This window comes from Sus scrofa, chromosome 14 (genome assembly GCF_054392235.1).
Source record: "Sus scrofa isolate SSC_HxYL_T2T_F1_AM1 chromosome 14, Sscrofa_HxYL_maternal_Yorkshire_Landrace_v2.0, whole genome shotgun sequence".
Lineage (NCBI taxonomy): Eukaryota > Metazoa > Chordata > Mammalia > Artiodactyla > Suidae > Sus > Sus scrofa.
Window position 1 is genome coordinate 110,915,314 of NC_139396.1, and position 121,896 is coordinate 111,037,209.

The 121,896-nt window shown below is 41.3% G+C and overlaps 1 protein-coding gene and 1 non-coding gene across 15 annotated transcripts; one reads left to right on the top strand and one right to left on the bottom strand.

The window, feature by feature from the left end:
• Positions 1 to 6,411: 6,411 nt before the first annotated feature.
• Positions 6,412 to 120,087, bottom strand: PTPN20 (protein tyrosine phosphatase non-receptor type 20). Of its 14 annotated transcripts, none has more exons than XM_084996806.1 (14): positions 120,031 to 120,087; positions 111,825 to 111,959; positions 110,324 to 110,551; positions 108,647 to 108,798; positions 100,937 to 101,058; positions 94,245 to 94,345; positions 93,238 to 93,414; positions 91,591 to 91,694; positions 80,542 to 80,690; positions 74,444 to 74,534; positions 59,556 to 59,890; positions 55,347 to 55,562; positions 47,696 to 47,758; positions 27,387 to 27,422 (listed from the first exon to the last, which is right to left on the bottom strand). In XM_084996806.1, the coding sequence occupies exons 9-14, from the start codon at positions 80,686 to 80,688 to the stop codon at positions 27,399 to 27,401; spliced, it is 876 nt and encodes a 291-aa protein (XP_084852932.1). In that variant the 5' UTR covers positions 80,689 to 80,690; positions 91,591 to 91,694; positions 93,238 to 93,414; positions 94,245 to 94,345; positions 100,937 to 101,058; positions 108,647 to 108,798; positions 110,324 to 110,551; positions 111,825 to 111,959; positions 120,031 to 120,087; the 3' UTR covers positions 27,387 to 27,398. The 14 variants fall into 14 exon arrangements, 12 of the variants coding, with proteins under 12 accessions (XP_084852927.1, XP_084852924.1, XP_084852926.1 ...); XM_084996804.1 differs by lacking the exon at positions 27,387 to 27,422 and adding an exon at positions 37,687 to 37,820; XM_084996805.1 differs by lacking the exons at positions 27,387 to 27,422; positions 100,937 to 101,058 and adding exons at positions 45,045 to 47,207; positions 107,788 to 107,875.
• LOC146396935 (U6 spliceosomal RNA) lies at positions 75,975 to 76,081 on the top strand. Its single transcript, XR_014828625.1, has one exon. It is a non-coding gene; the product is annotated as a U6 spliceosomal RNA (small nuclear RNA).
• Positions 120,088 to 121,896: the final 1,809 nt, after the last annotated feature.

The window sequence follows — 121,896 nt, forward strand, 5'->3', positions numbered from 1 at the left end:
ACCTTGTACCCGGGGGCCCAGAGGCCCATTTGAGCAGCTCCCCTCAAGCAGAAGTTTCCCACATCGCCTTCCAGCTGGGGCCTTGCACCAAGTTCCCCTGTCTCCCCAGCGACGCCAGCCTCTGCCCCGTGGGGCCTTGGCGCTGTGTCCGCCAGAGCAGGGGAGGGCGGGAGAGGGGAGGGAGGTGGGGAGTTGAGCAGGCTGGCTGGGTTCCAGGATGGTGGTGGTCCTTTCCCATGAGGATCCTTCTGGCCCTCAGACCACCTCTTTCTACCACCCGCAGATATACCTTGGCCTGCATGGGGCTGGGGGACCCATCGAGCAAAGTCCACACTACTGGGTCCCTTCCAAGCCACTGTGCAACCCCAGGCAAGGGAGAGGACCTTCCCCAGCCCAGTTGCCTCGTGTCCTCCTCATTAAAACAAGATTGGAGGGCCTGGGTGGAGGTTCAGAGAGAATACTCAATACAGGTCCGAGAGCGGCACTTGGTACCAGCGAGTCCCTTGTAAGATTCTCCCAGGAGTCTGTGTGCCCAAGTATCAGCTTCTTCAGGACTCGGAGACACCCACCCCCTCAATCTTCAGAGAAAGTGAGCTGCTGCCTCCCCTTCCCCTCAAGGGCTCTGTTCTGGTTGTGTTCTCAGCTGGACAAAGCCCATCTCCCCTTGGCCTGCAGGGCAGGGTGCTGGCCCTCTGTGTCCCCACCCTCTGAGTCTCATCTCTCTGCTTCATGTCCCCCAACCCACTGGCCACCCAGGACTTCTGGCTGTTTCTCTGACAGGCTCTGCCTTGGAGTGCCAGGGTCTCACCTCTTCACACCCAGCCCCTCCGCAGGGCCAACATGACTCACAGGGGCTGGCCTAGGGCAGGTGGGGACACTTTGGACACACAGATGCCCACCATGTGCTCTAAGGAGAAAGGACAGAGAGAGCCTCCAGCAATCTGAGCTTCTGGTCCCCAAGCACCTTTGAAGAGACCCCTGTGCCTTGCCATCTGGAGACCCCCACATATCTTTCCTACCCGTGCTGTAAGCTGGCCATCTGGTGGTCTGCATGCTCCCTTGAGCCCATGGTCACATGGAGGCCCAGCTGCCATAGTCCTTGGAGGCTCAAGACCCAGGTGCTGAGAGCTCAGAGCCACCTCCTGAAAGGGTCCCTCCTATCAGACCTGGACATGTGGGTGGCTAGTCACAAGCACACATGGAGCATGGCTGGTTCCAGGACCTCTGATCCCCCTCCTGCCCACATAGATTGTGAAAATGAGGCCCACTCACCCTTGGGACCACCCTGCCAAGTCCCTGTTTCTGTTTCCTTGACTCTGGCTTCCTTTCCCTTCTTCAAATCCATGGGATTTAAAGATCTGGCCTTGACGTCCAACTCAGCCCAGGACTATGCCTTAGACTTGGCCCTTTGGTCTTTTCTGCCCAGTACATGCTCAAGTGGACTGGCTGGAGCCACTCTGGGCCTCTCAAGACCCATTTCCTTTGACGGCCAGTGCTTTAGACAGAGGAATGTTCTGGCAGAGAAGGAGGTGAGATGTGCAGGACTCAGAATCTGGAGCAACAGATGCTGAGCCTGGCACCTGACCCTTGGGCCCCAGTTCTCATACCCTATGGAGGCAGAGAGACCCTGCAGCAGGAGGTAGAACTTCCATACCCAAGGCTATGAAGCATGTGCTGAGGAAGATCTGGCCTGTGACTGTCCTCATCTGTCATGGAATCATGTCCCCTCATCCTGGGAAGCAGAGGGTTATCCACTAGAGGGCCAGAGAGGCCCTGGGGCTGAAAGGGAGGGAGGGAAGAAGCAGCAGGAATGGCAAGCCACCCTAATCAAAACAGAAAAGCATCAGTAGGAATAAGAGAAAAAAAGAGCATGAGGAGTTCCCATTGTAGCACAGCAGTAAAGAATCCAACTAGTATCCACGAGGATGCAGGTTCAATCTCTGGCCCCGCTCAGTGGGTTGAGGATCCCGCATTGCCATGAGCTGGGGTGTAGGTCACAGGTGTGGCTCAGATCTGGTGTTGCTGTGGCTGTGGTGTAGGCCAGCGGCTACAGCTCCAATTTGACCCCTAGCCTGGGAACTTCCATAAGCCACAGGTGCAGCCCTTAAATAAAAGAAGAAAAAAAAAAAAAAAGGATGAGAGAAATAACTGGTAGGTTCTAGAAGGAGTCCCATGCCATTCTATGGCCCAGGAGGTAGAGCCAAAATCCACGGGCCAGCACAACTGAAGTGATTAAGCAGGATTTGGAAGGCAACAGAGATGGCTCCAGGAAGACCCTGTGATGGGATGCCCGCTGTCTCCACAGCTCCTGTGCTCTGTGCCTCCTAGGAAAGGCGGCAAGGCCTAACCCAAAGCACATGCCCTGTGAAGGACAAGGCTGACCTCCCTCTTAAGGGAGATGTACTGGTCAGTGAGGGTCATCATGAATGGGGTGTGCAAGCCCCGTGCCGCTTGCAGTGACGGTGACAGTAAGGGGGTCCCCATTATGCCCTCATCTTCCAGTCTCCCAGACCTCCTCATCTCAGGGTCGCTGGGCTCCTTCCAGGGACTCCCAGTGCTCCCTTGAGGCTCTTGTGGTTATGTTCCAGAAGTTCAGAGTCCCTTCTAAACAACAGTACCCAAAAGTACTACCAGTCCCCACGCCCAGCCCCCATGCAGAGGTAGAAAATTTTCTGCTTGAATGTCCCTCTATAGCCAGTCTCATGAAGGAGAGACAGAAACTAACATGGGACATCAGATCTGCCTGTGCCCTCAACTCAGCTCAGATGAGGCGGTGTGCCCTACAGCCCCGTGTCTCTGCCTGGCCCTACTCTTTGGACCCCTCCTGGGTCTTGATCAGCAGCTTCAATATGGACCCCTAAAGTGGGGCTCCAAGGTCCCGATCACCCTCTCCTCTCTGAACACAGCTGGAGGAAGCTCATCAGAGATGCATTCTCATTGGAGGGGACACTCTGCCTCAAGGGAGGCCCAGGGTTCCCCAGAGATGGGGTGTGGGGCACACATGGCCAGTTTTGCCCTGAACAGCAGGACCCCAGGGGTCCACATCCATCACTACCCAGAACCTCTGGCTGTTCTGTCTTTTCTCTGCCAGGCAGACTGTGAGCTCAGAGCTTCACACTCATGGAGCCCCACAGCCAGATCATGGTGAGATTCGCCAGTGGCCAGTGCATGGGAGGCAGCCTGCTAGAGGCTCAGGCACCAGCCCACCCCAGGCTCACCCTCCCATAAAAGCACAGGGAACTCCAGACATGGGTATGGAGCCCAGCAGACCTATTCCCAAATACTTTTCGCACCTATTCTCAGTGCTAAAAGTATTTGACATGTCAGCTCAATTTTCTTTAAACAGGTGGAGTGAGCTAAATATCTGGGCCCAACAGTGTACTCGCACACCCCCACACACCCGTCATTTGGCTGGTCCCTAATATCCAGATAGCGGGCACCAAGGAATTCAAACTTCCACAGGAAGACTTTGGGTTCTGATGTGAGAAGGACCCCAGAGGCCATCAAAGTGATGGTTGTCACTTCACACAGGAGTATGCACACCTGGATCCACTTCCCTGACACGGGATTGACCAGACAGAATCAGGAGGCCCTAGAAGAGACTAGAAAACCGAAAGCCTCCTGTGCTCCTCCAGGGTCACCTGTTACTGTAGGAAGTGCCACCTGTGAGTGCCCGGCACACAGTGGTGCTCATTAAATGCCAGCAAGTGTCCACTGGCTTGAGGTCAAGTGGAGGAAGGCAGCTGCCCTTTCAGGCCAGATCCCCATCCGCACTGCACCCACACATGCGCCTGCCTCGTCTAAGCCGAGGAGGGAATTGCATCCGGATGACTGGAAAGCTTCTCCCAGTTCCTCCGCCAGGTGGCCCAATGCCAGCACTGCGATCCAGGGCATCCCTGCCAAGTTTCCAGGCGTTTGTCATGCTTCCCTGCTACCCAGGGGGAAAACCCCTGCACTTTCTCACTTCTTTTGAGACACATCAATTTGAAGAGACTTGGCTCGCTTCTAAGACTAGGCCTATTCTCTCTCCACACATATTTTTGGAAAGAGGAACAGATTATTGTCCTTCTTTTTCATGATGGACTCTGGGGGAAATCCTTCAGGGCACCTGTCGCTAAAAAGTCCCAGGGCTGAAGTTCCTGTCGTGGCTCAGTGGTTAATGGTCCCGGCTAGTGTCCATGAGGATGCGGGTTCGATCCCTGGCCTTGCTCAGTGGGTTAAGGATCCAACATTGCCATGAGCTGTGGTGTAGGTTGCAGATACAGCTCAGATCCCAAGTTGCTGTGGCTGTGGCGTAAGTCAACAGCTCCAGCTCTGATTGGACCCCTAGCCTGGCAACCTCCATATGCCGAGGGTACAGCCCTAAAAAGACAAAATCATTGATTGATTGATTGATTGATTGATTGATTTAAAAAAAAAAAAAAAAGTCCCAGGGCTGAGCGGAGACAGTGTGAACTGCCAACTGCCTTGGGCTCTGGGATTAAAACAAGAAAAAGCTTCTTGGATTCTCTGAAGTCCAGCAGCAGCATCTTGCAGGAGATGTGGCCGAGGTAGTGGTGCCCCGAAAGTAAACGTGGCCATGATAAGGCTGATGGGCAGATCTCCACTACGCTAAGAGGGTGCCTCTCCACAGCCCCCAAGGTCCTACAGGTTTGGGCATTGCAACCGGGGCCGTGGGGGGAAAGGGTGGGTCCCCGCTGGGTGCTCACACAGCAGCTGAGCCTGAGAGCCACCTGGATTGGCTCCCTGTCCCAGGGAGAGGGCGAGGCAAAGCTGCTGTACCGTCTGGAGGTGAGACTACCTCCATGGCCTGAGGGATTTACGCCCCCTTAGGTGAACCATTTATTCACAGGCACAGCAAGCCCCCTCTGGAGGCTTCCATAGGGAAAGTGCCACCATGCAGGGCATCTTTTTGGGGAAAAAATCACACAAGAGCTGCACTGAGGGTCTCCTTAATGCACTAGAGCACAAAGTAAGGATCACTGGTCCCAGGGGCTCTGTGTCTAGAGAGAGGCAGTGCATGGCCATACGACCTCTGAGAGAGCCCTTGACCCCCCAGGGCCAGGAGAGCTCCTCAGAGGAGGCAGCTCCTCAGCTGAGCCTCACCGGGTGACTTCTGAGGACAGGGGCCATTCCTCCCAACACACACTCACACACACAGACACATCCCTCCCCCTCCCTGCTCCACTGTTTCCTCCTGGAGTGTCTCCCTGCTGACAGCATGTATTTGACTCATGCATGTCACTTACGTATTGGTCCTCTCTTCTACTAGCCACACACTGTGCTTCTGAGGGCCCAAGCTGTGTGACTTTGAGGAAGGTGTCCCAGCCTCTCTGAGCCAGGCTCCAGGACTGTCTGTTGACCAGGTTTCTGCCTGAGAAGTAACCTTCTAAACGCATGACGTACACATAGGTAAGGTCTATTCTCTAGGCCTGTGTTCTGAACCAGTTTTGGCCTGAGTCTTCCTGGAGGATCCTTACATCCCAAGTCTTCCTTAGCCACTGTCCTCCAGGGGCCAGTCTGCACTTCTTTAATTTTTTTTCTTTTTAGGGCCATACCTGCAGCATATGCAGCATATGGAGGTTCCCAGGCTAGGGGTCAAATTGGAGCTATAGCTGCCAGCCTATGCCACAGCCACAGCAATGTGGGCTCCAAGCCGTGTCCGTGACCTACACCACAGCTCATGGCAATGCCGGAACCTTAACCCACTGAGCGAGGCTGGGGATCAAACCTGCATCCTCATGGATACTAGTCAGTTTCAGTTCATTAACCCCTGAGCCACAACGGGAACTCACCTGTCTGCATTTCTGAACAGAATGCAATGCTGTCCTTTTGTACAGCACAAGACCGGCTACAGAAGTGTCTTTGTCCAGCCCATTTCTAAAATCACACTCTGCTTCTTAAGGTAAGTGATATTTGACAACTTTATTGGCAGTTACCTTACATTGAGATGTTGTGTACACAGCTCCAAATCTGGAGATGTGTTTCAACATAAAAATTCATTTCATTTTTGAAAGGGCTGTTGTGATCCCTTTTGAAAATTCACTTGCAGGTGCTCAGAGGATTTTTGGATTTGACTAGCAGGGAGGATTCTCCTCTTAATAAAGGATTTCCGCTCTAGATAGTATCTCAATGGAAAAAAAAATAAGCTTCCTCCAACATGAATATAATGAAGCTGGTGCCTTGGACATGATGTCCACTTCGTTTAAGGAAACCAAAGTGTCTCGATAAGTGGAAATAAGTGGAAATATTTTTCAGCAAACAACCTGCTGTTGCAATTTTGCTTAAGAAAAAAAAACTTCATAATCTGTTTCAAGTTCAGTGATAACTTTATGCAAAATGACCTCAAAGTCATGTGCTGTCTGGGTACCATAGACTCAACATGAATAAATATTGGCTTAGCAAGTGAGCTTTGTTTTTTTAATATATTTTTATTTTGTTTGTTAACAAGAAATGAGTTAACTTCTTGAAAGCCAAATACAATATGAAATAAAAGATGTAGTAAAGATTGGTACAATTTCTGTGTGGGGGAGTCCAGAGCCTTTACTAGGTGGGGTGGTGATTTTGTGAAAACCATCTGGAAACCTTATTTTTTTGCTCTGAAAATTGGGGGTGATGACACCTACCACAGGGTGGTTTGTTTATTCACTCAACAAACGTTCATCACAAGCTTCAGAGTTCTAGGTGAGCTCCCTACAATAAGTGTCCTTGTACCCAAGCTAGGACTGCAGCCCAGGCCTATGCAGGTGGGACCTTTGGCGCATCTCTAAGGGGCCCAAGAGAAGGCTTCCTAATCTGTCAGATGGGAGCAGCGGCACGTGCCTTGCAAAGCTGCCTTGAGAACTGAGGAAACAGTGAAATGTAAACCTCTAGCTGCAGCCGGCTTGTATTACTGGCAGGCCAGAGAGCACAGCAGGACCGTCCTCCCCTCCCACCCGGCCCCCAGGCTTCCATCTGGCTGGCAGGCATGGGTGGGGAGGCTGTGCTGGGCCAGCACGTTCTCATCTTGCCCACCTACCATGGACTGTTTAAGTTAATGTCACAGCTCTAAAATATTATCACTGGAGGCCATGAGATTTCAAAAAGAGCTTCCTTTCCAGAGCCACGTTGCTGTCTATAATTAGCGCAAGTTTCCATAAGCCTCACCAAGAGGCGGGAACAGCTGCCCCTAGAGCTAGATTTGTTAATGTAAGGCATTCCTGGGGCTTCTGTGCAGCCCAGGCTTCACTCCTCCATCACCCGCTTCCCTGGCCCCTGCCCTCAGCAGCCACCAGGCCCTCATTAAGGGATTAGCAACCTCGGCTGTGCAATGCCTTGGTCATGGATGCAAAAAATGCTGCGCTCTCTGCTCTGTCCTCCTGCCTCTTATCAGTGGTCCCTGAGCCGTGTTTGTGCTGCGGAAATCAAAGCAGGGCTTGGGCGGAAATTACGGACCACAGTGTCACACACTAATTACAGACTCTGGGGGTCAAGCATCAGGGAGGGACCAGACTTCCTCCATTCTCAGTCCCGCTGCTGCTAATGGGATGTTGAAAAGCACAGCTGGAGCTGCGGGCTGAGAAAGCCCACATTGCCAAAGCCTGTGAGAGAGATAAAAGGGTGCTGCAGTCTGCTCCGCCTCAGGGAAGATGACAGATCTTTCTTAACCAAGTATAAAATAGGGGTACTCCTATCTGGGCCCAGCGCCTGGGTCACAAAAGGCGCTGTGGCCAGAGCCTGGCCACGTTGTGTGAACACCCCAGCAGTGGTCCATCTTCAATGGTCCTCTGCTTTCTGCACAAGAGGGTGGGAGGGGCCCTGGGGTGGGGGCAAATTTTTATGTTGGTTGCAACACATTTAGGACCTGGTAGGATGCTTGGGACAATTCCCACGGTCTATAGCTCTGTCATTAAAAAAGGAAAAAAAAAAAAAAAAAAAGGAGTTCCCATAGTGGCTCAGTGGAAACGAATTCAACTAGGAACCATGAGGTTGCAGGGTTGATCCCTGGCCTCGCTCAGTGGGTTGAGGATCCGGCATTGCCGTGAGCTGGGGTGTAGGTCGCAGTCGTGGCTTGGATCTGACTTTGCTGTGGCTGTAAGGTAGGCCTGTGGCTACAGCTCAGATTCAATCCCTAGTTTGGGAACTTCCATAAGCTTCAGGGCCGGGGGTGGGGTGGGGGTGGGGGTTCCCATCTGCCACAGAGGAAACGAATCTGACTAGTATTCATGAGGATGCGAGTTTGATCCCTGACCTCACTCAGTGGGTCAGCGATCTAGCGTTGCCATGACCTGTGGTGTAAGTCACAGATGCGGCTCGGATCCCCTGTTGCTATGGCTGTGATGCCACAGCAGCTGTAGCTCTGATTCCAATTTGACCCCTAGCCTGGGAACTCTGATATGCAGTGGCTATGGCCCTAAAAAGCAAAAAAAGAAAAAAAAATTAAATTTAACAACAGTTCTGAATAATGGAAATGAAAGTAGCTAAACATACAGGGGAAAAACCAAAATGTAACCCTGAACAGCTTCCCCAAGTGTTCTCTGTTTCCCAGGCTCTCAGCTCACTGGTCTGTGAGTAACTCCATCAATATGATCATTCTCTGCCCTTGTCCCCAACAAGGCAGGTGCAAGGTGAAATCCTGGTGCCCTTTGAGTCAGTGGCTGAGCTCACATCCTTGCATGTGGGTGAGATAACACCCCCAGGTATCAATCACATCTCCCTCTCCTTCCATACTCACTCAAATCCTTCTTGTGACAGGGGGCCTCTGCCCTCAGCCTCACCCCAGATCCCAGCCCTGGACAGGTGACCAGGAGACTCCTACTGCTGCCTCCAAAGCACAGGTTAAAAAATATAAGACCACTAAGGTCAAGATCTGGCAATTTCAGCCTGGATAAGAGAGTTTGGCATGGGTTCCTACACAGAGAGTGTTCACATGCTCAGGAACAGGAACTGTTTCCAAAGCTTCTCATGGACCAGGAAGAGGCCCACATGGGCATAACCCCACTTGAGTAAGTGTGGCCTCTATGAGGGCCAGATAGTACTGCAAGAGTTCAGCTCAGAGCCTCTGTCCCACCCACTGTCCCCTGACCAGGACTCCCAGTGGTGGCATCTGCCATTCAGTTTGGAGTAATGGTCAGTCATGGCACAAGATGATCCCCACTCAATGCAGCCATGTGGTCAGCCCCCATCTAGTGGCCCAGGACACTCCAGCCTCTTTCTAGACCCCTGCTGGAGATAGGGCTTTCAAGGCAGGGCCTGCCTGTGACTGGTGTGGTCTGTTGGAGGAAATACTTTACACAACCCAATAATTGGTGCAGTCCAATAATTTTCTGCAGAGAGCTTCCGAGCTCCCCTCTCTCCCTCCAGCCTGTTGTCAAGCCCCACTTTTGCTGAACACGTTGTTCAACTTCTATATCACCCAACCCAGCTTCCTCTGACAGAAGGGACCTCACTTTTATTCAGCACCTACTATTTTTTTTATGTATGTAATTATTTATGTATGTGTGTATGTGTGTATGTATGTATGTATGTATGTATTTATGTATTTATGTATGTATGTATTTATGTATTTATACCCATGGCATATGGAAGTTCCCAGGCTATAGGTCAAATCGGAGCCACAACTGCTAGCCTATGCCACAGTCACGGCAACATGGGATCTTTAACCCACTGAGCAAGGCCAGGGATTGAACCTGAGTCTTATGGATACTAGTCGGGTTCTTTACTCCTGAACCACAATGGGAACTCCAAGCACCTACATTCTCTAGGACAGATTCCACCAACTATGCCCTGCAAGCTAAATTCATCCCACTGTCTGTTTGTCAATAAAGTTTTATTGGGACACAACTAGGTCCTTTCATTTATGTTTTGTCTATGGCTGCTTTCAGGCTACAACAGCAGAGTTGAGAAGTTGCAACAAAGACCATATGGCCTACAGAGCCTAAACTATTCACTATCTGGCTCTTTATAGAGAAAATTTGCCAACCTTTGTTCCAAGATGAATGCAAGAATGGTTTTATTGTATTTTCATACTGTCCCTGGGCTCTAGACCCTGATCTCCACTTGGACAGAAGCGCGGAAGCAAAGTCAAGTAGAGCCCACAGTGGGTAAGGAAGGGAGGTGGACTTCAAACCATAGTACCCTAGGCTCTTGGCATTTTTTTTGCACCTTTGGTAGAACAAGCTGAGTGTGAACTGTTGCCTTGATCCTATTGTTTGGGTGGCTAGAACCTTGGCTCCCAAGCCAGCAAAATGTCCAGTAACAGATTCCAGCTTTGCTTTGTGGAAATTCTGATTAAAAGCAAAGGACAAATGACTTTCTCCCTTTTATCTCCCAAGATCCCCAAATTAATTGCCCAGGTAACTAAATTCCTCCTCTTCCTTTAGGTTTGTGACATAAAAGTCAATGAATCAGCCTCTTCCTCTACCTTCTGACCTAGGTATTAAGCATTCAGACCTCAAACCAGGTGGGTAAGGCTAGGCACCTGCCCCTCAGGGTCTTCTCGGGGAAAATCAGAGGACTTCCCATGGGCTGTGAGACTTAGTGCAAGGAAGTTAGTGGAAGGGCCTTTGGGCATCTGGAACTCAACAGACCTTATCTTTAATCCCTAGGGTCACCTGGAAAGCACATGAATTGACACTCATCTGCTTCTCATTGTCTCTGTCAGCTTCCAAGCCTCTGACCATCCTTTTACTCTAATAGAGCTGGTCTTGGCCTTGGCTGGCTTTGGGACATGCAGGGCACAGCCACCACTTCAGAAAATGAGTGGGGCTGGCACGGCTCTTTCATCTTTCTTTATTCTGTGCCCACTTGGCCATGTCTTCACTCCTCCATCTAGCAGTGAGCTCCACCAAGGTTCAAGGGCTGAGGTGGCAGCCCAGAGCAGTGGTGTCAGCATTGCAGTAGCAGTGGCCTAGACCCCACCCTCCCCACTGACCTTGGCCTTGGCAACATGCCTGCCTTGATTCATGCCTATTCTTCAAGCCTGTGCACCAGGCTTCCTTGAAGATCACTGGCCTGATCTATTCCAATAAATTCAATTTCTACTGAAGTTGACTCAGGTCTGTGAAGAGATGGAGCTTTGGAGAGATTAGATGGCTTGTCCACACTAATAATAACAAGTAGATCTGGGATTCAATTCCAGCTCCTCTGGACGAAACAGAAAAGTGCCTTTCCTCTAGTGTGCACTTTCCTCTAGGAGCAACACCACTTGTTCTAGAACCTCAGAAATCAGCCACCCCCCAGATGTGGCCGGAACTGTCCTGCACCCACCCTCACTTAGTTACCAGCCACCACCTCCCTAATGACTTTTCAGGCCCAGGGAAGCCTCTTGACCCAACTCCTGCCCTCTCGGGAAACACAGTCAAATCCCTGGACTATCAAGTGGGTTCCAGAAATGGAAATGGAGTTTTCAATTATGTGTAGAATGGTGAGGATGGCAGGGATGGGCTTGGAAGGTAATAGTCAGCTTGATGATGGGCAGCCTTATCTACTGGCACCAGCTGGAAGGAGGTGAGGGCACCGAATCCCTGGAGGCCTGAGACCAAGTCAGGGAACTGAGAAAGTGAACCAGTGGTGACTTGTCATTGTAGGAAGAGCAGGGGTTGGCCACCAGGTGGGGTCATGCAGGTGGGAACTGAGAGTGCCCTGGGCAGAGGGGCAGTGCCCCTTGCCTGCACTGCAGCTAGGCTCCCACACACCTGCCATACTGACAGGAGTCTTGGAGCCTCAGGGTTTTTGTTGTTGTTGTTGTTTTAACATCTAAGGCTTAACTCTCTGAGCTAAGGAGGTGTGGACAGGTCACACCTTACCTCCTTCCTCTTGCTCCTGTCCAGATATGGGCTGGATCATGGGCCAGACAGTGGGAGGAAAGGTCTGGCTTCTAAATTTGGGGACCCAGTCATTAATAAGTCTACAAATAACAAATGCTAGAGAGGGTATGGAGAAAAGGGAACTGATCTACACCATTGGGGAAATGTAAATTAGTGCAACCACTATGGAAAACAGCATGGAGGCTCCTCAAACTAAATATAGAACCACCATATGATCCAGCAATCCCACTCCTGAGCATATATCCAGAAAAATCTTTCATTCAAAAAGATAAATGCACCCTGAGTTCATAGCAGCACTATTCACAATAGCTAAGACATGGAAACAACCTTAATGTCCATCAGCAGATGAATGGATTAAGAAGATTTGGTACATGGAGTTCCCGTTGTGGCTCAGCAGAAACAAATCGGACTAGCATTCATGAGGACACAGGTTCAATCCCCGGCCTCACTCAGTGCATTGAGGATCTGGCATTGCTGTGAGCTGTGGTGTAGGTTGCAGACACAGCTCAGATCTGGTGTTGCTGTGGCTGTGGTGTAGGCCAGCAGCTACAGCTTTGATTGGACCCCTAGCCTGGAACCTCCCTATGCCATGGGTGCAGGCCCTATGTGGTACATATACAATGGAATACTACTCAGCCATAAAAAAGAATGAAGTAAAACCATTTCCAGCAACATGGATGCAACTAGAGATTCTCATACTAAGTGAAGGAAGTCAGAAAGAGAAAGACAAATACCATATGATATCACCTATATGTGGAATCTCAAATAAGGCAGATATAAACCTATCTACAGAACAGAAACAGACTCACAGCCATGGAGAACAAACAGACCTGTGGTTTTCAGGAGGAAGGAGGAGGTAGTGGGAAGGACTGGGAGTTTGGGGTGAGTAGATGCAAACTATTACATTTAGAATGGATGAATGATGAAATCCTGCTGTATATAGTACAGGGAACTATATCCAGCCTCACATGACAGAACATGATGGAAGATAATATGCGAAAAAGAATGCAACCGGGTCACTTTGCCATACAGCAGAAATTGGCATAACATTGTAAATCAAATATAATTATTTTTTGTCTTTTTAGGGCTGCACCCATGGCATATGGAGGGTCCCAGGCTAGGGGTTGAATCGGAACTGTAGCTGCCAGCCTACACTACAGCCACAGCAATGCCAGATCCAAGCTGCATCTGCAACCCTGTCACAACTCACAGCAATGCCGGATCCTTAACCCACTGAGCGAGGCCAGGGATCAAACCCACGTCCTCATGGACATGAGTCGGGTTCTTTAACCACTGAGCCACGACAGGAACTCTGTAAATCAACTATAATTTTTAGAAATGAAAAAATAAATATATTTTGGTACACATGGGTCCTGATTCTGTTGTTCATGGCCAGGTGTCTATGTCCCTTGGCTTTTGACTGTGTTCATTCTGGGGCACTCCCTGCAAAGGTGAGCACAACAGCCCCACACTAAGTACTTCACATATTAACATGACGAGGGCCATCATGAGTATCAGACAGATCTGTTTGTTGGACTTCTAACCATCTTGTTTTTAAATCACAAAAGTAAAAATAAATAAGCTTTTTTACAAAGAATTCCTTCTACTTACCTTTGCAGAGAGACTTAAGAAACTAAATCATACATCCTCAGGCCTCCAGGTTGCCTTCAAATTCCTGCTGAAAACTTGGACAGGGGACTTGTAACATCCTTGCCGACTGTCCTTATTAACTCAACATTTTATTTAAATTGCACTTAGCACCTGCCTCCAATTACTCGGCTCTGGCAGAGAGCAGAGTTCTGATTAAATGCTCGGCCCCACTTTTGCACACCATTACCCCAGGCGAAGGCCCCGCCAAGCAGACCATCATCTGTCTTCATCAAGCCCTGTGTTCTTGCGCTGACAGCAGCTGCTCAGGAGGTAATGAGGACAGTTAGTGCCGAGAGATGGAGATGCTAACGACAGCCTCTCCGGTGTCCGGGGAGCGATTTGTATTCATTATCATTCCCCCCCAGTCACGGTCCCCTGTGTACAGGGAGAGCAGGCACGGCCAGCCTGGCCAGGCTGCAGAACCAAGGAGGTGGGGAGGTTAATGACGGTGGTGATGCTGATGACAGGGATGCTGAGATAAGGTGGCGGCCGCCACTGCTGATGCTGATGAAACCTGTCGCTCGGGGAGCACCTGTGGTGCTGGACAGGGCCAGCCATGTGCCTAATCCTTCCCAGGTCACACCCACAGCAACTCCACGAGGTTGGTATTCTCAGGTTATCCTTCTGCCTTACAGTTGAGGAAATGGAGATGGGTTCACGATCACTTACCCACACAAACTCTGCCACGTCCTTCCGCCTGGAAGCCCATCTGCAGCCTCCTCAGAGGCTTGAGAACATGACCCTGCCTCTCACCTTTCCCTGCTAGGAGGTGCTCCCTGGGCCCATGGGGCTGGCTTCCTGTGGCCACAGGGAGACAGGTCTGTGCTGGGTGTTTCTGTGGTCATGAGCTGTCCCCTCAACCAAGTCCATCACTGATGGGTCTCTGGATTCAAACAGAGTTAACTATCCAATGTATTAAATGTAGTGTGTGTGTGTGTGTGTGTGTGTGTGTGTGTGTGTGTGTGTGTGTGTGTGTGTGTGTGAAGCTGCATTTTAGTGCTGGAACCTGAGGAGGACTATAGAATGCGAGGAAAACTTCATGATTCCTGGGGTCAGTGAGAGCCAGGTTGGAGTCGCAGCTCTACTTCCAACACTGTGACTTTGGGCAACTCACTCACTGACTAACACCTGCCCCCAAGCCTTAGCTGAGGCAGGCAAAGGACTCTAACCTTCCAAGCCAGTTGATTCACAGGAGGAGGCACTTTCCCCATTCAGCTCCAGAGTCCTGCTGGCCCTACCTCCTATCTCTCTGGCCATCTCTTCCTCTCCCATCCCATTTCCACTGACCTAGACGTAACTTCATCACACATCATCCAAATCTCTGCTACTGAAACAATCTTGCTAAAATGCACATGGTGCCACTTCCCTGCATAAAATCATTTAAGGGTTCTTGTCTCCGACCAAGTCGAGCAAAGCCCCCCAGGGCACCCTGCAAATCCCCTTGGCTCAGCCCTTGCTTTCACCCCAGCTTATCCCCATCACTGCTGGCCTCTCCTTTGGACCACTGGAAACTCCTCCAGACCACGCGAGGCCTCTGCCACCTCCACATCGCGACACATCTGCACCCCAGCCTGGAAGCATCTTCCCTCCTTTATTTATCCATCAATTATCAGACAACATCTAGGGAGCTGTCCCAAGCTCCGCTCAGACTTTCTGTGCCCACTGCAACCCATCCATCACACCAACCCTAATGCCATGCTTTCTGCCTGCTGCTTCCTACATCGGTCTCTGTCAGCATCCTCAGACTATAGGTGACAAATTTGGGAACTGTGACACCTGCATATCTGCATGTCTGCCCAGCACCTGCCCTAGCAGGCCTCCCGGCTCCTGACTTTCCCTGGGCCATCCCTCTATCGTGTGCTGACACTTGTTAGCATGTTTACCTCACGGCTGTATGAATGGCTTCGCTGTTGCCTGTGCCCACTCTCTTCAGCCTCACACTAGTCACAGGATGCTCACCTCCCAGCCTCTGATTTCCTTTTAATAAAAAGCCTCCCCTCCCAAGAACCAGAACCAGAACAAAAAGGCAGATGAATGAAAGGAAAATGGAATTGAATCTGAAGCTTCCCTTCCCCCCAGCCCCAACCACTCAGGGAAGGCTGTCTCAAGGTGTCCTCTCCGACAAGTGGCATCCGGTGACCTGTCCATGACACCATGACCAAGGCCATGACCTGTTCACCTCGCTGATGAATACCCAGTACAGTTGCCTAGAGGATGAGTCACAGAATCACCCCTATCTCAGTGTTGAGAAGATTTTCAACGTCCATCAGAACCCAGCTCCCATGGGAAGGGCACTTTCTACTTTTTCCCCCAAATGGAGCCCAGCTTCATTCACTTCACTCATGACATCCCTGGGGGAGGGACTTCTGGGAGAAGCTACAGCTCTGAAGTCAGAATGCCCCTTTTGAGTCTTGGCAGCCCCCTCCTCTGGTTCTCTCTCTCCAGGACCTGTGGAGCCACCCAGATGAAGGGCCACCAGGAAACAAATGCCCCTGCTCCCTCCCTTCACCCTGCTCTGCAGGCAGAGTTATCCCCTCAATTACCAACTGATAGTTATTATCTCTCAGGCTCTTCTAGAGGCACCACCTCTGTGAGGTCTGAGCCGCCTGAGGAGGCCCCTTGCCCTCATTCCAGCAGTTCTGCCTCCAAGGATGAAGGGAGCCTGGGGAGTGGGTCTCTGGCAGCCTTGCTGCTCTAACTCACACTCAAAGCCTCGCCTCCCCCTTGGCCCCACCCAATCAGAGTAGCAGAGCCTTGCCCGCCAGCCTCCAGCCTCTGTACGTGACATCCTGGACCCTTTCACATCACTGAGCCAGAGTCAACTCAATGACGTGAAGTGGTCTCAGGGGCTGTGCTTATATAAGGCCGGGCCTGGACCCCCACGCAGCTTATCCCTGACAACCCGCCCCCCCGGGAGCCCCCTCTCACTACATCTTCAGCCCCATCTCCTCTGGCACCAGTCCTGCCTTTCAATCTGAAGGTTCCAAGGGTAGCTCACACTCACCCCGTCCCAAACTGAACTCATTACTGATTCTTCCAAACTCACTCATGTTCCTTGCTCCAAAGAATGACATCACCACAACCCAGTCCCCACGCCAGAAACCTGGGACTCATTTGAGATGTCTTCTCCACCAATGAGTTCGCATTTGCTTAATTCCTCTCAAATCCAGCCACCCCCTGCCCTTCCCATCATGCTTTCCCTAATTCAGACTCATCATTTTCAGGCTATTACTGCCCCAGCCTCCTAACTGGTCTAATGCTAACCTGGATCCCTTCCAATCCACCCTCAACATAGTTCTCAATTATCTTTCCAAATGTCCAACATGGACATCCGTGGTTCCCCATATGTTTCAAGGAAAACAAACTTGCTCACCTGGCTCTGCCAGTCTCCCCACCGCATTGTGTTTCCCTCTTGCTCTCTCATGTCTCTTTTTATTTCCCTGTGACCCCCTTTGTCCTCCATCCCTGGGGCTGGGTGAGCTTCCAGGCAGTGGCTGTCAAACTTAACCCGCCATAAGGGCTTGTTAAAGCACAGTGCTGGGGACTCCCCTCCACCCAGGGTTTCTGATGAGTGAACCTGAGCAGAGCCTGAGAATGTGCATGTCCAACCTCAAGCCCTAATGATGGTGATGCTGTTGGTCTGGTGGCCACAATGAGAGAAGCGCTGCTACAGGGCTTCAGTGAGCACTCAGAAAGGACTCAGCAAATGTCAGCTGAATGAATGAATGAGTTGCCTATGTGCTAATCAACTGAAATTTTGCGCCAAACATGAGGATTCCATTGATCATGTCTCATGGCTATGAGTAATCTTGGGTGGAATTCTGAGTAAGTTAAAAGAGACAGTGCCACATCATGCCTCTCCAGGGTCCCGGAGACACATCTGAGTTTCTCTCCATGTTCAGGTCTCTGTGTGCCTGGAGGAGTCAGTGTCCTTTGCAGGCACAGAGGTGGAGACTGGAGGGCCTGGGCCTGGGATCTGTGACAGCATTCCTGTTACATCATTTGGAATTTTTTATAGACTGACGAGGCTACAACATCACCGAAACACATGTTTTTTGTGATTTTTCCAATAGCCCTGATTCCCACTATCATGTCCTGTTCCCAGGCTATTGCCAAGCTCAGAAGACAAAATCCAGGTAGCCTCCGAGCTCTCAAATGCTCATGTCCCCTCTCATGGAGTTTAGAGACCAGAAAAGAAATGCTAGAGAAGGTTTAGCAGTGGGCCAGCCTATAACCAGACAAGTAATAACTGAGGTGACTCCATGCATTCCAGAGCCATGATCACTATAAAGACCCAGTGCCCAGTACAGCCATGCCGGCCACCAAGGTCCCCCTACTTCAACCATCCTGGGTCAGGAGCCCCAGGCTGGTCCACTCTGATGTTTGACACAGTAGAACTGACTAGAATAGCATCCGTTATCCCATTCCTCAGTTTACCTTAACCATGGCCTCTCCATGGTAATCAGGAGCTGAGCCAGGGGAGAGCATGGTCACCCTATGGTCTCATCACCCTCCCCTCCAGGCCTGCCAGCTGAAAGGGATGCTGTTATGGGCTGAACCAGGTCACCCCCAAATTCACATGTTGAAGCCCCAAAGCCCAGTACCTCAGAGTGTGATTGTATTTGGAAATAAGTCCTCTAAAGATATGATTAAGTTAAACGAAGGTCTTTGGATTGGGCCCTAATCCAGTATGACTGGTGTCCTTATAAGGAGAGGACATTTGGGCACAGACACATTCATGCACAGAAAGAAGATGCTGTGAGGACACAGGTAGAAGACGGCCACCCACAAGCCAAGGAAAGAGGCCTTCAGAGGAATCAACCCTGCAGACCCCTTGATCTTGGCCTTTCAGCCCTCAGGACTGTGAAAAAATAAATGTCTGTTGTTTAAGCCCCCTTGTCTCTGGTACTTGGCTACAGCAGGCCTAAGAAATGAATACAGACACTCGGAAGCCCTGGCCCTTGGGTGACGAGTCCAGCTGAGGATGCACTGTGAAGGGCTCTGGGCAAGAAAGGGTATCAGCCCCTGAGGCCTGTGCCAGGGCCTACACTGTCCCTCCCTGGGGAGGATCTCTTGGCTCTGGTCCCTCTGGGCACCTCCATTAATCGCTCAGTCCAGCCCTGACTCCCCACACCCAGTGAGCTTCTTGAAATTCCTATTGTTCACTGAGAAAATTGAGACCAAGGGTAGTTTTCAGACGGGACTCCTGGATTGAGCCCCAGATCTTCGTGCTGCGAGCCCATCCCCACCTCCGGGCACTGCCAGCTGGGCTCCCCTGGGACGTGGCAGAGGATGCGTAGGGGGTGGCTGCTGCATCCACAGCTGCAGGGCCCCTGGGCTGGTACACTATGGTCACTGGGACAGCCCTTTCCCTGGCCTGAGATTCCATGCAGAGCCTTGGGCAAGAGGATGGTGGGTGTCAGGCCTCACTCTATCCTTCCCCAGATCACTTGGCCCCAAAGGGATGCGTTGCCCTCAGGGCTCCTTCTGGAGAACAGAAGATACTCCCACCTGCCCCTCCCCTCCACCAGCTCCCCTCAAACTCCCTGAGGGCTTCCTTCCTAGCTCCACTGCCTTTGCCTCCCAGTCTGCCCAGATGCACCCCATTGGGGAAGTTCCTGCCTCAGACCAGGGCTCCAGGATTGTGTGTCAGGGGCATGCTGGGACAGCTGGGACGCCCCTTAAAGAAAGAGGTCAGGGAGTTCCCATTGTGGCTCAGTGGGTTAAGAACCCAACTAGCATCCATGAGGATGTGGGTTCAATCCCTGATGTTGTTCAGTAGGTTAAGGATCCGGCATTGCCCTGAGCTGTGGTGTAGGTCACAGACGTGGCTCAGATCTGGCGTTGCTATGGCTGTGGCATAGGCTGATGGCTGCAGCTCCAATTCCACCTCTCAGCCTGGGAACTTCCATATGCTGATGGTTTGGCCCTAAAAAGACAAAAAAAAAAAGAAAAAAAGAGGTCATCAATGCTCATCTCCTAGCTCATACTGCTCTGGGCTCATAAGCCCTCCAGCCAATTCCACCCCAGCAGAGAGGGAAGGAGCAAAGAAAAGCCCAGAATTTCAGAAGCCCCACCCCATTTGGCCTCAATCTTCTCTCAGTCCATGATCCCTGGTGTACCTACATGTCCCCTGCCCTGCGCCCAGCACAGCCTCCTCTGGGCCTAGGGGGAGGCCCATGAAGAGAGCAGGCTCTGGAGGCAGTCCTGGTTTTCCTCCCCTTCAGGCTGTGTGACCCTGGGCAATTGCCGAATCTCTCTGAACCTCAGTTTCCTCCCTTGACAGGTGGTTGTGAAAATCCAAAGCAGTAATGTGTAACATGCTTTGCATGAGGCAAATGAAGGCTTCTCTTCCTTCCTGAATTAGCAAGTGCAGCACTGGGACATGGAATATTAAACCCATCCTCAAATAGGATTTGGGTCTGATGGAAGCAATTTCCAGCTGAGGCTAATCTGTTGGGCACAGACTTCTGACCCAGAATAAGGCAGGGGCACAGGTTTGGCTACTGAGAATGGGTGGGTGGGAGTCGATGGAGGAGCCCGCCTCCCTGGATGCACTTGGCTCTGGCACTGACCTGCAGCTGCACAGGCAGGCATCGCCACCTAGTGGATGCAATTGGTACCATGAACCAGGATGCACATTTATGGGGTGGATGTCCTCTCTCTCCTCTCCCATGGCTCTCACACAGACACACTCAAATACACACACATGCACACCACCATGAACACTAGCCACAGCCTCTACCCACAATTGCACACGCACACAGACATTTCCCAGCCTCCTCCAGGCTGGGTCTCGCCTTAGAGCGACCATCAAGAGCTGTAAAACAGTGCTTTCTTTCTCCTTCCAAAAACCAATTCTGTGACTGTGTGAGGACAGCCAAATTGTCTGAAAAGGAAACAGGATGAGGTCACCTTTGCTAAGGGTCTAGTTCTGCCAGGCTTCAAGCGTGAGGTAGGTGTCACCATCACACAGAAAGGGTGACTTCTCCAAGCCCACCCAGCCAGCCAGGGACTCCAAATTCCGGGCTGCACGGCTGATCCCTCCACTCCTCTGAATGCCACAAATTATTCCATTTTCTAAAACAGTTGCTGTGGATCCTGTAAGTTCCTTCTTGAACTCAAATCTGTTTTATTTGAAACAGAATCAGCTTGGCCCATAATTTTATTTTTGGTCCTATGATGATTTTCTAAGTGACACCAGAACACCAATTCTCAATAATCATTGTTGAACCCACCCTGTCCTCAGCCTCCTCCCAGAAATGGAATGTGAGTGTGTGTGTGTGTGTGTGTGTGTGTGTGTTGTGTGTCTCTGAGTATGTGTGTGTGTGTGCGCAGTATTGTGATGTGTGTATGGTCCGAGTGTGTGTGGTGGGTGGGGCTTATGGCACAGATGCTGTAGGCAGAGACAAATGGGGTCAAATCCTAGTTCTGCTCCCTGGTATTCTGGGTGTGGCCCCACCTCCCCCAGTCTTGTGCAATCCCACAAATTGAATGTGAGCTGCCCCTAGTGACTTGCTTCTAATGAATAGAATATGGCAAAGTCATGCAATGTCACTTCCAAGATTAAGTTATAAAAAAAAAAAAAAAAAAAAAGACTCCGGGTTTCATCCACATGCCCTCTCTTTCTTTCTCTCTCACATGCTTTGAAGGAAGCCAGCTGCCATGCTGTGAGCTGCCCAGTAGGGTCCATGTGACAAGGAACCTCCTCACAAGAGAGGCTTCAGCCAACAAGCAGTAAGTAACTGAATGGCACCAGAATCACTGAGCAAGCCTGAAAGCAGACCCTCTCCAGTTGAGCCTCAAGATGAGACCACAGCCCCAGTTGACACCTGGTTGGAGCCTGCGAGGGACTCAGCTGGGAGACCAGCTAAGCCACACCTGGATTCCTGTCCCAGAGAAACTGAGGTGATAGCTGTTGTTTAGCCACCAATTTTGGAGTAATTTGCTATGCAGCCGTAGATAACTAACCTGGGCCTCTCCTTTTCGTTTTTTTGTTTTTTGTTTTTGGCTACACCTGAAGCATGCAGAAATTCTGGAGCCAAGAATCAAACCCGTGCCACACCAGCAACAACACTGGATCCTTAACTACTAGGCCACCAGGGAGATCCTCCTTTGCCTTTCTGAGCCCCAATTTCCCTGCTGTTAAATAGGGAATTGGATCATAGGACATGCTTGGCACAATGTCTGGCACAAAAAGAAGACTCAACCAAAGCTTCTTTTCTCCTTTCCACACTGAAGTCCAGCTTGGTGTGCTGCTCTCCCAAACAGCATGGTGTGATGGCAAACCCTAAGTCAGGCTCTGTTTGGAGGCTGGAGAGCCCACCACTTCCCAGCCTGCCACTAGAGTGTAGTGTGCTGCCTCTGGAGAACCAGGACCCTGTAGCCTGTCCACCTGGAGAACAGATCTGATGGCATCAGCTTCCACCCATTGAATGGGAGGTGGGGCGATCACCCCTAGTCACAGAAACCCTTGACCTTTGCCCTTACTGGCAAGAACAGGACCCACTCCGGGGCTCCAGCTCTAGCACTGGGATGGCTGTTGGCTGTTCTCTAGACCAGGTATGAACAGCCCCAACAGCAATCTGCCTTGGTCACAGTGAACTCAGGGAGGCACCCAGCCACCACCCAAAGTTGTAGGGAGACACCCTTGCCCAGCTCCCGCTGCCCCAGCCCCACCAGGACCCCCAAGTCTGTTGTCTGCCTATCCTGCTGGCTAAAGAGTGGAAGGCATTCCCCCAGTCCCCTCCTATGCCACTGCCCCAGGGCAGCCCCTTGGTGTCCTGATCTGCCATCTCACCACAGAGATCTCAGGACCTGGCTCTCCAAGATGGGCTCTGGGAGCATGTTTCAGGTGGGCTATGGGGTCTCCCCTGGCTGATGCTGGCCAAGCCCCTCCTCTCCTGATGTCCCTCAGCTCAGGTGCACTGGCTCCCAACCCTGCAAAGTACAGAGAACTCACCTCTGAGACCCCTGCATAGGCCAGGCTCCCAGACTGGGATTCTACCTACTTTAGCCTCCCTCACAGTAAGGGAGGAAAGCCTCCTACTTTCTTTCTTTCTTTTTTTTTTCTTTTGATTTTTAGGGCTGCACCCATGGCATATGAAAGTTCCCAGGCTAGGGGTTGAATTGAATCGGAGCTGTAGCTTCTGCTCACGGCAGTGCCGGATTCTTAACCCAATGAGCGAGGCCAGAGATTGAACCTGTGTCCTCATGGATACTACTCAGATTCGTTTCCACTGAGTCATGACGGGAACTCCCTGTCCTACTTTCTAGATGAGGTTCAGAGTCTTTAGCAAGGTCACAGAGAATAGGTGGCAGTTCTCTGTTGGGAAACACTCTTCATTTCCCAAATTCCTTAACATTTCCTGCACCAAGAGGCAGGGTTTGTACTCTCTCTTTGAATCTGGGCCTGGGACTGCCTGGCCAAGAAAACACAGCAGAAGTGACAATGTGCCAGTTCCTAAGGGTGGGCTGTAAGGAACTGGCAGCCTCCACTTCCCATTTCTTGGGACCTTGTTCTTGGAACTCAGTCACCATTCAGTGAGGAAGCCCATGAGAGGAGCTTCGTGGAGAGGCCTTCAGCTCCAGCCAAGCCCCCGCCATCAGCCAGCTTCCACCACCAGCCATAAAGTGAGACCCTTAGAAGTGAAGATCTTAGAAGCAGACCCTCAGCCCTTAGTCGAGCTGTCCCAGCTGGTGCCTCCCTGCTGAGTCCTACCCCAGCCCTCAATGCAGTGTCCTGAGCTAAACCAACGCTGGCCTTTTAGCCAGTAGGTTGGGTGACTTGGAGTAATTGATATAACTAGAAATGGTGAGCACAGATCAGTGGTTATTAAGGTCCATGCTCTCCCGGACTCCCAGTGTGGTGAGAATACCCTGTCAAATTCCCCATCTCCCTGGGGACCAGGAAATTCTTCCTAGGCCTATCCTGACAGCGTTTCCCATGCCCTGTGGTAGGGGTAGAAGGCCAAGGTGACCCCTGAAGACTCTTGCCCTTGGACCGCCTCCTTCCCATGAGTGTGGGTAAGACTTGTTAATAGGATGAGCTGTTACTCCCTTGACAAAGTTACTTATATGGCAAAGGGACTTTGCAGATGACATTCAGGCTACTAATCAGGTGACATTAAGATGGGAAGACCTGGAGTTCTCTTGTAGCTCATTGGGTTGAGGATCTGGCACTGTTACCACAGCAGCTCAGGTCACTGTTGTGGTGCAGGTTCACTCCCAGGCCTAGGAATTTCTGCATGCCATGGGCACAGCCAAAAAGGAAAAGAAAAAAAAAAAAGACAGGAAGAGTTTTGGAGGGGCCTTATCAAACCTAACCTAATCACCAAAACCTCTAAATACAGGGGTTTTCTCTGGCTGGTAGGAGACAAGGTAATTGAAGAGGTCCGACATATGAGGGGCTTGGGTCCTGGGAGGCCTTTGCTGAGGTAGAGGGGAAGGGGGCCAGGACCTGAGGGTAGTTACTAGGAGCTAAAAGAAGTCCCTAGAGAAAGTGGGGACTGTGGGCCCTGAACCATGAGGATCTGAATCCTGCCAGCAACCTGAGGGAGCTTAGCAGCAGATGTCCCCCAGAGGCCCCAGATAAGATCCTGGCCCAGCGATTTCAATCTCTCAGGACCCTAGAAAGATGACCCAGTGGAGCCTACCTTGCTCTCTGACCTATAGAACTGTGACATGACAATTGGGTGTTAAGTCACTGTATTTGTGGCTTGCTACACAGCAATAGATAATGAACAAGACCCCGTTCCTTTTGCTTCCAGAACCTTCCTTTCCTGGGAAGTATCCTTCCTCTCTTCATTGCAAACCATCAGGCCTTGGTTGTGGTGGGGTTGACAGCCTGGGCCAGGGTCCCTGAACCAGCTCTCAGGAGTAACTTGTTCCACCTGTCGGTGGGTCTGAGCATGCACCCAGGATGGAGGGCCTTAGTGTCCCCCAGCCAAGCCTCCAGGTCTCTAGGTCCATGGGATGATAGCAGCAAGTCCACTGGCCTCCAGCTATCAGGCTCCCAGGCTCCCTGTGAGGCTGACTAAGCCCAGCCTTAATTAGCTGAACTCTGATGACCTGGACACTCCCAATTCCCTCATTTCCAGGACAATATTAGCTCCCTGTTCAGACCAGACTTTCCTCCCAAAGGAAAGGAAGAGTTTCAAACTCTTCATACAGCAGATTTAATCTGCTCCCTGTCTAACTAACCCAGCCACGACTTACCTATTCTGAATCCAGGAGCATTCTGGTCCAAATCCACAAGGACACCTCACAGCATGAGGACGCAGGTGTATGGCTGGCGATTCACACGCTCAAAGCCCCTTCACCTCCTCCCCATCCCTGTGCCAGACCATATTCCCAGGAAGTAGACCACACAGTAGTCCCCACACCCATTTTCCAGATGGGGATCCTGAGGCTCAGAGCACTAACACAGAACATGGCACTGAGCATGCCACCCAGGGGGTTTCTAGTTACTTCATGTCATTGCGATTACTTCTTAGGTTTTTAAGGACAATGGTTTTTGTCTTCTATGACCGATGAAGCTATCACCATCAGAAAGAAGCACCAGCCTGGATGTACAACAGATTTTAAGAAAATTGCCCTGATGATCCCAAGGTGTACTCATCAGATCCAGCAAGAGGATGTTATTTGGATTCTCTATTCCCTACTTATTGTTTTATATATAGAAGTAAATTATATTATATTATTATTATTGTCTTTTTAGTGCTCCACTCACAGCATATGGAGGTTCCCAGGCTAGGCGTCAAATCGAAGCTACAGCTGCCGGCCTACACCACAGTCACAGCAATGTAGGATATAAGCCGCATCTGCAACCTACACCACAGTTCATGGCAACAACAGATCCTTAACCCACTCAGTGGGGCCAGGGATTGAACCCGAATCCTCATGGATACTAGCCAGTTTGTTACCACTGAGCCACAACAAACGCTGAGCCATTATATTATATTATATTATATTATATTATATTATATTATATTATATTATATTATATTATATTATATTGAAGTAAATTAAGACCTCCCACTATGATTATAGCTTTGTAAGTTCTTTTAATGCTGTTGGGTTTTGCTTTACGCATGTTGAGACAATATTGTTTTTGCTATTCCAGGGCTACATTATTGAAGTACACACAACTCAGAATTGCAGATTTTTCCTTTAAGAATAGGTATTGTCCCACATTACCCCAAAAATTGTTCTTCCAGCACAGGCAATTTTTGCTTCTTTTCTGGTTTTGAAGTAATTATGTTTTTCTGTTCTTGTTGCTACCCTGACCTTTCTAACCTACAGCCCTGCCTTTAACTTTTCCTCTGAGCCAAGAATAATCTAACTTACCCATCATCTCTATCCCCCCTCCAAAGTGTGACAAGGACCTTGCCAGACTTAACCACCCAGCCATAGAGCCCTTATTCTTTTTTTTTTAACTTATTATTATTATTTTTAATAGTTATTTCCCCAATACAATTTTTTTCCACTGTACAGCATGGTGACCCAGTTACACATACATGTACACATTCTATTATTGCACATTATCATGCTCTATCATGTGTTCTTAATTTATTTTTGTCTGAAGTCAGTTTTGCCTGCTACCCTTAGATATAAAATATTACCTCTCATTCTTATAATCAGAAGTGCATTACAGTTTCTGACATACATTATAGACTCCATGCTATATGGCTGATCTATTGTTTAAATTATTGCCAGTTTCCTAGCCCAACAGGTATTCATTCTGACTACGTGTTCACATTTTCCCAATCAATAACTCCTGAGCTAGCCTTTTGAGATGCAGGGAAGGCATGAACCAAAGCCTTTTGCTTCAAGAGATGGGGACATTGTTGCGGGGGGAGGGAGGGCTCTTATATCTGAGAGGGTCCTAAAGGGTCCCGTTTGGTTTCAAAACCAACACATCTGAAAAATAAAGAAAAGGACAAATTTAGAAAGCAGGGGAACTGACATTTATGCATACCAAACCTGGGCAAAGTGAAGGCTGCCTGCACTTCTTTTTTTTTTTTTTTTACTTTTTATAATGATTTTTATTTTTTTCCATTATACCTGGTTCACAGTGTTTTGTCAGTTTTCTGCTGTACAGGATGGTGACCCAGTTATACATACATGCATACATTCTTTTTTCTCACATTATCATGCTCCATCATAAGTGACTTTATAGTTCCCCGTGCTAGCAACGCGTGCACTTTCATAGAATGAAGTTAGCCTGAGAGGGACCCTTGGGGAAGAGGAAACTCGTGTGAGCAAAGAATGTCAAGAATCGCTCCACCTCCAGCCCCTCTGACGTTGTCCTCATTGACCATAGTCTGCCCACGTTCTGTCTCCCCAGTCCCTGTTCACCTGCTCTTGATCCCCATAGCGTTCACCCATTTTCTCATCAGGCAAGTTCCTCCCCAAATCATTTTGAACCCTGTTCTCACATACAGCTCCAAGTCCCTGGTCCTGCTGACAACTTTCCATCCCTGCCTTGCCAGGCTCCGGCACCTGGCCTCCCCTCTCCCCTCCCCCGTGCAGCGTGAAGCGGGGGCTGCGGAACCATGTGCCTTGGCTCTCTGACAAGCCGGTCCTCGCTAACCTCCACTGGCCCCTCAAGGCCACACAACCCAGTTCTTCATCCCTTGCTGGCCTTGCAGCAGATCCCCCAGCAGCTGTTCCCAATCTTCCTCCTCCCCAAGTCCACAAACCCACCCCCACTTCCTGAACTCCAGCAGACAAATGCGCTACATAATGTACTGAGGATTTATTTCATCTGATAATGATCTTCTCACCTTCTCTCCCCTTTGCCTCAGAATGTCTCTCTCTCCCTCCAGGGGGTCTTTATTTCGAAATAGGCTTCCTCTTTTCAAGACAAACTTTTCCCCCTGGACGCTGGATCCTTCGCCTTCCTGATTCTTTCTTGACCTCTTTCCATTTCTCTGTCTTCTAACTTCTTTTTATTTGGGGGGCCTTATTGAGGTATAATTGATACACAAAAACATGCACATACTTAATTTATACATCGTATTGAGTTTGGACATTTGCATAGACCCATGAAATTTTCATGTTGACCACAACTTGAGATCAATCCTCTTAACATATTTTAAAGACTGTGGTACTTATTTACTATAGAAACTGATTGTATAACAAAATCTTTGGAATTTATTATCTTGCATTTAGATTCTATACCCATTAAAAAATAATTCCTTGTCCCCCATAGACCCCAGCCCTATTCTCTACTTCTATGAGGGTGACTATTTTTGATAGCTCATATAAGTGGGATCATGCAGTATTTGTTCTTCTGTGACTGGTTTGTTTCCTTTGGCGTAATCTCCTCTAGGTTTATCCATGCTGCCATAAAAGGCAGGATATCCCTCTTTAAAGATTCATACATATACACAGACATACATATATATATATATACATGTGTGTGTGTGTGTGTGTAAATACATATATGTATATATACCTGTATGTATTCCTGTTCATCTGCTGGCAGATTTGGTTTGTTTTCATATCATGACTATCATGAATAATGCTATATGAACTTGGGGATGCAGGCACATCTTAGAGATCCTGATTTCAAATTTTTTTGGATATATAGCCAGACATGGGCTTGCTGGATCAAATAGTATTTCTACTTTTTAATTTTTTTTCTTTTTTTTTTTTTTTTATTTTCCCACTGTACAGCAAGGGGGTCAGGTTATCCTTACATGTATACATTACAATTACAGTTTTTACTTTTTAATATTTTTGAGGAGGCTCCATACTGTTTTCCACAGTGGCCACACCATTCTACATTCTCACCATCAGTGTCTAAAGGTTCCAATTTCTCCACATTTTTGCCAACACTTATCCTTTGTCCTTGATCACTGCCATCCTAACGAGCAAGAGGTGGTTCCCACTGTGGTTTTGATCTTTTCCCCCATTTCACAGGATGCCTTTTCACTGTGCTGTTTGCCATTTCCTTTCCTTTTTAGGTGGCTATAGTCCCACTTGTCTATTTTTTGGTTTTGTTTCCTGTGCTTTTGGTATCAAATCCAAGAAATCACTGCCAAGACCCATGTCAAGAAGTCCCCCACACTGTGTTTTCTGTGAGGAGCTTTATGGCTGCAGGTCTTACATGAAAGTATTTAATCCATTTTGAGTTGATTTTTGTTTATGATGTAAAGCTGGGGCCCAGTTTCACTTTTGTGTGTGGATATCTGGTTTTCCCAACACTGTTTGTAGAAGAGACTATTCTTTCAACATGTGTTTTCTGTCTTATGATGTCTCTTCCTCCGTAAAACTCATCAAAACTCCTCCACTTAAAATAAACCATGTCCTTAGGCTTGTTGCCTCTCATGTTGCTGCCACATCTCCTTTCTTGCTTCTCTTTTTATTTTGGCCATGCCCACAACACATGAAGTTCCTGGGCCAGGGACCGTATCAGAGCCACAGCAGCAACTGAAGCCACTGCAGTGACAACGCCTGATCCTTAACCCACTACCCCACAAAGGAACTCCCCTGCTTCTCTTCATAATTATAAAGCTGAGGAGTGAACTGTGACATCACCACTTCCCACCTTGCCTTCCATCTGCCCTTGCCCCCCGCAGGCATGTGCACCCACTATCCACACCCGCTGAAGACCAGGTGCAGTGGCTCCTTTGTGGTTCTCATTCCCTTTGCCTTCTCTTGTTACTTTTGTGACTTCTCAAGCCTCAGTTTCTCTGATGTGACAAGTGTAGGCTCTCCCCCCTACTTCATATCAATCCTCAGTTTCTTTCCCATAAATATCCAGGATTCTGCCCTTGACCCTCCTCTCCTGCTACATTTCACTTGTGATTCTCAACAGGGAGTTACAGTCCTTTAAAACTTATCATCCAAGAGTTCCCATTGTGGCTCAGCAGGTTAAGAAACTGACATAGTCTCCATGAGAATGTGGGTTTGATCCCTGGCCTCACTCGGTGGGTTGGGGATTCAGCATTGCTGCAAGCTGAGGCATAGGTCACAGACACAACTTGGACCCAGTGTTGCTGTGGCTGTGGTGCAGGCCTACAGCTGCAATTTGACCCCTCACCTAGGAACTTCCATATACTGCAGGTGAGGCTGTAAAAAAGAAAAAAAAATTAAAAATTTTTGTGCTTCAAAAGATATCATCAAGAAAGGGAAAAGACAACTCTCTGAATGGGATAAACTATTTTCAAATCTTATATGTGGTAAAGGGCTTGTATCTAAAATATAAAGAGTTCCTACAACTCAATAATAGGATAACTCGATTGGGAAAAAAACAAACAACAACAACAACAACAAAAAAAAAAAAAACAGCCATGAGCTGCACTGTATGCTGCAGATGTGTCTTGGATCTGGTGTTGCTGTGGTTGTGGCTGGCAGTTGCAGCTCTGATTTGACCCCTAGCCTGGGAATTTCCAAAAAAAAAAAGAAAAGAAAAGAAAGAAAAAAACAAACAACAACAACAACAGAAATGTATCATCCAAACTGGGACACTCTGGAGAATGAAAGAAGTGTCATTAATAATTATGTATGGTAACAGGTGTCAAGCAGGACTGTTCTGGTCAGCCTACCCATAGGGGCTGTTGTAAGGGTAATTAGGATTTGTTTTAATCAGGTATAAGATAATCAGACATGAAGATGATTGTCATGAAAGAAGAAGTTGTTATATGCACAGATTCCCAGAATCAGGAGGCACAGCCTGCCATGTAGGGCCACAAGGGGAAGCACCAGGGTTAGTCAGGAGGCAGAGGAAGAGGGGAAAACCTGGGCAAAGCCTTTATTGTGGTTTCCATGGGAATGACTGGGCAATGAGCTGCTTAGGATTGGCTAGTTTGAATAATTTCAATTAGTTCTTGGGCACATGGGCCCAGGTGGTTGGGGCAGTTGGATAGTGGCCCAAAGTGTGAGAGCCAATAAAGGAGGTGGTTGGGGTGTAGGCTCTGGATTGGTTGGTTTGCAGTTGAAAAGCACACCCTCAGGTGAGTTATTTATTATCTTCAGGAACTGGCTTGTCCTGGGATGAGGAGCAAAGCCCCAAATTGTCATCAGAATACAGAAAATAAAAGCCATGGCTAATACAGGAGTCTATGAGAGTCACTGAAGGGACATTTCCAAGACTGAAGAGGAGAGTGCTCCACTCCTGCCCTCCTCTTACCTCCCCAGGTAAAAGTGACTACGTCAGTGAGCCCGAGCCCCAGAGGCACATGCCATATCCTTCAGGTGTATGAAAACAGGAAACGTGAGCACCACTGCTTTGCACATTGCCATCCACCCCACACTGCTTAGGCTGACCTGACACACCTAATGCCCTGATTTCAAATCTGTATTTTTCACCTCAGGCTCCCCTGTACTTCTGAACTCTGCTGAATCCTGTGTTTACTCCCATCCTTCCCTTCACCTGGAGCCCTTTCTCCCCCAGTTCCACCCATCGAAAACCAGCTTTCATTTAATGTCCCGTTTACAGTGCTGTTTCTGAAAACATCTTAGTTGCCCTCTTTCAGGCTGGGCTCTGCGGAGTTTACAGTCCCCAACCCCAAGCTCTTCCTCTGCTGCCTTCATCTGTATCCATCCCTCCCGTCTTCCTATCTGGTTCAGCTGCAGGAACAGAGGGTGGAGGCATCCTCTCTGCTGAACATGGATGCTCTGAGACTGCATTCTGATGCGTTCCTCCAGAATAATGTATGTGTGTCCAAGTACCAATGTGTCACATCTTGGCAACATATTTAAATGAGAACAGAAGCCTCTGGGAAACATGATATTTTAGCTGATGTTCCTGATAACATATTACAGGGGACACAAGCTTCCCAGGGTGCTAATAGGCATTATACAGAACAAACGAGTTTGACTCTGGGTTAAACAGTTACAGTTTTCTGAACTACGGCACTTCCCACAGCTTTAGATACCAAGGAAACTTTAATAAAGACAGTCCTCCCAAGGAGAGGAAAAGGGAGTGTGGAGGTGGTTTTTGATTTTTGGTTTTTGTTTTCACAATTCATGTGGCCTTTTTTTTTTTTTTTCTCAGACTCATGGGACTGATGGTTTTGAAAAGCACTTTAGTCTAAGAGCCATGCTCCCGGGAGGCTGTGGGGCTGCGTGTAAACAGGTGGGACCACCTGCATCCTGCGAGTCACATTAGCTCACATGAGCTGGACCAGCACCTATGCAATCATCCCCAGCCTCCAATTAAGGTGACCTTTGTTCAGAGAAGCTAATATGTCCCATCTGCTCCTCTCTTTAGTCACCCCGGGGGACATCAGCAAAGCCAGCCCTGCCCCTCACCCTTGGCTCCAGTCAAGCTGATCAGCTTGCAGTTTCCTGGACACCAGGCAACGTTTTTCACCTCTGCACCTTCTCTCACGCTATATCCTTCAACTGAAGAAATACATATATCTGAAGATTATAATCTTAATATATCTAAAACCTAATGTACATAACTATATATATCTACATAGAACCATATATATATGAAGTTTGAGATGCACATATACATGGAGGTATACATGAAAGAAAGAGAAGCAAAGTGCTCTCCATGAATGGACCCATTTTTCAATATTTTCGATGTCCTGCATTTCACACCTACCATATCTTTCTTGTCAACTTGCTCTCCTGCCCTCCAAGGTGACTATTTCTAACCTCTCCTCCTAACTCTTCCTTTGCCCACATGCTCCAAGCAGATGACCCTACCCTATTTTCCAGGAGGAACTCTTGTATGGCCTACAATCCCCAGCTGAGCCCCTGAGCCCAGCCCCTGCCCGCCCTCAAGTCTTGCCCTCCACACTCGCTGGGCCAGCCCAGCCATGCTGGTCTTCTTTCAGTTCCCCAGACACAGCTTGCTCCCTAACACCAGGGCCCTGTGCAGGCAGCTCTGTCTCTGCTGTTTGGTACACTTGGTCTTGCCCTTAGCAAAGTAACTCTCACTCACCCTGCAGATCTCAGCTCAAACACCACTGCTCCCATGGCACTGGCCCTGAGCCCTGAGAACAGGTCCACCTGCTCTGTCATACATTCTCCTGGCACCCTCTTTGTTCAGACCCCTCATGGCCTCAAATAGTCATCATGCCATTCTTAAAGCCTAGACACTGTAAGGGTTGGAAAGTCCTGTGGGAGCAGGCACCCATCTACTTCTGCTTCTTAGGTTGCCCCTGACACTTAGAAATGCTCAATAATATTTACCGCACAAAAGAAAAAAAAGGAAAAAGTGAGTAAATGAATGAATACATGAAAGTGAAGTCTATAATGTCCATATTGGAAAATCTTAATCTAATAAGAAATGGAAGCTGTGGCTTGGCAAAGACTCCTCCCTTGACCAACCATTAACCAGGCCCCTCTCAGCCCACCTCTGGACTCAGCCTTGACTTTGGCTGGCTGAGTGCAGGCTCACGGGCTGACAAACTCTGAAAGCTCAGAAGACCCAGGACAAACTTGTACTTGCTTATAGCAAGCCTACCTGTCACATACCCAAGACGGCCCTGGAGAGAGAGCCATGGCCTTTTTCTGCCCAAGACCTGGCCTAGTCTGGCAGGCCTTGCCCGGGCAGCCAGCAAGCCAGTTCGAAAGTGCCTGGGGACCCATGGAAATGGCCATTCCCATGCTTGTGGGTGAGGCTGACCGGGAATGGGGACGTATCAGAGACTAAACCTCACCTTCCAAGATTTCCTAGAACGGAGCCTCTGAGGCAAAAACACCTCCTAGTTGTTCTCATTCCCTTAACGGCTGTGTTTTATGATGTGTTAAGTTTGGGGGGAAAAAAGAAAATTCCTCCAGCTGTGGAGTTATCCCAGCTGAAGGCATTGCGGGACGGTGATTTATGATCTGCTGAGTGCCAGCAGTGTGCGCGGCTCCACGAGAGGGCCAGAGAAGGGGGAGGCCAGGCCAGGGCGCCGCACCTCACACCACAGCGATGCCTCCATGGAGACCCTCCAGGTGGAGGTGGCCCCAGTGGGCTCAGGGCTCCCCGTGTGCCAGAGCTGTCTCCAAGCCTTTTAAGCTATTGGCCTTCTGTTCCAGTCACCGTGAGAGTCTGAGCATGGCCTTGGTTCATGGAGATTCTTTGACTCAAGCACCAGTCTCCTAAGCTGGGGGCCCCGTGGGCAGCTCTTTCTGGCCTGGGGCCCCTGCAGCCTTTCCCCACCTCGGCCACTGGGCTCAAGATAAGCAAGGTCTGTTTGTCCCAGAGGCTGACCCGGTGACCTCAGAGCAGACTTCGTTTGCCAGTTTCCCCCCTTCCAGACCTAGATGTGAGGGCTCCTCTCCACTGGTTTCCTTCCCTGGGAGGCAGAAGGCTGTGCCAGGGGAGAGGATTTCACAGTTGGCCGACCCGGGAGGCTTAACCTTACTGGTCACGTGGTGGGGAGCCATGCCAGGCTTTGAGCAGAGTAACTTCATTAGAGGTGACAGGCTCTCCAAAACGGGCAGGCACAATAACTGCTGGTGTGGGCGTGTGGGTGCCCTGTAGTGGGGGGATGACAAGATGGACAGGCTTTCGTGGCAGGAAACCATTTAGAGGTGGTCCTGAAGGACTGAGGCAAGACCTGACCTGACGGCCTCCCACCTTCCCTCTCTGATGGGTCGCATCCCCCCCTCTCAGAGCTCACCTGCAGATTCCCCTCACCCACCGCCGGAACTGCTTGGAACCCTGGACCAGTCTCGACAGGGAACAGAGGTAAATAGCCAGGGTTGGGGGAAGGAGTGAGAATGTGGGGCTTCCGGTCCCAGAGACGCCTCCAGACCCAAAGAGTAGGTGCTCTGGGTTCCGTGGGCTCTGGGGTAGGGGCAGGGATGCTGGCAAGTGGACAATGGGCTCACACCGGAAGTGCCAGGGTATCCATGTTTCTGTTCAACAAGAGGCTCACTGTCAGCTCCAGATCCAAGCAGAAAAACAGGGGAAGCCTGAGCCCCAGCAGGGAGCCAAGCAAGGGTGGAGGGCTAGAGCATGGCTAAAGCCAGCTCTGGCTGTGACTTAAGAGTCCTGGGCTCGGGAGTTCCCATCGTGGTGCAGTGGTTAACGAATCCGACTAGGAACCATGAGGTTGCGGGTTCGGTCCCTGCCCTTGCTCAGTGGGTTAACGATCCAGCGTTGCCGTGAGCTGTGGTGTAGGTCGCAGACTCGGCTCGGATCCTGCGTTGCTGTGGCTCTGGCGTAGGCCGGTGGCTGCAGCCCCGATTAAGCCCCTAGCCTGGGAACCTCCATATGCCGCAGGAGCGGCCCAAGAAATAGCAAAAAAAAAAAAAAAAAAAAAAAAAAAAAAAAGACAAAAAAAAAACTTAAAAAAAAAAAAAAAGAGTCCTGGGCTCCAGCAAGAACCAACTACTCTCCCGCTCACTGAGGGTAATGATGGGATTCCCCACTGTGCACAGTGATACTGCTCAGCAGGGAGGCCCAGCCCTCATGTCCCAGGCTGCTGGCGCCGCTCTCCCTGACCCATCATGCAAAGAACAGGCATTCAACTAATGTTTAGAGTTAGGATGAACTCGCCCTGCTTCCCCTTCTTACATCATGTATGTAGTCGCTCATTTAACTAATGTGTCTGCGTGCCAGAAAACACATTAAGCACTGGCAAAACAAAAGGAAAATGGTGACGTTGGAAATATGTTTCACCAAGGTTAATCCAAAGGTAAATAATGCAATTATTACCCCAACTGTAAAGTTTTAATATTGTGGTCTGTTTTTTTCTTTTTTTTTCTTTTTTTTTGTCTTTTCTCAGGTGTGATGGGTTTTTTTTGTAAGAGGAAAATCACATGGAAAATTAGAGAAAAACAGTTCTGAGAGGAAATGTTTCTTTTCTTTCTTTTTTTTTTTTTTTGGTCTTTTTTTCCTTTTTAGGGCCGCACCCCGCGTGGCATACAGAGGTTTCCAGGCTAGGGGTCTAATTGGAGCTGTAGCCGCTGGCCTACTACAGAGCCACAGCAACGTGGGATCTGAGCCACGTCTGCAACCTACACCTCAGCTCACGGCAATGCCTGATCCTTAACCCACTGAGCAAGGCCAGGGATCAAACCCGCAACCTCGTGGTCTTAGAATTGTTAACCACTGAGCCACGACAGGAACTCCTGAGAGGAGATGTTTCTGTTCTTAGCCCAGCCCAGTGCTGACCTGTCCTGTCTGAGGGGACCCTGGCTTAGAAAAAAAGTTGGTACAGGACCAAGAAAGTGACCCATGAAAGCTGATCCCAGCAACCAGGTCCCACAGGGCTCAGTACCCACCCTTCCTTCTCAACACATCCTTGAGAAGGATGACTTGTCTTCTAGATGGATCCAAATATCTCTGGCCCAGGGAAAGTCATCATGTGAAATGAGCCTCACAGTCTCACTACTATCTGTGGATAGATGAACAGCCATACTTAAGGGAATGGCCATGATTTTACTTCCCATCACAGGAGGAACACACATACAGACCACAACCACAAGAGGACACCATGTACTGGGCCACTGCAAGGCCAAGTACACACAAGCAGGGCCAGTGTGAACAGTGTGCTACACCTTGTGGCTGTCTTATGAAGGAGTCGGGTGAGCCCCTACTTTGACTCGAGCCCTGTCTCTTTCTCTTCTTGTTCTCCCTCTGTCTCTCTGGCTTCTGTTTGATTCAGTAAGTGAGTCATGTCTAGTCAGGTTTCAGGATGAACTTGGCTCTGAATCTACCATCAACACCTGCTCCAGCTCCAGAACACACTGGGTGAGGGGTTTTAACTTAGCTGAGCAGCTGCACACGTGGAGAGCAGAGCCTGGGGTTGACCCACACTGTGACTTATTTTATTTTTAGCCAGTAACCTTTGGTTTACCTGTTATCAACAGAAGCAGCTAAGCAAAAACAATTCCCAAATTCGGAAGGATTCCCTTAACAGAGATTTCCCAAAATGCCTTATGGGTCAGGATGGTGATTTTCTACTCATTGTTACCAGCATGCCTCTTTGGAATGATGGTCTGAATATTAAATACTTTCAACTTAAGAAATCTAGTTGTCTGCACTGTATCATGAAAATGCAAAGTGTCTCCTTTCACTCCACAGAAAAAGGAAAATTCCTGAGGGCTCTCCGTGACAATACGAGGCTACTTATTCACTCTGTTTCTCCAACCTGCTTCACCAAAACACCAGGAAAATGAATCCTGAAAACAAAGTACTGTCATTCATTCATCCATGCAAAAATATGAAGTACTTGAAATTAAGGAGCAGGGACATACACAGAGGACAGTATTGGTGAAAATGTGCTTAGATTCGCAGAGCCAAGCCCAAGCTGTGGACCCTGACTCAGCACCAACACCACACTTCAGTGTTGGCTGTAGAGAGAAGGGCTTCCTGCAGAGTGGAGAGGAATAACCATGGAAATGATTCAAGACACCAGAGGGGAGGAAACATACAACCAGAGGCTGAAGAATACTGACAAGATGAAAACTATGATTCCACAAAACAAGAATTAAAGGAGAAAGAAAGAAGGAAGGAAGAAAGGGAGGGAGGGAGGAAGGAAAGTAATAGGAGAACAAAAGGAGTTTAAAAGGGAGCTGATGGTGCTTGGGGAAAACTTTCTTGCTCATTAATCCAACCCAACCCTTTTGTCTTCCTGCTGGTTTGGCCATTAATGAGGTAAATGAAACTTCATGTAAAATGTGCTTCCCATCTGCTTGTGTGAGAATTAGGTTTTCAACCCAAGTTCCTCCATAACAGTATTCAGTGTTATGAGAAACTACATAAATATCTACAAAATGTCTGTCAATGTCTACCAGGCCTGCAAAACCCTCCAAGTGAGAAAAGAATGACGGGTGAATGTTATACAGAACCAAACATCATGTATGATAAAGACATTTTCAAATACACCAGGCATCAGGGAATACAGAATTCACAAGCTGATCCTGGAAAAACCATTGGAAGATGAACTCTAATCAATGAAACGGAGTTTCTATAAATTCATGGAAGAGACAAAAACAAATTTGCTCTCACATTCTGATATTTAATTCACTAACCCTTCTTCCTACAGTCATAATTTCATACCAGAAGCTGAGAGAGGGATGGCATTTTCTACATGCAAGTCCTCCTCTAAATCCAGCAGATGCTAATATACTAATGTGCACTAGGCAACTCCAACAGAAGCACGTGGAATGCAGTCTTTCCCAAACTTCTTTGATTCAAGAACCCTTTTCTTTTGGAGTCTTATTGGACAGGTTTCTGCAGAATATACCTAAGCATTTCAGGATAGCATGTTCATGCCACAAACCAATGCCTACTGTATGAACAATACTCCAAAATACTGACCTTATATGATATGATAGATGAGTAATCAGTTTCTCTGTTCATTCATTCTCCATTCGTCTTTTACAGAGGACCTATTCTATTTAGGCATCATGCTAGGTAATAGTGGCTCAAAGCAGAGTAAAGCACAGGCAAGCCTACAGCAAGTTCATGGGAAAGTCATCAATTAATGATTACAGAATGTTGGAGTTCCCGATATGGCTCAGTGGTAACAAATCCTGCTGGTATCCATGAGGACTCAGGTTCCATCCCTGGCCTTGATCAGTGGGTTAAGGATCCGGCGTTGCTGTGAGCTGTGGTGTAGTTGCTGTGGCTGTGGTGAAGGCCAGCAGCTGCAGCTCCAATTCAGCCCTCAGCTAGGGAACTTCCATATGCCTCGAGTGCAGCCCTAAAAAAGAAGCAAACAAACAAAAAAACAATTACAGAATGTTGTTTGCTGTAGTAGTACAATCTAAGAGTCTAGGAGCAAGAATGAAAATAGTATATTATCTTCACAAGTCTACACCTATTTCAAGGAGGGGGCTAAGAGTAGAATATGACACTGTCCCCGCCTGCCCTACTCAGAAGAAATGTGTGTGGTAGGGTAAGTGTAGACATGCCAGGAGTCACACCCGCCTGACTGTCAGTGCATCTGGGTGTGGGTGACCAGGGAGCGTGAGAATGAGAGTAAAAGGGAGAGAGTGCTCAATGTGTATGTTTGTGATTCTCCAGGAGTGGAATTCTCAGTCAGGCCAGACCATAGCAAAAGCAGCCTCCTCAGCCCCCAGATCTATTGAGGTTTTCCCAGCCTGTCTCCCAGCATTACCCAGTCATTCATTCTGGAGCATCTCCTTGCCCTCTCAGGTTCCTGCCCCTCATGGACCTCCCTGGCCACAGGGGCAGAGCCGGCTCCTGGCCTCCTCATTACCATGATGAGCAGGGGCCTCTTCTCACTAAAACCACTGATGAACCCCAACCAAAGTGTATTCCTAGGTTCTTCGTTCTTATTACACTGCTGTATTTGACTTGTTTTATTACAACTTATTGTTCTATCTACCCACCTTCAACCTAAGCTCCCTGAAGGTCTACAGCCAGAGAAAATGTGAGCAACCCTGCTCAACCCCGGGCTCCCCTTACAAATCCCTTACTCACAGTCCTTGGCTCTGAATGGAACCTGGCAGTCTCTATCCCCTGATGGTTCTCCCACACAGAACCTGACCTGAGATGCTAGGGGGCGGCCACTGTGCACAAATGCCATCACTTAGCTCTGGAGGCAGCAGTCAGGACCAGCGGCCACAGACATTATCTCCCCTGAGAGGGCATTAGAACTGCTCCCATAAGTATGGCAGCTCAGGCATCCCAGGCGCCAACTTGCCCCTGTGCTCAATGGCAATCCAGCTGGAACAGTCACTGAGGGACCCACACACCATTTTAATTTGTGGGGTCAATAACCCTCAGACTGCAATGCTGCGTCTCTGATTTGGCCCTTTACTGCAAGTAGCTTTAATGTTCTGCTTTATTTTATGTTACATACCGGCAGAATTCCCTATAAAAAAGCACTTTAACACTGCAGTACTGTGCTCTTCAGATGCATTTTCCTAAAGAAGGAAATACTGCTAACGAATGCATTTCTGTTTGTCCTGTAAAGCACCTTTTCTACGTTGGGTTTGTGAGAGGACTGGTTCTGGATGGCTGACCTCTCAGTGGTGATCCTGAGCAGAAAATATACTGTTAGATATTCCAAAGGTGCTCTCTGGGTATAATTAACCAATTAATTATAATTTATTACTAATTTTGTCCTTTCTTTCCCAACATGTGTTTAAGTCTATACAGTCCCCTCTAAATATTCCTTTAACTCTCACAGAACTTTTTTTTTCATATGTTTTTAATTGTACTACTTTCATCATCAGTTCAAACTTATTTTGACTACTTTTCCTTCGTCCCAATATTTATTTAAAAATACATTTAAGTTTCAGATATATATGGCTTTTCCAGTTATCATTCTGTTACTAATTTCTAGCATAGCTACATTTGGTTTAGAAAACATACTGTTTATGATTTCAAGATTTTGGAATAAGTTGAAACTTGCTTTTGGTCCTGAGTACAGTCATTTTTGGTGGGAGAGTTATTTTGTGTCATGAAAGCTTTAAAAAAAAAAAAGCATAATTCTACAGTAGTTGGGTGCAGTGTTTTATGTATGTTCTCTGATTAGTTGGGTATAGCATGTTCTTCTATACTGATTTTTTCTTTTTTTTTATTTATACAACAGAAAATTATTTTAAAATTCTGAAGGGTAAAAGTCTGATATCAAGGTGTTGGCAGTATTGGTTTCTTCTGAGGTCTCTCTCCTTGGCTTGTAGATAGCTGCTTCTTCCTATAGTCTTCCTGATTTCTGCTTGTTCTATTATTTGCTAGAGAGGTTTAAACCTCTAATTATTATTTTGTATTTGCCTATCTATAATTTTTTATTTATATATATATATGCTTAATTTATTTTGTATATATGTTTTATATATTTTAAAGTCTTATTATTAGGTGTATGAAAATTGAGAATGGTCATATATTTCCAGGTAAACTCTCTAGTAATGCTTTTTGCCAGAATTCTATTTTGTCTAAAAGTAACATACTACATCAGCTTTCTTTTGGCCAGTGTTTGCATCCTTCTTTATACCATTTTAAGCTTTATGTTTTATTTTTAGATTTATTTCTTGATATTCATCACTTACCTTGAGCATCTGATCCACTAATCACTTATTGTAATTACTGCTATCTTTCTTCAGTCTACTCTCTTTTCATATGCCTTTTATTTGCACTATCTTCTATATTTCTTTTTCTTTCCTATCTTGGCATATGTGTTACCTCCTCTTAATTTGGAAATTACACACTTTCCTATTCTTTTAGTAGTTATAATAAAATCTACAAGACACATTTAAAGTTATCAAAAGCTAATATTAATTGTTAAATGTACTCCTCTTGAATAGTACAAGAACTTTAGAATATTTTAAATCTATTTATATCTCTCCTGACCAACACAATAATGTTATAATGTATTTTAATTCAGTATGTGTATTTTAAAACCAACAAAATATTTAACCTTTTCTCTGCACCTAACTCCATTTTTAACTTATCTGGGATTATTTTCTGGTATTTTGGGGGGTTTTTTTAGGCCTTTTTGGGGGGCGGGGGGGCAGCGCTATACCCACGGCATATGGAAGTTCCCAGGCTAGGGGTCAAATTTGAGCTACAGCTGCTGGCCTGCACCATAGCCACAGCAATACGAGCCACATCTGCAGTGACTTATACCACAGTCCACAGCAACACCAGATCCTTAATTCACTGAGAAAGGCCAGGGACCAAACCCGCATCCTCATGGATACTAGTCAGATTCATTATCACTGAGCCATGACGACGGGAACTCCCATTTTCATTTTTAGAATTTCCTTTAGGGTACTCTGCTGGAAATGAATCCAGTTTTGTTGCCTGAAAATATATTTATGTCACTTTCATTCTTGCAAGATTTATAAATCAATATCTGGGCACTTGGGATGCTTATTTTTACTAAGTTGGTCACTGCTTCTAGGCCATTTAAGTTGATACAAAGCATCTATCTATCTACCTACCTACTACCTACTTATCATCTATCATGTATTTACCAATATATCTATTACTTATCTATTAACTATCTCTCCATTTGACATCTAAATACTTCCTGAGTACATATTGTTGTTTTCAATTGAGAACTATCAAGTTTTTACTTGTTCTATATTACACCTGTATCTTTTCTTTCACATTGAGTCCTCATTCACAAGGACACAAAGGATGACAAATATCCTATAATTACTCATTTGCCAGTATTACAATAGTCTCAAAATAATAATCCAATACTACTCCATCAGTTACTACCAAAATCAAAATTCCTTTGCCCATACTATATCCATTCTCCCTCATTTTTAAATGATTATTTCTACCTTGTTAGGTCATAGAGTCATTTGCCTACTATAATTTCTCCCTTGTGACTCATATTTCAAAACATTATGTAGGTTTTCCAGCTGTTCCCCTCACTCACTTTTAAATGGACCTTCTCTTTTCTTCATCCCTATTATCCCTGTCCTGCTCAGTTTTGATTCTGGTTTCTCCTCAGTGTGGGACTCTGTTCTGTAAAAGAGTCTTGGCTGGTCAGATTTTAGAGTAACTAAGAGCTAGGCTGCTCCATCCCTGTCAGGCCTCATTATCACATGTTGCTTGCATGCACTCACTTCTGAGGTAGGCAATGGTCATACTCATCCAGTTCCAGTTGCTGTCCTCAAATTAGCCCACCACTTTCCAGTGAATACCTGATGGCTAATTTGGGGTCCATCTGTTTGTAAATACCTGCTGGCTAATTTGGGGTCCATCTGTTTGTAAATAAAAGGTCTTTCAGCACAGAGTGGGAGAAGCACTGATGAAGGAATCAGGAGGGAGAGATGAGTGTGAGGAGGCTTCATGGATGAGCCATGGCTCTGAGGCTGGGCCATGAAGGGTAGTCAAGGCAGGAATGAATTTTGACATTCCCCAGGGATCTGCCCTTGGCCTCCATCTCACTTTGGAAGAGCTCATCCATTACTATGCCTTCAAACACCACCTTCAAGACAAACTCCTCCAAGATCTACAGCTCAGGAATTTTTTTTTTTTTTTTTTTTTTTTTTTTTTTTTAGGGCCGTACCTGGGGCATATGGAAGAGGTTCCCAGGCTAGGGGTCAAATTGGAGTTGCAGCTGCCGGCCACAGCCATAACCATGGCAACTACACCACAGCCATAGCAGCTACACCACAGTTCACAGCAACACCAGATCCTTAACCCACTGAGTGAGGCCAGGAATCAAACCGGCATCCTCATGGATATTAGTTGGGTTTGTTTCCACTGAGCCACATGGGAACTCCTCAGGAGTCCTTTTAACATCAGACCTGTACAGACACTTGGAGACATAAGCATAACAAATTCAGCATAGCCCAAACCAAGTGTTTGCCTTTCCCCCTAAACTTTGTCACTGCATCTCACAAGTTAGATGTATGTTTCATTCTCATTTATTTCAATACGTTTCTAATTTATTTTTTTACCCATAAGATTTTTAGAATCATTGTTAAATTTCCAAATACTTTAGAATTTAAAAAATATTTTTACATTATTGATTTCTAGCTAATTCCATAACATACTTACATAGTTTCTTTCCTTTCAATTATATTGAAACTTACTTTGAACCCCAAATATAGTATCTGATGAATGTTCCACATGAACTTGAAAAAAAATGTGTATTCTGCTATAGTGTTCTATAAATGTCAATTAGGTCAAGCTAGTTGATAGTATTATTCAAATCTTTTATATCCTTACTGATTTTCTGTCCACTTAGTCTACCAATTACTGAGAAAGGAATGGTGAAACCAATTACAGTTGCAGATTTTTCTGTCCTTCCATTCTTCTCAGTTCTACCAGTTTTTGCTTCATATATTCTGAAGCCCTGGATTTGAAATGCTATCTTTAGCATACAATATATATTAAATATTCACAAATATATATGGGTCTATAGAGTCTATTTCTTGACTATTTTATTCCACTAATCCATTTATATATCTCTGCAGTAGTAACACATTGTTTTAATTACTGACTATAATACTTTGATTATTGCTAAGGCAAACCCTCTCCCTTCCCCACAATTAATTTTTCCTTTTAAAAATATCTTGGTTCTTTTCATGCATTTACTATTCATTTAGAATATGAGCATCAACTGGTCAAGTTCTTGGTAAGTTTAATCTTAGTATTTTATACACTTTATAAAATATATATTATATATCCCTGTCACTCAGAGATATTTTCCTATTAAAGACAGATAACAGAAGTCAGGCAACTTTTTCTTTAAAAGGCCAGATGATAAATATTTTAGACTTTATGGGCCATGTGATCTCTGGCACTTCTAACCTTGCCATTGCCATTGTAGCACAAAAGCAGCAACAGACAATATGTAAATAAATGGCCATAAAAGTCTATTTACAAAAACAGGCAATAGGTCATATCTGGCCTGCAGACCACAGTTTGCTGACCCCTGATATACAGAAAGATTAATTTTTGGCACCTAAGTATCCTTTACTCAGACTTCATAATGAATATTCTAGTTGTATATTTTACTTGAGTCTATTATTTCTATGTGGGCAAAATACATAAACAAAAGATCATTATATTCCAACTTTCTAACATTTATACCATTTATTCCTTTTTGTAGTCTTATTGCTTTGGCTAGATAACTCTAGAGCAGTACTCATCTATAGAGCTAGGAGGAGGTACTGCTAATCAGAAGGCCCTATTTTTTTTGTCTGTTTTGGGTTTTTTTAAAAGCCATGCCCACAACATATGGAGGTTCCCAGGCTAGGGGTCAAATGGAAGCTGCAGCTGCCTGCCTCAGCCAAAGGAATGTGGGATCCAAGCCCTGTCTGTGACCTACACCACAGCTCACGGCAACACTGGATCCTTAACCCAATGAGTAAGACCAGGGATCGAACCTATGTACTCAAGGATCCTAGTCTGATTTGTTTCCACTGAGCCATGACGGGAACTCTTATTTTTTTCAATTCCAAATATCTTGCTATTATTGTCTAAAAAATGTTCAAGTTTTAGATATGACAGCTGCATTAGATCTCTTTTAAGGTTTCTCTTAATTCAATTTGTTTCATTATGAGGTCTTTAGTTACTGTTTTTACATTGTGGTTGTGGACAGACTGAGTATTCCACTGAGCAATCCATTATCTGCACTGAATACCCTTGACCTGTTTTTACTTAGTGAATGTTCCAGTCTTCTGGTTCAATTACTTGAAGCTCAAGACAATACGGAGGAAAATTAATTCTTCCCAAAGATTAAGAAAAATTAACTAGGAAATGATACTTGCTTTAGAGTTATTTAAGGTATTTTTCTTTGAGATTTATCAATAAAAATAAATCATTGAAATGACCTCTGAGTAACAATTGTAAACTTAACTGAAAATTCAATAGTATCCTAGACAGATTGGGAATGAAAGGTCTAAAGCAAAATAAATTACTAAGACTTACATGAGAATAAAACCTACAGTGCTTATTTCTAAAAGTTTGGGTCCAACATATAAGTTCATCAAGCACATACAACTTTAAAAATACATATTTAAAGTTGAAAGTTAACATATGCATAGATGTTTCTATTTAAATATTCAAAAATTTTCCCTTGATAAGCATTCATATACTCCTAAAGGTGTCAGTGGAAGTTTCATATTTATATTCTAGGCAAAAACTGATGTATTTTCAGTGTGAAACTTAATATTTCAATTAGTCAAAAATTTTAAATTTGGAATTCGCTTTCCAAAAATGAAATAAAAACAAGAACAATCAGTATTCCATATTTACTTAATTTCTGTGAAAAATTAAAAAATTAGTCCAGCTATAAAAATATGAGGCATAAAGAAAAGACATGTTTATCACAAAGAATTGTGGAATTTTCTTTACAATAACATTTCGAGACCCAAATAATAAAAATACTTCAGGCAATACACGGTAAATCTTTTAATTTAAATCAGAGCATAGAATCCCTCTCAGAAATATTACTATTATATCTATTTTTTATAATAATGTAAACTAAAATTAGTGATATAAATATTAAAATCCAGTTATCAGAATTAAATGAACATTTAGCATAGACTATTATTTATACAAACAATGTAAATGGGTAAATCATCAATTCCATTTAATATAAAGTACATTTCTGGAGTATTATTATTTTAAAAATGAGAATTATCTATTTTAATGCAACCAATTCAAGTATTCATTCAGCCAAGGGGGCAAAATAAGCCTCTTAAAAATTCAAGATTGACAGATTAATATCAGAAACTTTCTCAATATAATGCATAGATATTCTGATCTCCACTGAACTACATCATACAAAGACATGTATCACTCACTTCATAGTTTATAATTAAGTACAACTAGTCATTAAAATTCCTTGACCAAAATATCATGTAAGCATATGAGGCAAAGTCCTCAAGGTGAATATAATAATGGCCACATACTTTCAAAAACAGAATATGGAAGTTTTCATTTTCACAACTATGAATTTGGTTTTCCAAAATGTGGTTCCCAAAGCCAACTTCTAAATGTTACAGCAGAGGTAGGGCAGTAATGGAAAGGAATGATTTAATGGAATTCTGAAGAAAAAAATAATTATCATAGATTTTAGTTTGAAAAATATATCTGGCATAAGAGATACTCAGAAGTAAGTAATAATGCTTACATCAAAGATTATTGGTTAGCTAAAGGGCAGAGAGCAAGAGACAAAGTGTAGTATTTGCTTTTAACAAAGCAGACTGAGTAATATGTTAAGTGTTAGGGTGGGATAGGAAAGAACTCAAGACGGGCAAAAATTTCCTCTTGGGCTTTCTATATAAACATCTAGTTTAGTTTTGGACCTTTCACCAGTGTGCTCATATGAGAGGAGGAACTCTACCCACCCATGAAAATGCTTCCCAGACCAACAGGTCCTTGTCCAGCTGCTCTAGAAAGGCAGCTTCTGAGGCTCCTGGGGCTCCACAGGAGTGTGAAAGTATAGGAAAATGGAATCCAACTTGAGTAGAAAGTTAATTCGTCCTAATTGGATTCTTCAGTAACCTAAATTATTCAAATACCACCTAAAAGTACAGCCTCTAGCTAAAAAATGTAGGTAAGTATCTATCTTGAATATGCCTGTAAGAGGTCATGATGTGATCCTGTGACCTTGTGATCCTGAAAATCCTCAGCTCCTGCTAGCTGTGTTTTCAAATAAAATCATAAATAATATAGTTTAAGCCCTTTATTGCGCTCTGAAATTCCCTTCAAACCAAACAGGCTGCAGTTGTTTTAGGTAACTTTCATTTCATTGAAAAATGTAGGAGGGTACCTGATAATACCTAAGTAAGATCAGTGGGTAAACACCCTTCACCCCAACCAAATGATGCTGCCTTCAGGGAGTTGTCAGAAAGAAAGTCAAATGATGCACCAAGAAAGTACATTTGCATGAGCAAAGCCCTTCAGCACAGCTCCAACAGGTTCTTTATGAGGAGGCTCCAAGCTACTTGGTAATTTCAAGTGTGAGGCAACAGAAATCTTTCTTTCTTTCAAGTCAGAAGCTTCTGAAGAACTTCAAGTACAATTTTATAACAAAAGATATACTGCTCCTAAATGTATACATATATATGTGAAAAACGATGGAATGTTAATTGACTACCAATATCCACTTTAAGAGAACACAGTCATAATTTTCAACCACAAACATTTAACCAAGAACTTCTTTACGTAAATATATTTTTTTAAATGTCGGGAAGATAAATGATAATAATGTAATTCTTGGTCTAGAACCAGTTAACTAAAGGTTAACTGAACAGGAGGAACCGACTCTTAAATCGCCATCTCTTGACATTATCACTGGACAAATCAAATTTAAACCGTTTTTAAAGATGTAGCCTCAGGTCTCCCAGGTAACCCTAGTTCATTATCACTCAGCATTGCCTAAAAAAGAAATCCTAAAAAAGATTGAAGGTAGCTGTTTTGTTATTTTTTTTTATTACCCATATTCTCTTGATGCCCTAATGATTAATATAACTAATCTGTGATATAAATGATATCTTTTTTATTACATGCCAATGACTTTGTCATTTTAGTTGCAAGTAAATATCCTGAAATTGCTATTCAGATATTTATGGAAAATAACTTTAGATATGTTACTTCGATAACATGGTATTATGGACAAAGCATGTGTTTGGGCCTTAGGAGACTTCAGTTTCAATCTTGGTTATTCCACTTGCTATCTGAATGACATGATGAAACAAACTTCACTGCCCGGAACTTGATGAACTTTGTCAGTAGCTTAAGAGCAAAACTAGTGTCCGCCTCAAGCAGTGACAACTCAATGAAAGCATGTAGGTAAAAGAGCTTTATAAACTGTAATGTGTTATACAATGCTCATCTTTGTATTCTTTATTGTTATTAAAATTTATGCAGTGAGACTTACCTTTGTTTGGATCATTCCACAACGTTGTTGTCTCATTTGGCCCACTATATTCATGATGTTGAACTGTAACAAGAATACAGCAATTCTGCATTATCCATATAGGAGAAAACACAAAGCCATAGATGCCAAACGAGCACTCCATACTTCTTTACAGTAAAAGATATGTTAAGATTTAATCGGAAAGTTCTCATTTTCAGTCATAAAAAATGTACTATACACAACCTAGTCTAATGGATAAGGGAGACTTGTTTAATTTGTTTTCCAGTAAAAAACAGGAAGCAATCATTTATAATAAGAAATGTTCTCCAAAAGAAAGTAACAACAAATTTGCCCCTGTGTATATTTTTCTGTTCTCCAAAGGGAGAACTTAAAGCAGCACTGTGATTCTGCAAAAGTCTGAGGCAGAGAAGACTTTTTCTGGCTACAACAGTAACACAGCTGTTTCTCACATAAAGAGCCCTCTCAACTCAAACGGAGACCCTGAGCAACAGTTGGCCCAAAACCAGATTCCGCACCTGTGCGTGGGGACCAGCACTACCCTGTGTGGTCACTAAGCTGGTGCAGGTCTGCAAAGGGCTGGACCAAATTGAGATGAGTCCAGAAACTGGTAATAAGTGTTTAGAAACTCCTAAGGCAATCTGACATGGGTACAGCAGAGGAGCTTTGTCCATCAAACAGGATATAGACCAGCTCAAGCATTGCTGAACTTGCCTGAAAAGTCACGTGTGGTGCAAACTGCGGACTGGTCGTGTGCAGTAAGACTACATGAAATTTAAGGTTTGTCAACTATAGTCCAAAAGTACATAAAAATCAGAGAAAATGTAAGCATTCTTTTATTTTTATAACTTGTCATTTCTATAATAATTTAAAATTTTAATTAAGCCTTTACTGGTAAATGATAAAAAATGTACAGAGATTCTGTATATCTTTCACCCAGTTTCCCCTAATTATACCATCTTATGTAACTAGGGTATAATATCAAAGCCAGGAAATTGACATTAATACAATCCACAGAGCTTATTCACATTTTGCACTTTACATGCAATCATCTGTAAGCATGTGTGTGCATGTATGCGTATGCAGTTCTATACTATGTTATCTCATACGAAGAGTCCTATAATTACAACCTCAATCAAGATACATAATTGGGGAATTCCCTTCATGGCTCAGCTGTTAACGAACCCGGCTAGGACCCACAAAGATGCGGGTTTGATCCCTGGCCTCACTCAGTGGGTTAAGGATCCAGCATTGCCATGAGCTGTGTTGTAGGTCACAGCTGCGGCTCGGATCCCGTGTGGCTGTGGCGCAGGCTGGCAGCTGTAGTTCCGACTCTACCTCTAGCCTGGAAACTTCCACATGCCACAGGTGCAGCCCTAACGCCCCCCCAAAAAAAAGATACATAATTGTTCCACCACAAGACATCTACTTATTATCCTTTAAAAGTACCCACTCACCCCAACCCCCAACCCTTGGCAACCAATAATCTGTTCTCCACTTCTATATAGTTTTTTTATTTCAAGAGGATTATGTAATGGAATCATGCAATATCTAACTTTTTGAGATTAACTTTTTTCTTTTTTTTCCATTTAGCCTAATTGCCTCAAGATTCATCCAAATTGCTGAGTGTATCAATAGTTCATTACTTTTTATTGCTAAGCTTATTCCACAGTATGGACATGGACCAATTTTTTAACCACCAACTTGTTGAAAGGCATCAAGGCTGTTTCCCAATTTGGGGCTATTATAAATAGATCTACTATGAACACTCATGTACATGTTTTTGTGTGAACATAAGTTTTCATTTTTCTGGAGTTAATAACCAAGAGTGCTACTGCTAGAGTTCTATGGCAAGTTTAGTCTACTTTTATTTTTTTAAAAACAAATTTTAAAACTATTTTCCAGACTGGATATACCATTTTACATTCCCACAAGCAACGTACAAATAACCTAATTTTTTGAGATCTTCACCAGCATTTGGTGTTGTCATTATTTTCATATTAGCCTTTCTGGTAGATGCCTAGTGGTATTTCACCATAGGTTTAATTTCATTTCCCTAAAGACCAATGAAGCTGAGCATCTTTTCCTTTGCTTATTTGTCATCAATACATTCACTTTGTTGAAATGCCAAGTCTTTTACCCATTTTCTAACTGAATGCCTTTTTTTTTTTTTTTTTTTTTTGCCACACCCACTGCATGTGGAAGTTCCTGGGCCAGGGACTGCATCCCAGCCACAAATGTGACCTATGCCGCAGCTGCAGCGACACTGGATCCTTCAACCCACTGTGCTGCGCCAGGGAACTGGTGTCCCGCTTCGCCCCCCCCCCAGAGACAAGAGGGATCTAATCCACTGTGTCACAGTGAGAGCTCCCTGAATTGCTTTTTTATTTTGCTTTGTTTTTTTATTATTGAGTTTTGAGGGTTCTTTATATATTCTAGATGTAAGACCTTTGATGGATATGTGGTTTGCCAACAGATTCTCCAAGTAGCATGTCTTTTCATCCACTTCATAGGGTCTTCATAGGGTCTTTCATAGACCAAATGATTTTAATTTGCTCTCCCCCTAATATCACTGATGGGAAGAATGTCTGTTCTCACCACTGGAATTTTTTTTGTTGTTGTTGTTGCTATTTCTTGGGCCGCTCCTGCGGCATATGGAGGTTCCCAGGCTAGGGGTCCAATCGGAGCTGTAGCCACCGGCCTACACCAGAGCCACAGCAACGCGGGATCCGAGCCGCGTCTGCAACCTACACCACAGCTCACGGCAACGCTGGATCGTTAACCCACTGAGCAAGGGCAGGGACCGAACCCGCAACCTCATGGTTCCTAGTCGGATTCGTTAACCACTGCGCCACGACGGGAACTCCTCACCACTGGAATTCAACACAATACTTGAAGTTCCAGGTAGTGCAATAAGACCAGAAAAATAAATGAGAGGCAAACATATTGGAAAGGAAAAGATAAGTCTGTCCCCACTTGGAAACAGAATGATTGTCTATGCAGAAAAATCCCAAGGAATTGAAAATCAAAACAGAACTAAAAACTTCCTATAACTAATACGTGAGTTCATCAAGATCAGATGATACAAGATCAACACACAAAACTCCACTGTATTTCTATATACATTTACATACAGTGAACATGATAGTAAAAACACAATACCATTCACAATTTCTACCAAGGAAATGAAATGGGATAAATCTAAAAAAAAAAAAAATCCACACATACAGAATCTGTATGCTGAAAATGACAAAATGGTGATGAGTCATCAAAGAACACCTAAATAGATGGAGAGACATACCACATTCACAGTGGAAGGTTCAACACAGTAAAAATACTGATTCAAGTTTTTCTATAAACATAGACAAGCTAATTTTAAAATTTATATGGAGGAGTTCCCTTCATGGCTCAGTGGTTAACGAACCCGACTAAGATCCATGAGGATGCAGGTTCAATCCCTCGCCTTGCTCAGTGGGTTAAGGATCCATCGGCATTGCCATGAGCTGTGGTATAGGTCACAGATGCAGCTCAGATCTGGTGTAGGACAGCAACTGTAGCTCCAATTTGACCCCTAGCCTGGGCACTTCCTGGGAACTTTGCACTTTTTAGGGTGCAGCCCTAAAAAGCAAAATAAATAAATAAATAAAATGTATATGGAAAAGCATAGACCTATAGTAGTTAAAACAATTTTGAAAGAAAGACTCACTCCACCTGATGTTAAGGCCTACAACATAGTTACAGAAATCCAAAGTGTGGTACTGACAAAAGAAAATACATATAGAACAAAAAGAAAGAGAATATGGAACTATGTGTATAGGCCCCATACAAACACCCTCAATAGTTTTTGACAAAAGTGCAAAAACAATTCAGTGTAAAAAGAACTGTCTTTTCAATAAATAATACTGAACAACTGCACTTCTGTGAACCAAAAAAAAAAAAAAAAAAAAAAGTGAACATTGACTTAAACCTCACCCCTTATAAAAAAAATTAACTCAAAATGGATTACAAACTTAAATGTAAAACATAAAACTACAAAACTTTAGAAAACAACACAGGAAAAATTCTCTGGGACCTAGGCTAGGTTGAAGAGTTCTTAGATTTGACACCAAAACCATGAATCAAAAAAGGAAATGGAAATACTCTGGCTTAGGCCAGCTGCGAAAGCTCTGAATGGACCCCTAGACTGGGAACCTCCATATGCTGTGGGTGTGGCCCTAAAAAGACAAAAAAACAGACAAAAAAAAAATTTAAAAAAAAAGGAAATAATGATAACATGAAATTTCATTGAACTGGAAAACCATTGCTTCTTGAAAGTATTTTTTAATTTATAATTTAAGATTAGAAAAATTATGGAAATAAATTAGTATTAGTCATTTAATGATGGCAAAACATGCTTCACTGGACTGCCCTGTCAAGAAATACAGCTTTCTGAATACAGCTATAGTAGTTAAACAAATGATAATAATGGAAGTGACTGCAAAGAAATGAAGGCCAAAATAGTTCATGTAAATTTTACCTGGAATTATGATTCCTCAAATATTGAGTTTTATAGTCATTACTAATTGTGAATTACTAAAACTACACCTGCATTAACTGCAAAGATGTACTGGCTGACAGAGCAAGGAAACCTTTAAAATTTACTTGTCACTTATGTAACAAAAGAAATAAGTTCCAAGACAAAAGAATTATTTCAAACAGCATTAAATTTTAAAAGATCATATTCAATATTTCACATGTAACATTAATGCTCTGCAGACTTACAAGAGAGCATTTTGAACTGCTAAGCCCAAAAACCTATATACTATTGCCAGACAACGGTCAAAGAATGTACTGAAAGTTTTCTTGAAAATCTGGGGTGAATATGTGGCAAAAAAAGATAAAGTACCATTTTCTAATGATACCACAGCTTGATGAACTCAGGGACTGCCTGGTGATACAGTGGAAACTTATGAAACAAAAGTAGTGAAGTCTTCACCATAACAACTTAATGAATGCATAGATATTGCTAACATGGTAATTCAGTGTATTTGTGACTTGAACATGATATGATAAGGAAGAATTCTTCTCTTTCTCAGTTTGATTTCTGACAAACACAACTTGTTTTAAATTATATAAAAATGCAAAGTATTACATTGTTAACAAATTAGTTTGGAGCTTAAGATTTGTATAGGATTATGTTCTGGTGGTAGAACTGCAATGACAAAAAAAAAAAAAGAGTCTTGGGGTAGTTACACAGATTAAAGAATTTACTCCAGAAGTAAATTTACTAAATCAACACATTGTTTCGTCAAGAAAGTCTTGCTACCATAAAAAAACCTGTCGGATGAACTGAATGGTATGCTTAGTGGTGTGGTAAGAATTTTTTTATTTTATAAAGATCATTGTGTTAAATTTTGGATTATTTACTCGTTATTCGATAATATGGTAACAGATAATTAACAGTTGCTATTGCAAGCTAAAGATGGTTAGAGGGGAAAGTTCAAATGTTTCAACTACAGAGCAATCTCAGATTTTCTGCAAGAGAAGAGCCAGTTTGTTCCCAATGTTCAAAGAATTTTTACATGAGCTTGATTAAAAATAAAAACAACTATAAAATAACAAAAGAAATTAATAAATGGTTACATACTCTCAGATTTTCATATCTATTAAAGTTATCATTGATAACCTAATCTTAAAACATCAGCAGCTACAAGTCCAGCCACACAAGGCTGGTATGCAGCTTGCAGCATGTTAAGGCTCCCTATGTGAGTTCCACAACACCTGAACTGGTCTACATGCTTTTCAACAAGACCAACCCACTGTCATGCTCTTGGATGTCACAGCAAAGCACCAAACTGCTTTGAAAGTTCCTAAATGCTTGCTCTCAATTTCATAAAACTTATCTTTCTGCAAATAACAAATATTCACAGATGGGTGCTAGTCTAAGACCATACTGTGAGTATCTCTGGTGAACAAAAGTTCTGAAGAAAGTTAGAGAGGGGCATCAGTAAGAACATTTACAGCTCAAGGCTCTAAGGAAAGCCAATAAGGAAACGATGGCTGTATTTCCTATTTTTGAACCACTATTTTTTTTTATCATATCTTAGCACTCTTAAATGTAAAATATATCACTATTTTATGTACCCCTGAGAAATTGTCAATTAAGCTGACAGAGGACTTATTATAAAACACATTTTGATTTAAAGAAAGTATAATGAAGGAAAAAACAGTGCTTAGAATCATAAAATATAATATTTACAGTTTTTACAGTTTATATAAGGAATATAAAATAAGGAAAAATATAAACAAATTAATTACAATTAACAATATAAAAATTAAAATTGTGCTAATGCATTTTCTGTTAAAAGAATAAAACAACATTAACTAGGGAATGGGGTAACATCGGATTCACACTACTCAAATTTTCAGCATTTTTGAGTACATTTTTTTTTTTTTTGACCACCTCATTTATATTCACTCTTTGTAATAAAACTCTCAGGTTTCTTTGGAAAACCATTCCTCTCTCATTCTTAACTTTATGGTCTGGAGTAGTCTGACTGCCCTAAATGGACCAGCAGCTCCCACAGTGATTAGTTTAGGGGAAGGACTATAACTCAAACTGGAAACAGCAAAATGCTAAGAGCTATTGGCTCAGGCTTACGAGAAAAAGAAATTTCCTCCAGGGAGAGCCATTTTTCTACCCTTCATGTAATGTGACCTTAGGATGGAGAATTGTAGAACCCAGGCAGCCACCTTGCTGTCATGGGGGAGAGCCTGTCACCGCTAGGGTACAACTACATAAAGCCTGAGAGAGCAGAGATTTAACATTTGTTCTGCTAACATGATAATTCTGTAGTATCTGCCTCCCAGGCTAAAGGCCTCATTTTTCTTATGAGTGGGTGTGGATTTTCCTATTCCTTGTGGACATGGGAAGAGCCGCTTTTCCCCCAGTGCCTGCTAAGTAAACAGATGTCTTCCACTCCTCACTTCTGCAGCACAGGAAAACAATTCAGGAAGTAGGCCTTCGGGGGCACAGATCTAAAGTCACATTCCCTAATTAGTTCAATCAATAATGAAAGTAACAATATGTCTAATTCTTATGCTTACCCCTTACCTAATTCCAAGTTTAGGAGGAAAGTAAAGAATTGTTAATGATTGTTCAAACCCAACAATATTATTATCCTTATTTTACATATGAGAAAACTGGCTTTCAGAGAAGATGAGCAATTTGCACAAAGTCAACAAAAGCTAAAAGTGTGGAGCAAAAGTGACTATCAAACCCAGGGACATCTCATGAGCTCTCAAGTCTACATTTCTACAAGTCCAGTGTGCTCACATGTATGTATTTCTGTTCATTAAAAACATACAAACAACATTGTCTAACAAGATTCTAAAACCTGTATATGTGGGGTACAGGGAGGAAAAGGAAAATGAACTCACATTTACTGTATACCTGTTACACTTCAGACACTGTCCTAAGCCATTCATTCGCATGTGTACTTTAATCCTCACAACCTGCAGTGATTAAGTGAGAAGCAGGTATCCAAAACTCACGTGCTCTCTATTACTAAATTGCTCTTGAAGGCCAAATAAGAGTCTTCAGATATTAAGAAGGCTGTTAAAAGTGCAGGGTTTACTAACAGCATAGGTTTATCAGCTTAATTCACACACTTACTGAAAAGCTCTTTTCAATGGCACAGAACACAACATCCACACATAAGAACACCCCTGTCCGGCCCACACCAGCACTGCAGTGAACAATGAGGGGTCCTGTAAGGTGGCTCTTCCTCACATAACGAACGTACTTTATAAAATCTTCTGCTGAGGCAGGAGTGCCATGATCTGGCCATTTGGTGAACTGCAAGTGTTTTACAAAGTGACTAATTCCTGTCTGTTGGGAGTTGGGGGGGTGAGGGGAGAGAGAGGGAGGAAGGGAGAGAGAAAGGGTAGGAGGGAGAGAGAGAGAGGAAGGAGGAGAAGAGAGATTTATCAACTTCTTGTATTAGAGATCTTATATTAATTTCTAACACAAAATAATAATGGCTATATATATTGCCTATAATAAAAATGGTACTATGATAATAAAAATAAGAATTCTAATAGGTAACATGAATTACTTACTTATGTACCAGATACTATGCTATGGACTTCACAAGCATTATCTCATTTAATCCTCACTTCAACCTGGGGAGGCAGGCACTATGTTACCATTTTATAGATGAAAAAGTAAGAATTGTTGTGACTGACAGATGTACACTAGATCAGAAGGTTCACATGTGTAGAGTTGGGACAATGATGGAGGCCTCCCAAATCAACCCTACCATCTTCCTTCTACACCATAAGGCTGCAGACAAACCAAGAATCCAGATACTTAGGGTGAATGATAAGCTGACATTTAGGAATAAGATAGAAAAGAAATCTATCTTGGCTGAAATGCTATGATACTAAATTTAAAAAGATCAAGTTGCTTAACTGAATTCAGTGAGGGTGAGGTGGAGAGTTGGGGAACCAACCTCTTCTGGCTGTGAGGATAGAGTGATTGACCATGTCACTAGGCCCTGGTCCCCACTCTTGGGCTAATCAGCCCCTTGAAAGTGGAGTCATGGAACTCTTCTCGGGGTTGAGAGATAAAACACTTTGAGTTTACCCATCCTTTCGAGAGGGTTGACCTTCCCTGAATGTGGAGCCCTCATTTTACTTCACTGAGCATCCTCAAGAAGAAACTCAGGAGGGGTTTCTCACTCTTCTGCTTCTCCCCAATGCACCTCTTTTTTCTAAATTCCAAATAGAAAACTCAAGTTTGAATCATTGGTACATGAAATTGGATGAGGAAAACAATACTTGAAAATCTTGTTAAGGTACCAAGTTGAGGATAGCTCTCACCTCATCACATATTTCAGGGATTAAATCTTTGCTACAACTGTTGACCACAGAGAATCTGCACAAAGATGGGCCTTACTGCTTTCCTGACCTGGTGCCATAAAGTAGATTCTCCAACATGAATCCCATGGTTCTGAGGTTTGTAGGCCATCCTAGACCTCCTTGCCAAAGCTCCAAAGGTAGACCTGAGCATTCGAATCCATGCAGAAAGATCATTCCTCTGCGTCTCCCACCTGGCCTGTGTTCTTTAAGCATGCTGTCCTTCTCCTGCCATAGCATATATTACATGTCATTTGGAACTGGTGTCTTCCTTCCCCACTAGACCATAAGTGCTCTAAAGTTGAAACTGTCTGCTTTCTACCTCTAGTGTCTGGTACAATACTTGATTAACAGGAGGGAATCAACAAGCATTAGGGGAGTGAGGGGTCAGGCAAATCCCCAGGTATTCAGAGCAAGCACAGGGCCTAGAACACAGCCAGTAAGCTCTCCAACAGTGTCAGCCATTATTATGTTTACTGGTCTCCCTGGCCCCCCACTCTGTGCTCTGATCCTCCTCATGTCCCTTAATTCTTTTTTCCCCCTCCCTCCCTACTCCTCTATCTCTTTAACATCTTCAGGTCCCTGTGCCAGAATAAACTCTTGGAAGACTTCATCACTTCCCTAAATACTTCTTCCATTTCCTTGCTGTGCCTCCCATGGGCAGGGAAGCCTGCAGCCCTCTGTAATCCAAGCCATCTAGTCCCTTCTGCTCCAGGTACCACAGAGCACAGAGATTTAGGTTGCATACTCCCTGCTGTTCAGTGCTATTTCCAATTCATTATTCCTTCTTCTTATACAAAAAACCCTCTTCCTTTGAGTTCCATATCCCAACTTCATCTTCTCACTGCTATCACCCAGTGGCTAACTCTCCTGGTTGATCTGCCTCACTCACTAGAGACTCTGCCCTTTTCCTTACCACAGATTATGACAGAGCAAATTCAGGATCTCAACAGCCCAAGGGACACACTAACCTCACTTTTTTCTTTTCTCTCTTACAGAGGATACCACTCCTTTCTTCTAGTCCTCACAATGATGATCACTCTTGGATGTATCACCACCAATAACGCTCAGTATCAAAAATCCTCCAGCTCTTAAATTCCAACATCATTTTCCAAACAAAAGCTTGTATGCTACCACCTCAATGGTACTTCACTTCAACTCCAACAATAGGACTAATTGGAGCTCTCATGTCTTTGATGTCTTCCATTTTCTCCTAGCCCCTGGTACCATTCATCTCCCTAAATTTAGGCTTCATGTTTGATTGTCTAAATCATTGTCTTTCCAAACTGTCAACTCCTTTGAATCTTTCATCCTTTCAATCTTACTGTAAGTACTGAACAACATCCCACACTGATTCTGTTCCATAATCTACGTTCAGGAATCCCATAGTTAGAAAAAAAAAAAAACAAACATAGTTGCATATTTTATTGCTATTGCAAATTTATGGGTTCCAATCTCAGCACCTCTACAGCAGCCCTTCTCCTGATCATCATCTGTGCTCTAATCAACTTCTTTGGTGATGACTCCAAATCTCATCAGTCTTTTCAAGTTTCTATTTTAACTCCCATCCTCTTCACTCCTATAGAACATATGCAGCACCTACCTCAAATCAAATCCACTTAGAGCAATGTAACTCATCAATTTCTCCTATAAATCATTCCTTTTCTATTTTCTGAGTCTGTTAGAGCAAGAAATGAATTATTCTAGACCAATACTCACCAACAGAACTTTCTACAATGATACAAATGTTCTATATCTGTGCTGCTCATATGATAGCAGCTAGTAACATGTGACTAAACACTAGAAGTATAGCCAATGCAAGTGAGGAACTGACTTTGTTATTTTATGTAAGTATAAATAATTTATATCTAAACTTAAAGGGCCAGGTGTGGCTATCATATTGGATAGCACAATTTTTCAACATACTGGAGTTCCCATTGTGGCTCAGTGGTAATGAACCCTACTGGTATCCATGAGGCTGTGGGTTTGATCCCTGGCCCTGCTCAGTGGGGTGCAGGCAGCTACAGCTCGCATTTGACCCCTAGCTTGGGAACTTCCATATGCTATGGGTGTTGCCCCCCAAAAAATACACAACATACTTAAAAAAATTTTTTTCAACACCCTTATAAGTCACAAGTCATAAATCATAACACAAGCCTGCCAATTTTATCTGAAAGACACCAAAGCCTTTGCTTGCTATCTAACTGCTAACTGCCCTAGTTGATCACAGACACTTCTTACTAAAATTCTTCAATGTTTCCCAATTATCTTCATAATAAATTTCATGCTCCTTAGCTGAAACCCAGGACATTTCCTGTTCTGGCTTTCCCTATGTACTTTCCATATAGTCTTATCTCATCTCTCATTACACTTTCCAGAAACACTTAACTACTTATACCTCTCTATACATACCCCATACTGTCTTATACCTTGATCATCTGCTTCCTCTTTATATCATTCTCATTAGGTAATTCTCAATCCAGATGTCATCTCCTCTAGCAAACCTTCCCCTAAAATCCAAGTAGAGCTAAGAACTTCCCTTCTGAGCCCCAAAGCACCCCATTCAGATTTCAATATTACCACTGAGCACAGTAACTGGAAGCATCAGTGAGCATACTGAACTCTCCACTACTCAGTAAGGAGCGATAGTGCCCGGCACAGTGATTATCAGCATATCTCAAGGACTCGATAAATATCTGTCACTCAGCAGAAGGAGCCAAAGTACAGCCCAGGATAAGGCAACTTCCAATACTCACTCTCAACTGCCCCAACTCCCCTTTAAAAGTTTTCATCTCCAGTCAGTTTGGTTAGGCAGAAGTAGAAGTGGTGTTTTAGTTTCTAGTACCAGGGAGAAGTAAAAACAAGTTACCTTAAAAAAGTATCCCCAACTACATCTCATCCTACTCCTAACTTCTCCTAACACATGTGCTTATATAATTAAATATACTGATTTTTTTAAACTTACAGACTTCCTGACAACTTGAAATATTCGAATGACGAAATATTGAAGTATCTGGTAGTTTTCCAGGAAGATACGACAGCTTTTCAATTCCAATGGCTTCTTCATAGAAACGGGCCAATAATGGTGGCATTTGCTGACTCCACCTTCTACCTCTCTGGTTATCATGACAATAACATTAGAGTTATTTTCCAAAACCATTTGCCAAAAGTCATCTGTGGTACCTGGCAGTGGTCCTTGGGTAGCAATATAATAATACTCTTGTTCAGAATTGACTATTTTAATATAACTAGCATTAATGTAGTCCTTGTTTTCTCCAAGAGGAACACGTGTTGAATCATCTATTACAAAAACAGAAACATACAATAGATAAAGGAAAAGTGGGAGATGTAATATACCCAGATTTCATGAAAGCATTTCACACAGGTAAATCCATTCATCTCTTTGACCATTAGGGAAGAATGGCACAGGAGTTTCTTTTCAAAAGAACTACTTAGGTCCATGAATTTTAACTCTTCCTTAATTCTTCAATTAGGGTAAGGTAGTTTGTTATTGTTTTAAGCAGTTTCTATTAAGCAGAGAAGAATGCCATCAATACCCAGACATTCTTTGAGAGATTTCTGTTAAATATGTCACAGGTAGGATTAGGCCAAGAGAGGTACCTCCTACTCTGTAACTGAACACGGCAAAGGAGGAGTCCCTTGCGGGAGCAAGTAAATGAGTGATATTTTCCTACAAATCTGGAGAACCTACAAGCCCAGAGCAGCAAGGGACAGGAGAGTTTGAAAAAAAAAAGACTAGAGTAGTTGCTCAGATACAAATCCTAGGATTACTGGAATTCTAATCCAATGCCCTCCACACAAGGCATCTCTCTTTTATGTCTACATTCAGCCTTCGGCTGGTGAAGTAGCATGCTAATCAAAGCAAAGGTATTATGGCAAAGGATGTTACAAAGAGGATTTGCTCCAAGTAACACAGAACTCACCTAACATGAACTATTACAACAAATATGAGAGGTTACTCTCTAAAAAACTCTACTGGCTCAGTGGTGTGGAGATATCTACATACAGATATAGATACAGATATATAGATATACATATATGTGTATATGTATATCATATATAAAAGTATATCATATATAAATATATAATTTAAAAACCCAGCAAGTATTCATCAAAATGCTAGCAGTGACTATTATCAAAATTTTTATAGTAATTTGTACTATTTTGTAATAGAAAAATTTTATTTTCAAAAGGGATATATAATAAATGAAAATTAAACAATATAAAGTAATAAAAATTTGCTTTCAAATAGAAACTACAATTACTCAAAATCCTTAAAATAAAAAGTGAACAGAAAAACAAATTAGTGGAGTTCCCGTCATGGCACAGTGGTGAACAAATCCAACTAAGAACCATGAGGTTGCGGGTTCGGTCCCTGCCCTTGCTCAGTGGGTTAACAATCCGGCGTTGCCGTGAGCTGTGGTGTAGGTCTCAAACACGGCTCGGATCCTGCATTGCTGTGGCTCTGGTGTAGACAGGTGGCTACAGCTCCGATTCGACCCCTAGCCTGGGAATCTCCATATGCCACGGGAGCGGCCCAAGAAATAGCTAAAAAGACAAAAACAAAAACAAAAACAAAAACAAATTAGTGACTTAGAAAACTGGCTTAAGGGAGTTCCTGTTGTGGCTCAATGGTAACGAACCCAACTAGTATCCATGAGGATGTGGATTTGATCCCTGGCCCCACTCTGGGGGTTAAGGACCCAGCGTTGTCATGAGCTGTGATGTAGACCACAGACACTGCTCAGATCTGGTGTTGCTGTGGCTGTGGCACAGGCCAGCAGCTGCAGCTCCAATTCAACCCCTAGTCTGGTAACTTCCATACGCCACACGTGTAACCCTAAAAAGACAAAACAAACAAACAAAAACAAAAAAAAAAAACTGGCTTAAGGAATTTTCCAAGAACTCAAAAAAAGATGAAAAAAAAACAGCAATAATTATTAAAATCTAAAGGATGCAGAGGCTATAAAGGGAATATATAAAAGGAATTTTGCAAACAAATTATGGAACATAGGCATACCTTGGAGATATTGCGGGTTCAGTTGGGGACCACTGCAGTAAAGGCCCCAGGGCAATTAGTGAATTACATGAACTTTTTTGTTCCTCAGCATATAAAGATTACACTATGCTGTAGACTATTAAATGTGCAATAACATTATGTCTATAAAATACATACATATTTTAATTAAAATACTCTATTTCTAAAAAACGCTATCGCTTGAGCCTTCGTTCAGCAAGTTGTAATCTTTTTACAATAGTAACATCAAAGATCACTGATAACAAATCACTATGCAAATATAATAATTAAAAAGTCTGAAATATTGCAAAAATTACCAAAATGTGACACAGAAACGAAGTTAGGAAATGCTTTTGGGAAAATGGTGCCGGTAGACAAACTCTAAGCGGGGTTGCCACAAACTTTTACTTTGTAAAAATACAATATTTGCAAAGGGCAATAAAGCATAGTGCTATGCAACAAGGTGTGCTTGTATTTAGTGGTCAATAGGAGAAAAGCTCTCCACACAAGGGACAGTAATAAAATTTAGTGCAAACATGCAGACCAGGTTCAAGCAGCACTCTGCCTGCATCATCTCATCTGCACTTCAAAATCATCCTTTGCAGGAGGCATATTATTATTCACGCTTTTCAGATGAGGAATCTTATTCAAAGTGTCTAATTTGGAGATGGGATTAAGATGGTGGAATAGAAGGACTGGAGCTCAACCTCTCTCCTAAAAACAACAAAATTTACATCCAAATACTGAGCAATCTTCAACCAAATGAACCAGAAACTTTCAAAAAGATATCCTACTCCAGAAGACAAAGAGGAGGCCACATCAAGAGGTAGGAGGGGTGATTACATGATATAAGCAACCCTATACCTCCTGGGTGTGAAACCTCACAGACTGGAAAGTAACTATATCCCAAAGACTCACCTACAGGAGTGAGTTCTGAGCCCCACATCAAACTCCCAAGTATGGGGATCTGGCACTGGGAGAAAGCCCCAGGAGCATCTGGCATAGGGCCTTGTGCGCAAGAGCTCCACAGGACTGGGGGAAACGGAGACCCCATTCTTAAAAGGTGCACACAGACTTTCACATGCACTGGGTCCCAGGGCAAAGCTAAGTTTCCAAAGGAATCTGAGTCAAACCTGACTACAGTTCTTGGAGGACCTCCTGGGAAAACAGGGGGTGAATGTGGCTTGTTGTGGGGGAAGGACATCAGAAGCAAAGCCCTTGTGAATATTCAGCAGTGTGCCTTTCTATGGAGGTGGCCATTTTGGGAAAATCTGGCCCCACTCATAGCAACTGAGAAGCCCCAGACCAAACAACAATCCAAGTGGAATCACAGCCCCGCCTATCAGTAAACAGGCTGCCTAAAGACCCCCCAGGCACACAGCCACCTCTAATCACACCCAGAGACAAAGCCCCACCCACCAGAGGGATAGGAATCAGCTCCACCTACCAGTGGGCAGGCATCAGTCCCCCCCACCCACCCAGGAAGCCACAACAAGCCCTGGTACCAACTTCAGCCGCAAGGAGGGAAGACACCAGAAGTAAGAGAGACTACAACTCTGTGATCTGTAAAAAGATCACCACACAAAAACCCATAAAAATGAAAAGACAGAGAACTGTAACTCAGATGAGGGAGAAAGAAAAAACCCCAGAAAATCAGCTAAGTAATCAGGAGATTCTCAGCCTCCAGGAAAAAGACTATAGATTGTTGATGCTGAAGATGATGCAAGACATTGGAAAGAAACTGGAGGCAAAGATGGGTAACTTACAGGAAATACTGAGCAGAGAGATACAAGATATAAAACTTAAACAAGAAGAGATGCAAAATACAATAACAAACCAAAAATTCATTAGAAGCAGCCAACAGCAGAATACAGGAGGCAGAAGAATGAATAAGTGAGATGGAGGACAGATTAGTAGAAATTATGGATGCAGAAGAGAAAAGAGAAAAAAGATTGAAAAGAAATGAAGAGAGTCTCAGAGAATTCTGGGACAATGCTAAACACACCAACATCCATATTATAGGGGTGCCAGGAGGACAAGAGAGAGAGAAGGGGTCAGAAAAAATATTTGAAGAAATAATAGCCGAAAACGTCCCTAACATGGGAAAGCAATCATTCACTCAAATTCAGGAAGCACAATGAGTAGCATATAAAATAAACCCAAGGAGGAACACCCCAAGACACACATTAATCAAACTGATGAACATTAAAGACAAAAGACAAAGAGAAAATATTGAAAGCAGCTAGGGAAAAGAAACAAATAACATACAAGGGAACCCTGATAAGGTTACAGGCAGATTTCTCAGTTGAAACTCTGCTTGTGAGATGGAAGTGGAATGATATACTTAACATGATGAAAGGAAAAAACCTCCCACCAAAATTACTCTAGCCAGCAAGGCTCTCATTCAGATTTGAAGGAGAAATCAAAAGCATCACAGATAAGCAAAAGCTGAGAGAATTCAGCAACACTAAACCAGCCTTACAACAAATACTAAGGGAACTTCTCTAGACAGAAAAGAAAAGGCCACAACCAGAACAAAAATACCACAAATGAAAAGGCTCACCAGTAAAGGTATATATACAGTAAAGATACGAAATCATCCATGCACAATTATGCCACCAAAATCAGAAATCATGAGGAGAGGAGGGTACAAACGCAGGACACTGGAGATGAACCTGTAATTAAGAGACCAGCAACTTAAAACAATCTCATATATACATAGACTCATATCAAAACTTTGGAATAACTGCAAATCAAAAATCTACAATTGACACACAAACAAATAAGAAAAATCAACTCAAATACAACACTAAAGATAGTCATAAAATCACAAGAGGAAAGAACAAGAGAGCAAGAAAAAAACAGCAACAAAAACAAATCCAAAGCAATTAATAAAATAGCAATAAGAACATATACATCAATAATTACCTTACATGTAAATGGAATAAACACCCCAAGCAAAAGACACAGACTGGCTGAATGGATACAAAAAAAAGACCCTTATGTATGCTGTCTTCAAGAGACTCACCTCACTTCTAGGGACACATACAAATTGAAACTGAGAGCACAGCATAGAAGAAAATATTCCATGCAAACAGGAACCAAAAGAAAGCTGGAGTAGCAATACTCATATCAGACAAAATAGACCTTAAAATGAAGAATATTTTAAGAGACAAGGAAGGACACTACATAATGATCAAAGGATCAATCCAAGAAGAAGACATAACAATTTTAAATATCTATGCACCCAACATAGGTTCACCACAATATATAAAGCAACTGCAAACAAACCTTAAAAGGACAAATCAACAATAACACAATAATAGTGGGGGACTTTAACACCCCACTTACAGCAATGGACAGATCATCCAGACAGAAAATCAATAAGGAAACACAGGCCCTGAATGAATCATTAGACCAGATGGACTTAACAGATATTTATAGGACATTCCATCCAAAAGCAACAGTATACACGTTCTTCTCAAGAGTACATGGAACATTCTCTAAGACTGATCACATCCTGAGCTACAAATCAAACCTCAGTAACTTTAAGAAAATTGAAATTGTATCAAGCATCTTCTCTGACCACAACATGATATGACTAGAAATCAACAAGAAAAAACTGCAAAAAAACAAACATGGGGAGACTCAACAACATGCTACTAAACAACCAATGGATCACTGAAGAAATCAAAGAGGAAATTTAAAAATACCTAGAACCAAATGACAACAAAGACACAACACTCCAAAACCTATGGGATGCAGCAAAAGCCGTTCTAAGAGGAAAGTTTATAGCAATACAAGCCCACCTCAGGAAACAAGAAAAAGCTCAAATAAACAAGCTAACTTTACATCTAAAGCAGTTCAAGAGAGAACAGACAAGACCTAAAGTTAGTAGAAGGAAAGAAATCATAAAGATCAGAGTAGAAATCAATGAAATAGAAACCAAGAAAACCATAGAAAAGATCAATGAAATGAAAAGCTGGCTCTTTGAAAAGATCAACAAAATTGATAAACCTTCAACCAGACTTATCAAGCAAAAAAGAGAGGACTCAAATCAATAAAATTAGAAATGAAAAAGGAGAAGTAACAACGGACATCACAGAAATACAAAGGATCATAAGAGACTACTACATGCAAGTATACGCCAATAAGACAGAAAACCTATAAGAAATGGACAAATTCTTAGAAAAGTACAATCTTCCAAGACTAAACCAAGATGAAATAGAAAAGATGAGCGGACCACTCGCAAGTACTGAAATTTGAACTGTGCTTTAAAAACTTCCAACAAACAAAAGTCCAGGACCAGATAGCTTCACAGGCGAATTCAATCAAGCATTTAGAGAAGAGCTAACACCCATCCTTATGAAACTATTCCAAAAAATGGCAGAGGGACACTCCCAAATTCATTCTATGAGGCCACCATCATCCTGATACCAAAACCAGACAAAGATACCACAAAAAAAAGAAAATTACAGGCCAATTTCATTGATGAATATCAATGCAAAAATCCTCAGCAAAATACTAGCAAACCACATCCAACAATATCTTAAAAGGATTGTACATCATGATCAAGTGGGACTTATCCCAGGGATGCAAGGGCTCTTCAAAATCCACAAATCAATCAGTGTGATACACCACATTAACAAACTGAAGAATAAAAACCATATGATCCTCTCAATAGATGCAAAAAAAGCCTTTGACAAAATCCAACACCAATTTCTGATAAAAACCCTTCCCTTCAGAAAGTGGGCATAGAGGGAAACTACCTCAACAACCGTATATGACAAACCCACAGCGAACATCATTCTCAATGGTGAAAAGCTGAAAGAATCCAGCTGAGATCAGGAACAAGGCAAGGATGTCCGCTCTTGCCAATAGTATTTAACACGGTTTTGGAAGTCCTAGCCACAGCAATCAGAGATGTAAAAGAGATAAAAGGAATCCAGACTTTAAAGGAAGAAGTAAAACTATCACTACTTTCAGATGACATGATACTATACCTAGAGAATCCTAAAGACTCCAGCAGACAACAGTTAGAGCTCAACCAATGAATTTGGCAAAGTCACAGGATACAAAATTAATACACAGAAATCTAATGCATTTCTATACACTAACAGAGAAATCAGGGAAGCAATACCGTTTACCATAGCATCCAAAAGAATAAAACACCTAGGAGTAAACCTACCTAAAGTGATAAAAGACCTGTACTCTGAAAACTATAAGATGCTGATGAAAGAAATCAAAGATGACACAAATAGATGGAAAGACATACCATGCTCTTGGACTGGAAGAGTTAATATTATCAAAATGATTATACTACCCAAGGAAATCTACAGATTCAATGCAATCCCTATCAAATTACCAAGGACATTATTCACAGAACTCGAACAAAATATTTTAGAGTTTATTTGGAATAACAAAAGACCCAGAATAGCTAAAGACATCTTGAAAAAGAAAAATGGAGCTGGAGGAATCAGGCTCCTGGACTTCAGACCATACTACAAAGCAACAGTCATCAAAACTAACAGTCATCAAAACTATATGGTACTGACACAAAGACAGAAATATAGATCAGTGGAACAGGATAGAAAGCCCAGAATTAAACCCATGCACCTATGGCCAACTAGTCTATGACAAGGGAGGCAAGAATATGCAATGGAGAAAAGAGCCTATTCAATAAGTGGTGTTGGGAAAACTGGACAGCCACATGTAAAACAATAAAACTAGAACATTCCCTTACACAATAGGCAAAAATAAACTCAAAATGGGTTAAAGACCTAGATATACTATAAAACTCTTAGAGGAAAACACAGGCCAAACACTCTCCAACATAAAAGACAGCAACATCTCAGATCCACCTCTTAGAGTAACGACGGTAAAAACAAAAATAAGCAAATGGGACCTAATTAAACTGAAAAGTTTTTGCACACCAAAGGAAACCCTAAACAAAATGAAAAGACAACCCACAGAATGGGAGAAAATCTTTGCAAGTGAATCGACTGACAAGGGGTTAATCTCCAACATTTATAAACACCTCTGCAGGTCCATACCAAAAAAAAACAACCCCATCAAAAAATGGGCAGATCTAAACAGACAATTCTCCAAAGAAGACATACAGATGGCCAAAAAGCACATGAAAAGATGTTCAACATCACTCATTATTAGAGAAATGCAAATCAAAACCACTCTGAGGTACCACCTTACACCAGCCAGAATAGCCATCATCAAAAAGTCTACAAACAATAAGTGCTGGAGAGGGTATGGAGAAAAAGGAACCCTATTACACTGTTGGTGGGATTGTAAATCGGTGCAACCACTGTGGTCTCTACTAACAAGTATGGAGAGAAAGCATTTGCCAGATGAATAAGTATATACAAGTACCAGGGGATGTGTTAATTTTTTAAAGCAATGAAATTACATCTGGTATAGCAATTATAATTGGAGTCACCACCTGCTTAAGCTTACAATAATTCACTGTCATTCTCTGAGATCCACCTGTTTTCTGCAATGGTAAAACAGGTGAGTGGAGTGGGGATGCAGTGGGAATCACCATCCCTGCATTTCTTAAGTTCTTGAAGATGGTGCTAATCTCTGCATCCTCTCCAAGAATGCAGAATTACTTTTAGTTTACTATTTTCTTAGTTAGATGCATATCTAGTGGCTTCCACTTTGCCTTTCTGTCATATTAGCCCTCACTCCACAGTTCAGGGATCCAATACAGGGATTCTGCCAGTTGCTGACTACATCTATTGTATAATGCATTCCAGAACTGATGAAAGAACCACAGTGGATCAGCACCCACTGGACCCACTATTAAATGGACCTGAGCTAAAACTCCATTAATTATCTGACCTCCATAAGCACCACTCTAATTACCATGGTGATGCTTTGGATATCCCAGAATTCGTGGCAGATTAGTGCCAGTGTCAGCATCATTGGCAAAGGAGAGTTTATGGGTTTGATTATGCATCTTCACCAGGATCTTCCCGTATGTTTCTGTTCCAAAGTTCAGAATTGCGTTCTTTCTCATTCAATGCCTTCACTTTAACAGCAAACACCCTGCAAGGTTGGGAACTCAACTTGCACTGTATTTCAGCCATTTGCAGGATAAGACTCTGGGTTAGATTTTCAGAGGTCTCAGTTCCATGGCCGTAGAGAATAAGGGTTTCTTTCAGGGTAGACATAAAAAATTTTAGGTCATTTATGTGGTGCTTGAGATGGAAATTTGAGTCCCTAAGATCATCGTTTTCTTTCCTCACTTTGTCTAGTGCAATTAGCAGCAACCACTCAATCTCATTATACTTGTTAGTTTGACAAAAATACTCTTGAAGTATTAAATTCACAGTTATCCAGAACCTTGCCTCTTACAGGTATTTGAGTAGGAATATCCAAAGGTGAGATTTTGTATATCTATTGTCATATCACACCATGAATCACCAGTGCTTTCTTTACTATGGAAATAAAGTTATTAATGCCTTTAAATTTTTTCAGATTAGGGAACCAATTAATTAACTCATCCTTAAAATTCCACCCCTCTAAAGCCACTCTTGGTACCAAATTTTGTACTAGTCAGTGTTCTCTAGAGAAATAAAATAAATATGCTATATATATATATACAGTGAAAGAAATTTACTTTAGGAAATTAGCTCACATCACTATGGGAGCTAGCCAGTATGCAATTTGCTGGGCAGGCTGCAGCCCAGAGATTCAGAGAAGAGTCGATGTTGCAGTCTTGAATCCAAAGGCAGTCTGGAGGCAGAATGGCTTCTTCCTCAGAGAACATCAATTTCTCTCTTAAAGTCTTCAACTGATTAAATGAATCTCATCCATATTATGGAGGGGAATCTGCTTTACTCAAAGTCTACTAGTTAAATGTTAATCACATCTAAAAATATCTCTACAACAACATCTAGACTAGTGTTTGAGCAAATATCTGGGTACTGTGGCCTGGTCAAGTTGACACATAAAATCAGTCATCACATAAGCTAAAAATTTTAGTAAATGATCTGAAGGTGGAAGCTCTTTCTTGAAACTTAATTCCCTCAAAGACCAAAAGAAAGAAAGAAAATAAGAATAAAAACTAGAAAGAGAAAGAAAAAGTACATAAGAAAACTACAAAGAGGCAAAGTAAAGAAACTGAGAACAGATGAAAGGCTTAGAAGATAGATTCAGGAGATTAACCCTATAAATCATAGGAGCTCCAAAAAAAGGAAAAAAGAGTAGATTGAGGAAAAGCTATTACTAAATAACAGAAGAAACTTCCCTACAGCTAAAGGAAGACTGAGTCTTTAGATTAAAAGGTAAATTGAAGTTGTAGGTAAGACTGATGAAAATGAAATATACCTAATAACATTCCTACATTTCAGGAAAAAAATGTTATAAGGTTTCAGAATAAAAAAATATATGTTTCTTACAGGAGATTAAGAATCAGATTTTCATTATATTTTTCATCTTAAAAACACTGGAAGCTGGAGAACAGTGAAGTAACATACAGAGGAAATTGAGAGAAAAGGACTGAAATCCTCCAATCCTAAAATCTACAAAGATATTCATTTATCGGGATTTTCAAAAAGGAGCTACAGGCTAGCAGAGTTTGAGAGTACATTAACTACTTAGCCCATCTCTGACCAAACAACTCATTAATCAAAACAGAGACATGAGATTAAGGGAAGACAGAAAAGGAAGGAGTAGAGAAAAAGTCTTGCAAAATACAGTTGTATATCTACATGAAGAATGACGGAGAATTAATCATTTATGTGCTAAAAAAGATTTCCTGAATCAGAAGATAATATACCAAACAGGAAAACCTATTAGTAGTCTGGAAAAATAATTAGGATAGAGAAGCACTGCTGTAGAGTGGTTAAACCGAGGTTTGAATCTCAACCTGTCTCCTATTTGCAGTGCAAGAAGGAAATTTCTTTTACCTTTTTGTAAAACAAAGATACTAAGAGTACCAACATCATAGGGGTGTGGTGGGGATCAAATGAATTAGTACCTATGAAGGACTCAGATCAGTGTGCAGCATGTATACACATATTACAGCAACAAAAACTACTACTACTACTATTACCATTACTACTCTTGGTGGTGGTGGCAGTAACAGAAACAGAGACCTCATTACTGTATGGATGGTTGCTGAATTTCTCCCTTCAGGAGTTGTATTTTTCCAGCTATTTATATTACAATGGTAAACATATAAAAATGTTTTATATATAAGTAAAAAAATATATAAAAAGTATAACATACCTTTTGTACTCACAAACCACCTTTTTTTTAAACAGTGTAATGAGGTATAATCATCATACATGTGCGCCCATGAAACCATCACTATGATAAAAGTGAACACCTCCATCATTGCTAAAATGTCCTCATGCCTTTTGTGATCTGTCTTGCTCCACTACTGCCCTCAGGGCAGCCGCTGGTCCACTTTATGTCAACACAAATTAGTCTGAATTTTCTAGAATTTTATACAAATGGAATGATACAGTACAGTTTGCTAGGGCTGACATAACAGAACACCATAGGCGAGGTGGCTTAAACAAGAGAAATTTATTTTCACAGTTCTAGAGGCTTGAAGTCCAAGACCAAGGAAGTCAGCAAGGTTAGTTTCTTCTAAGGCCTCTCTCTGGCTTGTAGCTGACCAGCTTAATGCTGTGTCCTTAAGTTCCCTCTGCACCCATGCATCCCTGGTGTCTTCTGAGTGTCCTAATCTCCTAATATCCTCTGTAATAGGTTTAAGTGTGCCCAGCACTGATCTAAATCCTTCATAAATACATGCTGAAATTCATACATGAATGCCAAGTTATACAATAGGTATATGCATAACTTTATAAGAAACTGTTAAATTCTCTTAAAGTGGCTTATGAAACACCACCTTACTACAAATGAAAAATTTGCATTTTCCTAATGATTAATGACTGAGCATCTCTTTATATATTTGTCATTTGCATACTTTCTTTGGTGAAGCGGCTGCTCAAATCTTTTTGGGTTATTTGTCCTCTTATCAAGTTATAGGAACTCTTTATATATTCCAAATATAAGTCTTTGGTCAAATAAATGTTTTAAATGCATTTTTCTCCCAGTCTGTTGTTTATCTTTTCATTTCCATAACAGTATATTTTGTCTTTTTTTTTTTTTTTTTTTTGTCTTTTTGTCTTTTGCTGTTGTTGTTGTTGTTGCTATTTCTTGGGCCGCTCCTGCGGCATATGGAGGTTCCCAGGCTAGGGGTTGAAACGGAGCTGTAGCCACCAGCCTACGCCAGAGCCACAGCAACGCGGGATCCGAGCCGCGTCTGCAACCTACACCACAGCTCACGGCAACGCCGGATCGTTAACCCACTGAGCAAGGGCAGGGACTGAACCCGCAACCTCATGGTTCCTAGTCGGATTCGTTAACCACTGCGCCACGACGGGAACTCCCATAACAGTATATTTTGAAGAGCAATATAGGTATTTTTTTAAGTTAATGAAGTCCAATTTGTTTTTTCTTTCACAGTTCAAGGTTTTCGTGTCCACGAACAACTTTTTTTCTGTCCTTTAAAGAAATACTAAGTCCAAGGACACTAAAATCTTCTCTTTTCTTCAGAAGTTGTATGGTTTTAACTCCTATACTTAGGCCTATGATCTACTTTGGGTTAATTTTGGTATAACGTGTGACATAAGGGTCACAGTTAATTTTTTGGCATATGAATATGTAATGGTTTGGAAATATCTGTTGAAAACTATCCATTCCTTATTGACTTGCATCCTTAAATTCAGATATTAACATCTGTTACTCCCTCCTCATGTAATTACAGAAAAGAATGAGATACTTGTAAATGTGCTTGAAAAGTGGAAAACAACTAGAAATCTAAGTCACTATCACTATTACTTAGTTCTGAGTATACCCTGACTCAAAGGCAAGTAACAGAAAAACACTGGGCCAGGAGTCATAGAACCTGATATGTGGTAAGACCCACATGTACAAATAGAGATATAATTACATAATTTGGAGCTTTGGTCCCTTGGAGTGACACCAAATTGTTTGCACTATCTCTTTAAATGTCTAATAATGCTTCATCATTCTGATTTTAGAAATATTCATCAATGCACTTCTGTACACTCTCCCCACAGAATAGCATAATAAACTATTCTATGTATCTTTTGGAGGTACTCTTTACTTTTATAACCATAAAGTTATTTTAGATCTGAATGAACCAACTAAACATGAAGGTTATTTATCCAATGATGGCAGTCACTGTGTTCTACTCTGATTTTTATGATAACCATCTCAAGTCTAATTGGAGACACAAGGATGCAAATAGATAATTAAAATGTAGTTTGGTAAGTGGGAAAGGGAAGTCACAAGACAGAGAGAGACTATTAGAGAAACACCAAACCTAGCTTTGAGGAAGACAAGGAAAGTCTGGCCAAAGTAGCTCTGAAATACATCAGAATTACCTCCTCAATTCCTGCAAGAGATGAGTGGTTCCTGCAAGAATCACAGATTCAAGGGCTTGAGGACAAGAGAAAGAGAATGATGAGTGCCAGAAACCAAAAGAAGTTTCATGAGAGAGCTGAGGCTAGAGAGGTGAAATTTATGCCATGCTAATGAACTCTACCATGATAGTAACAGAGAACCAAAGAAGAGCTTTAAAAGGAGAATAACATTCTGATTTACATTTTAGGAAAATCATTTCAGTAACTACTGTGAACAGAGTAGAGTGGGAGGCAGAGACTGGCTGAGAGATAAAACAGGCAGTTGGAAGCAGCAGGAATCAAGAGATGGGGAGGATTCTAAAGGTATTAAGGAGGTAGGATCAAAAGGATTTTGTGGCCACTTGGATATTGCAGGTGACTCAAAGTTTTCTTGCTTAGACAAATGAGTGGTTACACTAAATAAGATACAGGATAAAGGAGGAAGGTCATGCTGTAGGAAGAAAAATGGTAACTTAATTTGGAAAATTTTTTACTTTGAAAGGCACAGAATGAGATTTCCTGTGTAAGACTAAAAATGTGTTGGAGTTCCCGTCACAGTGCAGTGGAAACAAATCTGACTAGGAACCATGAGGTTGTAGGTTTGATCCCTGGCCTTGCTCAGTGGGTTAAGGATCTGGCATTGCCATGAGCTGTGGTATACATCATAAATGCGGCTTGGATCTGGCATTGCTATGGCTCTGATGTAGGCCGACAGCTGTAGCTCTGATTATACTCCTAGCCTGGGAACTTCCATATGCCACAGGTGTGGTCCTAAAAAGAAAAAAAAAAAAGATTAAAAATGTGTTTTGTTTCTGCTGTTTGGATGGTCTGAGAAATAAACTGTAACGGGGTGGGGAGGGTAGCAACACCCAGCACAGGAATGCAATGTGTAACCCTTTGGCAACAACTAAAGGGTAGCCTCCTATTGGAGGGTAGAGTGACAACTGTATTTTCCAAGACAAAGGATATAATTAGCATCACTGTATTTGGGTGTCTAAACAAAATGACCAGGAAGGTGGTAAGGGCTTGGGATATCTAAAGTAAAAAATGTCTCAGATTCTTAAACTTTTAAGTTTTAGATGATTCATGGCCTGGGAAGCAGCAATGCATAAGAACTAGGTTGAAGGATTTGTGTAAATAACCCTGTGACAGTGCCTGCAAGATTTAGCTGCGATAGAAGAGGACTTTCATCATGTCTAGCATATCCAAGAATATGCCCAGGCCACCCACTACTAGCTACTAGAGCTCTTCATCGTGGTCACAGGTCAAAATGGCCAATACTGAAGCCATACAACCCACTTTTTTACCTTGTCCCAAATGTAAATAGGAAAACAATTAAAACCATTTTTAGCTTACATGGAAGAATATCTCGGTATCTGTTTTTTTCTCTGTTTTGTAGTTCATTCCCAGAGTGGAACACAGCATGCAGATTCTTAAATTCTAAAGCCTTTAAAAGGTAAGAAATATAAGTCATGTATTTACTATAACAGAAAAAAAAAAGAGGAAAAGGAAAAATATCTGTCTTTGTGTTGTATTCATGATCCTTAAGCCTGAACATAACATGACCTATTGTCAAATGTGTTACATGGTAAGTAGAGAAGTTAGAGCCCCACTGACAAAGTCCTATCTAAAGTATCTCAAATTTGAGATGTCAATCAACAGGGTGCTTGATAAGGAAATGTTCAACTCTCTGGAGTTAATTTGTTTTGTTGGACTTGAAGATTTTTTTCCTTTTTCATTAAAAAAGAAAAAAACCAATACAGAACATTTACTTCTTAGGACCTACCCTTAAATCTATCATTTTATAAACAAAAATAGTAACAGGAACAAAAATATGTAAACAAAAAACATAGTCTCAAAATTTACTCCTTGCACCATTAAGAAATTATAGTTAGGACACTAATTAAAGATTCTTATCAGGAGTTTCCATCATGGTGCAGTGGTTAACGAATACGACTAGGAATCTTGAGGTTGCGGGTTCAATTCCTGGTCTTGCTCAGTGGGTTAAGGATTCGGCATTGCCGTGAGCTGTGGTGTAGGTTGCAGACGAGGCTCGGATCCTGAGTTGCTGTGGCTCTGGCATAGGCTGGAAGCTACAGCTCCGATTTGACCCCTAGCCTGGGAACCTCCATATGCTGCAGGAGCATCCCAAGAAATGGCAAAAAGACAAGAAGACAAAAAAAAAAAAAAAAAAGATTCTTATCAAAAAACTTCCTTTAAAACTGTGAATTCAATATCTATTGAACATTTAATAAGTACTCATTACTTTTCTAGATATTGAAATACAAAGATGAACCTGAAAATGGTCTCACCCTTAAGAAGTTAACACAGCAGTTAAAGAGGAGGCCATGAGATCCATGGAGAAACACTTGTACAAATGAAGCACTAGACTGTACCTGAAGATATAGAAAGGAAAGCTCCTAGAAAGGAAGTAGCACTTGAACTGGGCCTTCCTGACTGACATGGAAGTTTGCACGTATGGGAAGAAAGAACAGGTGAATGGATATCATACTAGGTAGGTGGACCTTAAGAAAGGCATGGCGGCATGCACATCCTTTGGGGGAAACAGTCAATAGTATGGTAACAACAGCAAAGAGCACATGCTTTAGCCCAAAGGGAAACTAAAACTAACTAGGAAGGCCTTGTTTCACACATAAAAGGAACTGATATCCTACCCTATTAGAATATTTGTGGATAAAACCCAAGAGTTTTTTAAAACTCTTCAGTAACTTCTAGACAGCCAATTTAGCACTACCAGTCTTTAAGTTAGTGTTGGCAACTACTGCCATGGGGAATGAGGAGCCAGTGAAGGTTTTAAGCCATAGGATAATATGACCAGATTTTTACCTTTTAATTTTTCTGCAAATCAATTCTAAAACTAACCTAGGTACTCACTTCAGCAGCACATATAATAAAATTGGAATGATACAGAGAAGATTAACATGGCCCCTGTACAAAGATGATATGTAAATTTGTGAAGTGTTCCATATTCTTTTCAAGTGCACACAGAGCATTCTCCAGGAATGACCACATACTGGGGCACAAAAGTAATCTCAACAAACTTAAGAGTAAAGAAATTATTTCAAGTATCTACTTTGACCACAATGGCATGAAACCAACCATAAGAAAATGAGAAAAAACTGACTACATGGAGACTAAGCAACATGCAGCTAAAAAACCAATGGGTCAATAAGGAAATCAAAAGGGAAATTTAAAAATACCTTAAAACAAATGACAATGAAAACACAACCATTCAAAATCTATGGGATGCCTCAAAAGCAGTTCTTACAGGAAAGTTCATAGCAATACAGCTGTCCTAAAAAAAAAAAAAAAAAAAAAATCTCATATCAACAACTTAACCTACCATCTTAAAAAATTAGAAAAAGAAGAACAAACAAAACCTAAAGTCAGCAGAAGGAAGGAACTCATAAAGATTAGAGAGGAAATCAATAAAATAGGGATTATTTAAAAAAAACAAAAAAAAATAAATAAAACCAAGTGTTGGTTCTTTGAAATGATAAACAAAATTGACAAAACTCTGGCCAGACTCACCAAGAATAAAATAGAGAGAAGCCAAATAAACAAAATGATAAGTAAAAAAGGAGGAATATCAACAGATACTGTAGAAATACAAAAAAAAATAATAAAAGAATACTATGAACAATTATATGCCAACAAATTGGACAACCTAGAAGAAATGGACAACTTTCTAGAGACATACAGCCCACCAAAACTGAATCAAGAAGAAATAGATCATCTGAACAGACCAATCACTAGAAATGAAACTGAATATGTAATACAAACACTTCCTACAAATAAAAGTCCAGGACCAGATAGCTTCACAGGTGAATTCTACCAAACATACAAAGAACTTAAACCCATCCTTCTTAAACTTTTCCAAAAGACTGAAGGAGTACACTCCCAAAGACATTCTATGAAGCCACCATCACTCTAATACCAAAAACAGACAAAGATACTACTAAAAAAAAAATTATAGGCCAACATCTTTGATGAATGTAGACACAAAAATTCTCAACAAAATTTTAGCCAACTGAATCCAACAACACATAAAAAATATCATACCCCACTACCAAGTGGGATTCACCCCAAGTTTACAAGGATGGTTCAACATATGCAAATCAATCAACGTCATACACCACACTAACAAAAGAAAAGTCAAAAACCACATGATCATCTCAATAGATACAGAAAAAGCATTTGACAAAATCCAACATCCATTCATGATAAAAACTCTTACCAAAGTGGGCATAGAGGGATCATATCTCAACATAAAAAAGGCCATTTATGACAAACCCATAGCAAATACACCACTCAATGCAGAAAAGCCAAAAGCCTTTCTGCTAAAATCTGGAACAAGAAAAGGATGCCCACTCTCACCACTTTTATTCAACATAGTATTGGAAGACCTAGCCACAACAATCAGACAAAAAATAAATAAAAGGCATCCAAATTGGAAGAGAAGAGGTAAAACTGTCACCATATACATACGATATGGTATTATATATAGAAAGCCCTAAGGACTCCACACAAAAACTATTCCAACTGATAAATGAATTCAGCAAAGTAGCAGGATACAAGATTAACATTCAGAAACAGGTTGCATTTCTGTATCCCAACAGTGAAATATCAGAAAAGGAATATTAAAAAACAATATCCTATAAAATTACAAGCCCCAAAATTAAATACCTAGGAATAATCCTGACCAAGGAGATGAAAGACATATGCTAAGAACCATAAAACATTAATCAAGGAAATTAAAGAGGATTCAAAGAAATGGAAAGCTATCTCATGCTCCAGGACTGGAATAATTAATATTATTAAAATGGCCATACTACCCAAAGCAATCTACAGATTTAATGCAATCCCTATCAAACTATCCACAACATTTTTTTAGGACACTAGAATAAACAATCCAAAAATTTATGTGGAACCATAAAAGACCCAGAATTGCCAAAACAATCCTGAAAGAAAAAACCAAGCAGGAGGCTCCTAGACTTCAGACAATATTACAAAGCTACAGTAATCAAGACAGTGTGGTACTGGTACAAAAACACACATATAAGACAATATTGTCTCGTAGACTTCAGACAGTATTGCAAAGCTATGGTAATCAAGACAGTGTGGTACTGGTACAAAAACAGATATATGTTTCAATGGAACAGAATTGAGAGGCCATAAATAAACCTAGACATCTATGGACAATTGTTCTTCAACAAAGAAGGCAAGAACAGAAGTTCCCCTGTGGAGCAGTGGGTTAAGGATCTAGCATTACCACAACTGTGGTGCAGGATGAAGCTTCAGCGCAAGTTCAGTCCCTGGCCCAGGAACTTCTACATACACAAGGGCAATCAATTTAAAAAAAATTTTTTTTGTTAAAAAAAAAAAGGAATCAAGGATAAAATGGGGAAAAGACAGTCTCTTCAAGAAAGTCATGCTGGGAAAACTGGATAGCTGCCTGTAAATCACTGAAACTAGAACACACCTTCACACCATGCACAAAAATGAACTCAAAATGGTTTAAAGACTTAAACATAAGACACCATAAAACTTCTAGAAGAGAACACAGACAAAACATTCTCTGACATTAACCACACAAATGTCTTCTTAGGTCAGTATCCCAAGGCAATAGAAATAAAAACAAAAATAAACCAATGGGACCTAATAAAACTTGCAAGCCTTTGCACAGCAAGGGAAACCATTAAAAAAAGACAATCCATGAAATGGGAGAAAATAAAACAAGATTTAATCTCCAAAATACACAAACAACCCATACAACTCAACAACAAAAAACAAACGAACAATCTAATCAAAAGATGGGCAAAAGAACTAAACAGTCATATCTCCAAAGAAGACACGAATGGCCAGTTGGCACATGAAAAAAATGCTCAACATCACTAATTACTAGAGAAATGCAAATCAAAACTACAGTGAGGTACCACCTCATACAAACCAGAATGGTCATCATTAATAAGTCCACAAATAACAAATGCTGGAGAGGGTGTGGAGAAAAGAGAACCCTTCCATACTGTTGGTGGGATTGTAAATTGGTATAACCACTATGTAAAACAGTACGGAAGATCCTCAGAAAACTAACTATAGAACTACCATATGATCTAGCAATCCCACTCCTGGGCATATCTCTGGACAAAACTGTCATTGAAAAAGACACATGCACCCCTATGTTCAGTGTAGCACTAGTCACAATAGCCAAGACATGGAAACAATCTAAATGCCCATTGACAGATGAATGGATTAAGAAGATGTAGCACATATACACAAAGAAATAGTGTTAGGTCACAAAAAAGAACAAAATAGTGTCATTTACAGCAACATGGATGCAACTAGAGATTTTCATATTTAGTGAAATAAGTCAGAAAGAGAAAGACAAATACCATGATATCATTTATATGTGGGATCTAAAATATGGCACAAATGAACCTATATACAGAACAGGAACAGACTCACAGACATGGAAAATGGACTTGTGGTTGCCTGGGGGGTGGGAGGGAGGGAGAAGGAGTGGGATGGACTGGGAGTTTGGGATTAGTAGATGCAAACTATTACACTTAAAATGGATAAGCAATGAGATCCTACTGCAAAGCACAGGGAACTATATCCAGCCTCCTGGGATGGAACATTATGGAAGATAATATGAGAAAAAAAAAGTGTGTGTGTGTGTGTGTGTGTGTGTGTGTGTATATATATATATATATGACTGGGCCACTTTGGTATACAGCAGAAATTGACACAACACTGTAAATCAACTATACTTTAATAAAAAATAATTTTAATAAAGAAAAAAGAAATGCCAATTAGATCTCAACAAGAAACCATTTTTTATTTAAAAGATAAGCAAAGATCCAAAACTATGACAGCACAAAATACTGGCTTTCTAGGAATTTGTTCTAAAGAATACTCACACACATGCACGGGCACATGAAGAGGAATGATTCTTGTTCATAATAGCAAAGACTAGAAAAATATAAATGTCCATCATAGGGGACTATTTAAAGAAAAGAAAGTCTTTATTCATATACGTAGCAAAAATGCAATTCTTAGTAAGAATGAGATAGAGCTATATGTGCCAATAATATATTTGGAAATTATTTATGTGAAAATTTTTTTTATAAAAACAAAGGGTAAAATAGTGAGTAAAGTACATGCCAACAATTTTTCTGAAAGGTTAAATGACAAACTTAATAGCAGAAAGGGGGCCTAGAGAGTCAAGGGAGAAAAAGAGACTTTATCCATTTTATTACCTTTTATGCTATTTGCCTCTTTTACTATGTATATCTATTACTGTAAAAACAAATTTAATATTTGAAAACAAAACAACATAATCTAAAAAAAGAAAAAAAAAAGAATTAAAATTTTCTGGTTGTGATGTGGAAAAAGAAATCACACATCAGATTTGTTAAAACCAAAATATTTACCATAAATTCCTGGATGATTTCATTTTCTGATAGTTTTTTCTCAAGCATTTTAAAATAATCTTGGAAGGTTGACTGTTCATGATTACTGACTACTATTGGTTGAACAAGAGCCAACTGAGCTAGCTCCCTTTCAGAAGTAATTTCCATACCTAAGAAAGAGAAAAATTAACATTTGTAAGTTAATTACATATGTAAAGGGAGATTTTATTTCTACTGTTGTGTTTTCTCTTAAGTAAAGATCCAGCCACTTAAGAAATCACATAAGTTTATTTTTTCAGGGGTGAAGAGTCTATTACTTTGAAAGGAAGGATTCTTATTTTGGAAAAATCATGATTATGTACCTTGAAATTATACAAAACCCACTATTCTTAGAGAAAACTGTTACATGTCAACAGTAGACTAAGAAGTGTTTTGATTTATAATGTGATTTGAGTGTATGTATTGACATTATGCCAAGGCAAACACATATAAGACTTGGATGGTCGAACAAGAGTACTTTTGCCCTCCCAGGGACCAAGTGTTTGGAAGCCCCTGGAGTCTGAAATGAGACAATGTGCATACCTCTAACTTCAGAACAGATCAAGCATGTGCATGTGCACAGAAACACACACACACCCCAAGAGTTGAGAGGATCTATATAATGTAATTAATAGCACTAATATATATATATGTTATACACAATTATAAGTAATTATATATAATATATTGTACTATAGACATATATTAGTTATATACTTATAACCAGTAATAACAAAACAATATACTCTATTTAATAGTATACATGGGATTTTTTTTAATAATGGTCTTTTAAGTCATGCTGATAAGCTAGATTCCAAATATCTGAAATTTTACAGATTATGTACACTGGCCATAAAGCAATATATCTAGAAAGTCAATATCAAAAGAATATTTTAAAAATAAGAATTTTAAGGAGTTCCTATTGTGGCTCAATGGTTAATGAATCTGACCAGCATTCATGAGGATGCAGGTTTGATCTCTGGCCTTGCTCAGTGGGTTAAGGATCCGGAGTTGCTGTAAGCTGTGGTGTAGGTCACAGACGTGACTCAGATCCTACATTGCTACGGCTGTGGTGTAGGCCATCAGCTACAGCTCCAATTCAACCCCTAGCCTGGAAACATCCATATGCTGCAGGTGTGGCCCTAAAAAGAAAAAAAAAATTATACACACACACACACACACACACACACAGCAATTAAGCAAAAGAGTGGGCATTAAAAATGGAGATGGAAGTTTCTAAGAATCTGCACTTCTCTGGGAAATTTATCTTTTCTTGGAACCCTACTATGACAAAGGTCTTTCTAAGGGTAGAAATGAGGTTGGGAGAGATAGTCACAGAAATCCCCCACTGTCTCACAAGTCTCCCTAACCTTAATATGGAAGAGGTCTAGGAAGTCCAGAAGAGGAGACACAATTCCCAGTACAAGCATTTTGATCATCTTTGACCCCCAATTTAGCAACACCCACTTGGCTTCTTGTTGTGTTCTAGCCTTGATGAAGAAAAAGCTAAGCAAAGGCAGAGAGAAAGGAAAGAAAAGGCAGAATCACTACAGTGGATGTTGTAGAGTCAACACAGATTCCACCCTGATAGTTAAAGTCATTTTTAATCATTTCATAATAATTCCCTTACGAGTGAATAGTTTGGTAATAGGCAGGTGATTTGAGTCAACTGGAAGCAAAAAAGATATTCAAGGCTTTACAGGCAAGAGAAGCAAGTCTCTCTCCCACCTCCACCCTTGCCCGGACATAAACACAGAAGTAAAAGGCCCCAGTTACCACAAGCAGCCCTACTATGACCACAGAAGGAAAGAATTGAGTATAGCAAATAGAAAAAAAACAAAGAATTTAGGTTCTTGATGACATCACTGAATAACTGATCATATTGAAACTGAAAATTTCCCATCTCTAGTCCTCCGTTGTGGTAGAAAATGTATTTTTTATTGTTATTATCATTTCAATTTGGTTTCTTTTGATTGCAGCCTGGCGAAAGAATTCAAATTAAGGTATTATAAGTGAGGCTTCAGTTATGGATAACAGCAATTATTACATAACAGAATTTTTGCAGAAATCCAGTTTATCTGGCTATTTGGTGCCAACGACATCACTGGGTAGGTATGAAGAAAAGTGCTTCCCCTTTTATGATCTGAAAATAACAGAGAAGAATGTTTTGCTGAGAAAACTGCTACGTTTGACACCGTGAGGAATCTGAGGGAGCTGGACATCACTGCTCTAACCACTGGCTTCTGGTGACATTACCTTAGCAACCACGAATTAGAAGTCATCACAACTGTTGACCTTAGCTAAAATGAGGCACCAGGAATGTCATGCCTGCTACAGTGCGTAGCAGTAATAAGGATGCTTCTCTATATGTTTAAGACTTGGTTAAGTTCAATTGATAATTATCCCAAGGTAAGCACATACAAGACTTGAATGGGAAAACAAGAGTATTCTTGCCTCCTTGAGACCAAGTGTTTGGAAGTCCGTGGAGTCTGAAATGAGAGACGTCAAATCCACAACACCTACCAGGATGTCTAAGAAATATAACTTTTAGTTTTTCTGCCTGGACCATGCAGGAAGGTACACTAAGAGGAGGGTGTGATCAATGTTGAGTAAACTGATCTATAATATCTACCACATAACAATTCATCCACACTTTGTGAGCTTTCTGCTCCTTCTCTTCTAACCTTCAGAACACTTATTGTTCTCAAGCAAAATCCAGCCCTCAACATATAGTTTATAGTGGAAGATAACAGATCAAATGGAAAGAGAGACAGAGGAATTCATTCACGCTCAATCAGCAAAATCAAAGAAATGCAGAGCTATACATGTTAGTGAGATGCAGAAAAAAATTAGCAATGAAAAATGTCACACAAAAAATTTTTAATCCAGTCTGAATGGAACATAACCTAAATTGTAAATCCACCATCTGTAGGAAGAAATAATAATATGAATTATTTTAAATGAGTTCAAAATCAGATAAAACAAAAAATGAGTTGGAACATAAATTTATAGACTTAAGAAAATAAATGAAAGGCCCAAAGTACATGATTATAGAACTAATAATTAAATCAAACACTACAAAAAACAAAGTAGTCAGTTGAAAATAAACATTTCATAGGAAAAAGATGTGTACATAAATTAATGAGAAGAAGAGGCAAACAGCAAAAGATAAATGCATATAAGGACCTCATCAGAAGCTCAGGAGAAAAACTGGAGACAAGATGAGGAGATCAAAAAATTTTCCCTCATGATACAAGCTTGGAAAGGGGAGCAGCAGCATTCTTCTTATGCAATCTTCCCTAAGGACCAAAAGCATAAGAAGTTGGGGAAAGGACATCCAACCAAATAAGCCTCAAAGCACAAGGGTAGAGAGGAGAAGAAAACATTCTGGGCTCAGACCATAATGCATTCCCTTCCTGAAGAAGGGGAAGGGTAACTGAGAAGGCACCATCCCTAAAGCCCAGGGACACTGCACCTGCCTAAGACTGGCAATGAACAAGGACAAGGGAGAATTCTACTCTTACCTCCCACCAGGTTAGAAAGCAAAAGCATTTCAACTAAGAGCACTCCATCACTGGGAAATGGACAAAATCATGGATAGGAACCTTCTCTGAGGCTCAGACCTAATGAAGAGACCTAAAGCAGAAGGCAGGTACATCGGAAACTCTCTGGTACACCACTGCTATTCTAAGCATAAGGTAACAATACAGTAATTTGAAGCTGGTGGTGCACTATGGATAACCACAGGAAGATCAAAACCCAAACTCAGAGTTCCCGTCACGGCTCAGTAGTTAACAAATCCGACTGGGAACCATGAGGTTGTGGGTTCGATCCCTGGCCTCACTCAGTGGGTTAAGGACCCAGTGTTACTGTGGGCTGTGGTGTAGGCCCCAGATGTGGCTCGGATCTGGCGTTGCTGTGGCTCTGGTGTAGGCCAGCGGCCTAGCCTGGGAATCTCCATATGCCCTGGGTACGACCCTAGAAAAGGCAAAAAGACAAAAAAAAAAAAAAAAAAAAAAAAAAAAAAAAAAAAACCCAAACTCTGCTCATTTCCTGACTAAACTGACTCAACTCCTTACACTGAAGGCCTACTGAAGAAAGAGGCAGGTCCTTTCCTATTTAGCTCAGTCTCTAGGACATAAGATATCCATACTTAGTAAACAGTATGGACAGTTACCAATATCTTCTGCACCATTTTTCACTATTATTAACATCTTACATTAGGATGGTACATCTGTCACAATTAATGAATCAATATCGATATATTATTGGTAACTAAAGTTCACACTTCAGATTTCCTTAGTTTTTCCTTAATATCCTTTTACTATTTCAAGATCCCATCTAGGATTCCACAGTGAATTTTGTTCTTGTGTCTCCTTAAGCTCCTCTTGGCTTAGACAGTTTCTCAGACTCTTCCTGTGTTTGATGACCTTGACAGTTTGATGAATACTGGCCAGATATATTCTAGAATGCCCCTACATTGGAATTTGATGTTTTTCTCATGATTAGCCTGGGGTTATAGATTTTGAGAAAGATCACAAAGTACCACAATCATCACGTCATACCAAGGGTACCTACCATTAACATGACTTACGACTGCTGATGTTGACCTTGATCACATGCTGCAGCCTGTGTCAGGTTTCTCCACTACAAAGACACTCTTTTATCCCCCTTCCCAAAGTGTACTCTTTGTAAGAAAATCACTACGTGCAGCCCTACTTAAGGGATGGGGACTTAATGCTCCTTTAGAGTGGAATATCAAAATAATTTATTTAGAACTGTTCTGCATGGGATATTTGTATCTTTCCCCCATTTATTAATACAGCCAATCATTTATTATATCAGTATGGCCTCATCTATATTTATTTTATACTTTGCATTACAATCCAATGCTACTTCGTATTTTTGCTCAAACTGTTTCAGCTTTGGCCACTGAGAATGAGAAAACATTTTAGGAGTTCCCGTCGTGGCGCAGTGGTTAACGAATCCGACTAGGAACCATGAGGTTGCGGGTTCGATCCCTGCCCTTGCTCAGTGGGTTAACGATCCGGCGTTGCCGTGAGCTGTGGTGTAGGTTGCAGACGAGGCTTGGATCCCGCGTTGCTGTGGCTCTGGCGTAGGCCGGTGGCTACAGCTCCGATTCAACCCCTAGCCTGGGAACCTCCATATGCCGCGGGAGCGGCCCAAGAAATAGCAACAACAACAAAAAAGACAAAAGACAAAAAAAAAAAAGAAAAAAAAAAAAAAAGAAAACATTAAATTGAGCATAAATAAAAACACATCAAAATCTGTCTGATGCCACTAAAGCAGTACTCTCATGAAAACTTATTGTATTAAAGGCTTATATATGAAAAAAGAAAGAATTCAAATTAATGAAGTAATCAATGAAATTGAAAACAATAGGGGAAATAAATGAAACTAAGCTAGTTCTTGGAAGAGATCAACAAAATGAATAAATCTCTAACTAAACTTATCAAGAAACAAAGAGAAAAGATAATTATACCAAATCAAAGAGAGTACATCAATATATTCATACATTACAATTCATATATTACAAATATTACAAAATTAATAGGGGTATGTTTTCAACAACTCTAGTTCCATATATTAGACAACTTGTATGAATGGGACAAATTCACTGAGAGCTACAAACTGCCAAAATTTATTAGAGAAGAGATAATCTAATTGTCTTATATCAATTAAAGACCTTAAATATTGTTAAGGGCTGAACCATGTGCCTCCAAAATTTATATGTTGAAATCCTAACCTCTAGCAACTCAGAATATGACTGTATTTGGAGATGGGATCTTGAAAGAGGTAATTAAGATGTACTAGGGCACACCCTAATCCTGTATGACTGGTGTCCTTATAAGAAGAGATTAGGATACACAGAGGGAAGACCACATGAAAACTCAAGGAGAAATATTTATAGAAATTAAGCATTGTTAATTTATAAATTAACCACTGTTTTCTTTTACAGGATATTGAAGGGGAATATAAATCCTCTAAAGAAAAAGGAGTATCACTCAAAGACAAAAAGAGAGTTTATATCCTCTTTTGGGGACAGAGTAGTGAGAGTGTGTTTTCAGTTGCCACAGGATAGTTTTATCACAATAGATGGAAGAAAAATGTTTTTATTTGGAGATTAGGTATGGTTTAAAGGGATGTGTAGGAGGGCTAACTCGACAAGGGATGGACTCTGATGGCTCTGCAACATGGCTAAGCTGACCTACTTTTCCCAGAATTTCATTTCCAAAATGTTTCTAGTTAAGATGGTTCACAAGAGAGGTCCTTGTGTGAGTTTTGGAAGGTAAACCTGAAACAAGAGCCACACTGTAACTGATCTCTTGACTCATCACATTCTTTACATTGAAGGAAGAACTTTTGTTTGTTTGTTTGTTTGTTTGGGAAGAACTTAATATCATAAAAATGCCAATCCTTCCCAAATGAATATAAATGTCATGCCACTCTAATCTGAATTCCAAAGGGGTTTACATGGGAATGAACAAAATAATTTAAAATTTCATATGTAGCAATAACTTATTCAAATAACCTACAGAAACTTAATTTTTAAAAATTAGGGGGAAGATTTGCCTTTCTACATATTACTTAGAACTACGATAATCAAAATAGAGTAAATATGTCCATGAGAACAAACAAGTCAATCACTGAAAAAGTTTGGAGGACAGGAAAGAATCCAAACATTTTGGGGAATCTAACATGTGATAAAAAGGTATTTAAATTCAGTTGGTGAGGGTGGTTTATTTAGCCAATAATACTGGTAAAAACTGTCTAGTCCAATTTTCTACATCTCTACCATAAAAGTGCAGGTAGAACAGTAATCTAAACAAAATGAATGAATAAATGAATGAATGGGGATTCTGGGAAAATTTAGGAGAATATCTGTATATTATTTCAGTGAAGAAGGTCTTTTAAAACATTCTAGAATCCCAGAATGTTTATGAAGATCTTCCTTCTTACAGTATGGGATGGGGGAGAATTTACAGTACACTTGGCAGACAGACAAGGTGTTAAGATTTCCAACATGTGACAAGTTCCTACAAATTAATAAGAAAAAAATGGGCAAAGGATATAAATATGCAAATGAAATACGAGGCTAATAAACATAAAATAACATACAATCTCACCAGCAATAGGATAATGTGAATTAAAACAATAAGAAAATGCTATTTTTCATCCATTAAATTAGCAAAAATTAGAAAAGAGGTTATATAGTTATGATAAGAATGTGAGAAATTGGACCCTTCCAAACAGCTAGAGCAAGAATAAATTGTTCTTTTAGGAAAGGAATCCGGTACTATCTATTAAAATACATCTGAGTTGTTTACAGTTTAAGGCTATTACAAATAAGGACGGTATGAACATTCCTGCATATGTCTTCTGGTGCCAAAAGGAAAGAGTTTCTTTAAGGTAAATAACTAGAAAATATAACTTCTAGGGCATAAGGTACATGCAGATTCAAAAATGCCAACTTGTCTTCCATTGTGTTCCATATTACCAATATCTTCTACCGTCATATTCTTTAACTTTTAACCATCTAGTCTATAAGTTGTTATTTCACTGTGGTTTAACTGTCCTTCTCTGATTCAAAATTAGGTTGAATGCCTTTTCATACTTCCTCTTCTGTGAAGCACCTGATGATGTCTGTCTTGGTCAGCTTGGGCTGCTATTGCAAATTACCATAGATCAGGATAATAAATCCTGGAGGCTAGAAGTTTGAGATCAGGATGGCAGCAGCATGGTTAGGTTCTTCCTGGTTTCTAGATGGCTGCTTTCCTCTTGTATCTTCACACAGCAGAGACAGCTCTAGTTCTTTCATCCCCTTATAAGACTCCAGCTTCCATTGTGAGGGCTGCATCCTCATGACCTCATTCACATTATCCCATCACACTGGAGACTGGTGCTTCAAGATACAAATGTGGAGGATGGACATAAACATTGAGTCCACGGCATTCCTCAACTGGCTCCAAAGTTTGTCTTTCTTGCATGCAAAATACATTTGTTCCATCCCACCAGCCCCAAAAGTCTTAACTTGTCCAGAATCAATTCTTAAGTCCAAAATCCAAACTTTCAACCAAATACCATCTAAATCCATTACAGGTAAGATCAGAAGTAAGAATCAGCCTGGGGCAAAAATTCCTCTCCAGTTGTGAACCTGTGAAACCATATAAGTTATGTGCTTCCAAAAATACAATGGTACGGCAAGCATAGGATAAACAATCCAATTTCAAAATATAGAAACGAAAAGGAAGAAAAGGTGATGGGTCCTAAGTAAGTCCAAAATATAGCAGGGCAAATTCCATTAGACCTTAAGAATGAAGAATAATCCTCTTCGACCTGATGTCCTACCCTCTAGACCCACAAGGGCAGCAGCCTAGGATCTACCAAGGAAGCAGTTTACCTCCATAGCTCTGCTAGGCAGTGGTCTCCCTCCTGCCACCATGGCTCTGGCCAGTCCTGCTCTTTGTAACCGAGGTGGAGGCAACCCCTCTCCTAACCCCAATACACAACTGGGCCTCTGGTGGGAGTGGCAATCCTGATGACCTCTGAAGGAAAGATCATTCTTTACTTACCTTGAATAGTACTTGGCCTCCTGTGGCAATGACTGATTAGGTCCCAGGTTCACACCCATACTAATTTCCCTACCATACGCCACACCCCTCAAGTTTTCCTGCAAACACACTGTCTCTCTCTTTCTTTCTTTTTTGTGCAATATGGATAGGCTGAGAATTTTCCAAATCTTTAAGTTCTGGTTTCTTTTTGCTTAACAATTTCCTCTTCAATTTATTTCTCTCTTCTCACATTTAATTATAAGCAGTTAGGAGGAACTAAACTACTGAGTCGACAATTTGCTTAGAAATCCCCTCACAAGTTCTACTTTCCATGAAACACACCTCATAACAAGACTCACCTCTTCTCCAATGTTCAACAATATGTTCCTCATTTCTAAGACTTCATAAGAATAGACTTAACCATTCATATGTCTACCCACATTCTGCACATGATTATTTATAGGTCCTCTAAGACAGAAGTTTTCTCTATATCTCTCCTCTTTCCTTTTTGAGTTCTCATCAGAATCCCCTTTAAAATCTCTTTACAACAACATATCAGCTTTTTCTAGCATGCAATTCAAAACTTTTCCAACCTCTACCCATTACCCAATTCCAAAGCTGCTTCCACATTTTTTAGGTATTAGTTATAACAGCATACACTTCTCAGTACCAATTTCTTGAGAGTTGCTACTGTGTGCAGTGGGTTAAGGATCCAGCATTGCTGCAGCTGTGGCATAGGTCACAGCTATGTCTTGGATTCAATCCCCAACTAAGAACTTTTATATGCCACAGATACAGCTGAAAAAAAAACAAAGGAAAAAAACCAAACCAATTTCTGTACTACTCATCTGAGGCTGCTATGCTGTTATAAAAAATCACCACGAATTGGGTTTAAATAACAAATACTTATTTTTCACAGTTCTGGAGGCTGGAAATAAGAAATGAGGATGTCAACATGGTCAGGTTCCAGTGAAAACAAAACCCACTGGTCTATAGATAGATGCTTTCTTGCTATATCCTTAATGGGGGGAGAGAAAGAGTTCTGGTCCTTTCATCCACTTGTAAGGGCACGATTTGTGTTGAGAAGGCTCCACCCCCATGATGTCATCAAACTCAATTATATCCCAAAGGCCCCACTGAAAAAGCCCCACATGGTACAGCCTTTGGAAAACAGTTTGTCGTTTATACAATTATGACTCAGAAATCCCACTCTTGGATATTTACCTTAAAGAAATAGGAACTTAGGTTTACACAAAACTGGTTATGTGAATATTTGCAGTGCTTTTATCCATAACTGCCAAATCTGGAAACAACTCCGATGTCCTTCGACTGATAAATGGATAAACAAACTGGTATAGCCCTACAATGGAATACTACTCAGCAAATTTTTTTTCAAATTAAGTACTGGTAAACGCCATGGTGTGGATGAATATCAATAGCTTTATGCTAAGTGAAAGAAGTTGGACTCAAAATGCAATATGTTTATGATTCCATCCATATGACACTTTGGAAAAAACAGAAGTAAAGAGAATGAAGGCAGATTACAGGTTGCCACATGGTGGTGGTGGGGTTAGGGGTGTACAAAAGAGCACAAGAGAAATTTGAGGAGTGAAGGAAACATACTACATCTCGATGGTGGTGGTAGCCGTCTGTCTAACCTCATAAAACTATATGCTAAAAGGGTGAATTTTACCATATATAAATGATACATCGATATTTTAAAAAAGTATTTTCTTATAAACTATTTTTGTGTGAGACCTGTACTTTAAAAATTGTATAGTGTGATAGTACCTTAATTAGACTCAGCATTCCTCAAATTAAAAAAAGTTAATAGAGAATAAGATTCTGGCACTTGAGAGATTGAAAGGTGATCTCTAAGGTCTTCTCTAAATCCAAGGCTTCTGAGGTAGGTCTTGATTCTTCAACCTCACATGCAAGAATTACGTATATTTTTTTCCATGCTTATATTCATATTATGTACAAATATATACCCATATCCACAGAAAAAAATTGGAATATTCTTCCATGTTATGATTTATATTGCATATATACCTGTATTTTCTTCTTTCCTATAACAAGTCACAATGTATAATCCAAAAATTATTTTACTTACAAAGTATACACTGTGATACAAATTAAGAAAATGAGGAAGCCAGCCATATTCAAGTCTATACAAATCATTAATTCCTAGTTTAAGAAATATAAATAGCTCATTTTATTAAACTGACATGTTCGCTATACTAAAATATTTAAAGAAAGGGTAGATACATGCACTTTATGAATGTGAGGTATGGGGCATTTTCTTCATTTTTAAAGTAAAATCCTATAAAACTATGTTCTCCCCTTTCGAAAAAGTTTTTCCTAGCTCTTTCCATATTTATATTAGAAATTTCTTTGTGCATAGCTCTGAAATACACCCTCTTCAAGAATCTACTAATAAAATGGGGGGAGGTCATACCCTGAAGCGTAGGGATGTAAGTCTGAGAGGGCCCTGCAAGCTCTTCATCCTTACTGTCTTTTAGGGAGGAGCCACCGGTGGTCCACGAGTTGGGTTCACCCTTACTAGAAAAGAAATTTATATTTGTTCATGGTTTCAGAGAATGTATACACTTAAGAGAGAATTTCTCGTAATCTATATTAATTATTCAATTGGCATTCACTTCCACTGTCAGCCCCTGGAACTGGCCCACTTTCAAAGATAATTCCAAAGTCCAAATATTTGATCACAAACTCCAACTCCTCCTGCTCTCACCTGACTTGCAAACTAGCGCCTTGGATCAATCCACCCATTTACCTTCTTTCCTCCTTTACCCAGGCTGTGGAGGAAGAAGTGTACTGGTGTCACTGCGGTTTCTAGTATCAGCAGAAAGCCATTTGGAAAACACTGGTAGGTCTCTATTCCATTTCCTCTACCATTTCTAATCTCCAAATCATAATACTCATGTAGCCCCTATCTCAATTCTCTACTTTAGTAAAAGAAAAAAAAATGTAGTTCATTCTATAAAATGTAAAGAACAGAAAGCAAGAATACTTTCAGCTTATTCTCTTCTAAAAGGTACACTTAGGTGCATCAATATTCATTACTCTTTACTTTCTCCATGTTCAGAATTAGTCCTTCCATTTCTCAGCTCTGTGCTTTTATCTTCTCTGAGACATTATTCTAAAACTATCTTTTCGTGTGTGTGTGTGTGTGTGTGTGTGTGTGTGTGTGTGTGTGTAATTAATCTCTATCCACAAATTCTTCCATTTCAAAAGAATACTTAATTCTCTCTCGCCTTAAAAACAGTAAATTCTTTAATCATTCTAACTCCATTCAACTACCACTCTATAAACACTCTAAAAGATTTCTCAAATACTAGGCCACCTTCTCTTTCTGTTCTTTCCACTGACTCACTACGGTTTATTCACTGACGCCATCTGCTTGGCTCTTTTTGCACTTTCATTCACAACTCCACTTAGCAAAAGCCCCCTAATTCATTGATTTCTGGGTCTAATCTCTAATGTGTAGAGAAAATTCTCCCAAAAACTCACTGCCCACCATCCTCAGGATAAACCCAGGCTCCTCACTGGACTCATAAATTTAGGATGTTGGTAAACTGCTTACATTTTCATTCTCATTTCTACTAATTTCTTCTACGCCCTTTAGGCTTCATTCAACCTTAACAAAGTTAAGCCTTTTCCTTTTGCTTCTGTGGGTAATTTCAGATTTCTTACTCTTTTCTCCTGCTCACTTTTTCTTGGGTTACTGTAAACATCTACTTGTTCTCCATTTCTGCCAGCTATCTTTTACCTTGCTACTAGCAATCCTCCTTCTAGATAGATAAGATGACAGATAGATAAGATGACAGGAAGATAAGATAACAGACAGGAAGACACATGAGTAAAACAAAAAGACTCCATCTGTGCTGTATTTTCATTCTAACAACCTGAATAAAATGTGTACTCCTTGCTTTCACATATACTGAGTTCCATCACACTCTGGCCCACATTATATTATCTGCTCTGCCTCTACTCAAGTTTCCTGGCATTCCAATTTACATATACCCTACAACTCTTGACACATAACATTTCTCACCATTTATAAGATATTTTCACAGCTCCTTACCTTTGTTGAAACTTCTTCCCCTAGCTTGAAATTTTCTTCCTTCCCTTTTTACCTGCTGAATTTCTATCATTTAAGATTCTAAATTCAAACAAAATATCTTTTCTTCAAAGAAGCTGGTGGGAAACTCCCAGGGCATGGTTCTCTGACTTCTGTACCCACAATCCTTGGATTTGGGCTCTGTAATTATATTTACTACACTGTATTTAAATTTGTCTTTTACATGTTTGTGTCCCCAGTTAAATTTTAAACCAGAAGACAAGAACTGTGTAATATTTTGTGGTTGGATACAATGTTTAGTATATATTAGTAGCATATAATATTATCTTGAAATGCTTTTTGGATATTTATTTGTTCACTTAATGTACTTCTGAAAGTTGTTTATACAAGTTGTATACTATATACATTATTATGCAGTGCTATTCCAATGACTCCAGCTAATATTACTTATAAATCTCGAAGAAAATATGGCTCAATAAAATGTTTCCTTATTTGATGTTTTCGCATGTCACAGCTAAATCTGAACATTTTATAAGCATGAAAGCTGCAATTTTTGTTTTTCTAATATAAATTTACATTTCTTCTGTTTTTTAAAATTGTTTTACCAAGAATTCACCATGCTAAAAGTCTTGTTTCCAGTACAATATTTTCTTTCTAGAAACATATAATTTCTCACAAAATTTAGTTGTGTATTGAGCTTTACCTCACCTCAAGTACACTGCCCCCTCCAAGAGCTCCAAACACACTTACAAAGGCTTGGGAACTGGGTAATTGTTGAGAGGATAGAGAAATTAAATTCTTTAGGCATATCTTTTTCTTGTGTTAATACCACATTTATAGGATCATAAATGTGTCCTATTTCTATACAAATTAGGTTGTACTTATTACCAAAAAAACTATATTTTCAAAACTAATCAAACACCTGAGGGCCATTATTCACTGTCTCATTCAGAGAGGTATCTATGAATATGAATAAGCAGAAAACTCACTAAACAAGCATATAGTTATACCTTTCTGCCTCCTCTTTAAACTGATCCTCAAAATCATCACTATGTTGGAAATCCTGAAGAAAAGATTTTACCATCCCTGAGTTAACTTCATTTTCAAAAACCTACAGGCATAAGAAAGGAAAAAATTATGCCTATGAATTTAGGAATATATAGTTTAAAAGAAAATGATTTCTATAGCTTCTTAAGAAGAGCAATAAGGTCTTCAATAATAGAATTAAAATCACAATCACAGTGTGAACACTACTTCTAAAAAGTCACTTGAAATACACATCTCCCTATAAAATACTTTCTAATTTGTCAAAACAGTGTAGAGTAGTATACACATATGATTTCTTTGAATCACCCAAGTTATTTTCCAAAAATTCATAAAAATAAGCTTATTTTTTTTTCTTAAGAAAAAAACGGATTATTACAATAGCACAGAGGAGATTCTTATAACGAGTACTTATCACACTTACTGTGAATATAAAATTCTTAGCATGATATTTATTTTAGCACCTGTATGATCTAATCCAGTAATTCTAAGTATGTTGTTTCTGTCACAAGATTTGGTACTGCCTGATGGACTTGAGTTCACTTTGTTGCCTTTGAACTATCCTATATAGCACCTGGACCACTGGTAAACAAAATTGAATATGACTAAAGGGGAAAATCACATTAAAATAAAGATTCAATAAGCAGTATTTTAGCCCTCAGTTCTGCTTCAATTACTCCACTCATTTAATAATTCTTTTCTAGGGGCCTAGGACATGCACATATTGTGCATGTCCTACAGCTACAGATAAAATACTGCCTTTGTGGATTATATATGTTCTCATGGGGAGAGAGAAAATACAGAAGTAAGCATATAAAAAGTACAGCTGGTGATGTGTTAATACAGCAACAGAGTATGGAGATTCCTAACCTCCATGTACCTAAAAGGTAAAAGGAAGGACTAGGCAAAGAGACAGGAAAGCATCCTGAGCAAAAGAAGCAGCAGGTCCAAAGCCCAGCAGTCCCCCATGGTCTGGCTTATGCCTCATCTCCACCCTCATCTCCCACCTCTCCATTTCTCAGGCAGCATCTCCAGCCATACTCTCTACATTGTATTTTTTCATCTTTTTTGAAGTGCCATTTAATAACTCTTATTTTGTGAAACATATTAAAATCCTTTTCCCTCTTGTTAGTGTGTGTGTGTGTATGTATATATATATATATGTGTGTGTGTGTTTTGCCTAATTCCATGAAATTTTCCTATACCTGGAATACCTCTGGTGGACATATATATAGCCATCATTTTAGAACATGGACCTAAGTACAATCACTTTTAAAAAGAAGCATGTTAATGGAAAGATGTAAACAACTACCTGGCACTCCTACCAAGCATATTCATTTTGCTGGACAAGTCAAAACATGTAACTTACTAAGTTTTTAGCCTAATATGAATATGTATTACCTAAAATATAAAGTTAATTTATATTTAGCAATAACTTGACCATTGTAGAATATATTAAATTCTAACATAATAGATTGACATTTTGAATAATATATAAAACATAAATATACAAATCCCCCCCCCTTTTTTTTTTAGGGTCACACCGATGGCATATGGAGGCTCCAGGGGTTGAATTGGAGCTGTAGCCACTGGCCTACACCACAGCCACAGCAACACCAGATCCAAGCCATGTCTGTGACCTACACCACAGCTTATGGAAACTCCGGATCCTTAACCCACTGAGCAAGGCCAGGGATCAAACCTGTGTCCTCCTGAATACTAGTCCGATTCATTTCTGCTGAGCCACGACGAGAACTCCCCCCAAATCCTTTCTTATGTGGGTAAAAAAAATATCAATTCTCTATCAGTTTTCTAAACTTCTTTAAGCTTGCTTTAAATATGTGAGGATTTTATTCACCAAGAATCAATTTTAGTGTAGTGCCCATTCTGTTTAATCATTAACAATGATCTTGCTTTCGATGGATATTCAAAAATCCAACAGACCACACCTGGCACCAGATAAGCTTTGCAGAAGGTTACAGGAAAGGAGTCACACATGTCAGAACAGCCTAAGGCTTGCCCTCATCAGGAGTTCTAGTAGCATTCTACTGTCACCTCAAGTGTAAGGCAGTAAGATGACATGGGTGGGTAGCTGAGTCACCCTGGCTTAGAAACCTCAAGCTACACAGGAACAGTATCTCTTGCAACAACTCATAAGCTTAAGCTCTAGAAATTACAGCAAGGAGCTTCCCACATTCACCCCATTTGTACTTTTAACAAGACATTTATAGTCCTATTCACAATCCTTCCAGCTCAGGAGTTAGTTTTACTGTAATCAATACTGCTTGGTAACATAGCTGATAGTTCAACTTTTTTAGGTTTCCAGAGAAACAGGGTGCTAAAAGGCTAATAGAAGATTATTTGCCTCATTGTAAAAAAGAAAATGTTCATTTGGCCTTTACTCATAGGCAGTAATTCAGTTTTACTTTTCCTACTGGAAGAACCAATTGTACCAGCACCATTGATTGCATAGACCATTCTATCCACAACACCACCTGCACATAAAATGTCCCCATATATGCTTGAATCGTCTTCTGGAATCTCCACGTGGTTCCACTGATCTTATCTGCCACTTCCTATACTATTACCACATTTCCTCAATTCTCATAGGTTTATACTGAGTCTTGATAGCCTGCAGTTATCCCAGTTGTCCTTCCACCACACAGGCACTTTATCTTCCTTCCCCCACGCCGCCTATTCCTGGTCTTCTGTTTTCTGAAGTAAGTTTTTGAATCAACTAAGTCTCTCTCCCTCACACACACAAAATTTGAAATCTGTATGGAAATTAAGTTAAATTAATTTTGTAGTTTAAATTAGGAAAATCTGTTATCTTTATTAGATTAAGCATTATTATCCATTAATATATAGTTATCCATCAAAACACTTTATAATGCTCCAATAAAGGTAATTCACACCTTTTCTTAGATTTACTCCTTCATACTTTGTAGCTGGTATCACTATAAATGTACTGGTATAGATTACACCATTATGTATGCTAACTACTGCATAGCGAGTAAACCACAAGTTTTTATACATAATAGTTTTATATTTATTCTTTTTTTGTTTTTTTTCTTTTTATGGCTGCCCCTGCAGAATATGGAAGTTCCCAGGCTGGGGATCAAATCGGAGCCGCCAGCCTACACCACAGCCAAGGCAACGTGGGATCCAAGCCACATCTGCAACCTACACCACAGCTTGCAGCAATGCTGAATCCTTAATCTACTGAGAAAGGCCAGGGACTGAACCCACATCCTCATGGATACTAGCCAGGTTCTTAACCTGTTTAGCCACAATGGGAACTCCTAATCTAAAATTTTAAATTTCCATTATGATTTCTTTTTGACTCATGAGTTTAGAAGTACATGTCTTTAAATATCAAATGTATGTTTCATCTTTTTGTGATTGACTTCTAACTGAATTTCTTTACATCAAAGACCACAGTCAACACTATAAAGGTTATCTACCATTTATTTTGACTTATTTTGATTTGATACATGATAAATTTTTATAAATGGTTCATGTATGCTTGAAAAAAAAAATTTGGGAGGGGGGTCTTTTTTGTCTTTTCTAGGGCCACACCCACAGCATACAGAGGTTCCCAGGCTCAGGGTCTAATTGGAGCTGTAGCCACTGGCCTACACCACAGCCACAGCAATGCAGGATATGAGCTGTGCCTGGGACCTACATCACAGTTCACGGCAATGCCTGATCCTTAACCCACTGAGTGAGGCCAGGGATCAAACCTCCAACCTCATGGTTCTTAGTTGGATTCGTTAACCACTAAGCCACAACAGGAACTCCTGCTTGAAAAAATTTATGCTCTCTAATTTTTGGATGCAAGTTCTACATATGTCCATTGTATATAGCTTGCTAATTGACTTTTATAATTTATATACTCAGCGAGTTTTCTAATCTATTAAAAAAAGAAATATTTAAAAATGGCCCACTATCAGGGTGAATTTATCAACTATTCATAGTAATTTTGATTTATATATTCTGAAGCTGTTATTAGGTGCTTATATAATTTTAGAATTTTGGTAGTTGCTGCTACGGTGCAGTGGGTTAAGAATCCCATGTTGTCTCTGCTGTGGCATGGGTTCGACCCTGGGCCTAGCATAGCAGGTTCAGGATCCAGCATTGCTGCAGCTCTGGTGTAGGTTGCAGCTGTGGCTCAGATTTGATGCCTGGCCTAGGAACTTCCATATGCCATGGGTGAAGCCAAGAAAAAAAAAAAAGAATTTTTTATCTTCCTTGTGAACGCAACTGTGACTTCTTAATGTTTAATGCTGTCTGCATTTAAGTCTCTTCTTTCTGATATCACTGTATCTATACCAGCTCTCTCTTGTTAGCATTGCTCTGTGTATTTTAATTTTTTTACTTTAAAATATGAAGGGAAAATGTCCCCCAAATATTTCTTCTCATTAAACTATGCGGATGATCAATAAATTCAATGAAATGAGTACTACAGAGTTGACCTAGTCCTGAAAAATAGTTTATCAACACCAATTGGTAAAGCAAATCTCTAAAAACAAATTTCATTAATTAAAGTAGGAATGTGAAGACTGTGAACAAATGGGAAGGAGGAAAAACAATGAGGCAATGCTATCACATCAACACAAACCCTCCCATCTCCAACAAATATTTAAATAGCCACTTGTGCACAACTCATTTACTAAGAAAAATAACACCATCTGAGTGAGAAGTCCTAGCATAATTTAAACCTGAGACATGCTTCAAAATCAACTTGATTATATTTATCAAAGAAGTAAACTGTTTTAGACGACTATAATTCAAATAAGGCTCACTGAGGACTCTACAGGTCTTTGAATGAAATGTGATTTGGCTAACAATACCAAGAAAGCACAAGGAGAAATATCCTAAACTATCAAGATGCCAGGTCTTTTTGGAGAGTGCTCAATAAATCAATGTCAAAGTAAAGGATGGATTATTTTTCCAAGGAGCCTAAGTTAACTTTTCTGCACTGCATATGGCAAACATTTATGAGGCCAAAGTGAAAGCACTAATACTAGGAGATAAGCTCCCAGTTTTTAGTCTTTTCTCGGTGATTAAAGAGCTGTAGGATCACAGAAAAATCATTTTGGCTCTATGGAACTTAGTTTCTTCACCTTTAAAATGAGCATTGGAGTAAAAATTTATTGCTCTATCTTCCAAATCAAACCATCTACATACAAGTCCATGAAGTGTATATGATTCCTAGGGACATCATAATTGAAAGGGCATCAAGTGGCAATAATATCAAAATAATTGCTTCATGAAATATAAGCAAGGCAAATTTTAATAAAACCAGATGATTTTCCACAACATATTCTAAAAACCACCTAGGAATGGTCTAAGATACTTTTCCCTAAAAGGAAATTTTAAAATATATCAAAACTCATCCAAGAAAAGTCAAGCCATAAAATATAGAGGGAAAAAACCTAAACCATAAAATATACTCAGTTCTAGTAGGGAGTCAAGTATAGTTGTATAAAGGATCTACTCAAGACAGTCTATGACATTGCTCACTTCCAAATATGTCTCCTTCAAATAGAATATCATTCTGGGAGTTCCCGTCGTGGCGCAGTGGTTAACGAATCCAACTAGGAACCATGAGGTTGCGGGTTCGATCCCTGGCCTTGCTCAGTGGGTTAAGGATCTGGCGTGCCATGAGCTGTGGTGTGGGTCTCAGACGTGGCTCGGATCCCGCGTTGCTGTGGCTCTGGCACAGGCCAATGGCTACAGCTCCAATTAGACCCCTAGCCTGGGAACCTCCATATGTCGCGGGAGTGGCTCAAGAAAAGGCGAAAACACACACACACACACACACACACACACACACAAAAGATCTTAGAAAAGTATCAACAGTGGGGCTGAAAGCCCAGGATTACACTAAGAGAGACTGCCAGCCAGAGAAGTGATAGAGGCCTTGATGTGGTCACCTTGCATGTCATAGGGGAATGGACCGAGTCCTACATGAGAGAACAATCAAACTACATACAATGTTGTTTTTCAAAGCAACAGCACAACTGTCAGCCCTGACAGCCAAATTGGGAAAGCAGGGGAAGCAGTGATTGTTCTTAGTACTGATTTTATCTCTATTAATGCTAGAACCTGCAGGAAGTGAAAATGGGGACTGTAATAATGGAAGTCCCCAAACTCCAACAGATTAGATAAGCAAAAATGCAAGGCACGCACAAGATGAAAATGCATTTCCCTTTCTGTGCTCTAACACTGGCAGTATCTCCATAAGGAAGGTAATGTGTCAAGGTGAGGGTTTTGCCCCAGATTTTTTTGCAGCCATCTACTACTCCCTACTTTGGAATATCGTCTCCATCAATGAAAAATTCCATCATCAATATATCTAAAGATGCTTCAAATTTTATGCGAAATGTATTTTGTGTCTCTTTTAGTAGCACAAAATGAAGTAGATGCTAAAATAAGTAAAATTTCCAAAAGAGCACTGAGAGAGGTTTTCTTCAGTTGCAAAAAGTTCCACTCTTCCAAATCCTTACTTTGGTCATCTTCAACATCAGAGTGACATAGAATTAAGAAATCAGTGATAAGGAGAACAAAATAGACACCTATTCCTTAGAGAGCTTAGTCAGTGATTTTAATATCAGCCATAGCCAATTAGCAGAGATCCCTTTTCTAGTTTTACCTCACAATTCACTGATCTAGGTGCCATTTTCTGACTTGATGAAGGCAAGTCGTCATGACATAATGAAAGCGAACAGGGATTCGGGTTTTTCATATCAGAGTCCTCTCCCTTCGGATCTTTTCCTGAACAAAGAAAAGGAAAGAATTGATCAAATGCAAAGGGCTACAGCGAAGATAAGGTTGAGTCTTAGTGAGAAAAGCCAAACTACATGGGGGGAAAGCTTTGCCTACTTTTCCTGTTTTAGAGTAATCTCATCTTTATCTCCTATATTAATCATTTTTCTCCCTGCTTCAAAAAAATAACACTGCAAACATGATCCTTCTTCCAAGATTATCCTCAGAAAGCTGATTTTTGAGCAACCCCTTTGTTCCTACTTCCATATTATTCAAGAAAGTACTATTCAGGTAAATTCTAAATATATACCACCTCAAAACCTATGCATTGGGATCTACAGAATTCAATTCTTCTGTGTTTCACAGTCTATTTCTTGGATAAAGAAGAGTGTGTTTTATAAGTCTCATTTTCATGTCTTATATTGTTAACAACAAATTAGCAATACGTTAATGTACATAGAAAGTTATTTTAGACTTACTGAAGAACATACCATGAATCATCCCTAGGAAACTCATTGCTGGTTTTATTAAAGGATTTTTACTAATTATTCTGTTAGTGTCACTGCATGGACTCTTTCATATAGAAGCCAAGAGAGATAGTTTTCTCTGATCTTGGAATTGAGCCATATATGACAAACCCACAGCAAACATCATTCTCAATGGTGAAAAACTGAAAGCATTTCAGCAAAGATCAGGAATAAGACAAGGATGTCCACTTTCACCACCATTATTCAACATAGTTTTGGAAGTCTTAGACATGGCTATCAGAGAAGAAAAAGAAATTAAAGGAATCCAAATTGGAAAAGAAGAAGTAAAACTATCACTGTTTGCAGATGATAAGATATTATATCTATAAACTCCTAAAGACACTACTAGAAAACTGTTAAGAGTTCATCAATGAATTTGATAAAATGGCAGGATACAAAATTATTACATGGAAATTAACTGCATCTCTATACATTAGCAAGGTAAGATCAGAAAGAGAAATTAGGGAAACAATCTCATTCACCATTTCACCAAAAAGAATAAAATACTAGGAATAAACCTACATAAAGAGAAAAAAGACCTGGAGTACCTGCTGTGGCACAACCGGATCGGCAGCATCTTTGGAGCCCCACGATGCAGGTTCAATCCCCGGCGTGGCACAGTGGGTTAAGGATCCGGCATTGCTACAGCTGCACCTTAGGTCACAACTGCAGCTAGGATCTGATCCCTGGCCTGGAACTCCATATGCTGTGGGAGTGTCCAAAAAAAGGAAAAAAAAGAGAAAAAAAAAAAAAAAAAAAAAAAGACCTACACTCTGAAAACTCTAAGACACTGGTGAAAGAAATCAAAGATGACACAAACAGATGGAAATATATACCATGCTCTTGGAATGGAAGACTCAATATTGTCAAAATGGCTATGCTACCCAAGGCAATCTACAGATTCAATGCAATTCCTATCAAATTACCAATGACATTCTTCACAGAAGTAAAAAAAAATATGTTAAAATTTGTATGGAAACACAAAGCACCAAATAGCCAAAACAATATTGAAAAAGAAAAACAGAACTAGAGGAATCAGGCTCCCTGACTTCAGCCTATACTACAAAGCTACAGTACTCAAAACAGTATAATACTGGCACAAAAACAGAAATACAGACCAGTGGAACAGGATAGAAAGCCCAGAAATAAACCCAAGAAGCTATGGTCAACTAATCTATGACTAAGGGGGCAAGAACATACAGTGGAGGAAAGATAATCTCTTCAATAAGTGGTGCTGGGAAAACTGGACAGCTACGTGTGAAAGAATGAAATTAGATTATTCTCTAACACTATATACTAAAATGAACTCAAAATGGATTAAAGACCTAAACTTAAGGCCAGACACTATAAAACTTCTAGAGGAAAACACAGGCAGAACTCTCTTTGACATAAATTACAGCAACATCTTGTTTGACCCACTGCCTAGAATAACAACAATAAAAGCAAAAATAAACCAATGGGACCTAATTAAATTCAAAAGTTTTTGCACAGCATAGGAAACCATTAAAAAAACAAACAAATAAAAACAAAAAGACAACCCACAGAATGAGTGGGAGAAAATCTGGTTTCAAAGGATGCAACCAAGAAGAGCATATACCAACAACTCAAAAATATACCAACAACTCACACAACTCAACAACAACAAAAAACAAACAACCCAATCAGAAAATGGGCAGAAGATGTAAATAGTCTTTGCTCCAACGACATATGGATAGCCAATAGGCACATGAAAAGATGCTCAACATCACTAACAATTAGAGAAATGCAAATCAAAACTACAATGAGGTACCAACTCACACTGGTCAGAATGGCCATCATTAGCAAGTCAACAAATAATAAATGCTGAAGAGGGTGTGGAGAAAACGGAACCCTCCTCCACTGTTTGTGGGGAAATAAATTGGTACAGCCATATAGAAAACAGTATGGAGGTTCCTCAGAAAACAAAATACAGAGCTATCATATGATCCAGCAATCCCACTCCTGGGCATATATCCAGACAAAACTATAATTCAAACACATACATGCACTCCTATGTTCACTGTAGCACTATTCACAACAGCCAAGACATGGAAACAACCTAAATGCCCAATGACAGATGAATGGATTAAGAAGACATGGTACATATACACAATGGAATACTACTCATCCATAAAAAAGAATTAAATAATGCCATTTGCAGCAACATGAATGCAACTAGAGATTCTCATACTAAATGAGGGAAGTCATAAAAAGACAAATACCATATGACATCACTTTTATCTGCATTCTAAAATATGGCATAAATGAACCTATCTACAAAATACAAACACTCGCAGACATGGAGAAGAGACTTGTGGTTACCAAGGGGCAGGGGGAAGGGAGTGAGAGGGACTGGGAGTTTGGGGTTGGTAGATATAAAAAATTACATTTAGAATGGATCAGCAATGAGATCCTACTGTATAGCACAGGGAACTATACCCATTCTTTTAGGATAGAACATGATGGAATACAGTATGAGAAAAAGAATCTATGTATGTGTGTGACTGGATCACTATGCTGTACAGTAGAAATTGGCACAACACTATAAATCAACTATACTTTAAAAAATTAAAAATTAAAAAAATAAAGTTTTAATGGCTAGATTAATATAAAAGTAGACTTCAGAACAAAGAATACTACCAAAGATAAGGAGGAACATCACATAAAGATAAAGAGGTTAATTTGTTAGAAACATAATTCAAAATATGTATGCAACCAATAGCAAAACTACAAATTACATGAAGTAAAAACCAGTAAAACTTAGGAGTTCCCTTGTGGCTCAGTGGATTAAGGATCCATTTCTGTTACTGCTGCAGCTTGGGTCAATGCTGTGGCCCAAGAACTTCCACATACCACAAACACAGTCAAAAAAAAAAAAAAAACCCAAACAATAGAATTGAAAGAAGAAAGATACATATCCACAAAATTGTCTTTCAGCAATTGACATAACAGACAGAAAAAATATCAGCAAAGACATGGAAGACTTGGAGTTCCCGTCGTGGCTCAGTGGTTAACGAATCTGACTAGGAACCATGAGGTTGTGGGTTTGATACCTGGCCTTGCTCAGAGGGTTAAGGATCCCACGTTGCCATGAGGTCTGGTTTAGGTTGCAGACGTGGCTTGGATCCTGCGTTGCTGTGGCTGTGGTGTAGGCCAGTGGCTACAGCTCTGATTGGACCTTTAGCATGGGAACCTACATATGCCGCGGGAGTGGCCCAAGAAATGGCAAAAAGACACACACACAAAAAAGACATGGAAGACTTGAAACACACTATGTAATTCACACTGTCCTAACTTAAAAGTATAGAACACTACACCCTAAAATTACAGAATACCCAATCAAGTGTCCATGGAATATTCTCAAAGGTCATAAAACAATTTTCAATATATTTAAAAGCTATTAAATTACAGTTTTATCATATAAATTATGAAATATATCATATAAAATCCTTGAATCACAATGGAATTAAATTAGAAATCAATAATAAGATATATGGGAAATCTCCAAATATTTGGAAACTACACAACAAATTTCTTTTTAATCAAGGAGTCAAAGAAGAAGTCACAGGCAATCTAGAAAGTATCTTAAACTTCATGAAGGTGAATAAAAGAGCATTTTGAAATTTTAAAGAGGGAACAAAAGTAATATTTTTTAGAAATATAGAACTGGATACCTCCATGAAAAAATAGAAAAGCCTAAAATCCATCATCTAAACTTCCATCTTAAGAAATTAGAAAAAGAAGAGAAAATTAAATTCAAAGAAGCAGAATAATGGATATGGTGGTAAGAAAGAATAGAAAGCAATTAAATAAGGAGAACAACAACAAAATGGAACCAATAAAATAGGTAATTATCTTGACAGACAAGTCAAGAAATAAAAGAGAGAAGAAACAAACAATTTCAGGGCTAAAAGGGAGGACCTCATAATATTTCAATAGAAATTTAAAGGATATTAAAGGAATATTATGAATAATGTTATGTTTAAGTTTGGCAACTTAGATGAAATGAACAAAAAATTTGAAAGACACGTTCTACCACAGACCCAAGAAGAAAGACATAATATGAATAGCCCTAGAGCTAGTAAAGAAATTGAATTCATGATTTAAAATTCTCACATAAACACCAGGCCCAAACAGCTTCACTAGCAAATCCAAAACATTTAAGAAAAAATATCAATTATATACTAACTTTCAAAAAATTAAAGAGAAGGAAATACTTCTCACCTCATTTTAGGAGGTAAATACTACTGCATCATTCTGCTAGGGCTGTCATAACCAAATACCACAACTGGTGCCTTAAACAATAGAAATTTATTGTTTCTTACAGTTTCTTCACAGTTCTTTCCTCAGTTCTGGAGGTTGAAAGTCCAAAATCGAGGTGCCAGCAGGTTTGGTTTCTCCCAAGGCGTTTTTCCTTGGTTTGTAGATGGCCTCCTTATTGTGTCAGCTTTGGTATGATCTAGGTCAAATTCCCTACCCTCTCTATGCCTTAGTGTCCTCATCTACAGAATAGAAATACTAATAGTACCTATGTCACAAGGCTGTCACAGGGATTAAACAAGATCTAAGTGCTCAGCACAGCACTTGACACGGGATGAGCATTTATTAAGTTGGTTACTACTGTTTGAGTTTCCAAAATTCACCTCTTCATTTACACTTTTCAAGAAAAATTTATCTCATTAAGGCCAAGTGACTCCTGAGATGATGTGACAAGAAGAGCACTTCACTTCTGTGGCTCCAACATAGCAATATCTTCCTCTCCTGCATTTTTTCACTTCTGCTAACACTTCCCTATTTCCAACCTTAAATACAGTGTCCAGGCTAGAACATGCAGTGTACGTCTATGGAATAATAAATTTTGTTTACAATTGTCATTGTGTGATCCCTCTTATTATATGTTTCCCTAGCAATACTTTTCTCAGGTTTGAACAAAATGCAAGATGTTGGGAAATGGGGAAAGCTTTTCTGTTAACAGTAGTGAGGGTGTACCCTTCCATCATGGACTCTAGATTAGCAGGCTAGGATGAACAAGGTATTTTCTCAAAATCATGATAATCCCTTGGCCAGAAGAAGAGTCCAAAACAGAATCAAAGAAGGAAAGTAACAGGTCAAAATTGGAGAGGGGGTGCTAACATTAGTTCAAGGAATGAAATATGAAGTGGAAATCTAGAAGAGCAGAAATCATACAAAGCGAATAAGGTCATAAATTAATGGGGTCCATAAAAAATGAAAAAGAAAGTCATTTTTATGTGTGCTCATGTGTGGCTCGGGGACAGATGTGAGAGTTTAAAAGCACTGAGCTGCATAAAACACCCCCTTCTCCCTTCCTACTCATGCATTTTTAGATACTCTAATCTTGGGATAAGGCAAGGAGTATCCTTTTTAATCCAGTCTGAGATCACACCCCTAAAAAAGTTTATTTGAGCCTCACATTCTTATGAACTCCTCTAATGTCCAGGCTTTCTCCTTGGATCAGGTGCTGGAGCAAGCCTGTTCCACAGAGGCTCTGTTCCACAGAGGCTGTTTGGGGAGCACACCCTCAAAGTCTTAGCAGCATGGCAGTACTCCATGGACCCGGTATAGTTATAAGCAGACAGTAAGTAACAGTGAAAGAAAGGGAGAAGGTGAACAGATAAAGCAGTAGTAGTAGAAAGGTGGTAATCTTTATAACTTCAGTGACTCAGGAAGAACACAGAATGCAATCTTCAATGTTCCTGAAGGGTCAGGTGATAGAGATTATATGGGAGTTGAGTGAGTCTAGATTGCCTAAGGGATGCTTTTTAATGGTGAGTAATGCTGTATCAACTGAGGCATACTAGCAGCCCCTTATGTGATATCCTATGTATTCCTCTGTTCCTTGACCAATGGCCAGTCATTATGACTCTAAATACAGTACAGAACTAGGAGCTAAGGACATAATTACTATGAAAGATGTGTATATTATTTAACTACCTGCTGTATGTTAATTCTCCATTTGTGAGCTATGCAGCCTGTCATTTTACCCATATAAGGCATAGTACCAGTAGTACTTCCCAGTGACTCCTTTAAATACCCCACCTGCTTATTGATAGATGCACATAAGCTTAGAAGTTCAAGGTATCATTTCATAACAACTAAATTATGAACTTTTAGCTCTGAGAGCACTAAGTATGATGAGATTACACTATAACTGGTATAACATTATGTGACTAACCTCTTCTAAAAATAATATGGCAACAGGTAGTAGAGTAATACAAAATTCAGAATGATTAGCTCAAGGATCCCAATCTGGAAAACTTCTCCTAAAAAAAAGAATTCAACCAAAGAATAAAATCTAAATATTAACATGTCAATAATAGTACCTATAATTGAAGAAAAAAAAAAAACTGGACACGATATACACACTATGGATAAGAAATATCACAATGAGAAAGAAAGCTGCCTCCAGGCCTTTTAGAGTGTAAAAAGGACCAGAAGTACTTCTGGAGTCAGACCTGCAAGGCTAGAGAAGCAGCCTGGCAGGAAATGCCCTATGTAGAGCTCTGACTTAAACTTCTAAGGACAGGGAGCAAATTGATTCTAAGGAGGCAGGGTAGAAGAGGAACAAAGAGCTGAGAGTAACATGGAAGGGAAATACTGAAAACTGATAGCAAGCTACTAATGTGTCAGGCACAACAATGACAACATGGGTCATCTGGGAAACAGTCAGCATCTAATTAAAACACTGCATTAGTATTATGCACCAAAATCCTTCTTGTGTTTTTGTGCTTTTACGTACTTTCCAAAGTACATAAGTATTTCTTCAATAAATATGTATTACATCTACAATCAGAAAAGAAGTAATTTGATGCAAGTAAAATAAAACATAAGAGTCTAATCCTTGCTTCTCTAAGCATGACAGCTTGTTAGAGATGCAGAATCTCACCTCCCCTCCAACCCCCATACCCAGTGAATCAGAATGAACAGGTTAACAAATACACAGCTGGCTCAAAGCATATTTACAGTCTGAAAAGCACTGTTCTGGCTCCTCCTGCTCCCCACAGCATCACAGTGCACAGTGCATAAGAACTTACCAGACTCTGCTAGATCCTTCCTGGGTGAAGACATGTTGTCCCCATGCCCGGAAGAGATGGGTAAAAGGTTTCTGCAGTACTGAGCCTTGTGTTCTGAGAGTCAGGCAGGAGGTCTAATTAGTATTCTCTGCCAGTACACAGTTGCTGTTCACCTGATCAAACACACAAAGAGAAGGAATTTCTATTAGACAACTTGAGTTTTCACAGTTTTGACATATTATTACTCATATGTTTAGTCACTGTCACTCAGCAAGGTATTTCATTTAATGCCACACTTATTCTGAATTAGGTGCTGAGGATTTGATATTGAAGGATAAGAATTAACTTTAGAGCCTGTCTTCAAGGAGGTCATGTTCAGTCTATAAAAAGTCCTCACTCAGGATAAACATTTTTTTCTCTCCTAATCTTTGCCATAATAGGCCTCTACATGATGTTACATTGTTGCCACTGGTTAAAATCTAGATGTTTTTATTTATCTGGTGACATTCCCATTAGTTACCTCAAAAGAAATGAGATTACTATAATCTGAATCTAAAAGCTGATGTTTTTTAACATATTTTAAAACTTTAGAACATGGAGGTACAGCAAAAACATAGGTGGTATGTCCTTTTGATGTTAAACGGCCCTTCCAAGGATGTAAAGAAGTTGTACCTTGTACAACTCACTGTTTTTGTTGATTAAAAGTCCTAGACTTAGTGAAATTACACTTTAACCTATAGATTTTCATTCAGTAAGGATACAAATAATTTCTGTCTGAAAGACAACACAAAAGCTTATAATTTATTGCTGTAAAACATTAACCAGTCTTTTAAAATCTAACCTAGCATTCTTACTCTAACATTCATTAAAAGTGTGTATAAAAAAAGAGTTCCCGTTGTGGCGCAGCGGAAATGAATCCGACTAGGAGCCATGAGGCTGCAAGTTCGATCCCTGGCCTCGCTCAGTGGGTTAAGGATCCGGCATTGCCATGAACTGTGGTGTAGGTCACAGATGTGGCTTTGATTTGGCGTTGCTGTGACTGTGGCATAGGCCAGCGGCTACAGCTCTGATTAGACCCCTGGCCTGGAAACCTCCATATGCCATGGGTGCGGCCCTAAAAAGACAGGAAAAAAAGAGATGTGTATAAAAACCTAGATCTTCAAAATGTTCTCTGAACTACCTTTGCCACTTTCCCGGTTGCTTCATTAATAAATAAATTGAATAAAATCCTTAACATGGTTTCATTTCAAAATTTAATGAGTCACATTTTTAATTTTTTGAAAATTAAAAGCTGACAAAGAGGGGGGAAGAATCTGTTTTTTTTTTTTTTTTTTTTTAAAGGACAGGAGTGGCCTTGTGACTAGTACTAAGGTAATGGACTTAAGTGATGGGCCTCCCCAAAAATAACGCTGAAAAGTTAAAGACCTCATTGTTAAATGAAAACCACCAAGAATTATGCCCAAGCTTCCACCATCCAAATACATGACTGAATATATTTTATGTGATATCATCTTAAAGACAGTTATAATGAATTTCCTTCAGAAATATCAGATAATCAAGATGCTCCTTGATAACTGAACATATTCTTACTACTTAAATACCAATGTTTAAATGTGCTACCCACTGCATTCTACCAAACAGACATGTGAATGGCACCCAAACAACTTATCCTATTTATATAAACGCACACGCACATACCTGCACATCAGTAACATGTCTCTGGCACACAGATAAGTAGACTAAAATCCATATTAATCCATACCAAGTCACCAATTTCAAATCTTCCATGAAAGTCAGCAGTGCTTCAAGAGCAAGCAGCTTTGATCAGAAATGCATGCCCATTTCTGGTGTCCGTTAGTGCAGTGAGTTTGAGGTATAGAAACACAAGAACCAAACTGGATAAATTTCTGTTCTTTTACATTTGATCTAGCATATTATAGAAGAAATAGACAAAAGAATATCAACATTAATATGACTGACACTTAATTTTTGAGTTACAGCTACTGCAGTAAATCTGTAATAGTATAAGACTATACACTTCATCATCAACAAATGTGTACTGATGCCTTAGCAGTCTATATAAATTATATACTAAAAACAGAATCTTCGGTTTCTTATGAAGCAAAAGAAAACCTTTCAGGAAATACAGTTGAAAGCTTCTACTGTATTATGCATTTGCCCATGGTTTGGCTAAGTAAACTCATATCAGTGCTTCCACTATATTTCTGTTTTCAATAATGATTTCTTAGACATATTTCCCCCAGGTTGGACTATAGGCATTTGGGTCAGGAACTATAAATTTTCCATTTTTGTATCTTCAGTGACTAAAACATTTTAGACACTGAAGAAGTGCTTGATAGATTAATTAGCTAATTCTGTGAAAAATGTGTATGCCTCACCAGGCAATCTGCATAATTCAAAGAACTCAGAAATCAGACCTCTAAATTAAAGATTTCCCTCCAACTCCTGGAGAAGGTGCTATAGTATAGAAAATCAAGGAATTAAGCCTGAGAAGAGGGAAACCTAAAAGAATTACGACTTCGTTTTTAGCACTGAGGATATGGGGGGAAAAAGCCCCAACATGGCACGAAGTGGTCTTACGTTACCATAAGAAGAAAAAACACAAGTATTTAGTTTGCCCAGGCCAAAAAAAAAAGCAGGATATTTTTCTTCAGGAGCTAGAGTGACATAGAAGAGCCAATGAATGCTATACATATTCTCGAATTCCCAGTTGAGGTGCCATTTTCATTTTAACTTAAACTCTCTCAAAACTAAGGCAGATGTTAGTAAAAAGCTATTTCTTCATATTGACTTTATGTTAGATGCAAGATGCACCTTGCCTTGACAATCCCAACCTAACGGGCTGAAACTGCTTCTAATTCATCTGGAAAATTCTTTCACACCCCACTCTTGGAAACCCATACTCGCCTAGAGAGGAGAAAATGAAAGAAACTCCAAGTGCTCAATATTAAGTAATCTTGCTGCCCCTCCTGAAGTCACCTCAGGGATAAGAGTTTCCTCCTGTGACATCTATACTTCCTGTGACCAAAATGCCCAAACTTCCTGGACTATTATTAATTAGCTAACATGCCTTATACCTTTTAATAATTGTTTTTAGTTGGGTTGGGTTTTTTTAAGGAATAATGTTGCTTTTTCTGATTATAAAGATAAGCAATATTCATATAAAAAATAAAGTTACCATTAGGAAATTTCATCTTTGGTCAGAGGTTTATAACTCATTCTCTGTAGAATGTGTGTGTGAGGCTTTGGGGTTGTGAAGCAGGGAGGAATGAAGTGCTGAAGGGCCACCTCAAGAGCCACTGGCAGCTCCAGCCTATGCAATAAGAATAAGAAAGGTATTCAGACTGGGAAGGAAGAAATGAAATTATCTTGATTCATGAGACTAAGATATCTATATATAATTATACTTCAATAGGGCTGATGTTTAAAAAGCTTCAAGAGATAATCTACTTAAATTAGAATAAAACAGTTAATTATGTAAAAACAAAATTGAGTTATCAATGAAAGTTTAAACATTTAAAAAAAGTCCTTACCCTTCAATCATAGAAATGAGAAAGAACTATCACCCCTCATGGGTCCTTACAATCCTATTTGTATAAAAGCACTGCATTCTGTGTTCTTCTCAAGCCACTGAAGTAATAAAGGTTGTTCACATTTCTACTACCACTACTTTATCTGTTCATGTTCTCCCTGTCTTTCACTGTTCCTTACCATCTGCTTATGATCGTTCCCAGTCCATGGGGCCTTGCCATGCTGCACTATGTTCTCATGGGTAGGAGGGGGAAAATACTCTTGTGTTTCAGACAAGGGGAGAGGAAAAGTTACCATTCTGAAATGCTCCTAGAGCACTCTCCATAATAAAGGCCTGCCCTCCAAGGAAAGGCACTTGACTAGAGCCTTATCTGACCTGGAGAAAGGGCAACTGATCAATTCTAACCATCCTGTCTCATGAAAGGGTTAAAAAAAGAGAGAGAGAATAAGAAACACTTCTAAATGTCATATCCCAAGACTCAGGACTGAGTCTACCATAAAACATGAGATTTAATCATAAGGTTATATAATTCTTCTTGTCCTCAAAACCCTACCATGTCATTGGGCTTCGGTATTTTAACAGTGGACTATAAGCAAAAAAGTTGCAAGTTACAAATTCTATTTAAGAAGGCATTCTTAGGGAAACCCAAAGACATTAGAAGATGGGGGGAATGCAAGGAAACTAAAATAAACTATACCATCTGGCAACTACAGCTTTAGAAAACATAAACAGAGCCCAGCTTCTTGTCAAATTATCATAAAACCTCACTCTGAAAGCCTAAGTTTCTTACTTCCTATTATGCAATATGCCATGTCTGGCTTTCAACATAAATAACAAAGCAAATCATATCAACATATGCAACATTTGACAAAATCCAAATTCCATTCATGATTAAAAAAAAAAACTCAGAAAACTAGCGCTGGGGGGGGGGGTATAACTTCAACCTGATAAAGAACATCTACCAAAAAATTTATAGGTAGCGAAATGGTGAGAAACAGATATTTTTCTCTAAGATGGGAAACAAGGCAAGGATGTTCTCTTTCAACACTCCTACTCGGGTTCACATGAGAAGTCCTAGCTAATGCAGGAAGACATAAGAAATAAAAGATATACAGATTGGGAAGGAAGAAATAAAACTGTCTTTCTTCTCAGATGGTACAACTGTCTCTGAAGAAAATCCCAAAGAATCAACAATAACAACAAAGAACTCCCGATTTAATAAACAATTACAGAAGGCTGCAAGGCACAAAGTTAATATACAAATGTCAATTTCTTTGCAGTATACCAGTAACGAACACCTGCAATTCTAAATAAAAAACAGCTGGAATTGTAAATAAATAACATTACATTAGATCCCCCAAAATAAAATACACATGTATAAATCTAACAAAATATGTACAGGAGCTATATGAGGAACTCTACAAAGGTGATGAAAAAAAGCAAAGATCTAAATAAAAGGAGAAATATCCCATGGTCACAGGTAGAAAGAATCAATGTTAAGATCTCAATTATCTCCAATATCATTTATAGTCAATATGATCTCAATCAAAATTTTAGCAAATTATTCTGTGGTTATCAACAACTCATTCTAAAGTATATATGGAAAGGCAAAGGATTCAGCATCATTCAACGTAACACTGGAGAAGGATAAAGTTGCAACACCAATACTACAGATTTCAAGATTTACTACAGAGCTACAGTAAGCAAGACAGCATGGTGCTGGCAAAAGAATAGACAAATAGATAAATGAAACAGAGGTATCTACCTTGATATAAGTACCATGAGGCTGGTGACTTGGTCTTTCTTGTCACCATTTTAGTCATCTCAGCACCATGAAAAATGACACAAACTAGGCACTCAATACACATTTATTAAGAGGAGGATGGGACAAAAAGGACACTAAGACAAGTGAAGTATGGAGGCAAGAAACCCAGCCATAGCACTCTAGAGAGGGACAAAGTACTAGTGTAAAGGAAAATGAATTTAAAGCACCAGAAGGCTGCATGGTGTAATGCAGAGAATACCAATTTCAGCTGTACATTAGAATTAACTGGAGAGCATTGCAAAATCCCAATTCTAGGCTATATCAAATAAATACAGTCAGAATCCCTGAGAATGGCATCCAAGGGCTGATCATTAGTTTCTCAGGTGATCCACTTGTGCAGTCAAGGTTGAGAACCACTGAGGAAATGGAACCTAGACTTTGGAGCTGTATGTATCTGGGTGTAAATCTTGGGCAAGTTACTTAACCTCCCTTAGCCCCCAAATTCTCATCTACAACACGGGAATAATACACACCTCTCAGAGTTGTTGTAAGATTGAGATTACACATAAAGTTCTCAGTAAATGTTAATTGTCCTCCCCAGGGAAAACCTGATGAAATCTCCATTGCTCAGTGATAAATGTTAACTCAATCATCAATTCATACCTTTCCTTGTTACCTGAGTTTGTTTTTTGTGGGTTTTTTTGCTTTTTAGGGCCACACCCGCAGCATATGGAGGTTCCCAGGCTAGGGGTCTAGACCTGCCGGCCATAGCCACAGCCACACAGGTTCCAAGCTGCATCTGTGACCTATATACCACAGCTCATGGCAACACCAGATCCTTAACCCACTGAGCAAGACCAGGGATCAAACCTGCAACCTCATGGTTCCTAGTCGGATTCATTTCCACTGTGAGACAGTGGGAACACCCCTGTTACTTGAGTATTAAACTGAACATTTGCACCGGGGAAGTTTAGAAATACTAACATGTTCACTCTCCTGATAAGATGATGTCTGAAGCTATGTCTATTTTAAATCTAGGAGTAACTAAACTATGGAGGGGAATCTAGCTTATTAACCAGTGATTCTCAAAACTGTCTGCAGGTTAATGACCTAAGAAGCTTTTAAAAATACCAATACCAAATGTCTAGAACTTGTCCAAGCCAACTGAATCAAAATCCCTAGGGTGAGTCCAGAGCATCAGTATTTATTTATTTATTTATTTATTTATTTTGTTGTTGTTGTTGTTGTTGCTATTTCTTGGGCCGCTTCCGCAGCATATGGAGGTTCCCAGGCTAGGGGTCGAATTGGAGCTGTAGCCATTGGCCTATGCCAGAGCCACAGCAACGCGGGATCCGAGCCGCGTCTGCAAGCTACACCACAGCTCACGGCAACGCCGGATCGTTAACCCACTGAGCAAAGGCAGGGATCGAACCCGCAACCTCATGGTTCCTAGTCGGATTCGTTAACCACTGCGCTACGATGGGAACTCCAGTATTTTTTTAAAAAGCTAACTGGGGAGTTTCCGTCATGGTGCAACAGAAACGAATCCGACTAGGAACAAGGAGGTGGCGGGTTCGATCCCTGGCCTTGTTCAGTGGGGTGAAGATCCAGCATTGCTGTGGGCTGGGGTGTGGGTGGCAGATGTGACTAGGATCTGGCATTGCTGTGGCTGTGGCACAGGCCAGCAGCTACAGCTCCGATTGACCCCTAGCCTGGGAACCTCCATACGCTGCAGGTGCGGCCCTAAAAAGAGAGGAAAAAAAGACCAAAAAAAAAAAAAAAAAAAAACCTAACTGAACAGTGATTTTAAAACACAAGAATGAAAAGCACTGATTTGCACTAATGATATCCCATGCTAGGTCCACATCTGAGTCATTCAGAGAGCTCTTAAAAAATAGATTGATTCCAGAATGCCATCATGACTTACTGATTCAGAATCTGTGTATATAGAGCCTATCATTTTGCTTCATAAAATTCCCTCCATTATCCTGATGTAACCACTACTTTATACCATGCATTTACCCTCCCTGTTATCTACCAAAAAATATCATTTAGAACTTTCACTGGCCTTCCTTTCCAAGCCTGCCCAGTCACTTTTAATCAGTAGCTGGAGCAAAACATCACAGTAAGTCCAATTTTACAGATCTTTTCAGAACATGTTCATGTCCAGCCTTTGACCCACATCATTTGCCATACACTGTGCCCAGCACTGGCCATTCTAACTAAATCCCTCTAATAGGCTGCCAATCTGGAAAAGGCAAAATGGAAACACATTACTCTTCAAGCCTTATTTCCCTTTAGGTAGTGTTGCAATGCCAGGACAAACTAAATCAAAGTCACTGGTCAGATGAATCTGAATGAAATCCAAGTTGTTTTCTGCCACTAGAAGCAAATTAGTACGTTTGTTTCCCTCATAGAGGTAATAAAATCAGAGGAAACAAAGATGAATCAGGATCCTTTCCGAACTCCATCTAGACCCGCTGGTAGGACCCTTGGAGAGTAATTTTAGGTGAATCAATCAATCAGTACACATACCACCACAGCTGCAATACCAGACAGAGGATAAGAGCATCATTTAAAACCAGTCATTAGTTGAGGTTTATTAAGTATATTAACTCATGTGATGCTCACAAGAACCCTATCATAGAGGTACTATTATTATTCCCATTTCATGGATAAGGAAACAGAGGCACATAGGCCCAAAGTCACATAGCTAGTAGGTAGCAGTTTCTGAACCCAGGCAGCGTGCTTCGGTCCATTATTTCATCTACTCCACACAGTGTAGATCCGTCATGGTCAAGGTCTTTTCAAAAAAAGCTGAAGTCTGCAGAAGTAACTGGAGATCAGATTATATGCAACTCAGGCAAGCTACTTAAACCCTCTGAGCTTATTTTTGCATCAGAAAATTATTAGAGATAATAATAGTACCTGCCTCATTGAGCTGAGGTGACAATTAAACAAGATTATGCATGTGACATGCTTATAACAGTGCCTGGCACTTTTAAGAGCTGTCAATGTCAACCATTATTACTATTTGTATCATAATACAGCCCAAGCAGTGAGGGAGAAATGACAACCTAAGAAACTGAAAATTTCCCCTGGTGATCTTAGATCTGTAGAGTCTGTAGATTCCCACTACATCAGACCCAAGAAGACATGCAGTAATAAAAGATACTCACAGAGACTAGAACTGCCACCGTGACAAACCCCCAGCCCATCCAATCCAAGACTATGAGTTAGTCTGAAAATGGAAAGCTCTATTTGCTATAGTTTGGCTCTTTTGAGCAAACATATTCAATTAACGAGTTGTATAAATGTAACCACACCAGAAGCCAGACCTCCAAGTAGCTGCAAACTGCAGTAGACTTTGGTTTGATTGGAAAACATGTCATGGGAGAAGATCCTCTTAGGTGGGAAATGTCAGCCTTCCCTAGTCACATTTGTATAAATAAAAGAAAAATAAAATGAGACTTCAAACAAAAACAGGTAGCATTCATCATGTGCCTGCCACTGTATAAAATTTTTTCATGGAGTTCCCATCGTGGCTCAGTGGTTAATGAACCTGACTATATCCATGAGAACTTGGGTTCCATCCCTGGCCTTGCTCAGTGGGTTGGGGATCCAGCATTGCGGTGAGCTGTGGTGTAGGTCGCAGACACGACTCGGATCCAGTGCTGCTATGGCTGTGGCGTAGGCCAGCAGCTGTTTCAATTCGACCCCTAGCCAGGGAACCTCCATATGCTGCAGGTGAGGCCCTAAAAAGACAAAAGACAAAAAAATAAATAAATAAAAAATAAAATGTTTTCCGTGTATTACCTCACCTAATCCTCACAACACCCTTCCAAGGTTGAACTTTCCCACAGCCACACAACCAAGTCCATGACTACACATATCAAACAGACACTCAGCACTGCCTAGCAATCCAATTCCATTTCCCTCATTAGCTCATGTTCCCACTCTCCAGAAGGACTATGTCACACATGTCTCCTCCAGGTCCTAGCACATCTTCTCCTCTCCCTGCTGCCCTTACTCTCAGCCAATCATCTGACTGCCTTCACAGACAGATGGCGCCTCTACTGCCTGGCTGCATCCGCACTTGTTTTCAACTTCCCTTAGAGTTACAGTGGAAATGAGGTGGCTGCTCATTTCAAAGCCAACTACTCAGCTGCTCTGGGCTCTCCTCCCCTCTCAGGTATTCAAGTACTTCCCCCGTAATGTCCCCCTCTTTCATCTGCATCATTTCTCCCTTCCTGTGAGTTCAATCCCACTGGCATATAAACATATTCTAGTTTCCTCCATCTTAAAAAACAAAATTCCACTTGACCTTAAGGCCTCTCTGCTCTTCTAACATTGTTCTTGTTAAAATGATTAAAATCTTAATTGCCAAACTATATTGCACAGTTGCATTCACCACGGTTGATAACCACCTCATTCTATTTTGGCTTCCCTTCCTCTTCTCTAGGTACACTCTCAACCTAGGTGGTTTCACCTGGCCCCTTAGTTTAAACAGCACCATATGGTGATGATTCCAAAGACTAGTTCTATCCCTAACATCCCCTATGACTTCACACTCAAATTTCCAATGGCCTACTTGACATCTCAACTTAAAAATCTAGAAGTTCCCACTGTGGTACAGTGGGTTAAGAACAGACTGCAGGCTCCAGTCTGAGGTTTGATCCCTGGCCAGATGCAGTAGCTTAAAGGATCTGCAGCTGCGGCTTGGATTAGATCCTGGCCCCAGAACTTCCACATGCTGCAGGTGCAGTCATAAAAATAAAATGATCTACTAGGTGATTCATATTAAGTATATTTCACCATAATAAAAAATTAATCTACCAGATGATTGACAGATGGAGAGAAGGATGAAGAGATGAATAGATAAGTTAAAAAACAAGCATGGCTAAATGTTAACAGTAGGATCTACTCAATGGATGACAGAGTTCACTGTAAAATTCTTTTTTTTTTTTTTTGTCTTTTGTCTTTTTGCTATTTCTTGGGCCGCTCCCGCGGCATATGGAGGTACCCAGGCTAGGGGTCTAATTGGAGCTGTAGCCATTGGCCTATGCCAGAGCCACAGCAACGCGGGATCCGAGCCGCGTCTGCAACCTACACCACAGCTCACGGCAACGCCGGATCGTTAACCCACTGAGCAAGGGCAGGGACCGAACCCGCAACCTCATGGTTCCTAGTCGGATTCGTTAACCACTGCGCCACGACGGGAACTTCCACTGTAAAATTCTAACTACACTGTTTATATGTTGCATGTTGGAAAAAAAACCTACTAGGTATCTCAAGCCTACCATATCCAAAACATAGTTCTGGATTTCTCCCATTCCAAAAATGAAACCTACCTCTCACCTGCAGTTTTCTGCATCTCATTAAATAGAAAGGCAAAAACTCAGAACACAGCCTTGACTGGCTCTCTCCCACCTGGAATATAATTCCATGAAGGCAGGGGCCTTGCCTATCTTGTACGTCATTATTTTCAATTTCCAGAACAGTCCTGGCACATAGGAGGTATTCACAAACAGCTACGGAAATAATGAGAAATTAATGCTCCAATTCCCTCTGGGCTCCCTCAACCTTCACTGGTCTGTGAGTGAAATGACTGTGCTTGGCCTCAAACCTTTCCCCAGCCTAGGCAGCTGAGACTGTGTCTTAGTACGCAACTATGGCTGCTTACCAATCATAGTAATTCCATATTCCTCAGAGTTCAAGGCTTTTCTTGAACTCTGAGGAATATGGACCAGGGTCTCCTGTCCCATACCCTTCGAAACATGTCACAGCACAGCCAGGCCTCCCACTGCCCAAGCAGCCTGCCCTCCGCCTCCCCCAACCCCCCACTCCCGCCGTCCCCGACCCCCAGGCTCCAGTGGATTCTGGCCTCACTCCCCCCAGGGCCCGACCAAATGCAGCTCAGGAGGCCTCCCGGTGGTGCCTGGGGCCACAGTCCGCCACTTCAGCCCCTGGGCATCAATGGCATCTTCTTCTCAAGACCACTAGGTGGGCCCTAGCCTGCCCTCACAACCCAGTTCAGCGGCCCCTTCCACCCTCCCCCTGTCCCACCTGGTCGGCGCCACATCTCACCTGGACCTGCCTGGAGGAGCCGGGTCCCAACTGCCCTGCCTGTCCCCAGCCCACCTTGCCAGTTGGGTTGGCGCGGGAGCCAAATGGCTCTGCGATATCGGGCCATCCAATCCCAAAGGCCCCTGTGAGCCTGCGCACTGGAACCAAGCCCTGCAGCCAGCGTCCTCAGCAGCCAAGGGACAGTCGGCAATGCCTCCCCCTGCTGGCCATCCCAAGCACAACGGTGCTCACTGAAAACCCAGTGGTGGATTCTATGGCACCTCCCTTGTCCTCTGCTCTGTCTGTGCCCTGTCCCAAGCCATGCTCATAATGCTGCATCTCTCTGAGTCATGCCCACATTGAACCACTGAAAATTGTGTTCTCTAAGGGTCAGAGCCCCTAAGCTCCCTACTTAGTTGGAGAGGAGCCTTCCAGGTAGGGGCCTGATTTGCAGTATCAGAATGGGACAGATAGTGTTTGGGCACTTTGAACAGAAGAGACTACTGCAAAAGGAGGGCCAGAACGTGAGGTCGGTTGGCTGAGACAGTTTCAGCGAGGGTGGTCAGTGTAGGGGAATTCAGCATGTAAACATTGCCTCAATACAGGAAGCCAGAATCATTTTATCTTAACAAGCACACCTCTCTCCATTTGGTCATGACCAGAGCCATTCTGGAGGATCCAGTTCCCTTAAAACCATGATAAGACTGACCTCACTTAGTCCACAGCTTTCAGTGTTGGTCCAGGAGAACCAAATGTTTGAGTTTGGGGCTGAGCAAAAACAGTCATTCTCTGTCCAGGTGTGAAGGGGTCAATTTCCTGCTCAGTGAGTCACTGACAATAGTTAACTTCTCTCCACTAGGGGCCTCACCTTCCCTCAGTAGCCAAGGCTTCCTACAGGCCCAGGGAAGTTTCTGTCTTCAAGATGATCACCCCCCCCCAAAAAAAAAGAAATGGGAGTTCCCATCATGGCTGAGTGGTTAATGAATCCGACTAGAATCCGTGAGGTCTCGGGTTTGATCCCTAGCCTCACTCAATGGGTTGAGGATCCAGCGTTGCAGTGAACTGTGGCGTAGGTTGCAGACACGGCTTGGATCGGGAGTTGCTGTGGCTGTGGCATAGGCGGGTGGCTACAGCTCCGATTGGACCCCTAGCCTGGAAACCTCCATATGCCAAGGGAGCAGCCCTAAAAAGATTTTTTTTTAAAAAAAAAAAAAAGGTGGTCCCTATATCTGAGGTTTCTGTTGTTTCTCTTAGGATCTAATATCAGAATTCTGCACACTCCGGAGTTCCCGTCATGGGCCAGAGGAAACAAATCTGACTAGGAACCATGAGGTTGTGGGTTTGATCCCTGGCCTCGCTCAGTGGGTTAAGGATCCAGCGTTGCAGTGAACTGTGGCAGTAGGTTGCAGACGTGGCTCAGATCTGTTGTTGCTGTGGCCTAGGCCAGCAGCAACAGCTCTGATTCGACCCCTAGTCTGGGAACCTCCATATGCTGTGGATGTGGCCCAAAAAAAAGACCAAAAAAAAAAAAAAAAAAAAGAACTCTGCATACTCACTATTTCACAGATCTGAGCAGCACAAATGTTCTGCTGTTGTGTTCCTACATAGATGGTTTTCATGGAGACATACAGAGAAGAATTTTCACCCACAGCATCAGGAAATCACTGAATGGAGGCTAAACGAACATTTGGTAAGGGTGGACCCTGAAGTCTCATCCTGTCCCTCAACTTCCTGTTAAACCATGTCATTTTCCAATGGCCACCAATCCAAAAGGCTGCTACTGTTTTCATCAGTGAAAAATTTGAAGAAATGAAAAGGTTAGTTCTTTTACCAAAATTTCTACCATTCTTGGGAGTTCCCATTGTGGCTCAGTGGAAATAAATCCGA

Excerpts from the sequence above, each read along its gene's own strand:
- PTPN20 (XM_084996797.1), bottom strand. The coding sequence starts at position 108,680 with ATGTCTTCACCCAGGAAGGATCTAGCAGAGTCTG. Across the intron at positions 59,891-74,443 it reads ATACCGAGATATTCTTCCAT|ATGATTCAACACGTGTTCCT; the intron begins GTAAGCTAAAAA and ends TTTTTGTAATAG. Across the intron at positions 46,863-47,695 it reads GTGGAATGATCCAAACAAAG|GAGCAGTATATCTTTTGTTA; the intron begins GTAAGTCTCACT and ends GTATACATTTAG.